Below are 110,857 nucleotides of genomic sequence, written 5' to 3' on the forward strand. Positions count from 1 at the left end.
ATCAGAAACAGTGCATCATCCTGTACTTTTCTTTCTCTTCCCTCATCCCTAAAACCCAATCAAGTCCTGAAAACTTGTATCTCCTTACTCAAATCTATTTCCCTCCATCATTCTCACTTACTCCAACAAGTCTCTTAATGGTCACCATGTAAATCATGCCTCTCTTTGGTCCATTGTTTACCCTGTAACCAGAGAAAATATTCTAAACATTTTAATCATGCCACTGCCCTGTTTAACACCCTTCAGTGGTTCATCATTGCCCTTAGGATCAAAGCCTATGTCTCCAGAGCTTCATCCCACATCTTTTCCTGCTACCCCGACTCTATTGCAGGCACATCAAACTATGACACTTGCCTTTTATCCTGAAAGATTCACATCCTCTTATCTCCAGGGCCTTGTTTATGCTGTCTCCACCTTCCTAGAACAATGTCATCCCCTTCATGTGGATAGCCTCTACTTCAGCTCTACGCCTAAAATGTTACTTTCTTTGGAGAGGCACCTCCTGATCTCCTTTCTCCTCATCTGAAGACTAGATTAGGGGTCTCTTCTCTGAATCCCATCAGAACCCATGCTCCCCACTGCATAGCAGTCTATTTTGTGAAGCATCTTATCTATACCCCCTAAACTCTAGGAGTATAGCCAGTATCCCTAGTTCTTAGCACAGTGCAGACACATAGTAAGTGTATGCTCAATAAATATTGCTGCCTGGATGAATTAACATTTCCAATAAAATTAGTATAACCTGCTCCATAAACTCAAAAACACATATATTTGCAATGCTTTTATTTTTTCCAAACAATTGCTTAATTACCCAAAAGCCCTTTTAGCAGGAAGCCCATTATGTCCCACTTGTAGAACACTCCCCCATAAATTGCCCAGATACCCCAAGAGATAACTTATTCAGTCTATAGCAGGTTCTGTTCTCAATTGGAGTCTGATCAATTGGCTAATGCCATAGTTTCTCATTATCTCACATTGTCACTTTTGGAAACTGGTCCCCCTCGATCCAAAAGGCAGTGCTTGTCCACTGCTTGTGGATGACGCCCTTGCCTGTCTATATTCCTGCTATGAGGTCGAACTCTCTGAAGGAAGACAGGTTAAGTTTGCCAAGGATGTTCTACATTTGGCCTCCCAAGGGCCCACTCTTAACAATCAGCCAGAGAAGCTCACACACAGCCACAGGAGGGTTGGGTCAGGATGACTCAATGTATCAAGGTTCCAGAACCACATTTCTCCCTTTCCCTCCAGCAAGCACCACTTCCCAAAAAATGAGGCAGTTTTTTGTTTATTTTGTTTATATCAAGACACAGAAAGTCTTGCTATGCCCTTCTCCCAGGACATTCAGAGCTCCCTACTGTTTGCCTATCCTTCTAAGTAAGGCTTCGCTCTGTCATTCTCTACCCTAGCCTGTGACCTGAAAGGAAAAGCACAAATTTGATCTTTTGCAGAGTACTTTTCTGGTCAGGCACCCTGGCACGTCAAGAAAGGAGAGACAGGTATGGAAAGATACTGAACTAGTTGAAGTTTGGAAACTTAAGTCTATCCTAATTTTGCAACCAACTGGTTGGCCTAATGACTTTAGCCTCTTTAGAGCTCAGTTTTTATCATCTGAAAAAGCAGAAGACACTTTGATCCTTTCTAGCTCTTTAGAATTCTATAATTTCAATATTTTTCTTAAAAATCAATTTTGTTGAAATATGATTTACATATAATGAAATGCATTTCAAGTATGCAGTTTCAAGTGTTTTGACAAATTTATACTATTGTCAAGTTATAAACCATTTCCATCACCCCAAAATGGAATTTCCATTTCCATCATAGTTCCCCCTCATGCCTCTCTGCAGTGAATCCCCCTGCCCTAGGCAACCACTGATCTGCTATTTGTTACTATAGATACTGGTTTTCCTATTCTAGAATTTCATGTAAACGGAATGATACAGTATATACTCTTTCTAGTTTACTATTTTTTATCATGGTAACATATGTATAACAAAAAAGTATGGAATGCTTCATAAATTTGTGTCATCTTTGTGCAAAGGTCTTGCTAATCTTTCCTGTATAGTTCCAGTTTTAGTATACATGGTGCCAAAGTGAACACAGTATGTAAAACACAGTATGTAAAGACCTCTTTCGTACCTGGGTTTGTTTTTTGTTTTTGCATGGCATAATATTTTTGTGATTCACTCCTGTTATTGCATGTTCAAGATATTTTAAATATATTTTTTAAGCAAATAGTGCTTTTAGACTGGATACTTTTTTGAATACCACCATTCAAATAATAAAAAGTTAAATAGGGACTTCCCTGGTGGCACAGTGATTAAGAATCCATCTGCCAATGCAGGGAACACGGGTTCAACCCCTGGTCCAGGAAGATCCCACATGCCGCAGAGCAACTAAGCCCGTGGGCCACAACTACTGAGCCTGCACTCTAGAGCGCATGCACCACAACTACTGAGCCCGCGAGCCTAGAGCCCGTGCTCCACAACAAGAGATGCCACTGCAATGAGAATCCCGCATACTGCAACAAAGAGTAGCCCCCCCAGCCACAACTAGAGAAAGCCCGCATACAGCAATGAAGACTCAACGCAGCCAAAAATAAATAAAATAAATAAAAGTTAAATAAACTTGAGTAATTTCTTGATTTCACATGGTATTTGTTTATTAGCAAAGAAAAGGATCCTCTGCTATTAATTTTCAGAATTGTTTGATTTCACAAGTGAGAACGTAATGGTGGCCCATATAAGGATGATATCAGAGCAGGGCAACAGGGATAACTCTATGGTAGCAGGTAATGGCAACCCATTGTGAGGAGAGCATTGGAGAGAGCGGCAGCAGCAGGGGCAGGAGATTGGCTCATACAGAGGATTCAACACATAATAAAAAATATTTCAGGGACTTCTCTGGTGGTCCAGTAGGTAAGACTCTACACTCCCAATGCAGGGGACCCAGGTTCAATCCCTGGTGGGGGAACTAGATCCCGCAGGCATGTCGCAACTAAGAGTCTGCATGCCTCAACTAAGAAGTCCACATGCCGCAACTAAGAAGCCCACGTGCCACAACTAAGACCCAGCACAGCCAAAATAAATAAATAAAATATTTTAAAATATATAGATATTTCAGATAATGGTAGCCAGATTTCTAACAAGGAAGAAACAAAAACAAAAAGGGAGAAAATTAGATGAATCCCGTGTTATTGAACTGGGTTTGGAATTATCTATGTGAAATAATAGTTTACAATACAGGTGGATAGTTATAGAAATAAATATAGAAGGAAGGTATATACTTACACTTCCTAGGTCTGACCACAGAGTGGGACTGGAAGTAGAAATATCCTAGTAGAGTATATCTAGGACCTAGATGTTGGTTTCTAAATAACATCGTCACTAAAAGGAACCAGTGTTCCTTGAATAAATAGCTGATTCCAGAGAGGAACAGGGAAAATACAAGTTGAGCTTGGAACATCTCATTGTGCTGAGAAGTATGGAAGTGATAAAAAATAAATGATGGAGAGATGCCAAGAGGACTCAGGATCTGGCTTGAAGGGGCTCCCACTGGCCAAGTCTGGGATAATTTGAGCATCGAATCAATGATATATATATATATATATATATATATTTTTTTTTAACCCCATTTCTGGTACATTCTAGCAGAGTCACCACAGGCATTTAATCACCTTGAGCCTCATTATATTTCTTTTTGTTTTTGGTACGCGGGACTCTCACTGTTGTGGCCTCTCCCGTTGCGGAGCACAGGCTCTGGACGCGCAGGCTCAGTGGCCATGGCTCACGGGCCCAGCCACTCTGCGGCATGTGGGATCTTCCCGTACTGGGGCACGAACCCGTGTCCCCTGCATCGGCAGGCGGACTCCGAACCACTGCGCCAACAGGGAAGCCCTCTAAACTGTTTTTTTAAAGAAAGATTAATTCAACTGGTTTCAGAAATCACTTTAAAAAAATTCATTCATTCATTTTTGGCTGCGTTGGGTCTTCGTTGCTGTGTGCAGGCTTTCTCTACTTGTGGCAAGAAGGGGCTACTATTCCTTGCAGTGCGAGGGCTTCTCAATGCGGTGGCTTCTCTTGTTGCGGAGCACAGGCTCTAGGCAAATGGGCTTCAGTAGTTGTGGCATATGGGCTCAGTAGTGGTGGTTCGTGGGCTCTAGAGTGCTGGCTCAGTAGCTGTGGTGCACAGGCTTAGTTGCTCTGTGGCATGTGGGATCTTCCGGACCAGGGCATGAACCTGTGTCCTCTGCACTGGCAGGCGTATTCTTAACCACTGAGCCACCAGGGAAGTTAGAAATCACTTTTAAAAAATATATTTACTATCTTGGCCAGAATTCCCTAGAACTTTTTCTCCCCCCCCCCCCCCCCAGAATTCTTTAGGCTCTGTTAGGATGCATTTGCTTGCAAGTAACAGGAAATCTAACTCAACTGTCGGAAACAATAAAAAAAAAACAGCATGTTCTCACAAAATGTTCTAAGGTAGTTTAGCCAAAGTGTTAATCACCAGCCCCAGACTTTCATTAAATTGTTCCCCTCTTCAGTCTTTCAGCATAGCAGCTTTGTCCTCCTCTCTTGGCTCTCCTCATGACTGCAATACGGTTTCAGCAACTCCAAGCTTAATGTTCTGACAATACAACATCCAAAGGCCTGAAAGGGAAGAAGAGTACATCCCTTACTCATGCCTATTTTTAAACATCAGGGAAAATTTCCCAGAAGCGCTACAACAGACTTTCCCTCACCTCCCATTGTCCATAATCACATACATGCTCCTCCTTAAATGAACCACTGGCAAGGGAATTTGAATAACCATTACTAGGCTGGACTAATCAAAATTCATCTTCTGGGGCTAGTAAAGGGTCAGCTTCCTTTACAAGCATTTTACCACTTAATACCTGAACAAAATTGGAATTCTATTAGCAAAGAAAGAAGGGAATGGCTGCTGGGTAAGCAACCAACATTATCTTCCACATAACACTCCTTAATTTGATTGAATAATCTTTAAAGATTTCTTTAGATAGCTCTGTTTTCCAATGTATAGGAAAGTTAAAAGAATATATATTTAGTGGATTAATGAATTTATTTCACCACATTCAGGGATTTGCTTTTTATAAATCCAATTATAACCAGTTCAAACCTCCACTCACAGTCCCCTCACTCCTTTGAATCACATCCATCCCACTGCTGGCTTCCCTGGACACATAATTCATCTATCTAATCACTGGTTTCCTCTCAACCTCAGCAGTCACTGAGATGGATTCACATCGTCATCTGATCACCATCTGTGTGGCCCAGTAGAGACCAAGGTATAGCTTGAATGGAGTAGGAGAGAAGGGTGAGCGATGAACAAAGGGATTGTAGGGACGACCCTGCCCCCTTCCCACATATGTTGATTCTAAAAGTGGAAAACCAAAAAACAATGTTTACATTACTATGATTGTGTAAATACTGTTCACTGAAGAGCCAAAGACTTTTCTCTGATTGTACTTTCTTCTCTGGTTCCAGTGCATGACTGAAAGAAGGTCCTCTTCATGTCTCTCCTCTGTTGGGTCCCTTGTTTTTTGGGTAACCACACCTTCTTTTCCTTTTGTTGGTGTATTACATACACAACCTCCTGAGAAAGTATGTATGGAAGGTAAACTTCCTGAGTCATTGATTAACTAAAGGTCTCTCCACTCTGCTCTCATACTTGATAGTTTAGGCACAGAATTCAAGATTCAAAGCATTTTCTATTGTCTTCTTTGCCTTGCTCCATTGTCCTCTACTTTCCCATGTTGCTCTTGAGAATACAATGTCATCTCAACTCCCTGTAATTTGACTACGGCTTGGTTTTTTCCCTCTGTGGGAGGTTTTAGTCTTCTCTTTACCTGCGGCATTGTGAATTTCACTACAATATAGATACACCTTGTTTTTTTTTTTTTTTTTTTGGCATCACTTACTTTTACATTTTATTGTAAAAAGCACATACAAGAGTTTTAAGAAATGATTAAGACAAATCAGAACCACGGTTGAGTTATTAAACCCATTTTTGTATACATACACTAAAATGCCAAAAGTAGAATATCATTAAATATGAGAAATATGGTAGCACTAACATATATACACAGCTCACACAGAGATCTGTCTGGGTCATCTCTGAATCTTTTATGTACATGTCATTGATACAAAAAGCCTGCAGTTGAACTTCTACTCTCCAATTGTCCTTTTCCTGATATATATGGTTAAATATTTAAGGAACTTTAGAGATATAAAGAAAATGCATTGAATGCTAAGGGCTCTATGTGCTTTACTCTGAACAATTGTGCACTGTACCTTGAGAAAAAAACTTTTGTAGTCCATTCCTAGCTAAGGTAGTGGAAGACTCTTCTAGTTCCTTTTTAGTCAGCTTAATTTTTTCCTAGTCAGTTATTTGAGGGCAAAGTACAAAAATAGCTTGGGAATCAAATCCCATTTTTACATTGTTAAGTTCATTATAAAATGCCACTCAATTTTTAAAAGTCACTAAAAGGACACTTTCTGCAGCAAAAAAGGGCTAAGTTCAAGTTCTTGTTGTTTGACAAAAACACAATAATATAATACATATGTCATATAATCATTACAGCCTAAAGTGAAGTGTATGCAGTTTAGGGGAAAACAACTTTGCAATTATTTGTTTCTTGTCTCCTTCCCAAACAATGAGGAGAATCTCTTGTCATTTTATCTATGTACTTCTTTTTTAAATCTTAGTTTATATGCTGAAAGTTTACGAATTTATATTCAAAATGTGTAATGGCACTTTTCTATACACAGTGGCTTCTCGGTGGTTTAGCTGAGTTCTTCTGCATACAATGAATTGACTTCTAGGTAGCTGACAACTCCTGGGTAGGGCTCTCTCCTAGAATGTTTGTTTCAGTGTGAATGACAAGAAGCTGGGCACAATTCTACCAGATGCCCCAATCCAAGTCTGCTCTTCTATTTTAATTTCTCATTTCAGCCAGTGGCTCTTCCAAGAAAAAAATCTTGAGATTATCCTCAATTTTCCACCCCTGTCCTACCATTTCATAACTCAATTTCCAAGTTTTGTTGATTTTATTTCCTAAACAGCTCTTGACTCTCATGCTTCCTATTTCATCCCCACTTAATCATTTTATGTGTCAATTTGGCTACATTATAGTACCCAGTGAATCTATAATTGAGACAGGAAGGAAGAGGGCAGGGCACAACCACTAAGAACAGGATACCACGAAAACTGGTTAGAACCTACTAGACCCAAGATGGCAGAAGATTCGACTGCCAATAGACCTGGAGCCTCATTATACACTCACTGTAACATATTAGCATACGCTAAAGGACACACCCACAGGTGCCATGACAGTTCTGAGGCCAACCATAAAAGGCCAAAAAGTGGGTGGTGCCCCAATTCCTGGAAATCCCCACTCCTTCTCCAAGATAGTTAGAAATTCCTGCCACTTGTTAACCTGTGAAATTACCCAGTCCATAAAAACTAATCATCCACACACCTTGAGGCCGCTCTCACCTTCTGAGATGGTCCAAACTCTGTGAAGTGTGTTCTCTCTCTAAATAAACCTGCTTTCACTTTACTATGGCCTGCTCTTGAATTCTTTTCTGCATGAAGTGAAGGACCCTCACTTGGTGGCTGGTCCCAGGGACTCACTCAAGACCTGGGAGACCTGGGACAAGAACATCCTCTTGTGCTCCATTTTTTCCTACAATATAATGATTTTAAAATAAAGTTAAAAAAAAATAAAAACTAGGTCAAGAGTTAGGTAAAGCCTAGCTTTAAAAACTAGGTAAAGCCTAGCTTCTCCAACCCTAACCCCTCTACCTCATTCCTGCTGCCCATAGATAACCAGTTTTTGTTATTTTTTGGTTGATTTCTGTTTCTTTTTGCAAAAATAAATAAAGGTGTTTGTTGTTGAACTAATATGGATATATTGCTAAGTAAAATAGTGAATATATATGTTTTTAACAAAATAAATTATTTATTTATTTTGGGCTGCATTGGGTCTTTGTTGCTGTGCGTGGGCTTTCTCTAGTTGCGGCGAGCAGGGGTAGTACTCTTTGTTGCAGTACACGGGCTTCTCACTGCGGTGGCTTCTCTTGTTGCGGAGCACGGGCTCTAGGCTTGCAGGCTTCAGTAATTGTGGCTCACCAGCTTAGCTGCTCTGCAGCATGTGGGATCTTCCCAGACCAGGGCTCGAACCCATGTCCCCTGCATTGGCAGGGAAGCCCCACCTATTTGGATTTTATTCAAATGAAAGGTAAACTTCTATTGTGTTTGAGCCATTTTGGGATTTGCAGTTAGAATTACCTTAAACCATAATTTAGTGTGTAATAAATTCAGCATCTCAAACTAGTGGAGGAAAGAATTCTATCCAATATGTGTGCTTATTGACACCTTGGAAACTGGGTAGCCATCTGAAAGAAAAATAAAGTTGCATCCATAGTTCACATATTATACCATTAAAACTTTCAAATGAATCAAATACTTAAATGGGAAAAATAAAATCACACAAGTTCTAGAAGAAAAGAATGGAGAATTTCTTTATAGCCTTTGAATGTGAAAGACCTTTCTACATGTGACTCAAAATCTAAAGTCATGAAAGACTAGATTGGTAAATTTGAGTAGCTAAACATAAAAACTCTGAATGACCAAAAGACACCATTTACCAAGTAAAAGTACAAATGATAAATAGGAAATTTCTTCACTTTGTTTCCTCAGCCTTAAGGGTGGTGGCTATACCTACAATTACTCTACTACCTCAATGTCCTCTTTTCATTTTTTAAATCCTCCATTGCCTATATAATCAATTTCTTTCTTTTTTGGCTGAGCGGCTTGCGGGATCTTACTTCCCAGACCAGGGATCAAACCCGTGCCCCCTGCAGTGGAAGTGTGGAGTCCTAACCACTGGACAACCAGTGAAGTCCCTAACCAATTTCTAATATTAACACCCATCTATTGCAACACCTAGCATGGTTTCCGTTTCCTGACATGCAATCTTTTTATAGTCTTTAATTTTTAAACCAGGTAAACTATTTTTAAAAAATAAGGGACTTCCCTGGTGGCGCAGTGGTTAAGAATTCCCCTGCCAATGCAGGGGACACGGGTTCGAGCCCTTGTCCGGGAAGATCCCACATGCCGCGGAACAACTAAGTCCGTGCACCATAACTACTGAGCCTGCGCTCTAGAGCTTGCGAGCCACAACTACTGAGTCCACATGCCACAACTACTGAAGCCCGCATGCCTAGAGCCCGTGCTCCACAACAAGAGAAGCCACTGCAATGAAAAGCCTGTGCACCGCAATGAAGAGTAGCCCCCGCTCACCGCAACTAGAGAAAGCCCGCGCCCAGCAACGAAGACCCAATGGAGCCAAAACCAAACAAATAAATAAATAAATAAATTTATTTTAAAAACAAAGAAAAGAAAAAATAGAACAAGGTAGTTGGACTTAATCAGGTATAAAAGCCTTTAGAAAGCCATAGTAGGGACTTCCCCGATGGCACAGTGGTTAACAATCCACCTGCCAATGCAGGGGACACGGGTTCGATCCCTAGTCCAGGAAGATCCCACATGCCGTGGAGCAACTAAGCCCGTGCGCCACAACTACTGAGCCTGTGCACCACAACAAAAGAAGCCACCGCAATGAGAAGCATGTGCACCACAATGAAGAGTAGCCCCGGCTCGCTGCAACTAGAGAAAGCCTGTGTGCAGCAACAAATGCAGCCAAAAAGAAATTAAAAAAAAAAAGTTAAAAAAAGAAAGCTGTAGTAATTAAGACGGTGTAGTTCTAGCACAGGATTAGACAAAGACCAATGGAACAAACTAAGGATCCCAGAAAAGCTTACACATAAATGGAAACATGATACTACATGACAGGCAGCATTATAAGTCAGGGAAGAAAGTATGAATGAAGCTGAAATCATTTTATATTTAAATGGAAAAAAATAAGAATCAGATCCTGGGACTTCACTGGTGGTGCAGTGGTTAAGAAGACTCTGTGCTCCCAATGGATCAACTAGGTTTCAATCCCTGGTTGGGGAACTGGATCCCACATGCATGCCACAACTAAGAAGCCCATGAGCCACAACTAAAGGAAACTGCCTGCTGCAACTAAGGAGCCCACGTGCCACAACAAAGGAGCCTGTGAGCCACAACTAAGGAGCCTGTGAGCCACAACTAAGACCCGGCGCAACCAAATAAATAAAATAAATAAATATTAAAAAAAGAAAAAAGAGGGCTTCCCTGGTGGCGCAGTGGTTGAGAGTCCGCCTGCCGATGCAGGGGACATGGGTTCGTGCCCCGGTCTGGGAGGATCCCACATGCCGCGGAGCGGCTGGGCCCGTGAGCCATGGCCACTGAGCCTGCGAGCCATGGCCACTGAGCCTGCGCGTCCGGAGACTGTGCTCCGCACGGGAGAGGCCACAACAGTGAGAGGCCTGTGTAATGCAAAAAAAAAAAAACCCAAAAAAACCAAACAAACAAAAAAAGAAAAAAAGAAAAAAGAATCAGATCCCCACTTTGTATCACACACAAAGTCAATACCAGATAGATTAAAGTTATAAGTATGAAAAGGCAAAACTTAAAAAAAAATTTTAATTTATTTTTGGCTGTGTTGGGTCTTCGTTGCTGCGCACGGGCTTTCTCTAGTTGCGGCCAGTGGTGGCTACTCTTCATTGCGGTGCACGGGCTTCTCATTGCAGTGGCTTCTCTTGTTGCAGAGCATGGGCTCTAGGTGCGTGGGCTTCAGCAGTTGCAGCACATGGGCTCAAGAGTTGTGGCTTGCAGGCTCTAGAGCGCAGGCTCAGTAGTTGTGGCGCATGGGCATACTTGCTCCGCGGCATGTGGGATCTTCCCGGACCAGGGCTTGAACCTGTGTCCCCTGCATTGGCAGGCGGATTCTTAACCACTGCACCAACTGGGAAATCCCAAAACTTTAAAACTTTTGAAAGTAAATATTGGTGTAAATATTTGAATAAGAAAGGATTTCTTAAATGAGACTCAGAAAGTACTAACCATAGGGGAAAAAACTGTCAAATATGACATTAAAATTAAATTCTACAAACAAAGGCACCTTAAACAAAGTGGAAAGCAATGCCATAGTCTGGAAGAAGATATTTATAGTGCATAGAATCAATAAAGGATTAGTAGCCAGATTATAAACATAGCCTACAAAATCAGATTTTTAAAACTCAATAGAAAAATGGGCAAAGGGTATCAACAGGCAATTTTCAAAGGACTAAACACACTTGGGCAATAAACATCTGAATATATGCTCAACCTCAGTAATAATCAGCAGCATATAAATAAAAATAACAAGTCACCATTTCATACTCATTAGACTAATAAAAATTAAAGTCTATCAGTACCTTGGTAACCATTCACAAACATTCAGAACCCTAAAGGTAGGAATGGGGACGCTCTGAGGTGATCACGTCTTGTTTTGGCCAATTAAATGTGAGCAGAAGTGACGTCCGTCACTTCTGTGCAGAAACTTTCACAGCCAGAGTGCGAGCCCTTTAGTTCTTTCTCCCTGCCTCTCAGAAGCATGTGTCAGGATGGATCCTCTCAGCCCAGGTCCCTGAGTGACTGCGACGAACGGCCCTTCACTGTTTACCTGCACTGCACTTGCAGCAAGAAACAAACCTTTGAATTAAGTCACTGGTGGTTCTTGGTTATTGTGGCTTAATTTAGTCATCCTGATGATACAACCTTCATTGTTGGTGAGGAAGCTGAACAACAGGGACTCTCACATACTGCTAGCAGGAGGCCAAGCTGGTACAGCAACTCTGGAGAAAAGTTTGGAAACTTTTAGTCAATTTGTGCAACTCATATATGCACAAGGACAATGTTGGAAAGTTTTTATTGCAGCATTATTTTAAGAAAAAAACTGAAAATAAACTCAATGCCCACTGACAGGAAATAGATGTATACATTTCTGTAGATTCATAGAATAGATGACTATAGCTAAAATAGATAAACAGAAGCTATCTGTCTTAAAATGTATAAATCTCAAAACCATAATTTAGAGTATAAAAAATCATATAAGGAGATGAGTTCACTATATAAAGTTTAAATAGTATATTATGTTATGGATACATAGTATATGTAGTAAAAGTATAACAACATGCATGGGCATAATAAACATCAAATTCCAGGGAAGTGTTTACTTCTGGGAAAGGAAGAGCTAGAAGCAGTGTTATCTATATGGGGTGAGGGTATTTGAAATGCTTCATTTCTTAAAAAAAAACATATATATATCATATTATTATGTTAAAATGCCGGGTGGTAGGTACCTGAATGTTTGTTGTATTATCCTCTGTACTTTTCCATCTAGTTGAAATATTTAATAATAATTAAAAAGAAAACATAGGCAAACAACAATGAAAAGAAAGAGCATCTATAATTCTGCCTCACCTGCTCCATCCCTGAAATGACCTCTATTAACATATTGGTGTAAACCTGTCTAATGCTTCTCTGTGTCTTTGTGTCTCTGCCCAGCTGGCTAGGAGGAACAGGGTGGCAAGTCTTCAGATAACTGCAGCGAGGACAGTGCGGAGTTTCGCAGGCTAGATATTTTGGACCTCAACTTACTCATTTAGAAGACATAGTTTTGCTAAGTTAAAATATTTATTAAAAGGAGAAACATTTCATTATTCTATATTTAAGAATTTGCATTAATTCATTTCCCATCACTTATTTTGATTTTTTAAACATTTTTCCTCTCAATTTTTCAGAACTATTAGAGACTTCTAAATGCATATAAAACCTTTAGAATAAACATACAAAAGCATGGCTATGAGAACAGACAATTCCAGCATTGAAGAAGGGCGTCATATTTAAGCTTGATCTTTTAAGTGGTGTTTCTCGTTTTGTTTTTCTGCTTTTCTACCTTTTTCTCATTTGCCTTCTAGGATTCCTTATTAGCTAAAATTCCCCTTATCAGCTCTCTCCCCAATATTCTGTTTCCTTCTACAAACAATATGCGTATGCACAGTTGGTAAGGAAGACTAAGCAAGCATGAAGCTTAATGTGATTTAATTTAAACTATGGTTTCCTTGAGCTTTTAGCGCTGCCTTGTGGCAGTACTCTGATGTCAGAATCTATACTTTCCTGATTTCTTTTTATGCTCCTGAACACAACTCTGACTGAGGTTTACAGTATTAGTCATTTAAAGATATCATGTCACACAGCAGTATGGTTCTCAACGTGTCTGAAATAGAGTCACCTGGTGACCTTTAAAAAAATGCTAACCTAGGCCCACTCCAGAACCACTGTCAGAGAGACTTACACTGATTTGTTGGACAAAGCTAGATGTCATTTAACAAATATTCAGCTATTGCACATTACGTACTGGGAAAAAGTCATGTTTCTTCCCTGAGTATATGACTACTTAACATTAGAAATGAATAATGCACTTTAGAAATCCTCCCTCAAGTATTTGTTCCTGATGTAAAATAATTCTGACAGTTGCCTACGTTCCTTGCTGAAGTTTCACTTTTTCTTAATTTTTTTTGAAATTCTCACCGGCATGTGGGATCTTAGTTCCCCGACCAGGGATCAAACCCATGCCCGCTGCAGTGGAAACGTGGAGTCTTAAACCACTAGACCGCTAGGGAAGTCTCTGAGAGTCTCATAATTTCAATGGTCAATAGCTTCTGGTTGGCTCAAATTTTTTTTTTTTTAAGATTTTTTGATGTGGACCATTTTTAAAGTCTTTCATGAATTTGTTACAATATTGCTTCTGTTTTATGTTTTGGTTTTTGCCCGTGAGGCATGTGGGATCTTAGCTCCCTGACCAGAGATCGAACCCCACCCCCTGCATTGGAAGGCGAAGTCTTAACCACTGGACCATCAGCAAAGTCCTCAATTTTTTTCTTTAATTTGGGAAAATATATTAACTACAGACAAGCATAGTCTAAAACAACCTATCACTCAAAATTAACAAATGTGAACACTGTTGTTTGTTTCGTATATAATTTTACTAATACAGCATAAGAGTTGGTTGGGGAGTCAAGGTCAATAACAACAACAAAAGCAGTGAGAACATCTGACTGCTAAACTGTGGAAACGTTGTGAATGCAACACGATTCAGAGAAGAGAGAGGTCAGCAGATTCATGGAGAAGGTGAGATTTGAGCAGGGACCTGGAGCAAGGGAAAAACTTCAATAGGTAGCAAAGCAAAAGAGCAATCTAGATGGGAGAACAGCATGAGGCAAGGCCAAAAGTGGGAATGAGCACAACATAGTTATTTCTAAATAATAATGGTCTAATAATATTTTACATTTTTTGAGCACTTACATATGTCAGGCACTGTTCTAACTGCTTTACATGCATGTGTTAACTTGTTTAACATAGCAATACCGTCATCAAGGGCACACTGCTCAGGTCATTCTTTTCTGTTTCTCTTAGACAAGTTGCTATGTCTGGGACTCAGTTTCTCCATCTGGAAAAAAAAAAAGCAGATAATACTGTTCTGTGCATGGATATGTGCATATAGGTAAACATAAGAAGAGACTAAGTAGAAAATGATATACCTGTTAGGGTAAATTGGTAGATAAATGGTAACTCTATGTTTAATTTCTTTTGAGGAACTTCCAGACTGCTTTGCAAAGTGCAAAATAGCTGCTCCATTTTACATTCTCACCAGGAGTTCATGAGGATTCCAATTTTGCCACATTCCTGGCAACATTATTAGGTGGCTTTTTGGTGATAGCTATTCTACTGGGTATGAAGTGGTAACTTGTGGTTTTCATTTGCATTTCCCTCATGGCTAATGATGTTGAGCATCTTTTCAAGTGGTTTTGGCCAAATGGCCATCTTCTTTGGAGAAATGTCTATTCAAAACCTTTAGCATTTAAAAAACTGGGTTGTCTTTTTAAAATTTTGAGTTGTAAGAGTTCTTCATAAATTCTGGATATAAGTTCCTTATCAGATATGTGATTTGTAAATATTTTCTCCCATTCTATAGGCTGTCTTTTCACTTTCTTGATTGTGTATTGAAACACAAATGTTTTTAATCTTGGTAAAGTCCAATTTATCTAGTTTTCCTTTTGTTGCTTGTGCTTTTAGTGTCTTATCTAAGTATCCATTGTTAAATCCAAGGTTGTAAAGATTTACCCCTGTGTTTTCCTCTAAGAGTTTTAGTCTGCTTTTACAATTAGGTCTTAGATCCATTTTGAATCAATTTTTTGTATATAGTGTGAGATGGGGTCTAACTTCACTCCTTTGCATGAAGCTATCATTTTCCCAGCACCATTTGTAGAAAAGACTATTCTTTCCCCATTGAATGGTCTTGGCACTATTGTTGAAAATCAGTTGGCCATAAATAGATGGGCTTATTTCTGGACTCTCAATTCTGTTTCATTGATCTGTATGTCTATCCATATGCTAGTACTACACTGCCTTGATTACTGCACCTTTGTAGTAAGAGTTGAAATCAGAAAGTGTGAACCCTTTGTTCTTATATCAGACTTGCCGATGTCCTGCTTTTATTATGGAGACTTTTACAAGTCCTGCTTTTATTATGTTAAGTTGGAGACACCTACTGATATTCCAAATACAAATCTCAAGTAGGCACTTGGAGTGGTAAAATTGTTTCAAGGTGTTGGAATGTGTTGATAGGCCTAGACTTCAATCCCAGTGTGCGGATTACTTTAGCTCCCTGAACTTTCTTCTCCACCTATAAAATGGGGATAATACCCGATTTGGGGGTTTACTGTGAGACTGAAGGAGATAAGGCACTTAAGAGAGCTAGCAGCATTCTCAGCAGCTACTAATTTAGCAACCACTCTTCTACAGTTTGATAAGAACTACTCTTGTCATAGACAAGTAGTAAAAGCGAAACTAGCTACGTTTTCTCAAGGAAAGATAATCCTGGAAGGAGAGCTGCTATAAAACCATGCTGCAGCCTCACTCTCTCCTTCAGTAAACCTCTTTGAAGACAGCACAGGTCACTCACCACCACATAGCAGGAAACAGTTTTCCTACCTCTTCCTACAAATCCTGTTTACACTGCTTGAATGAGGCAAGAGGTTTAGTATAACAAAGTAACAAATGATGCCACAGCAACCACTGAACTATTATGTGCCTCTTCTCTTTCCTGCATTAAACAAACACACATCAGTCTTAGCAACTCAAGTTATAGGAAGAGGGATATCAATCTCCCATCTTAAAGACTTTTTTTTTTTTTTTTTTTTTTTTTTTTGCGTTACATGGGCCTCTCACTGTTGTGGCCTCTCCCGTTGCGGAGCACAGGCTCCGGACGCGCAGGCTCAATGGCCATGGCTCACGGGCCCAGCCGCTCCGCGGCACGTGGGATCCCCCCAGACCGGGGCACGAACCCGTGTCCCCCGCATCGGCAGGCGGACTCTCAACCACTGCGCCACCAGGGAAGCCCCATCTTAAAGACTTTTAAGGGCACTTCCCAAATATTAAAATAACAGGGAATTCCCTGGTGATCCAGTGGTTAGGACTCCACACTCTCACTGCGAAGGGCCCAGGTTTAATCCCTGGTCAGGGAAATAAGATCCCACAGTGCAACAATAATAATAGTTAACATTTCCGGAGGCCTTAGGATTAGCCAGAAAATACTGTGCTAATTGTTTTAGATCTCTAAATCATTTACCTCCCCCCAACAGTCCTATAAAAGTGGAAATAATATTATCCCCGTATCATCCTCCCCAATAGATCACCTTTAAATGAGAGAGTTAGCCAATTAGAATTGGACTGGCTAGGGACTTCCCTGGTGGCGCAGTGGTTAAGAATTCACCTGCCAATGCAGGGGACACAGGTTCAAGCCCTGGTCAGGGAAGATCCCACATGCTGCGGAGCAACTAAGCCTGTGTGCCACAAACACCGAGCCTGCGCACTAGAGCCCACACGTCACAACTACTGAGCCCGTGAGCCACAACTACTGAGCCTGCGTGCCTAGAGCTCGTGCTCCGCAACAAAGAGAAGCCACTGCACCGCAACGAAGAGTAACCCCCGCTTGCCACAAATAGAGAAAGCCCGCGCGCAGCAACGAAGACCCAACACAGACAAAAATAAATAAATAAATAAATAAATTTAAAAAAAGAATTGGACTGGCTAGGTATCCCCAGTGCCTTGTAACTGAGCCGTGTGAAAAGGTGAGGTTCATAATAGTTCTTTAAGGAATAGTTGAGGGTTGAAGAATTAATTCGAGGTACTGGAGATAAAAGCGCTTTTGTTTGTTTGTTTGTTTTTATACTAAGATTTGCCTTTGGCAGATTAGCATGACAGGGCTTCAGCCTCTGCTTCCAAAGCACTTAGCATATCTCACAATACCTGGCTGAGTGTTCTGAAGAAGGACAATAACAAAATGATCCAACAGTATGGAATCAGCACTGTTACCAAATTATCTTTTCTGTAGTATTTTACCCTTAAATGTTTTGCTGAATCTTTACCAGGATAATCTCATTTAAAACAACTTTAAAATTTACAAAGTTCACCTCTTCCATGAAAACCTGTGATCTAGAGCCCATCCGACCATTTTTGAGAAGATGGAATGATTCAGATCAGGGGACTTTGCAAACAACTTTTGTCATTAATGTTTATTTCAATTAAATAAATGTGAATTCAGAATTAATGGGAAGATAAAACCTCAAAGTATTTGGCAAAACAAATGCTATTACGAGCTTGATTAAAATGTTTGTGGTACCTGTTCTATGAATTACAGACGTCCACAAAATTAAAAGCACATTCTGAAGAAAATCAAATTCTGATAAATTCTGTTTGTAAAAATTCAGCGGTACAGTCCCCCCCAGGGGAGAAGTAATTTGCCTTGTTACCATCAGTTAAAAATCAAATGAGCATATTTTCCTCTCTTAATTGTGACCGTCACAGCACTGTAGAACATGTACAAACTTAAACCCTTTTGATCAGAGTAAACTAAACAAGATGCTGGTATTTAACAGGGTGTACAGAACATGTAGTATAAAACATTTTCTTTTGAAAATAAAAATTTTATAATCTGTTTCAAAAATATCAAACAATTGAAAAATATATCGACTGCAACAAAATTTCCAAACAGAAGTTCAAAAATCTTGGCGAAGCCATACATATAACATCAAATAAAATCTAGCTTCATTTACCAACTAAAACACTCATTAAAAATAATGATTTCTGTACGTCTAAACTGAGTGTAACACTTGGACATTTCAATAGAAATTGCTGTTCTGTCATACACTATTAAAGTCTGTTCTCTAATCTGAAGAAATTTCAATTATAAGGCAAAGGAAGACTAAAAATAGAAACAGTGCATCTTAAAGTTTTTCAGAGACCTACATATAAGTAATTTCCAAACGCATAATTTTTATATGCTTATGGTTTGGAACAAATTTTCCCTGAGCACTCTTTCTGCTTGGTTAGAAAATTAAAACATGATCTATAGAATAGAATTTGATTTTGATTTTTCTTAAATATATGCAATTTTTCATCCATCAAATGTATTTGGGAATCTTTCCTTCTAGACATCTCTAAAGTAATAACTAATTATAACTGTTTTAAGGGGCTATTCGAATGGCTATAGAAATATGGTTGAGTTTTAGTGCCCTGAGAACTGTACAGTGGGTGTCTCATACAACTGAAATGATTTACTAGCCTTAAAATTATCAATGGTTATTTTAACAAATTCAGAATGGCACTAGCTTCACAGAAGAAAGAGGTAATAATCAGTAATTCCAGCTCAGATGACCAATAATAAGCACTAAAAACTAAAAAAAACACAACTAAAAAAAAAAAAAAGTTGGATTAACATTGTGCTTTCTATGGAATAATGCTGAAAAAAAATTAAGGCTTCTGCCCAATCCAGGAACTACTTCATCTTGAAAATTTATTTAATGCAGTCTTGAGATCTGTAACTCCTTAATAGTCATGCAAACTTAAAATTAGCATCACTGGAAATTTCATCACACAAATTGCAGTTCTCAGTGCTATCCCAAGATTTACAGCCCAAAAGACATACTATAATTAGTGCACATGTACCATACCACTACCAGCTGTGTTCCCCTAATTTTTAAGGTCTTAAAAAACTCTTAGCTACTTGAGAGTTTAGACCTCTTCTCTTTCAAATAAATAAAGGATAACAAATACTAGGAGCCTTAACTATGCAAATTTGTAAATACTAATTTTCTACATAGCCTAGCATCACACCAAAGGAAAATTAGGTTTAAGAAGTTTCATATTTACAATTAGATTTCATAAGACCTAACTATATGTATCTCTTAGCACTACGATTTATGTGGCTTGCAAGAATAATTAATAAATAACTTAAAACATTTAGAAGTCATCGTTCTGAAGACCTTCAAGAAGTGATGAGCAATTTCAGATGTCCAGCGGTGAGTCTTCTGTCTTCTTATATTTTAAGGTGCTTTATGCAGGCCGACCTTGACCAAAACGACTTTTAGACCTAGATTTTTTAAACAGAAAATAAGGTCAGAGGTGCTTCTAAAACAGTAAGTTGCCACTGCTTTAGGTCATGTTTGCTTGACAGTGTCAAAGTTTAATGAAACTTCATGTAGCTCCATAATCCATTTTCAAAAATTCTTGGAGATGTATTTTGGAATTCAAATATTTTTTAATTTGGGGGAAATAATATGTACATATATCGTATATTATGAATCTGGAGCAGTGCCCCACAACCAAACACATTAATACTTCTTCAGTGAAACAAATGAGCATTTACGTTAAGTGGGATAAATAAAAACTATAAATAGTACCACAGTAGCTCAGGTCAGGCTTGAGTTGCCACAAATGTATGAAAAAAGCTTTTGGCTTTCTGAGCTTTCTGGATTTCAGAATTGCAGATAGGCATTTGGATCTGTAGTATTAATAATCAAATCTCAGTAACTGTTAATCTTTCAAAGAAAATCTGTGCTGTAAAATGACACAGAACATACAAATAAGATTTTATTAAGAGAGATAGAACAAGAAACAAGAAAGGTTTCGATGATTTATATAAAGTAGTAATATATTATCTATAAATAGTATAAAAATTCTGCTAATTCACACTATAGCTTACATTTTTATCAGCAGTTGGCTCAGAACGGAGCTGGCTCAATAAACAGAAAACTTTTTAAAAAGTATACTTTCATTAAATTTTGTGATCATGACCTCTTAAAGTCTTAACTTTTAAGTTAAAATCTGGTTCTAATTAATGTCTTGATGATCAAATCCCCGAAACAAAATAAAACCAAACGCAAATTATGTGCTTCTAGTGTTCATATGATTTTTCAAAAAAAAAAAAAATCACTTCAAAGCTAGTGGCATTCTGAATTCATTTATGCTGATTCACCTTGTGTTTTTCTCTGAGCTGCTTTGCCGTGCATTGACTGGCACTGAGGCCTTGATTTGTGCTTCGATCCTAGAATAAATACCTCCTGCAAACTGCACAGTAAAGGAGAAAAATCAAGTTATTATCTTTAAGGAACCAATAGAAGCTCTGCTTTATTGAAATGGCATTACTTTTTAACTTAGAAGTAATTTTATTTTTATTTATTTTTTATTTATTTTGATTTTTTAAATTCAGGCTCTGAGCTACAATTTGTTTTTCTTATTTTATATAAGTAAAATTCATCCATTTTAGTGCACTGTTCTGAGTTTTGAAAATGCATACAGTTGTGTAACCACTCATAATGGAGACATAAAGCAGTTCAAACACCCCAAGAAAATCCCCTTGTGCCCCTTTTAAGTCCAACGATTTGACACTACCAATTCCTGGCAACCACTGACTTGTTTATGTCCCTATACTTTTGCATTTACCAAAACATTATATAAATAGAATCATACAGTCTGTAGCCTTCTGAATCTGGCTCCTTTTGCTTAGCATAATGTGTAGGATATTCATCTATGTTGCAGCATGTATCAACAGCTCATTCTTTTTTTTTTTTTTGCGGTACGCGGGCCTCTCACTGTTGTGGCCTCTCCCGTTGTGGAGCACAGGCTCCGGACGCGCAGGTCCAGGGACCATAGCTCACGGGCCTAGCCGCTCCGCGGCATGTGGGATCTTCCCGGACCGGGACACGAACCTGTGTCCCCTGCATCGGCAGGCGGACTCTCAACCACTGCGCCATCAGGGAAGCCCCAATAGCTCATTCTTTTTATCTATTCTAGTCTTACTCATTTATCATGTAAAGGACATTTGGGTTGTTTTTAGCTCTTGGCAATTCTAAATAAAGCCACAGTAAAGACATGTGTGAAATGATCTGTATGGTGAGTAAACATTTAATGCTATAAGAAACAGCTAAACTGTTTTCCCAAGTAGGCATTCCCTTTTGCAGCCTTACTAGCTATATACAAGAGTTCCAGTTGCTCTATATTCTTGCCAGCATATTTAAAAAACTTTCTTAGCTGCAGAACAACTAAGCCCGTGTGCCACAACTACTGAGCTTGCCTGCGCTCTAGAGCCCTCAAGCCACAACTACTGAAGCCCGCATGCCTACAGCCCGTGCTCCACACAAGAGAACCACCACAATGAGAAGACCGCACACCACAACGAAGAAGAGCCCCTGCTCGACACAAATAGAGAAAGCCCGTGTGCAGCAACGAAGACCCAATGCAGCCAAAAGAACCAAACCAAAGCAAAACAAAACTTTTTTAGACATTCTAGTGGGTGTATAGTGGTATCTTGCTGAGGTGTTCATTTACATTTCCCTAATGACTAAATGATGTTGCATCTTTTCCTGTGCTTATTTGCCACCTGTATCCCTTCTTTCTGAAGTGTACGATTAATCTTTTGCCCACTTATTGTCATTGGATTGTTTATTTTATTATTGAGCTTTGAGAATTCTTTATATATTTTGGATACAAATCCTTTACCAGATAAATATTTTACACATATATTCTCATAGTTTATGGCTTGTCTTTTCATTCTCTTAATAATGCCTTTCAAAAAGAAGTTTTAAATTTTGATGAAGTCCAATTTGCCAATTTTTTTCTTTTATGGATAATGCTTTTGGTGTGGTAGCTAAGAAATATTTGCCTAACCCATGGTGATAAAGATTTTTTTCCTGTGTTTTGTTCTTGTAGGGAAGTAAATTTTTAAATAAAAGAATTAGCGGTGGGCTTCCCTGGTGGCGCAGTGGTTGAGAGTCCGCCTGCCGATGCAGGGGACACGGGTTCGTGCCCTGGTCCCGGAAGATCCCACATGCCGCGGAGTGGCTAGGCCCGTGAGCCATGGCCGCTGAGCCTGCGCATCTGGAGCCTGTACTCCGCAACGGGACAGGCCACAACAGTGAGAGGCCCGTGTACCGCAAAAAAGGAAAAAAAAAAAAAAAAGAATTAGGGGCAAGTGTTACTGTGAATACATAATACTGGTACTAATGATGATACATAATGTTATGACTAACATGTAATTCAGTAAGAGTAAGGTATTTCTTGTGATCATTTTCATCAAGATAACATCTTATTTTAAAGATAACATCTTATTTTAAAGATAATGTCTAAGCACTGCATGCAGAGTTGATGAAAATTAGCAACTTCCAGGGGTCACCCTCTGGACAGTCTGCAGTACAGAGTTAATCTGCTCTTGGTTGGACATTACACTTTCAGTAACAACATACTTTACTATGTGTGTTATAGAGAGGACCTATGGACTGTAAGAGGTGGTGAAAAGCTTATGTGAACAAACTGGCTAACTGGTACAGAATATAAAAATACATTAAAAATTTACTCTTTTAAAATTACAAAGCATCTTTATACTTATGATGAAAATAAAGTAGGAAGGCATATCCAAGCAAGCACAGTACACGAGTACATAATTCTTACTTCTTTTGCTTCCTTTGACTTGACTCGGTCCAGATCACCCAATCTCATCTTTATTAGGTGCCCTGTAATTTCAGACATCCGCCGTTGATCTGAAGGTAAAAATTAATAAGCCTTACTTTTTATGAGGATGTTTTATTACTTTTATTTCTTAAAGAAGATTGCAATCATCAAGAGTTTATGAAAATATCATTGGATATTATTTATAAACACATAAACCTTTTTATCTTTGAAGGATTTTAGGCTGCAAGTGGCAAAATGGCTCATATACAGATAACTGTGCTGCTTTTAATATTACTGTAAATCAGCCTAAGACATATTCAGCCTTCTTGAGAGTGGAAGTACTGGGTGAAAGTCAGTCTGAGAGGCCGCAAAATGACAGATACATAAAACAACATATTATCTACTGGGATTGTCTAGTAATGAAACTCTGGTTGATGCCTAAGGGAATGTGCTAATTCTGGGCCTTATTCCAGTTGAAATCTTTAAAGCTATTCAGCATACTTCATAAAATAAAAGATTCCTATCATTGCTATTTAGAGCTAATTTGTACATTACACAAATAATAAAACTTACCATCTTCTCTTTGTGCATCTTGGTTGAATCTCAAGGATCTTGTGGCATCCCACTTATTCTTCTGCATACTCACACTACTGAAAAAATTAAACAAAAATCAGTACTGATGCTTTTACAGTGAACATCTGACTGGATTAAGGAGCAATACTCACATGAAAGGAGACACATCTCTAGAAGTTGACTAAAAAAAAGTAGACAACATTAAGGCCCAATTAGAACATATTTATTGATTAGCGTTATAGGTAATACAAAAAGAGTTTACATTTATTGGGTGCAAGATACTGTACCAAGAGCATTACAAGCATTCTTTCACTGAAGCCTTGCAACTACTGTGTGAGATAGGTGCTACTATTATCTCTATAATAAACAGCTTCAGAGAAGTTAAGAAACTTTCCACAGAGAAACAGACCTAGAATTTGAACCCAGTTTTATTTGTCTGAACTGGAAGCCCCCCACCTCTATGCAATCTTTTAGAATTCACTCATTCTGTGCCTGTGGTCCTTAACATGGAGATGAACGTACAACCCGTCCAACATATATTGTGTGGAACTTGTTTGAACCCCAGCTTTTCACACATTTTTAGAATCTATAGTTTCTCTTTTAGCCAACTGTAGTTATACTGTTCTCTTATTCCTACCTGGCTTTTTACTCCTTCCTTTGAAGGCATGGGGAAATAAGAATAATTTTAAAAGATCATAAAATATTTATTTAAAAAATTTAGGGCTTCCCTGGTGGCGCAGTGGTTGAGAGTTCGCCTGCCGATGCAGGGGACACGGGTTCGTGCTCCGGTCCGGGAAGATCCCACATGCCGCGGACTGGCTGGGCCCGTGAGCCGTGGCCGCTGAGCCTGTGTGTCTGGAGCCTGTGCTCTGCAACAGGAGAGGCCACAACAGTGAGAGGCCCGCATAACGCAAAAAAAAAAAAAAAAATTTAAAGCCTACTTATTTATTTATTTTTTTAAAAAATTTTTGGCTGTGTTGGGTCTTCATTTCTGTACGAGGGCTTTCTCTAGTTGTGGCAAGCGGGGGCCACCCTTCATCATGGTGCGCGGGCACCATGTTGCGGAGCACAGGCTCCAGACGCACAGGCTCAGTAGTGGTGGTTCACGGGCCTAGTTGCTCCGCGGCATGTGGGATCCTTCCAGACCAGGGCTTGAACCCGTGTCCCCTGCATTAGCAGGCAGACTCTCAACCACTGCACCACCAGGGAAGTCCCTACTTATTTTTTGAATAAGTAATACTGGTTCATAATCCAAGAACTACAAACAGCACATATATTAAAAAGCCTCTGCCCCCCAGACATTCAGTTCCCTTCCTTAGGGGCAACTAATTTTATCAATTTCTTGTATAGCTTTCCACAGATATTTTATGGATATACAAGAAAATTCATACATATTCCTTCGTCTATTCTACAAAAATGGTAGCATAATATGCCACCATACATACTGCTCTGCACTTTTCCTTTTTTCTTTTTTTCTTTTTATTGAAGTATAGTTACTTTACAATGTAGTATTAGTTTCTGGTATAAAGTGATTCGGTTTATATATATATATATGCTCTTTTTCACATTCTTTTCCATTATAGTTTATTACAAGACATTGAATATAGTTCCCTGTGCTATACAGTAGGACCTTGTTGTTTATCTATTTTATATATAGTAGTAGTTTGTATATGTTAATCCCAAACCCCTAATTTCTCTTCCCCAAACTCACTTTCCTTTTTTCATGTGTCAATATACCTTAGGGATCTTTAATCTCAGTCTTTATAGTGATTCTTCACTCATTTTTACACTGCTAGCATTCCACTGTGGCACTCATTACTCTTCTTTTTTGAATTTTTCCTGGCTGTACCTGCTTATTTCTCAATATGAACTTTAGAATAGTAATAGATAATTTAGTGTTACCTTCTCCAATGCCTTTTCTTTCTTCTGACCACAGGGTGAAGACATCTGCTTTTTTGGTTGTTTAGTGAATTTCTTTGGCTTCTCCTTTTTCCCTGATAACAGAAGGTCAATGTTATAAGCATAAGTCCCATATACTTTCCTCATGCACTTGTCACATTCAAACAATAAAACCACTGAAAAATAAAACATTGTTTTTAAAAACTAACAAATTACCTTGGGATAAAAAGTAACTATATGGAGAAATCAAACTAAAAGTGCTTTACAGAGGTTCATTTTAATTACTTTTCTTCTTTCTACTTAGTGAAAATCTTTGCGGAAAAAATGAGGGCAATGAATTCCAAGTGCCAGTGAAATTAAATACAGAAAAATGTTGGGGAAATTATTCATATTTCTTTCTCTGAATCTAATTTGACAGTGGAGTCACACCTCCTAATTCCAAATTTTTTATATAAAAAATAACTATAACCCAGAAAAACACAATTTGAGAATGGGAGGAGAGAAGAGCTCACAAAAAATCTTTAAAATGTCTTTTGTTCATGCAGGAGGTGGGCTATGAAGGTAAAAATGGAGGTCGAACATAAATGATCTTGTGAAAAACCAGATCTGGGACAAAGTATATTTGAAACTAAGGCATTCCTGCAGTCAGTATTCTGCTTTACTCTGGCTGACAGTTTAGTGGAGAAAGGAGAGAGGCAAAAAAGAGGGAGGGGAAAGAAGTATTTCTCTAAAAACAATGTTTGAAGGTTAAGAATATCACATTAGATCACTGTTTCCCAAATATCAATTATTTGTACACCACCTTCACACTTTTTGCTCTATCTTAAAAGGGAAACTTTATCACTACCATAAATGAAAAACCTGTAAAATGTGCTACATAGAAGATAATTTTGAAGATAACAGAATAAAGACAAAACAACATCAATAATCTGAATAGATTTATTTGCCTGCTGGCAAGCCCTGAGCCCCTGACGTGTCTCTTTGTTAAAGTGGGAGATTTAAGTGTTATAAAATTTCTAAAAGCCATGATAAGGTGGGACATATGATAATGGCAGTGTGAAAAGGTTGGATAATTCCTTCCCTAAAAACAGAAGAACAATATTATAAACAACCATCTGCAGGTACTGGGGAATAGTCAAAGGAAGATAGAAAGTTCAATGTTTATGTTTGAAAGATGCAAGAGCTAAGAGCTGTGAGTTTGTGGCTTTCTTGTCTGAGGGCACTTCCCCACCTCCCAGTTCAGGGAGGAAAATTACAGCCTTGAGTTCTAGGGAGAAGATGATAAAGTTCGAAGCAACAGAGAAGCTGGAATTTTTTTTTTTGGCCGTGCCACGTGGCTTGTGGGATCTTAGTTCCCTGACCAGGGATTGAACCCATGCTCCCTGCAGTGGAAGCGTGGAGTCCTAACCACTGGACTGCCAGGGAATCCCCAAGAAGCTGAAAATTTAAAGGGGAAAATATGGAAGCAAGAAAGAGACTTGAGGTCTAAAATGTGAGTATAAACTATGCCCAAATTCCTAGCTGAGTGCTAATCTCTGCAGGTATATGGGAGACCCTAGGAAGCCCCGCTAAAAAGGCAAGCAGAAACTAGGGTGGGGTGTTGATCCTTGCAAGACGGAACTGTTCTTTGCGAGATGTGGGGGTTTCTTGTGCCTTCTGACTGAATGATTTCCCCAAGCTGCCTTTAGCTTGAGCTTCTGAGAGTCTTATAGGCTTGAGGTATCAGAGGTCAGACTTGGGAACTGGAAAAACAAGTAGGAATCTAGGAGGGAACCCAAAAAGCAACGAAACCACTAAGCAGGTGAGCCCCCAAATATGAATATAAATTCTGTCCAAATCCTTGGCTGACCACTAAACTACACAGGCTGGTGTGGCCCCTGGGGGGGCATGCTAACGCAGTAGCAGTCAGCAGCCAAAAAACCTATGAAAAACACCATCCACTGCATAGCAGCCAGGAGACGGATTTTGCAGTTTGGCTCTGGCAGGTTAATTGCTTACTAGAACAAAAATCCCCAAAATCCTCAGAAGAACAAAAGAGATTTCAGAGTTGCACAGAGATAATCTACGATGTCCAGTTTTCACCGAAAAGTTATGAGATAAAGAAAGTAAAAAGAAAAGAAACAGTCAGAAAACACTCAGAAAAGAAACAGTCAATAGCAACTGATTCTGAAAGGGCCAGCATGTTGGACTTAGGAGACAATAACTTCAAAGCAACTATTATAAATATGTTCAAAGGAAAAATGGTAGTACTGAGTAAGCACATAGAGAATCTCAAAAGAGAAACGTAAAGTATAAAAGAACCAGTGGGAAATTCTAGAGCTGAAAGGCACAATAATTGAAATGAAAAAATGTACCAGATGGGCTCAAGAGAAAATGTGAAATGGCAGAAAAATGAATCAGTGAATGTGAAGTTTTCAAAAGGTCATAGGTGTACTGGAGCTCCAGAAAACGAGTGAGAGAAAGGGGAAAAAAATACTTAAAGAAATAACGATTGTAAGATAACATTAATTTACAGATCCAAGAAGGTCAACAAATCCCAAGTAAGATAAACACAAAGAAAGTCACATCTAGGCATATCATAGTTAAGCTTCTAAAAGTTAAAGATAAAAAGAAAATCTGAAAAGCAGCATGATTAAAAGTGCACATCACATACAGAGGGGAACAATTTTATCACAATGACTGACTTCTCATCAGAAACAATGGAGGCCAGAAGAAATTGAAATGACATATTTATTTATTTTTAAACTCTGGCCAATATTATGTTTAATGGTTAAACACCAAAGGCATTATCATTGAATAAAGAACAAGACAAGAATGAAAACCACCACCATCGGAAATTTTAGCCTCTGTAAAAAACAAGGAAAAATATTGAAATATATGAGACCAATTTTATCACAATGACTGACTTCTCATCAGAAACAATCAAGGCCAGAAGACATTGAAACAACGTATTTAAAGTGCAAAAAGAAAAAATTGTTATTAACAAAGAATTATATATCAAAAAAACTGTACTTCAAAAACAAAAGCAGGGACTTCCCTGGTGGCGCAGTGGTTAAGAATCTGCCTGCCAGTGCAGGGGACATGGATTCGAACCCTGCTCTGAGAAGATCCCACATGCCACGGAGCAACTAAGCCCGTGTGCCACAACTACTGAGCCTGCGCTATAGAGCCCGCGTGCCACAACTACTGAGCCTGTGCTATAGAGCCCATGAGCCACAACTACTGAGCCCGCGTGCCACAACTACTGAAGCCCGCGTGCCTAGAGCCCGTGCTCTGCAACAAGAGAAGCCACCACAATGAGAAGCCCACACACCACAATGAAGAGCAGTCCCCACTCGCCGCAACTAGAGAAAGCCCGCGTGCAGCAACGAAGACCCAAAGCAACCAAAAATAAATAAATAACTAATTAATTTTTTTTAAAAAGCAAGGGGCTTCCCTGGTGGTGCAGTGGTTGAGAATCCACCTGCCAATGCAGGGGACACGTGTTCGAGTCCTGGTCCGAGAAGATCCCACATGCCACGGAGCAACTAAGCCCGTGCGCCACAACTACTGAGCCTGTGCTCTAGAGCCCGGGAGCCACAACTACTGAGCCCACGTGCTGCAACTACTGAAGCCTGCGCACCTAGAGCCCGTGCTCTGCAGCAAGAGAAGCCACCACAATGAGAAGCCCGTGAACCACAAAGAAGAGTAGCCCCTGCTCACTGCAATTACAGAAAGCCCGTGAGCAGCGACGAAGACCCAACACAGCCAAAAATAAATTAATAAAATTAATAAATTCTTTTTTAGACGATGATATGGATTTTCTCCTTTATTCTGTTAATATGGTGGAATGTATTTCCAAATGTAAAACCAAATTTGCATTCCTGATATAAACATTACTTGGTCAATTACTTGATATATTAACCTTTTTTTTTTTACTGGATTTTATTTGTTAATATTTAAAAGTTTTTTATTTTGATAAGATCATATGTTTTTTATTCTTCAATTTGTTAATATGGTGTATCACATTGATTGATTTGCGTATATTGAAGAATCCTTGCATCCCTGGGATAAATCCCACTTGATCACGGTGTATGATCCTTTTAATGTGTTGTTCATTTCTGCTTGCTAGTACTTTGTTGAGGATTTTTGCATCTATATTCATCAGTAATATTGGTCTGTAATTTTCTTTTTTTGTAGTATCTTTGTCTGGTTTTGGTATCAGGGTGATGGTGGCCTCGTAGAACAAGTTTGGGAGTGTTCCTTCCTCTGCAATTGTTTGGAAGAGTTTGAGAAGGATGGGGGTTAGCTCTTCTCTAAATGTTTGATAGAATTCACCTGTGAAGCCATCTGGTCCTGGACTTTTGTTTGTTGGAAGATTTTAAATCACAGTTTCAATTTCATTACTTGTGATTGGTCTGTTTGTATTTTCTATTTCTTCCTGATTCTGTCTTGAAAGGTTACACCTTTCTAAGAATTTGTCCATTTCTTCCAGGTTGTCCATTTTATTGGCGTAGAGTTGCTTGTAGTAGTCTCTTAGGATGCTTTGTATTTCTGCGGTGTCTGTTGTAACTTCTCCTTTTTCATTTCTAATTTTATTGATTTGAGCCCTCTCCCTCTTTTTCTTGATGAGTCTGGCTAAGGGTTTATCAATTTTGTTTATCTTCTCAAAGAACCAGCTTTGAGAAGCCTTATTGATCTTTGCTATTGTTTTCTTTGTTTCTATTTCATTTATTTCTGCTCTGATCTTTTTTTTTTTTTTTTCATTACGCGGGCCTCTCACTGCTGTGGCCTCTCCCATTGCGGAGCACAGGCTCCGGATGCGCAGGCTCAGCAGCCATGGCTCACGGGCCCAGCTGCTCCGTGGCATGTGGGATCTTCCCAGACTGGGGCACGAACCCGTGTCCCCTGCATCGGCAGGCGGACTCTCAACCACTGCGCCACCAGGGAAGCCCTCTGCTCTGATCTTAATGATTTCTTTCCTCCTACTAACTTTGGGTTTTGTTTGTTCTTCTTTCTCTAGTTCCTTTAGGTGTAAGGTTAGATTGTTTATTTGAGATTGTTCTTGTTTCTTGAGGTAGGCTTGTATTGCTATAAACTTCTCTCTTAGAAGTGAATCCCATAGGTTTTGGATCGTCGTGATTTCATTGTCATTTGTCTCTAGGTATTTTTGATTTCCTCTTTGATTTCTTCAGTGATCTCTTGGTTATTTAGTAATGTACTGTTTAGCTTCCATGTGTTTGTGTTTTTTATGTTTCTGTGTAATTGATTTCTAATCTCAGAGCGTTGTGGTCAGAAAAGATGCTTGATATAATTACAATTTTCTGAAATTTACTGAGGCTTGATTTGTGACCCAAGATGTGATCTATCCTGGAGAATGTTCCATGTGCACTTGAGAAGAAAGTGTAATCTGCTGTTTTTGGATGGAATGTCCTATAAATATCAATTACATCTATCTGACCTATTGTGTCATTTAAAGCTTGTGTTTCCTTAGTAATTTTCTGTTTGGATGATCTGTCCATTGGTGTAAGTGAGGTCTTAAAGTCCCTCACTATTGTTGTGTTACTGTTGATTTCCTCTTTCATACCTGTTAGCCGTTGCCTTATGTATTGAGGTGCTCCTATGTTGGGAGCATATATATTTATAATTGTTATGTCTTCTTCTTGGATTGATCCCTTGATCATCATGTAGTGTCCTTCCTTGTCTCTTGTAATGTTCTTTATTTTAAAGTCTATTTTATCTGATATGAGTATTGCTACTCCAGTTTTCTTTTGATTTCCATTTGCACGATATAACTTTTTCCATCCCCTCACTTTCAGTCTGTATGTGTCCCTAGGTCTGAAGTGGGTCTCTTGTAGACAGCATATATATGGGTCTTGTTTTTATATCCATTCAATGAGCCTGTATCTTTTGGTTGGAGCATTTAATCCATTTAGGTTTAAGGTAATTATCGATATGTATGTTCCTATCACCATTTTCTTAATTGTTTTGGGTTTGTTTTTGTAGGTCTTTTTTTTTCTCTTGGGTTTCCCACTTAGAGAAGTTCCTTTAGCATTTGTTGTAGAGCTGGTTTGGTGGTGCTGAATTCTCTTAGCTTTTGCTTGTCTGTAAAGCTTTTGATTTCTCCATCGAATCTGAATGAGATCCTTGCTGGGTAGAGTAATCTTGGTTGTAGGTTCTTCCCTTTCATCACTTTAAATATGTCATGCCACTCCCTTCTGGCTTGTAGAGTTTCTGCTGAGAAATCAGCTGTTAACCTTATGGGAGTTCTCTTGTATGCTATTTGTCGTATTTCCCTTATTGCTTTCAATAATTTTTGTCTTTAATTTTTGCCAATTTGATTACTATGTGTCTTGGCGTGTTTCTCCTTGGGTTTATCCTGTATGGTACTCTCTGCACTTCTTGGACTTGGGTGGCTATTTCCTTTCCCATGTTAGGGAAGTTTTCGACTATAATCTCTTCAAATATTTTCTCGGGTCCTTTCTCTCTCTCTTCTCCTTCTGGGACCCCTATAATGCGAATGTTGTTGCGTTTAATGTTGTCCCAGAGGTCTCTGAGGCTGTCTTCATTTCTTTTCATTCTTTTTTCTTTGTTCTGTTCTGCAGCAGTGAATTCCACCATTCTGTCTTCCAGGTCATTTATCCGTTCTTCTGCCTCAGTTATTCTGCTACTGATTCCTTCTAGTGTATTTTTCATTTCAGTTATTGTATTGTTCATCTCTGTTTGTTTGTTCTTTAATTCTTCTAGGTCTTTGTTAAACATTTCTTGCATCTTCTCGATCTTTGCCTCTACTCTTTTCCAAGGTCCTGGATCATCTTCACTATCATTATTCTGAATTCTTTTTCTGGAAGGTTGCCTCTCTCGACTTCATTTAGTTGTTTTTCTGGGGTTTTATCTTGTTCCTGCATCTGGTACATAGCCTTCTGCCTTTTCATCTTGTCTATCTTTCTGTGAATGTGGTTTTTGTTCCACAGGCTGCAGGATTGTAGTTCTTCTTGCTTCTGCTGTCTGCCCTCTCTAAATAAATTTATATTAAAAAAAAAGGAACAGGGCTTCCCTGGTGGCGCAGTGGTTAAGAGTCCGCCTGCCGATGCAGGGGACACGGGTTCGTGCCCCGGTCCGGGAAGATGCCACATGCTGCGGAGCGGCTGCGCCCGTGAGCCATGGCCGCTGAGCCTGCGCATCCGGAGCCTGTGCTCCGCAACGGGAGAGGCCACAGCAGTGAGAGGCCCGCGTACCGCAAAAAAAAAAAAAAATAAAAAAAAATAAAAAAAAGGAACAAAAGCAAGGGACCTCCCTCGTAGCGCAGTGGTTAACACTCCACGCTCCCAATGCAGAGGGCCCCGGTTCGATCCCTGATCAGGAAACTAGATCCCACATACATGCCTCAACTTAAGAGTTCACATGCCACAACTAAGGAGCCCATGTGCTGCAATTAAGGAGCCAGTGAGCTGCAACTAAGGAGCCCTCGAGACGCAACTAAGTAGCCTGCCTGCTGCAACTAACAGCCAGTGCAACCAAATAAATGTTAAAAAAAACCACCACAAAAGTAAAATAAAGACATTTTCAGATGAATAAAAATAAGAGAATTCACTAGCATACCTGCACTACAGGAAATAATGAAAGAAGTCCTTCAGAATGAAAGATAATAACATCAGATGGTAACAAAGATACAGAGACAAATGATAAATATAAAAGACTAATTGTATATATTTTCTTTTATTCTTCTCTAAATGACATATAACTGTGTAAAGCAAAAATATACATTTATATATATATAAATGTATGATATGTATATCATATGATATATGATATTTATATACACATATATTTATAACAACAATAGCACAAAGAAGGGGAAGAAAATGGAACTATATATTATTTTAAGGTTCTTCTATTTTACCTGGAATAATTCATATTACCTTTAAGTAGATTGTGATAGGTTAAAGAGGAATGTTGTAATCTTTTTTTTTTTTTTTTGCTTTATAACAAATTTAATCAGTTATACATACACATATGTTCCCATATCCCCTCCCTTTTGCGTCTCCCTCCCACCCTCCCTATCCCACCCCTCCAGGCGGTCACAAAGCACCGAGCTGATCTCCCTGTGCTATGCGGCTGCTTCCCACTAGCTATCTACCTTACGTTTGGTAGTGTATATATGTCCATGCCGCTGTTTCACTTTATCACAGCTTACCCTTCCCCCTCCCCATATCCTCAAGTCCATTCTCTAGTAGGTCTGTGTCTTTATTCCTGTCTTACCCCTATGTTCTTCATGACATTTTTTTTTCTTAAATTTCATATATATGTGTCAGCATACAGTATTTGTCTTTCTCTTTCTGACTTACTTCACTCTGTACGACAGACTCTAGGTCCATCCACCTCATTACAAATACCTCAATTTCATTTCTTTTTATGGCTGAGTAATATTCCATTGTATATATGTGCCACATCTTCTTTACCCATTCATCCGATGATGGACACTTAGGTTGTTTCCATCTCTGGGCTATTGTAAATAGGGCTGCTATGAACATTTTGGTACATGTCTCTTTTTGAATTATGGTTTTCTCAGGGTATATGCCCAGTAGTGGGATTGCTGGGTCATATGGTAGTTCTATTTGTAGTTTTTTAAGGAACCTCCATACTGTTCTCCATAGTGGCTGTACCAATTCACATTCCCACCAGCAGTGCAAGAGTGTTCCCTTTTCTCCACACCCTCTCCAGCATTTATTGTTTCTAGATTTTTTGATGATGGCCATTCTGACTGGTGTGAGGTGATATCTCATTGTAGTTTTGATTTGCATTTCTCTAATGAGTAAAGATGTTGAGCATCCTTTCATGTGTTTGTTGGCAGTCTGTATATCTTCTTTGGAGAAATGTCTATTTAGGTCTTCTGCCCATTTTTGGATTGGGCTGTTTGTTTTTTTGTTATTGAGCTGCATGAGCTGCTTATAAATTTTGGAGATTAATCCTTTGTCAGTTGCTTCATTTGCAAATATTTTCTCCCATTCTGAGGGTTGTCTTTTGGTCTTGTTTATGGTTTCCTTTGCTGTGCAAAAGCTTTTAAGTTTCATTAGGTCCCATGTGTTTATTTTTGTCTTTATTTCCATTTCTCTAGGAGGTGGGTCCAAAAGGATCTTGCTGTGATTTATGTCATAGAGTGTTCTGCCTATGTTTTCCTCTAAGAGTTTGATAGTGTCTGGCCTTACATTTAGGTCTTTAATCCATTTTGAGCTTATTTTTGTGTATGGTGTTAGGGAGTGATCTAATCTCATACTTTTACATGTCCCTATCCAGCTTTCCCAGCACCACTTATTGAAGAGACTGTCCTTTCTCCACTGTACATTCCTGCCTCCTTTATCAAAGATAAGGTGACCATACGTCCGTGGGTTTATCTCTGGGCTTTCTATCCTGTTCCATTGATCTATCTTTCTGTTTTTGTGCCAGTACCATACTGTCTTGATTACTGTAGCTTTGTAGTATAGTCTGAAGTCAGGGAGCCTGATTCCTCCAGCTCCGTTTTTTGTTCTCAAGAGTGCTTTGGCTATTCGGGGTCTTTTGTGTTTCCATACAAATTGTGAAATTTTTTGCTCTAGTTCTGTGAAAAATGTCAGTGGTAGTTTGATAGGGATTGCATTGAATCTGTAGATTGCTTTGGGTAGTAGAGTTATTTTCACAATGTTGATTCTTCCAATCCAAGAACATGGTACATCTCTCTATCTATTTGTATCATCTTTAATTTCTTTCATCAATGTCTTATAATTTTCTGCATACAGGTCTTTTGTCTCCTTAGGTAGGTTTATTCCTAGATATTTTATTCTTTTTGTTGCAATGGTAAATGGGAGTGTTTCCTTGATTTCACTTTCAGATTTTTCATCATTAGTATATAGGAATGCCAGAGATTTCTGTGCATTAATTTTGTATCCTGCTACTTTACCAAATTCATTGATTAGCTCTAGTAGTTTTCTGGTAGCATCTTTAGGATTCTCTATGTATAGTATCATGTCATCTGCAAACAGTGACAGCTTTACTTCTTCTTTTCCGATTTGGATTCCTTTTATTTCCTTTTCTTCTCTGATTGCTGTGGCTAAAACTTCCAAAACTATGTTGAATAAGAGTGGTGAGAGTGGGCAACCTTGTCTTGTTCCTGATCTTAGTGGAAATGGTTTCAATTTTTCACCATTGAGGACGATGCTGGCTGTGGGTTTGTCATATATGGCCTTTATTATGTTGAGGAAAGTTCCCTCTATGCCTACTTTCTGCAGGGTTTTTATCATAAATGGGTGTTGAATTTTGTCGAAAGCTTTCTCTGCATCTATTGAGATGATCATATGATTTTCCTCCTTCAATTTGTTAATATGGTGTATCACATTGATTGATTTGCGTATATTGAAGAATCCTTGCATTCCTGGAATAAACCCCACTTGATCATGGTGTATGATCCTTTTAATGTGCTGTTGGATTCTGTTTGCTAGTATTTTGTTGAGGATTTTTGCATCTATGTTCATCAGTGATATTGGCCTGTAGTTTTCTTTCTTTGTGACATCCTTGCCTGGTTTTGGTATCAAGGTGATGGTGGCCTCGTAGAATGAGTTTGGGAGTGTTCCTCCCTCTGCTATATTTTGGAAGAGTTTGAGAAGGATAGGTGTTAGCTCTTCTCTAAATGCTTGATAGAATTCGCCTGTGAAGCCATCTGGTCCTGGGCTTTTGTTTGTTGGAAGATTTTTAATCACAGTTTCAATTTCAGTGCTTGTGATTGGTCTGTTCATATTTTCTATTTCTTCCTGAGTCAGTCTTGGCAGGTTGTGCATTTCTAAGAATTTGTCCATTTCTTCCAGGTTGTCCATTTTATTGGCATAGAGTTGCTTATAGTAATCTCTCATGATCTTTTGTATTTCTGCAGTGTCAGTTGTTACTTCTCCTTTTTCATTTCTAATTCTATTGATTTGAGTCTTCTCCCTTTTTTTCTTGATGAGTCTGGCTAATGGTTTATCAATTTTGTTTATCTTCTCAAAGAACCAGCTTTTAGTTTTATTGATCTTGCATGTTGTAATCTTTAGAAGAAATGCAAAGAATATAACTGAAAAGCAAATAAAATAATTTAAATAATACCCTAAAATTATTTTCTTAGCACAAAAAAAGCAGGAAAGGCGAAACAGAGAAGCAAAACATCTGAGAAAATTAGAAAATGAATAGCAAAATGGCAGACCTGATACAACCATATCAATAAACACATTAAATATAAATAGAATAAGTGTTCCAGTCAAAATGCAGAGATTGGGCTTCCCTGGTGGTGCAGTGGTTAAGAATCTGCCTGCCAATGCAGGGGACACAGGTTTGAGCCCTGGTTCAGGAAGATCCCACATGCTGCAGAGCAAATAAGCCCATGTTCCACAACTACTGAGCCTGTGCTCTAGAGTCTGCAAGCCACAACTACTAAAGTCCACATGCCTAGAGCCCGTGCTCCGCAACAAGAGAAGCCACCGCAATGAGAAGCCCACGCGCCACAATGAAGAGTAGCCCCCACTCACCACAACTAGAGAAAGCCCGTACGCAGCAATGAAGACCCAACACAGCCAAAAATTAAAAAAAAAAAAGCAGAGATTGTCAAACTAGATAAACAAGCAATTACCAACAATATGCTATCTACAAGATACACAATTTAAATTTTATTTATTCATTTATTTTTGGCTGTGTTGGGTCTTCGTTGCTGCATGCGGGCTTTCTCTATTTGCGGCGGGCAGGGGCTACTCTTCATTGTGGTGCATGGTCTTCTCATGGATGTGGCTTCTTTTGTTGCGGAGCGTGGGCTCCAGGTGCACGGGTTTCAGTAGTTGTGGCACACGGGCTTCAGTAGTTGTGGCAAGTGGGCTTCAGTAGCTGTGGCTCGTGGGCTCAGCAGTTGTGGCTCATGGGCTCTAGAGCACAGGCTCAGTAGTTGTGGTGCATGGGCTTAGTTGCTCTACGGCATGTGGGATCTTCCCGGACCAGAGCTTGAACCCGTGTCCCCTGCATTGGTAGGTGGATTCTTAACCACTGCGCCACCAGGGAAGTCCCCACACTTTAAATTTAAAAACATGAAGAAGTTGAAAATAAAAGGATAGAAAAAAGATATGTCATCCAATTGGTAAACAAAAAAAATCTAGAGTGATTATGTTAATATTAAACAAAACAGACTTTCAGACAAGCAGTTTTACTATAGACAAGGAGGGGTAGATCATGAGAAAAGAGTCAATACACTATAAATGTATATGTGCCTAATTACAAAGCTCTAACACATACACAAAGCAAAAACTGACAGACTTGAAAGGAAAAATACATAAATTAACAAGCATAGCTTGAGATTTCAATACTACTCTCTTAGTAATTGATAGAACAAGTAGTTAGAATATGATTAGAGAAGACTTGTACCAGAAAATCAAACCAACTTGACCCTACCTTTAAAGACTACTCCACCTATAACAGCAGAATTCACATTCTTTTCATGCACATCTGGAACATGTGTTAATAAAATTTAGAAGATGAAACCACAGAGTACATTTTCTGACCATGATGGAATTAAATTAGAAACCTACAACTGAGAAGTATCCAGAAAAATCTGAAAATATTTGGAAATTAAACATATTACTAAACAACACATGGGTCAAAGACAAAATCATAAGGGAAATTAGAAAATATTTTGTGTTGAATATAAATGAAGAAAAGATATATCAAGTCTGTGAATACTTAAAAGCAGTGCTTAGAGTGAATCTTATAGCTTTAAATACTTATACTAGAAAAGAAGTAAAAAACCAGTGATTTAAGTTTCCACTTTAAGAACCTAAAAAAAAGAGGAAATTAAGTCCAAAGTAATTACAAGGAAGGAAATAGTAAATATAAGAGGGAAATCAATGAAATATAAAATAGGCAAACTATAGAGAAAGTCAATGAAATCAAAAGCTGGTTCCTTGAAAAGATCAATAAAACTAATAAACCTCTAGCTAAACTGACCAAGAAAAAATGAGATAAGACACAAATTATCAATATCAGGAATGAAAGAGGGACATCACTAGAGATCCTTCAGACAGAAAAGGATAATAAGAAAATACCATGAGCAACTTTATGCCAATAAATTTGACAACTTGGATAAAATGGACACATTCCTTGAAAGAAATTATCAAAACATTCAAGAAGAAATAGAAAACCTGAATAGCACTATATTAATTAAAGACCTTAACTGATAATTAAAAAGCTTCCTATAAAGAAAACTCCAGGCCCAAAAGACTTTACTGCTGAATTTCAGCATACTTTTAAGGGACAAAGAATACAAATACTACACAAATTCTTTCAGAAAAGAGAAGTGAACATTTTCCAACTCATTTTATGAGGTATTAACCTGGTAACAAACTTGAAGAAGACATCACAAAAAAACTACAGACAAATATCCCTCATGAACATAAACAAAAAATCTTTAACAAAATACAAGCAAGTCCAATACAGTAACATATAAAGAGAAAAACACCTCACGACCAAGTGGAGTTTACCTCGGAAGACTGATGTAACACTTGAAAAATCAATGTAATTCATCATATAGGTATAATGATGGAGAAAGACTATATTATCATCTCAGTAGATGGAGAAAAAGCATTTGACAAAATTCAACACCCATTCATGTGGCAAACTAGAAATAGAAAGGAACCTCCTCAACCTGAGAAAGGGCGTTTATGAGAAGCCAACAACTAACGTTAGATACTTAATGGTTAAAGATTGAGGGGACCTCCCTGGAGTCCCAGTGGTTAAGACTTCGCCTTCCAATGCAGGGGGTGTGGGTTTGATCCCTGGTCGAGGAGCTAAGATCCCACAAGCCTTGCAGCCAAAAAAACCAAAACATAAAACAGAAGCAATACTGTAACAAATTCAACAAAGACTTTAAAAATGGTCCACATCAAAAAAAATCTTTAAAACTATAAAGATTGAATGCTTTCCCCCTACCATAAGGAACAAGGCAAGGATGTCTGATCACACCACTTCTATTCAACATCGGGTCCTAACCAACACAAAATGGCAAGACAAAGAGATAAAAGGCATACATACTGAAAGCAATCTAATAAGCAAAGAAAAATTAAGCCAATTTAGCAAGGTCATAGGATACAAAGTCAATATACAAAGACCAGCTGTATTTCAATATTACCATTAATGAACAATTGGAAAATTAAAAAACCTACTTCCATTTATAAAAGCAGAAGAAAATACTTAGGAACAAATTTAACAAAAGATGTTACAACGTTTGCATAGTGAAACTACAAAACATGATTGAGAGACATTAAAGAAGACTTAAATAAATGGAGAAACAGTCTGCATTCATGGATTGGAAGACTTGCCATTGGGAAAAAAAAGAGCAACATACAGCTTCAACACAATTCCAATAAAAATTCCGGCAATATTTGTGTAGAAATATCCACATTTATTCTAAAATGTATAGGAAAAGCAAAGCACCTAGAAATACCAAAATAATCTAAGACAAGAGAACAGTTTTGGAGGACTCACACCACTGATTTCAAGAGTCACTAAAAACTACAAAAATTAAGACAGTGTGACATTGATATACTGATGTAAAGACAGAAGAATCAATGGAAGAGAACAAAGTTCAGAAGTAGAGCCATATGTAATGGTCAACTGATTCTTTAACAAAGGTGCTAAAGTAATCCAATGGGGAAAGAACAGTCTTTTCAACAAATGGTACTAGGACAACTGGCTATGCCTATGGGAAAAAAAAAGGAATCTTGACTCTTACCTCATACCACACACAAAAATTAACCTGGAAGGGACTGTATACTTAAATATAAGAGCTAAAGTCATAGAACCTCTAAAAGAAAACATAGAAAATCTTTGTGACTTTGGGGTAGCCAAAGATTTCTTAGCTAGTAAAGCCTGAAACATAAAAGGAAAGCTAAAAAATTATAGTTCACAAAATTAAAAACTTTTGTTTTCAAAAGACAATGCTAATAAAAGTAAAAGGCAACTCATAGACTAGGGAAAAATATCTGCAAAACATATGGACTTGTATCCACAAATATATAAAGAACTCTTACAATTCAATAAGGCAAACAATTCAATTAAAAAAGATTTAAGGCGGGGCTTCCCTGGTGGCGCAGTGGTTGAGAGTCCGCCTGCCAATGCAGGGGACACGGGTTCGTGCCCCGGTCTGGGAGGATCCCACATGCCGTGGAGCGGCTGGGCCCGTGAGCCATGGCCACTGAGCCTGCGCGTCCGGAGCCTGTGCTCCGCAACGGGAGAGGCCACAACAGTGAGGGGCCCGCGTACCGCAAAAAAAAAAAAAAAAAAAAAAAAGATTTAAGGCAAAAGATTTAAACAGACATTTCACAAAAAAGACATATAAATGACCAAGCAGCACATGAAAAGATGCGAAGAATTACACACGCACTAGAATGTCTAATATTAAAAAAAAAACACACAATAATGCCAAGTATTGGTACAAATGTGTAGTGACTGGAACTCTCATACATTGCTGGTGGGATGCAAAATGGTACAGTCACTTTGCAAAACAGTTTGCAGTTTCTTATAAAGTTAAACATACACTTAGCATGTGACCCAGCAATTCCACTCGTAGGTATCTACCCAAGAGAAATGAAAACATATGTCCACACAGACTTTTACACAAATGTTCACAGCAGCATTATTCATAACAGCCAAGAACTTAAAAGAACCCAAATGTCCATGAAATGGTGGATGGATGAACAGATTATGGTATATTTCTACAATGGAACACTACTCTGCAATAAAAAGGAACAAACTACACACAACAATCAACACACAACACACAACAAATGGATGAATCTCAAAAACATACTAAGTGAAAGAAGCCAGACACAAAAGGCTATTCATGATTCCATTTATATGAGATCTTAGAAAAGGTAAACCACAGTGACAAAAAGCAGATTAGTGGTTGCCTGGGATTGGGAGTGGGGAAAGGGAACTGAGTGTAAAGGGTTAGAAGGAAACTTTCTGGAGTGATATTCTAGGTCTTGATTGTGGTGGTGGTTATACAACTGTGCTTAAACTCATCAATGTGTACACTTAAAAATGAATGAATTTTATTACATGTAAACTATACCTCAATCAACTGTGAAACAAACACACACACACACACACACACACACACACACAATAAAATTTTCTCCTTCACTAATTAGTATTGAAAAATAATTGATAAATGACTAGTTTTTTCATTAGGGGAATTCAACATGTAAAGAAAAATTATACAAAACTTAGAAATAAGACAAAGGGAAGACTGCATGTCCTTTAAGTGATATACTGGAGGACTGCTTACTTAATCCTCTAAGAGAACGTCCTTATGTTTGACTTTCTTGTCTACTATTGATTGAAGGCCCAGATACTGTGAAGTTTCATGTTACCTTACAAATTTTTCTAATAGAAATGCAAATGATTTCTGTCCAATAGAAAAGATAACCCCGGGACTTCCCTGGTGGTCCAGTGGTTAAGACTCCACGCTTCCACTGCAGGGGGCACAGGTTTGATCCCTGGTTGGGGAACCAAGATCCCGCATGCCACGTGTCGGGGCCAAAAAAAGGAAAAAAGGAAAACAAAGATAACCCCAGCGGTTATGGGTTTATTGCCTTGTATGACATTAGTCAGTGTTGTATCTAATTTGCAATCTTTTTTTAACATTCTTTTTTCAAATGCCTACAAATACCTGAGCCTTCAAATGCTTAACCCTAACCCTAACTTTCCCTGCTATTTCTCTCACTAATGGGTTGAAAAATTTTGACACAAGTTCATTCTATAGGTGTATAAAGTTATGGTTTTAACTTAAAAAATCATACTTTGATGACTATTATTTAATGCTTCATCTGAGTGTCATTTCAAATCATCTCAGGTACAATGAGATAGTCACACATTTTGAGAAACCCATTAGGTTACACCTGAAATGAAAACTTGGAGGGTTATTTCTTAGTATACTGCACTTTAAAAAAAAAATAACTTTATGAGTATTCTGTGTTAGTGTCAGGGTTAGGGAATCTTGATGAAGTCTCTATTATTTATTTTTTCCACGTTGTAACCTACCATGTAGACTTATAAAGCCAATTCTTCATCCCTTGCATTAAATCCTTTGGAATATACCCTCCTCATAAAAGTGAGACTTGATTTTTAACTTAGAAATCCATACTTTGTTTCTTGGATACTTCTTCTTCATCTCCAACTTCATCTTCAGTGACCTCGGACCCAGTGGTATATTCTTCTTCTTCTGAAAATAATGACTGTTGTTTCTGAATTGAAAAAACAAATACATCGTATTAAAACTGTATATTATCACATCACCAATGAATTCTTTCAAACACACTCATCTAAATTTATTTTGGATGAATGAGCCAAACAAGAACTGATAAAATGACCACTGTCTAGCACAACTTTCAGGAAATGGGTGTAAGAATTTCTACATTTAGGACAGGATAGCATTACATTAAATATTTTAAAATTTTATTTCCTTCACAGATTCTAGCAGAGTGATGGGCACATTATAAGTACTCAGTATTTGTTGAACTGCACTTCTACCACTCAATTGAAAGTATTTTCCTTGATATTAAGATTAAATTAGGGGGCCTCCCTGGTGGCGCAGTGGTTGAGAGTCCGCCTGCCGATGCAGGGGATACGGGTTCGTGCCCCGGTCTGGGAGGATCCCATATGCCGCGGAGCGGCTGGGCCCGTGAGCCATGGCTGCTGAGCCTGCGCATCCGGAGCCTGTGCTCCGCAACGGGAGAGGCCACAACAGTGAGAGGCCCGCATACCACAAAAAAAAAAAAAAAAAAAAAAAAAAAAAAAAAAAAGATTAAATTAGGGACTTCCAAGGTGGTCCAGTGGTAAAGAATACGCCTTCCAATGCAGGGGATGCGGGTTTGATCCCTGGTCAGGGAACTAAGATCCCACATGCCGTGGGGCAACTAAGCCCGTGTGACACAACTATTGAACTCGTGTGCCTCAACTAGAGAGCCTGTGTGCTGCAAACCAGAGGCCACACTCTCTGGAGCCCACGCACCCTGGAGCCTCCGTGCCACAACTAGAAAAGAGAAAAAAAAAAAACCCGCATGCCACAACTAGAGAAGCGTGCGCAGCACAATGAAAAATCCCCTCATGACTCAATGAAGATCCCGCGTGCTGCAACTGAGACCTGATGCAGCCAAAAATAAATAAATAAACCTAAAAAAAAGATTAAACTAAAATACAATAATTGCCAATATGAATGTAGTCTCATAAACAAGTAAATGTGCACATTCTCTGGGTGAATGTGGCGCTGGATTATCTGAACGTATCGCCATCAGTTTCCTCCATCTATCTACCTGACTGTCTGTTATCACTGATACAAATTTCTATTCCATTCTTGTGAATACTGGTGGCAGATGGCATAGTAATGGCAAATAGGCAAAAAAACAACAAAAAAATCAATCAATCAATCGAACAACCAAATAATTGATATGTTGTTTTGTTCAATGTTCTAAATGTGATTTAAAAGTGACTTTAAAAAAGTCATTTAAGAAAACTTATGGATTATGCAGCAAGATAATGGAGTATGTGTCTGTTTTAAACAATGACTTTTTTTTTTTAACAATGACTTTTTAATAAGTGTGAAATTACAGAAGCTGAAAAGGATGATATACATTTAACTAAAATCTATAAAATTAGATACTCATGAGATTCTATTAAACTGAAATTTGATTTAGGAAGAAAGAGATTCATGAAAGTGAAATATAGTTGCTCACTTACCAGCTGCAGTGTCCAGTTTTTCAGTGATAAGAACTATAAAAAAGACAAAGGAATAAGAGATTAATATATCTGCATCTACCCAGATTGCAGCTCCTTATTTTCATATGGATATTGTAGAAGAGTTGGAAAAAGTTTAAAAAGTTCATTCCCTTCTAGGTTGAAACATAATTTTAAACTCATCTAAAAATGATATAGTACAATCTTTTGTATTCCCTGCCCAGAAAAAATGTGTATGTCTACAAAAAAGAAAAAAAAAATCAACATTTCCTAGGGTCATTTCCAAAGGATAAGTAAATCACATATAGAGATAATATAATTTTATATTGTGAATTATTTCAATCACTTTTTAACGTTTATATTCTATTATAAATTAAGGAACCAGATTATACATGGATATTCAAGAAATCTAATTTGTTATTTTGTATATAATTTATAAATAAATGTTAGTAATTAAACACAGCCACCTAAAGTTTATAATGCATTTTACATGGAATATTTCATTTTCTCAAGTAAATGCTACTTCAACTAACACAGACAGGAAGTTCACAGGCAGAGACTCCCTGGCTGTTAGTAACAGGAATCAAAGGAATCAAAGCTTTCCAGTCACCTTGAAAATATCTCAGTTTTGAAACCCTGGAAAAACTAAATGCATTACTGAATACAATTAACAAAAAGAATTTCATACCAAAAAATGTTTACAGGACTAGGAGGGGATAAAATATCTCATTCATACTATCTTCATTTCTCAAATCATTATTTGTCCATAATAAACCCTGAAGACTATATTTTTCCCCCAAATTTAAGTTGATTAATTATTAATTCTTTGAGTACAAGGAATGTATCATCCTTATAGTCCTGTTAACTCAGCATAATACCTTGTTATGACAGTTAATGCATATTAATGGAAAATTTCAATATTAATTTAAACCGATCAAATTTCTGTCAAAGATTACATATTATTAATTGTTTTTATAAATAAAGAATAAATGAAGCAAGCTACTTACAGCATTGAGCTCCCCACTCTTGGGGCCCCATGGTGTATTTGGCTCCAGTAAAACATCACAGTCTAGACCCTTTTCATCACAGGGACCACCAGAATCACTTGAAAGGAAAAGACATTTTATGGAGAAGTGTTCAATTTAAGATTTTTTTTTTGGCCTTGCTGCGCAGCTTGCAGGATCTTAGTTGCCCAACCAGGGATCAAACCTGGGCCCTGCCAGTGAAAGTTGCCGAGTCCTAACCACTGGACCGCCAGGGAATTCCCCAATTTCTTAAGAATTTAAATGCAAACAATATCCTTTCTTATTGCAAATGTCTTACAAATTGCTCTTTAGAAATACAGTTCTTGAGTATAAAGGTATGCCACTTCAACATTTACATTTCTTAATGCATCTAGTGACTCCCCCAGCATAAGTCACTCCATATGGGGGGAGCACCACTATACTCCAAGCATTGTACCTGCCAGGTGGTGAAACAGGCTGCTATGGTGGATACTGCTTTGAGGACAGCTTTTATTAGAGAGTCCTCCTACCCCCAACCTGACAGCCTGTTGCAACTGTAAAATGATGGAAGTGACTTCATTAATTACTGAATCCAAGGAGTTCAAATTTATGCAAAGATAACCTTAACCATCAATTTCTTTTTCTAGTTCCATCAATTAGCTAAGATGGGCTTAAGTAACTTGGAAAACATTTTTTAAATCCTCTAAAATTGGAGTGTGGGCCCCACCCTTTGAATCACCAGGAAGTCCTATTATTAGTTTTTCTTCCCCTTGGACTTCCAATATTTAGAGATTTTTTTCCTACCAAATAAACACCTGCTTGCTCTTATTTTAAGCTAACATATAATTTCAGCTAGGCTTTCTGAAATAATGAAAACGACTGCCATTACTGATTTGGGGAGGTACTGGCGGGTAGAGGATTCCAGGATGCGAACCATTGAATAAAGCCGCAGTACACCATTTCCCCCACCTCACCTGACTGTATCTTTAGCAAAAGGCACAAGAATGACATCTTTGTGTCTCTGCAGATCATCCAGTATTCTGGCAGTTGGGCAGGACAGCAAATCTTCACCTTCACCTTGATCACAAAGAGCAACCATGTGGTCCTTCACTTTACAACCCTGTCACGTAAAAGACTAAATTTGAGAGGTTGGTTCATTATAGAAACATTCCTTTAAAGACAACTGTATGTTTCTGTTCTTCTTTGCCCCGTCATACCATCCTACTAACACTTTTACACCTTTCTCAGTATCTCAAAAAATAATACTCATACAGAAAAGAGCTTGAAACATAAATGTATACCTTAACAAATATCCATGTAACACTATCCATACTAAAAAACAGAATATTGCCAATACTCTTGGGCCCATTCCTAACCATAATTGCCTCCATCCTCCCCAAAGGATAACCTCTACCTCGACTTTTATGGTTCTCACTTTCTTGCTTTTACCTTTTACCACTTAAGGATGTATTCTTAAACACTACAGTTTAGTTTGTTTCATTTGTATTGTTTTTTTTTGGAAATAAATTTATTTACTTATTTATTTATTGGCTGCATCGGGTCTTTGCTGCTGCACACGGGCTTTCTCTAGTTGTGGCGAGCGGGGGCTACTCTTCATTGTGGTGCACAGGCTTCTCATTGCAGTGGCTTCTCTTGTTGCGGAGCACAGGCTCTATGTGCACGGGCTTCAATAGTTGTGGCACATGGGCTCAGTAGTTGTGGCTCGTGGGCTCTAGTGCTCAGGCTCACTAGTTGTGGCCCACGGGCTTAGTTGCTCTGCGGCATGTGGGATCTTCCCAGACCAGGGCTCGAACCCATGTCCCCTGAATTGGCAGGTGGATTCTTAACCACTGTGCCACCAGGGAAGTCCCATCTCATTTGTTTTAATACTATGCTTTTGTGATTCAACCATGTTACTACATGTAACTAACATTTGCTTTAACGGACAGTATGCTATTGTATGAATAATCACAATTTGCTTATCTATTCTACAGCTGGTGGATGGGTTATTTCCAGTTTGGAACTAGTCCAAGTAGTAGTATTATGAACATTCTTTAACATGTTTCCTGATGCACAAGTGCTCATGTATACCAAATTAAATTACTATCAGCAGTGTATGAGAGTTCTCATTACTCTATGTTCTTGATAACACTTGGTGAGACATTTTAATTGTAGTCATTCTGGCGAGCATGTAGTGGTATCTGTGGTTTTAATTTGCATTTCCCCAATTAAAAATGAGGTTGAGCTCCTTTTCATGTTTACTGAACAACAAGGAACTTTCTGGTGTGAAGTTCCTATTGTCATTTTCTTATTAATTTGTACAAGTCAAAAAAATCTTAATATGAACCTTTTATGGATATGTGTTGCTAATATCTGGTCCCACCTGTGAGTTTGTCTCCTCAGTTTCAGTTTATTTAATGTAGTTAATGTACTTCAATTTAAAATCTCTCCCTTTACAGTATTATCTTTTAATAGCTTTATTAGTTTTTTGTTCTTTTCTGGCCACCCTGCACAGCTTGCGGGATCTTAGCTCCCTGACTAGGGATCGAACACGCTCCCTCGGCAGTAAGAGCACGAAGTCCTAACCACTGGACTGCCAGGGAATTCCCAGCTTTATTAGCTTTTGTTTCACATATAGGCTTTTTTGGGGGAATAGTTTTTGATATCCCAATGTCCCAGGACCTCTTATTGGAAAGTCTATCCTTTGTCCACTGCTCTGTAACGTCACCTCTGTCACAGTGGCTAAGTAGCTTTGAGTACAAAGTACTCAAAGTATGTAAGTAGCTTTGAGTACAGACATTCCTTGGTATCTGTGGGGGATCGGTTCTAGGAGTCCCCATATATACCAAAATCCACAGATTCAACTAACCGCAAATTATGTAGTACTGTACGTCTTTATTTTTTTTAATTCATGTATAAGTGGACACACACAGTTCAAACCAGTGTTGTTCAAGGGTTAAATGTACTTCATTCTCTGCTACTGGTCCATCTGTTTAATCTTTATCAGTATCATTCTGTCTTAATTACCTAAGACATAATAAATTTTGACACTGAGCAGAGAAAGTACTTCTACCTTTGTGTTCTCTGAGAGTATCTTAGCTATTCTTGGCCCTTTGTATTTCCATAAATATTTCAGGATCAGCTTAGAAAAGTTCCTGATAAAAACCTGTTAGGATTTTTATTGAGATCGCATGGATCTATATAGGTCAGTTTGGTGAACATTTATATCTTTACAATATTGAGTCTCTGAATCCATGAACATGGTATAAAAATCCATTTTTTAGTTTTATTTTCTCTGAATAATGTTTTATGTTTTCTACATAGAGTTCTTGAGCTTTATTTTATTAGATTTAGTCCTAGGTATTTATTTTTGAGGCTACTGTAAGTGGTTTCTTTTTATAAATTTCATTTTCTAATCTCATTGGTTTATAGAAATACAATTGATTTTTGTAAATGATTTTTAATAGATCAATCTTAAATTCTTACCAATTCTAATGATTTGTCTGTAGATTCTTCAGAGTTTTCTACATTCACAATTATCATCTGCAAGTTATGAGCGCTCCATTCAATCTCTATAACCTTTTAATTTCTTTTTCTTGTGTTAATATACTGTTCAGGACCTCCAGATCAATTTGAATAGAAGTATGTTGACAATGAGCATCCTTATCATGCTCCCAATTTCAAAGGAAATTTTTTCTACATTTCACTATCAAGTGTGATATTTGCTGTAAGTCTTATATTATGTATCCTTTATTGGATTACATCATTTCCCTTTTATTTCTATTAGTAAGAATTTTAAATTTTTGTTTCTGCTTTTTTATCATTCCACTCATTCCCTTCACACACATTAAGTCAGAAGTTATACACTCTTCTATGCTTTTAGTGGTTACCCTAGAACTTATAACATGTATCCTCGACTTATCAAAGTCTAATTTGTTAATACACTCCCTAATGCAAGACCTTTTAAACTCCATTTCATCACTCTTCCAACTTATAGGCTATTATTATGGGTTTTAATATTATACACTAAAATGTATAGTATATATCAATTATTTTAAAATTGTCTATATGATTAATGTAATTATACATTTATTATAAATACACACATAAAGCATTACCACTATTGTTTTACTATTATTGTTTCATACAGCCAATGTTCATTTAGATTTACCAATATATTAATTTCTTTCTTTGGTCTTCATTCCTTCCTGTATCTTGAGAATATCCATTAGTATTTCCTTTAAAAAAATTATTTATTTATTTTTATTTATTTGGCTGCACCAGGTCTTAGCTGCATCATGTGGGATCTTTGTTGCAGCATGTGGGATATCTTTAGTTGTGGCACGTGGGCTCTTAGTTGAGGTATGTGGAATCTAGTTCTCTGACCAAGGATCGAACCCGGGCCCCCTGCATTGGGAGCGTGTAGTCTTAACCACTGGACCTCCAGGGAAGTCCCAGTATTTCCTTTTTAAAGCAGTTTGCTAGTTGCAAATTCTTTCAATTTTTCTTTGCCTAAAAAATCTTTATTTTGCTTTCATTCTCAAAGGATATTTAAGGAAGGCACAGATTTTCTAGATTATTAACTATTTCTTTTGTCACACTGCAGACCTAGTGGAGGGACTTCCCTGGTGGCGCAGTGGTTAAGAATCCGCCCGCCAATGCAGGGGACACGGGTTCGAGTCCTGGTACGGGAAGATCCCACATGGCATGAAGCAACTAAGCTCATGTGCCACAACTACTGAACCTGTGCTCTAGAGTCCGTGAGCCACAACTACTGAGCCCAGGCGCCTAGAGCCCATGCTCTGCAACAAGAGAAGCCACCGCAATGAGAAGACCGCACACCACAACAGAGTAGCCCCCGCCCGCCACAACTAGAGGAAGCCCGTGTGCAGCAACGAAGACCCAACACAGCCAAAAATAAATAAATAAATTTATAAAAACAAAACAAAACAAACAAAAAAGACCTAGTGGACTATACCTTGGCTTCCATTGCTATTGCTGAGATGTGAACTCTAATTATTGATGTTTTGAAGAGATTCTATACTTTTTCCTTCTGGTTGCTTTAAAAATGCTCTTTCTGTTTTCTGCAGTTTCACTATGATAGGTATGGGTATGATTTTTTGTTTTCCTGAAAGACATTCTTTTCTTAGACTAAAAAAATTTTTTTTCTTCCAGTTTATTGAGATATAATTGACCTACAGCACTGCATAAGTTTAAGGAATACAGCATAATGATTTGATTTACATACATTATTAAGTTATTATCACAACAAGCTCAGTGAACATCCATCATCTCATATAGGTACAGAATTAAAGAAATAGAAGATTTTTTTCTCTTGGGACAAGAACTCTTAGGATTCACTCTCTTAACATTTATATATAACAGTTATATTTATCATGTTGTATATTACAGGATTTCTTATCTTATTGGGAGTCAATGAAATTCTTGAATCTATAAATTAGTATCTCTCAATAATTCTGAAATATCTTAGCCATTATCTCTTCAAATTTTGCCTCTGATCCATTCTTTTTCTCTTCTAAGGGGAAACCCCATTAAAAACTTAGACCTTCTCACACAAAAACACAAATGCTGTATGATTCCACAATAGAGGTAGTCAAATTCATAAGAGACAAAGTAGAGTGGTGGTTGCCAGGAGGCAATGGGAATTGTTCATTAGGTAGAGAGTTTCAGCTTTGCAAGAGGAAAGAGTTCTGCAGATGGGCTGCACAACAACAGGAATATATTTAACATTACTGAATTGTATGCTTAAAAAATGATGATGGGGACTTCCCTGGTGGCGCAGTGGTTAAGAATCCACCTGCCAGTGCAGGAGACATGGGTTCGATCCCTGCTCAGGGAAGGTCCCACATGCCGCGGAGCAACTAAGCATGTGTGCCACAACTACTGAGCCTGTGCTCTAGAGCCCGCGAGCCACAACTACTGAGCCCACGTGCCACAACTACTGAAGCCTGCGCGCCTAGAGCCCGTGCTCTGCAACAAGAGAAGCCACCGCATTGAGAAATCCATGTACCACAACAAAGAGTAGCCCCCGCTCGCCGCAACTAGAGAAAGCCTGTGCATAGCAACGGAGGCCCAATGCAACCAAAAAAAAAAAAAAAGATGACAAATTTATGTTTACTTTACAGTTAAAAAATATTAGACATGTACTCTTTAGGTCTCTTACTTTCTTTTATATTTCTCATAATTTTGTCTGTCTGTGCTTCATTCTGGATAGTTTCTTCTGACTTTTATCTTTCATTTTACTAATTTTTCAGCTATAACTAAGTTGCTGTTAAATTTGCCACTGATCTTAAATTTGTTATTACGTTTTTCAGTAGTAGCATTTCTATTTGTTTTTATTTAAACTGTCACTTTTTTAAAAAAATATTTATTTATTTATTTGGCTGTGCTGGGTCTTAGTTGTGGCATGTGGAATCTTTTCAGTTGCTGCATGCGGGATCTTTAGTTGCGTCCATGTGAACTCTTAGTTGAGGCATGTGGGATCTAGTTCCCTGACCAGGGATCGAACCCAGGCCCCCTGCATTGGGAGCGTGGAATCTTAGCTATTGGACCACCAGAGAAGTCCCTCTTTGTCACTTTTTATAGTTTATAATTCCCTGTCAAAAATTTCTGAACTTGGCTTCTATCAACTTAAACTCGTAATCTTATTATGTGTCGGTAATTCCAATATGTGAGTTCTCTGTCATTTATTTTTGTTGTCTAAGTTTTGCTGTTCCCATTCTTGGTAACTTATTTTCATCTATGTCAGGTTATCTTTGTATGCTGAATATTTTGTTTAAAAAATTTTTTGTAGAAATAATTTGAGGTATAGAATAATGTTCTCTTTCTTCAAAGAGGATGTTTACTGCTTTTGCCAGATGCCTGGGGACCATGGCAATCCAGGATTACCTTAACCCAAGATCAGGGTCTGAATTTCTTAGGCTACCCAAATAAATCAAAACCAGGTTGCTATTCAATCAAGGGAAGGTTTGCTTCTCATTTCCTCTTATTTTCTTTGGCATACCAACACAAAGTGTAGGGTCGGGGATGTTATTCATTAATGTCCCCATTCTTGGCATCCTAACTACTGGATCCTAACTATTCCCCCAAATCCTGATAGGCACCAAAAGCTCAGCCCAGACTCTCAGCTGTCTCTTTCAGTTTGGTCATCACCTCCAGGACAAAAATGGCCCTAAGTGCTGGCTCACTTCTTTGGGTTCCCATCATCTCTTATATCTTAACACTAATTCCCCATTAGCTCTTTGATGCTTTTAATATAATCTTTACATTTATATTTCATACTTCTTTTTTTAGTTACCTTTTGATGGGAGGATTAGTCTGAATTACTTAGTCTGCCATTACTGGAAATATAACTCACCAAATGAGCTATTTATATTTCACTTAGTATAAGAAATCACTTAAATCAATATCCATGATGTTGCACACCAGACTTAAAATACAATTTAGCTGCTATTTATTCCTGAATCCTCTCACAATGAATGGAATATCAGTAGTCAATACAACCAGTAAATACACAACAAAAAGCCAAAGAGATACAACTCTTAGAAATATTGTTCAAAGTGATATAAATGTGACAGTTAAGATAGAAGTTTGACCATAAAGAAATGCAATGATTAAATCATGTTACTGCAAAAACATAACAATAATCATGAATTAATGCAATTATCTTGGGCCTATCAAAGCGAACCCCATTTTGCTTAAAGTCTCATGCCCCATTTAAATAGCTTTGTATGAAAAGCATTATCTAAAACTTTAAACACAAACATGAACATTATAAGGGTAACCTATTTATTGCTTCACCAATAAAATTTCTGACTAATCAAAACTAATTGATCGTAAATATAACAAATTCCCTAATCCAGCTTAAATTTCATGATCCATCATTTTAATAACATTTATGGCTAACACTCCAAATTCCTTGCCCCTAAATTTCATTATACTCATTGGGATGAGCTCAAATACCTACTTTCTCCATGCCTGCACTCAAGCAGCTAAGGACTGCTGGAGAGAGTGATATAAAAAGGCATGTTGGATTTCACTGTAAATTCATGATCACTAATCTCCAAAGGCCTTTCAAACTGCCTAATAACCTACAAGATTTCTTTGGAAAATTCACTCTCCTGGTCTCCAAAAAGACTATTTCAAACCTTTGGTACTTCTTTCAAACCTTGGACCCTTCCCTCTTCCCCCTCATTCTTTTTTTTTTTTAATAAAGAATTCTTTTTTTTTTTAAGATTTATTATTCATTTATTTATTTATTTTTATTTATTTTTATTTTTTGGCTGCCTCGGGTCTTAGTTGCTGCACTTGGGATCTTTGTTGTGGTGCGCAGGCTTCTCTCTAGTTATGGCGTGTGGGTTTTCTCTCTCTAGTTGTGGTGCGTGGGCTCCAGAGCACGTGGGCTCTGTAGTTTGCGGCACGCAGGCTCTAGGTGAGGTGCGTGAGCTCAGCAGTTGTGGCACGTGGGCTTGGCTGCCCTGCAGCATTTGGGTTCTTAGTTCCCTGACCAGGGATCGAACCCGCCTCCCCTGCATTGTAAGGCGGATTCTTTACCACTGGACCACCAGGGAAGTCCCTTCCCCCTCATTCTTAGCAGATGACTTTACCTTTTACTTTACAGAGAACAGAAAAGACAATAGGTCAGAACAACTTATCATCCAAATGACAAAAACACAATTTTACTATTATCTGCAACCATCCTACTCTTCTCTCCTGTTATAATAGAGGGGCTGCCCTTCCTCCTCTCTAAACGAATACTGCCATATGTGCTTAAAATTGCACCTTATCCTGCCTCCTCATAAACCCTGTACTATCAATCTCTCCTCCTCAACTGGATCCTTCTTACTGACTTTTAAAAATGTCTCTCCTACAGTCTCTTCAATAAGTGGTGCTGGGAAAACTGGACAGCTACATGTGAAAGAATGGAATTAGGACATTCTCTAACACCATACACAAAAATACACTCAAAATGGATTAAAAACCTACATGTAAGGCCAGATACTATGAAACTCTTAGAGGAAAACATAAGCAGAACACTCCCTAACATAAATCGCAGCAATAACATTTTTGATCCACCTCCTAGAGTAATGAAAATGAAAATAAAAACAAAAATAAACAAATGGGACCTAATTAAATTTAAAAGCTTTTGCACAGCAAAGGAAGCTATAAACAAAACAAAAAGACAACCCACAGAATGGGAGAAAATATTTGCAAATGATGAGACAGACAAGGGACTAATCTCCCAAATACACAAACAGCTCATGCAGCTCAATATCAAAAAAAGCAAAAAACCTAATCAAAAAATGGGCAGAAGTGTACACACTGCTGTATTTAAAATAGATAACCAACAACAAGGTCCTAATGTATAGCACAGGGAACTATATTCAATATCTTGTGACAAACCATAATGGAAAAGAATATTTAAAAAAGAATGTATATATGTGTATAACTGAGTCACTTTGCTGTACAGCAGAGATTGGTACAACATTGTAAATCAACTATACTTCAATTAAAAAAAAAAGAAAGAAAGTAAAAATAAAATAGACAGGGCTTCCCTGGTGGCGCAGTGGTTGAGAGTCCACCTGCCAATGCAGGGGATGCGGGTTCGTGCCCCGGTCCGGGAAGATCCCACATGCCGCGGAGCAGCTAGGCCCATGAGCCATGGCCTCTGAGCCTGTGCGTCCGGAGCCTGTGCTCCACAACGGGAGAGGCCACAACAGTGAGAGGCCCGCGTACCGCAAAATAAATAAATAAAAAAATAAAATAAAATAAAATAGACAACCAACAAGAACCTACTGTATAGCACAGGGAACTCTGCTCAGTATTCTGTAATAACCTAAATGGGAAAAGAATTTGAAAAAGAATGGAAAAAATAAAAATATTTTTTAAAAAAAGAAAAAAATGGAAGATCTAAATAGACATTTCTCCAAAAAAGACATACAGATGGCCAAAAAGCACATGAAAAGATGCTCAACATCACTAATTATTAGAGAAACACAAATCAAAACTACAATGAGGCATTACCTCACATGGGTCAGAACGCCCATCCTCAAAAAATCTACACACAATAAATGCTGGAGAGGGTGTGGAGAAAAGGAAACCCTCCTACACTGTTGGTGGCAACATAAATTGGTACAACCATTATGGAGAGCAGTATGGAGGTTCCTTAAAAAACTAAATATAGAGCTACCATATGACCCAGCAATCCCACTTGTGGGCATATACCCAGAGAAAACCATAATTCGAAAAGATTACACGCACCCCAATGTTCATTGCAGCACTATTTACAATAGCCAAGACATGGAAGCAACCTAAATGTCCATCAAAAGACGAATGGATAAAGAAGATGTGGTACATATATACAATGGAATATTACTCAGCCATAAAAAAGAAGAAGATAATGCCATTTGCAGCAACATGGATGGACCTAGAGATTGTCACACCGAGTGAAGTAAGTCAGACAAAGAAAAACAAATATCATATGATATTGTTTATAAGTTGAATCTAAAAAAATGGTATAAATGAACTTATTTACAAAACAGAAATAGAGTCACAGATGGAGAAAATGGATATCGGGACTGACATATACACACTACTATATATAAAATAGATAACTAATAAGGACCTACTGTATAGCACAGGGAACTTTACTCCATACTCTGTAATGGGACTTTCCTGGTGGTCCAATGGTTAAGATCCCATGCTCCCAATGCAGGGGGCCCGTGTTCTATCCCTGGTCAGGGAACTAGACCTCGTATGCTGCAACAAAGATTCTGCATGCCACAACTAAAAGATCCCATATGTGGCAACAAAGATCCTGCATGCTAAGACCCAGCACAGCCAAATAAATAAATATTAAAAAACAAAACTCTGTAATGACCTATATGGGGAAAGAATCTAAAAAAGAGCAGATACATGTATATGCATAACTGATTCACTTTGCTATACATCTGAAACTAACACAACACTGTAAATCAACTGTACTCCAATAAAATTTCTTTTAAAAAGACAGAAACAATAAATATCCATAACCTAATTATTGATCCATCTTCTCCCTTTCTCAAATTTCCCAAAAGAGTTGTTAATCACACTGTTTCCAACCCATACTAATCTGGTTTCTGAATCTAGCACTCCACCAAAACGGTTCTTCGCACTTAAGAATTCCAGGTCACCAAAGCCAAAGACACATTTCTTTCATTATTTTATTGACCTCTTAGCAATAATTGGCTTCATGGATACTCTCTCCATCTTCAAATACTGCTCCCTTGACTTTCATGACAACATTCTTGGTTTACTCTGTCCCCTCCTGATCATTCTCCTTTGCAGGATCATGCTTCTCTATCCAGCCAATAAATGTTGGAGTTTCTCTAGGCTCTGTTGTAGACCCTCTGCTCTTATGCTCACCTATACCTGCTGGCTTCAATTATCACTTATTTGCAAGACTTAGAAATTATTATCTATAGCCTAGCCACTCTCTAAGCACCAAAACCCACGTATCTAACACTCTTTGCCTGGTTATCTCATAAAGTACCTCAAACTCAAAATGTCCAAAACAGAACTCATGAGCTCCTCTCCAAACCTGATCCCTCTGTTGTTTTCCCCCTCAGTGAACAGCACCACCATCTATCCAGTAGCAGAAGCAAGAAACTGAGTCATCCTTGACTCCTCCAATCCCCTCTGTGAAATAATCCAACAGGTCAATTCAGTTTTACTTCCTAAATACTGAATTCATCCATTTCTCTTTGTCTCCACTGCCCTAGTCCAAGTCACCATCATCTCCCTAAGACTACTCTGATAGTTCCCCTTGTACCTGACTCCAGTGACTATTCCCTAAGCCATTCTCCACACACAACTGATATTTTCAAAATCTGAAATAAAGAAGAAACTAAAGCACAGCCTAGGAGGTCCTGCCCCTGCATGGCTGACACCTACTGACCTCTCCAGCCCTGTCTTCAGCCATGCATGTTTTTTACAACAGGCACGGTTTCTTTCAGTCTCATTTACCCACTGTGTTCCTTTTGGCCTTGCTGTTCTGAACAAAGTACTCTTTCCCTTCCTCTTCGCTTCACATACTCCTACCCACCTTTCAGATCTCTATGCCAACTCCTTACGGAGGGAGGCTTTCCTTGACTTCAAGGTCCAGATCAAACCAGCCTATTACAGAAATTCTTCAAACATTCCTTTGCCTGCTTTTTCCCCCTTTTTGACATTATTGCCTGAACTGTAAGCTCCATGGAGGCAGAAACTACCCAGTTTTACACACTACTCTCTGCCTTGCACAGTCTGCAACACAACTTTGGCACTTCATAAATATTTACTGTATGGATGATGATGATGAAGACCTAAAGGTTCCTTTCGTCCACTCGCGAAACTTAATTACATAACATTTTCAAGAATGTTAGTGATCAAGGACTCTAACCTAGAGCAATACTCATATATTGCACCAAGATATATGTGCAAGGATGTTCACTGAAACACTGTAATATTATTAATCTGGAAACAACCTAAATGTTCATCAATAGGAGACTGGTTAAATAAATTGTGAAATATGCACAGCTTGGAGTATTAAACAGCAGTTAATATTACACAGAATGATGACCTAATTATATTATTGAGTGAAAAAGGCAAACTAAAGAATAACATGAATAGTCTGATCCTATTTCCAGAATGAAAAACAACATATAGTTTGTGCCTGAAACGTATAAAACAAGGTCTGAAAGGAACTGTGAACAGTGGTTACCTCTAAGAAGAGATGTAGAATGAGGGAGTGGTGTGAAGAGATTTCTATTTTTTACTATACTTACCTAAGCATTGCTTTAAGTCTTTTCTACATGAATGTATATTTACATTTTAAAAACAATAAAGGAGGAAAAGCCTTAAATACGAAGTGTTAGTGAGTGCTGTAATTACAAAAGGCAACATTCAAAATTTACCTTTGTAAGCTGAGTGGGGTCAAACCGAAGAACCTTTTGGTTACAGCAGGGATAGATTCCAGTGCCAACAGAACTTAGTGAACTTCCTGCAGTAGGATAAATCACTGTTTCTGAGTGATATTGACAATGTGAAAACTCTATACACAGAAAAGCCTGAATAAAAGAAATATGTAAAATCAAGTATTATTCCCACAATGAAATTATATATCTCAAAAATACTTCACTCAAGACCACATACTGTATGTTCCATCACATAAAATGTACAGAAAAGGCAAATCTCTAGAGACACAAGGCAGATTTGTGGTTGCCTGGTGTTAAAAGTGAGACGGGGTTGGGGAATGGCAGCAAATGGATATGAGGGATCTTTTTTGGGGTGATGGAAATGTACTAAAGTTGGATGGTGGTGATGGTTGCACAACTCTGTAAATTTATTAAAAATTAGTAAATTGTACACTTAAAGTGAGTGATTTTTATGGCACGTAATTATACCTCAATAAAGTTATTAAAAAACAAAATCAAAAACTATTTAAGTTCAGATGAGTTAAATTGATCTTGGTGTACATCTAATTTTATAATTGGCCAATCACATAAGAGGTTTTCCAATGGAAAAAATTAAATAAAAATTTGCCTCACTTATTCTTTGACGTATTTTTTAAGGTAAATACTTAGCATCAGTATTAGTGACAACTATGGAGTAACCTTGAATCACTGGTGAAAATCTTATCAAAGTTTAATTGTAAAATGAATAGTCATGTTTCAGATACATTTATAAGTTGGTAAGATAATTTAAAGAAAATAAAAAGATCCTGAACACAAAAGCAAGAAAGGATAGTCTATAATTCAGAATTCTTAGTTGTTAGTTCCAATTATGATTTTCAAATAATAGTTTTTAATTAAAATTTTCTGCATCTGATAAAAGCTATAAGGTGCACACTCATACAAAGTGTTTTGCATACAAACTATTTTATGAGTTTATGAACTCTCCATAGTAAAATATTAAATATTATAAATCAAGACTCAATTTCCTATGAAGAAGAGAAAAAAATCCTTCAAATTTTCTGCGTTCTGACATGCTAAACAAGTCAGGTTTTAGAAGCCTGATATCCTTGATTATTAGCGACACTCCATTGTGGGGAGGACCACTACATAGCTATTAAGTTAAAAAAAAAAAAAACCACACCAAAAAACCAACCTGACAATATCAAGTGCTAGTGAAGATGTGGGGCAACTGGAACTCCCATACATAGCTGGAAGGAATGCAAAGTGGTTCAGGGACTTTGGGAAACTGTTAGGCATGGTAAATGTTAAGCTTACATTTACCATCAATCCAGCGATCCTACTTCTAGGTAACTACCCAAGAGAAACATATTCACATGAAAGCCTGTATGGGAATGTTTATAGATGCTTTCTTCATAATGGCCCCAAACTAAGAAACACCTACCGTCCTTCGCTGGTAAGTGGATAAACATACTGGGATATATTCATATGATGGACTACTATCTAAGGCTAAAAAGGAACAAATTGATAGATACAACAATGTGAATAAATTTCAAATCCATTTTCCTAAGTAAAAGAAGCTAGACTCAAAAAGCTAAAACTGTATGATTCTATTTATATGACATTCTGGAAAAGTCAAAACTATAGAGACAGTAAACAGAACAGTGGTTGTCAGAGCCTGGGGTGGAAGAAGGAATTGACTAAAAAAGGGCACGAGGGAATTTTTTAGGCTTACAGAAGTGGTCTATGTTTTGATTGTGGTGGTAGTTACATGACTGTATGAGTTTGTCAAACCTCACAAAAGGATAAATTTTACTGTATGGAAATTATACTTCAATAAATCAAGGTTTTAAAAATTGTGGGGACATAGGGAGTCTACTGCTCTTCCTTCCTTCTACTGAAAATAATTACCCAAGTGAGAGAGGAAAAGAACTGGGGGCTGGGAGACCTGAGGGATTCAAAAAAAATTTTATGTAGAACACTCTGGATTTATACATAAAACTAATTTGGAATGACTGTGACCAATAAAGATCTATTTATTCTAGAAAAGGATTTATTATAGGTACCTTCAAATAGCAAGCTTTCTTGTGCTTTTATGATAGACTTCATTTAGAAGAAAATGAACAAAACCTTTCTGGTAACACAATTATTTTAACAAGAAGGGCGTATCTCAATAGTATCCTATCTGCAAGGGTGTTTCTGAATTTCTAAAGAAATTTATGGGCTAACAGAGAAACAGTTTGGCTGGAAATAATGAAAGGCAGTGAGAATTCTGTTATTTTTTTCCATTAAAAAAAGGGATCTGATCACTTAAAACCTGTTGATTTTATAAAAATTCATCAAGTAATTGATTGTTTCAGCAATGGAAATAAAAAAGAGGAAGAACCATAGTATGAGAAATGAAGTCAGATGCAAGCAATGTTTAACAGCACCATCGTTTTGACACTAGTTTCTTAAAAAGATGTCAGATATTGTACAAACACACCCTAATTAAACAACATATATCAAAAGAGCCTGCTCTCAATGTTTGCAGAGCAGGATATTAAAAAAAGACAAAACTCACCTGATAACATCTTGAACAAGTTAGCCAGTTGACTGTTCCCCACAAGCGCCAATATACATCTCTCCAAGATTTTAATTCTTCAGAAAGACTATTCAAATACTCATGAACATCCCAAGTCTTATCTCTGGGGAAAAGAGCCTCAGTTGTTATATTATTTTACACACAAGCAATATAAACAATTTAGTTCAAACAAATATTTTAAAATTTGTGACATATTTCCAAGAACATTTCCCAAAAGATGGCTGTGGAATGGACAACACTGAATGGTAGATAAACTTTCATTTGGGAGTTTGTTTATTCTTTTTTTTTCCTGTGGACAACAGAAAAAGTTGTGACAGGCTGAATGCCAAATTATTTTCCTATGCTAGACAAAGGGTTATAAATTAAATATAGTTTGAGCAGGCTAACAGTTGGGACTTAGGCTTATGTTGCTAAATGGAACCTTTTATTCTAATTGTACATATTATAAAATAAGTTATTAATTATTGGTGATTCTAAACATTCAATTAATGTATTAGTTCTTTATATTATTTTCACAAGGCATTTTCTAGTAGTTGAGTAATAAAGTAATGAAAAATCAGGTCTTGGTAATAAAACATTTTTAAGTTATGTGATATAAACTTATAAAAAACAGGCAAGGCTTATAACTCCATTTGCTATGGTCATATGTAAGAGGTTCCTATTTTTGTCTAAGTCCCCAATCATTTTGAACTTTTGTTATTTTTGTCCTTAGTTCAATAAATAACAAAATGCCATCATGTTATTAGAAATTACATCTGTTTTAAGTTAAAGACATTTTTGAAAAATGTCATCAACAGCTGACTTGCAGGAAAATACTTTGAATAAAACAACAAAACTGGATGTTGAAGTTAATATCCATTTATTCACACAGTAATGTTAATAGTTATTGCCGTCAAAATGGAAGTAATTTTCAAAAGGTAAATCAAGTCTCAAGATAAACAAGTATAAAATTTGATAAAGGAGGCAAGGATATACAATGGAGAAAAGACAGTCTCTTCAATAAGTGGTGCTGGGAAAACTGGACGGCTACATGTAAAAGAATGAAATTAGAGCACTCCCTAACGCCATACACAAAAATAAACTCAAAATGGATTAGAGACCTAAATGTAAGATCATGACACTATAAAACTCTTAGAGGAAAGCATAGGAAGAACACTCTTTGACATAAATCACAGCAAGATCTTTTTTGATCCACCTCCTAGAGTAACGGAAATAAAAACAAATGGGACCTAATGAAACTTAAAAGTTTTTGCACAGCAAAGGAAACCATAAACAAGACGAAAAGACAACCCTCAGAATGGGAGAAAATATTTGCAAACGAATCAACGGACAAAGGATTAATCTACAAAATATATAAAAAGCTCATGCAGCTCAATATTAAAAAAGCAAACAACCCAATCCAAAAATGGGCAGAAGACCTAAATAGACATTTCTCCCAAGGAGACATACAGATGGCCAAAAATCACATGAAAAGCTGCTCAACATCACTAATTATTAGAGAAATGCAAATCAAAACTACAATGAGGTATCACCTCACACCTGTTAGAATGGGCATCATCAGAAAATCTACAAACAACAAATGCTGGAGAGGGTGTGGAGAAAAGGGAACCCTCTTGCACTGTTGGTGGGAATGTAAATTGATACAGCCACTATGGAGAACAGTATGGAGGTTCCTTAAAAAACTAAAAATAGAATTACAATATGATCTAGCAATCCCACTACTGGGCATATACCCAGAGAAAACCATAATTCAAAAAGACACATGCACCCCAATGTTCATTGCAGCACTATTTACAATAGCCAGGTCATGGAAGCAACCTAAATGCCCATCGACAGACAAATGGATAAAGAAGATGTGGTACATATATACAATGGAATATTACTCAGTCATAAAAAGGAACGAAATTGGGTCATTTGTTGAGACGTGGATGGATCTAGAAACTGTCATACAGAGTGAAGTAAGTCAGAAAGAGAAAAAAAAATATCGTATATTAACGCATGTATGTGGAACCTAGGAAAATGGTACAGATGAACTGGTTCGCAGGGCAGAAGTTGAGACACAGATGTAGAGAACAAACGTATGGACACCAAGGGGAGAAAGCCGCGGGGAGGGTGGGGATGGTGGTGTGATGAATTGGGCGACTGGGATTAACATGTACACTGATGTGTATAAAATTGATGACTAATAAGAACCTGCAGTATAAAAAAAATCCCCACTGCTTATAATAACTAATGTATATTCCCTTTATTATATGGAGAGAAGAATGAAATATTTTAATGTTGACTGTGCTATTATTAACACTAGGGTCAAATGTCATGTGTTTCTCTGGGTTTCTGTTTTCATGTTTAAAATATGAAATCTAACATTTGTAGGGTTTTTTCTTTAGTAAAAGTACTGTACATTTTTAATATAGGAAAAAAAGCAAAAAGCAAATGAAAATCATCCATAATACTATCACTCAAAGGTAACACCACAGTTAACATTTTAGTGAACATGTTTCTAGTTCTGTTTTATAACCTGTTTTTTTTCTTATTTAATTTACCACTAACAATTTTCTGTGTGAGTATGTATTCTTTTACATTCTCAAAGGCTGCATATTAAGAATTGATTAGATGTGTTTTATACAGATATACTATTTTATGGATATATTTTAGTTCACTTAATCATTTGAGTGTTTTTTTTACTTTTTCTTATTTATATAGAGCAATAAATGTCCTTATTAAGTGCTTTCACAAATCAACATTACCTCTCTGAATAAATTCCTAGCAGTAGGATTCTGTCAGAGAATATACATATATATTTTAAAGTTTTTGTTATCCTGAGACATTATACCGATTTATAACACTCTCTCCCTACTCCCCAACTCAGGATGAGAACTAGTTTTGAACTTAAAGGGGAATTAAAAAGGACTATGCATTAATGGAATACTGACAAAGTATGAAGAATAAATTATGAAAAATCCAATTTTAAAGACAATTTGCCTCACTCACCAAAATTTATCTGAAAGTAAATTTGGTTGTCTTCTCAAAAACACTTATATAGGTAACTAAAATCTGTTAGTGAAAAGAAATCATTTTAATGGCACTGATCAGAATATCTTTCAAGATAAAATAAAGCTTTTACAACAACTTTGTTTTGAAAGTAGCACCTTTCTAAATCAAAGTTGGATCATTGCAGAAAAGATATTATCCTATTCCTTATAAGAGTAGTTTTGCTTTTAATAAATACACTATTAATTCACATTTAAAAAGCTGTATTTTATTTTCACTATACCTTATATGAATGTAGATAATATTTCCATGTTGATCCACATTGATTTTTCCAGGAATGCAAGGAATTCTTCTTTCTGTTTCTTTTGTTAAAAGTTTCTTACACAAACAGCATCTATAACACAAAGATACAATCAAAAAACCAAACAACCCGATTAAAAAATGGGCAGAGGAACTGAATTGACATTTTTCCAAAGAGGAAATACAGATGGCCAAAAGGCACATGAAAAGATATTCAACATCTAACCACCAGGGAAATGAAAATCATGACCACGATGAGATATCACCTCACATCCATCAGAATGGATATCATCAAAAAGAACATAAATAACAAATGTTGGCAAGGATGTGGAGAAAAGGGAACCCCTGTACATTGTTAGTGGGAATGTAAATTGGTGCTGCCACTGTGGAAACAGTATGGAGGTTTCTCAAAAAAACTAAAAATAGAACTACCATATGACCCAGCCATTCCACTCCTGGGTATATATCCAAAAAAAGAAAAAAAAACCCAAAAAACTAATTTAAAAAGTTACATGCACCCCCCCAATGTTCATAGCAGCATTATTTGTAATAGCCAAGATATGTAAGCAACCTAAGTTCCATCAACAGATGAATGGATAAAGAAGATGTGGTATACACACACACACACACACACACACACACACACTGGAATATTACTCAGCCATAAAAAATGAAATTTTGTCATTTGCAGCAACATACATAGACTTGGAGGGCATTATGCTAAGTGAAATAAGTCAGACAGAGAAAGACAAATGCTATATGTTATCACTTATATGTGGAATCTAAAAAATACAACAAACTAGTGAATATAACAAAAAGGAAGCAGACTCACAGATATAGAGAACAGACTAGTGGTTACCAGTGGGGAGAGGGTAGGGAGGGGCAAAATAGAGGTGGGGGAGTGGGAGATACAAACTACTGGGTATAAGATAGGCTCAAGGATGTATTGTACAACACAAGGAATATAGCCAGTATTGTGTAATAACTGTAAATGGAAAGTAAACTTTAAAAGTTGTATAAAAAATTTGGGACTTCCCTGGTGGTCCAGTGGGTAAGACTTCACACTCCCAATGCAGGGGGCCCAGGTTCGATCCCTGGTCGGGGAACTAGATCCCACATGCATGCCACAACTAAGAGTTCACATGCCGCAACTGAAGAAGTCTGCATGCCACAACTAAAGGATCCCTCATGCTGCAACTAAAGATCCCATGTGCCACAACTAAGACCGGGTGCAGCCAAAATAAATAAATAAATAGTTTAAAAATAAAATAAAAATTGTATTAAAATTTAAAAAATTAAAAAACAACAACAAAAAAGAAGATACAAAAACATCCAAGAAGAAAATTTCAAATGTAGTAAAATTAAAGAATTTAGCTGCATTATATAGCATACCAAAGAAAAACATATCACTGTACCTGTATAATGTTGCTGCATTATTCTGAGAATCTGGATTCAAGTACTCAGGATCAAATAGTCTCTCAATCTTCTTACAAAAAAGTTTACTATTAAGAACAAATGACCAACAAATTAATTTTTTATATCTACTTTATTAAAGTTACTTGACAGTGATGAAAATAAACACTGACCTATCTGCACACGTAGAAAATAAGACTAATAAATCCTTAAAGAGCCCTTCCTTGGGAATTTATAATAAATATTTAGTGTTCTAAGTAGATAAACCTACTAATGAGAACTGCCTGATCAAGAATCCATTTTCACAAGAAAAATGAGACAGATGGATATCTACCCCTTTTTGTCCTTTGTTAAGGAATATTCAAGACCGAGGATTTTGCAAATTTAACAATCCTGGGTCTATCAATAATTTGGTATGTGATCTTTGGCAACTTAACATCTTTGAACCTTATTTTCTCCATCTATGAAATGGGGCTAGTAATTTCAAATGCATAAGATTTTATGAGGGTTAATGAGACAGTCTTTTTTAAAGAGTGCCAGACAGTATTAAACATTCAATAAATGTTAATACTTTATTACTATGCATAATATAATAATGTTCTGCATGAACTTTAAGTCTTCTAAGTATGTCATTAATTCCAAGTGTACACCCTGACTGTCTCCATTTTCTCTCAAGTAATGTCTGCTATTAAAGGCCAATCTGGATTTAGGATCCTGATTCCATTTTCAAGTATTTAGCTCTTGGATAATTCCCCTGTGTCTCATTCCCCTTAAGGACTAAACTCTTAGATAATTCCCTGCACTATCAATTTCTCCCACTATAAGGAATCATCCTGATCAGCATATATAAATATAATCTAGTATCTCCCTTCTTAAAAAAAAAAATCCTTTCTTGAGCCTACCTATCTGAAATAGCTACTGCTGAATTTTTCTGCAATCATTCAGAGCAAAACATCTGAAAAAAGTTGTTTAAATCCAATTGGCCACATTTCTGTTCTCATCATACCCTACAGGGTAGCAGCATTCCACACATTTGACCACTTAATCACTTCCTCCTTTTTCAAACCCTCTTTCCTTTTGCCTTCCCTTTGACCCCCTGGCTCCTCCTTCTCAGGCTCCTCACTGGCTCCTCCCTTGTTGAACCTCCAAACGTCAGACAGTCCTTATCAATACTCTCTTGCTAACAATTAGAAAATAAAATAAATAAAAATAGCTTTTACAATAGCACAAAAAATTCAAAATGCCTAGGAATAAATTTAGTTAAAAAAGGAAAAGTATCTCTCACTAAAAACTATACAACATTGCTAAAAAAGTGGAGTGTTATACCATGTTCATGAACTGAAAGACTCAATATTATTAAGATGTCTCTTTCCAAATCTACAGGTTGAATATTAACACTCAAATCTGCAGGGTTGTGTGTGTGTATGAGAGAGAAAGAAGAGAAAATGGGCAGGCTGATTATAAAATTCATGTGGAAATGCAAAGTATATAAAATGACCAAGACAGGGCTTCCCTGGTGGTGCAGTGGATGAGTGTCCGCCTGCCAATGCAGGGGACACGGGTTCGTGCCCCGGTCTGGGAAGATCCCACATGCCACGGAGCGGCTAGGCCTGTGAGCCATGGCCGCTGAGCCTGTGCGTCCGGAGCCTGTGCTCCGCAACGGGAGAGGCCACAACAGTGAGAGGCCCGCGTACCGCAAAAAAAAAAAAAAAAAAGATCAAGACATCAATCTTGAAGGAAGGCAAAGCTGGAGAATTCAGATTACTAGATACCAAGAAACATTAGAAAGCTACTGTACTTAAGACAGTGTGCTACTGATAAAAGTACAGACAAAGAAATGAACAGAACAAAATGGAGAATTCAGAAAGAGACCTCACATGTACAGTCTCCTGATTTACAGTAAAGGTGCCACTGCAAGTCAGGGGAGAACATATGATATTGCTACGAAATCTCATTCACTTCCATGGTTTCAAACCTCACCTACTCTTATATTTCTATTTTAAGCCCTGACCTCTGACCTAAACTTCAGACTTACATATCCAACTATCTCCTTGACATCCTACCTGTGTGTCCAAGAAGTATATTAAATATATTAAATAATCTTAACAAGACCCAAACCCGTCTCCTGATTCCCCTCACCCCAGTCATTGCCCTATTAATGACACTAGCACACTTAGTTGCTCAACCTTAAAACCTAGTAATTATCCTAAAATATTTTCTCTCTTCCCACATCATTCCATTTGAAAATCTGTCAAATCTTTCTATTAACATATTCTGAATCCATCTACTTCCTTCCAGCTCCCCTGCCTCCATTCTAGTCCAAAGCCTTTCATTTCACTAGACTGCTGCACTAGACTTCTAATAGGTCTTGCTTCTTATATTCTTATAGTCTATTCTCCACGCAGAATAGACTGAGCTCTTAAAAACAAATCAGATCATGCCACTCCTCTGCTTCCATTCCACCTAGAATAAAGTATACACTCCTTGCTATGACTTAAACAGCCCCTAAGTGCTGCTGACCTCATCTCATACCACTCTTCCCCTTTATACTAAGGCCTGTCTTAATAATTTTTAACATAATTCACTACCACAATCTGCTTATATGTGCCTTATTCAGAGTAACCAATTTAATTACTAATTCTTACCTGAGCCACTGGCTCAGGATATATTTTACTTCATTTAAAAAAAATGGAGGGCTTCCCTGGTGGCGCAGTAGTTGAGAGTCTGCCTGCTGATGCAGGGGACACGGGTTCATGCCCCGGTCTGGGAAGATCCCACATGCCGTGGAGCGGCTAGGCCCGTGAGCCATGGCCGCTGAGACTGCTCATCCAGAGCCTGTGCTCCACAACGGGAGAGGCCACAACAGTGAGAGGCCCACGTACCGCAAAAATAAATAAATAAATAAATGGAAATAGATTTCTAAATATATTCTAAATATAGAATTTTTACTAAAATGAAATAGAAATAATACATTTCTTCTAAGAGGAACATTACTATTAAAATTAAATTTAGGGACTTCCCTGGTGATCCAATGGTTAAGACTCTGTGCTTCCACTGCAGGGGGTGCAGGTTCGATCCGTGGTCAGGGAACTAAGACCCACATGCTGTGCGGTGTCACCAAAAGTTTTAAAAAAATAAATTAATTAAATTAAAATTTAAAAATTACCTCCTAAACTTATCTTTCTTGTCCTTTAAATCATCAACTTCACTGTGTGTGAATAGATCAGCTATACGTGTAAGAAGATTTGCATTAATACAATTCATGTTGCATGGGGTAGCTACTATGGCATTCATATTTTTGTGGCAATACTGAATACACTGTTCAACCTAAACAAAAAACACAATAGAAAATGAATATTGAAGATAGTAGCATAAAGGATAATGTCCTATCAATACTTTTCAAAGATAAGATTCATTAAAAGCCTAATCCATGTATTGCTACATAATAACTTAGTTCTGCCTATTTGGGTTAATCTACACTGTTCCAAAGTGGTCTAGCAGGTCAAATTTGTACAAACATAGCTAGAAAAATAATTTTCACGCTTCTTAGAATATTTCAAACGATAATGTAATGAACATCTTTCATGACTGTGGCAGATATAAATTTTAGTCCACAAACTCAAGGGTACAAGATATGTGACTTCCTATAACTAAACTTAGTGATAATTTTAAGCTTCCGTTTCTCTGAGTGGCAGAAACACAATTTCAGTCACTTCAGGGTTTTCTCAGTTGTGTTGTGCTTGCTCTCTGACTTTCTTCCCCTTTCTTCACTGTGAGGTGTATTTATTTACTTTTTGAGGTAGATTTGTGTTTTGGGGAAAACCAGCAATGGTTAACTATGCATTCTTCTAAATATTTTGCTATGGCATAAAAGTCATCCTTTAGGGCTTAGATTTCAAAAATCAAAACTCAGAGACTCTTTTAGTCTCTGCTTTTTTTTCTATAACCCTCCCCTGAAGCAATAAATACCAACAACTGAAAGGAGAGGGACTAAGGAGTACAAAGAATACAGGGAACTAATAAAACTTCAAACAAATAAACTTCACATCTGTTAACACAGCAAAGGGGTATTTTGCTCTGCTTAGTTTTACCAGAGGTTAAAAGCAAATATTCATTTAAATGTTAATTTAAACCACAAAAACATATAAAAACATTTGAGCAATAAAGAAATTTATTAAATAAAAGGAAAAAGAAGAAAAACAAATATATTTAATGTTACAGCTTGATATGTATATGTATATATTATGCTTTTATGTTTTATCAACTATTCTTAAACAACAGACATGAGCATGTGGTTTACACATACAAAATTACATTTTTTAGTAGTTGGGTATTTGTTCTTAATTCACTGAACTATAAATGAAAGACACAAATAAGTAAAACATGCTTAAACCAATTTCTTTAATAGTAAAACAAATGTATTCCAATTAATTTTCATTTAATTTGGTTTCAGAGCAAAATCCCTTTTGGGGTAAAATTAATTCTGTTTAGTTTCACCTAATACAACAGCTAACTCCTCCCTTGAGGATAAATTATTTGGTTTATAGGCATCATATACTAATGATACACAGTAGCCTTAACAATAGCCTTCCCAATAGAACAAAGTACCTCCAAACACCAGCAGTTTATTCTAATGAATCACACTCTTGAATTAACAACTACTTCAGGAAGTTGTCTTAGAATTTTCTAGATACTTGAAGGAAACATCAAGTTATATGTTAAATCAAGTATGGATGAATAGAAGAGCTCGAATCTCTTATTAATACTTACTAATGAATCCATTTTCAAAAATTCTGAAGAAATAAGAATTGAAATGACATTTCCTGGCTCTAAAAAAAAAGAGAGAAAAATTAAATTCTCCTTTTGATTTGCACCTCAATCTCCTTAGAACAGGCTCCTTCTCACCTTAAAAGAGGATGTTACTTTAATAAGAACAATTTAATAAAACCTTACTATGGCTTATATACATGAAAGAAAGAAAATGAAATGTTAAAACTTACAGTATAGAGAAAATGCATAGTAAATTTGCCTTGGAATTAGATTCATATCAAGTAAAAAGACTCCAGCTAAAGATATGATATATGCAAACTCCTCCTTAACCAAACCAGGGAAAAAGATAATTAAAGTTGTGAACATAACTCATCACACAAAAATGACAGTGAAGCTACTTCAAATGTGGTTCAAATGATTGTTAAGAACAAATACTTAATTTAAAAGATTCTGAAAGATAATATAAAATTTACTATTGCAGAAATGCAAAATTACTTCCTAAAGGCAGACTTCGGAGGCACAACCAGGGAAAGGGGGATGCCAGCTGATGCTATCTATCATTTTAGTAAAACAACCTCAGTCATCTCCCATGAGGTATATTTTTAAGAAAAAGAAAAAAACTGTGATTTTTACCATTATAGTACTAAGACAATCCTCCTAAATAAAGGACTATGCAGGCAATGATTAAAATACGTAATCCCAATCTTTCCTTAAGTAACAATTTTAGATTAAAGGTTCTTAGAGAGCAATGGTAAAGGGAAGAAGGAGCTGGTGAAAAAGTTCCTCAGGAAATTATAATATAACCCGTTCCAGTTAAGACACAAGGTCTGGATTATTAGCAATTTAATTAAGCATTTTGGTAGTTTTCCTAGTTAGAATAAAGATTGCTTTTATAAAAGCTTACATTTGTAGCCACTGATTTAATGTCCAAGATTACAGAGAGACCAGTTTTGCACCACTTTTTTAACCTGTACTATGTTCTTAAACATACTAGATCAAACAGTAATTTTTTTCTCTCTACATATTTTGATTTTTATTTCACACATACATATCTGCATGTTCTGGAATCTCTGGGCTCTGACTGGTTGAAAATTTTGAGTTAGCAATTTTGTAATTTTAAGGACCATTAGAAACTTTTTTTATTAATTTGGTCACAAAAATGTATTAAATTATGAAGTTCCTCAGAAGACTTCTTATATCCTGTCAGTAGAGGTTTATTTACTAACAAGAGTCTAGAAATATTTTGCTACTACTGTAAATTGCAATTCTAGTGCACAGAAAGACTGTATTAAACCACCAGTGTGATTTCCTATACAAATCAATGCCCCCAAAAGATTAATTAGTAATTAGTCTTCTGATCCTCTAGAACACTGGTTCTCAAACTTTTGCTCTCAAGACCCCTTTAAAAAAATCTTAAAAACTGAAATTCCTGGAGAGCTTTTGTTTATGTGGGTTATATCTATCAGTATTTACCATATTGGAAATTAAAACAGAAATTTAAAAAAATATTCATTTAAAAATAATGAACTAATTACATATTAACATATTTTATGAAAAATAACTATATTTTCCAATAGAAACAAAAAAATAAGTGAAAATAGCACTGTTTGACATTTTTTAAATAAATCTCTTCAATGTCTGACTTAAGGGAAGACAGCTAGATTCTTGTATGTTTCCACATTGAATTTCTGAGTAGTCTTTCTTAAAGGTTAGTTGCAATGGGAATTGAAATCATATCAATGAACTTTTCCTATTCTGCTATCTCAAATCCACTGATTTATCTTGTACTTTGAGTGGACCTTCAACCCATGCATGATTTTTTTTAACATCATGCATTGGTCATTAGGAAGATATTGGTTCACTGAATTATGCAAATCTTCCAAATGTTGAAACATTTCATTGCACAATACACACACACACACAAAATCTCACCAGTCTTATCAGAAACATCTTTAAATATTGAGGAAGTGTCAAGCACATGCAAGCAGATACAAGTATTCCAATACTTTGTCTCACTTGAAAGCCTGAATTTTATCATTGGCAACAAATATTGTTAGTTGTTTCCCTTTGATTGACTGGCTCATTTAATTCATTTTCAAGAAAATATTTGTCTGGGGAGTTCCCTGGTGGCCTACTGGTTAGGATTCTGTGCTTTCACTGTCATGGCCTGGGTTCAATCCCTGATCAGGGAACTGAGATCCCGCAAGCTGCACGCTGTGGCCAAAAAAAAAAAAAAAAAAAAGAGAGCGAGAGAGAGAAAGAAAGAAAGAAAGAAAATATCTGCCAAATGCCTAAGTCTGAATAACCATAACTTGTCAGCCGTTCTTCCAAGTAAAAATGGTTTCGTAAAACAGCAGCTAGTTTGTAACTCAAGCAACTGTACAAATGCTTTTCCTTCAGACAACCAACATACTTTGGTGTGCAGCAGGAATGCACTTCCTGTGTCATTACACAGAATATCAAAACGATGTATACTCAAGAGTCAAGAGTTAATAAAATTAGTAATTTTTACTGCCTCATCAAGGATATTCTTAAGTGAAACTGTTTTTTTGTTTTCTTTTTTCCTATGAGCACATGGTGTTGAAGAACACAGTGACCACTAATACAGTGTGATGCTCCTTCCTTGATGTGTGCTAAAGCTCCAACAGTTTTACCCTCCATTACTTATGTACCATCTGAACAAATGTCAACACAGAGAGAAAGACAAGCAACATCCTGGCATTATTAAGCAGATTCTCTTGACCTTGTGGATCCTCTAAAAGGATCTTTAGGACTCCAGTGTCGGTCACTGTACCATACAGTGAAAATAGCTGATCTAGAGACCTGTCCAGTTGCCATAAATTCACTATAATTGGCGTACAAAGGGTGAGGTATCAGTTTCCTAAAAGGTGATTACTAATCTGAGCATAAATACTAATGTTTGAACAATTTTCCACATTTCATGTTTGGCCTGAAGCAACTTCCAGCTGACACAAAAATTGCACTACAAAATAAGCAATAGATTGTCTTTTACCTAAAGTGGGCATCTCACAATCTTTATTCTCCTCAGTGTTCCTTTTAACATATTTTATCAACCAGTTGAAAATGTGAACGTCACAATGAACTGAAATGTCCACCTCTTCCCAGCGCTGGGCGTCCACAGATAAATATTCAGCAAAGTACTTCATTTCTGATATCAAAAGATCTCGTGGGCAAATAAAATCTTCTTTCAAGTTTTTTGCTTCATCACATACATGGATCACCATGTTTGGCCTTCATAAAAAATGTTACACAGAAATGAAATTATTAGAATTTTAGAAGAGGAGCCAATAATATTGACATTTACTGGAAGTATGAGAACAAGATATTTTTCAAGGTTTTAACTACACATCAGTTTTACAGGGTTTGACATTCAGGAGTTTTCATAAGTGTCTTGCTAACCTGATCTGTATCTGAAAATTGACTAATTTTAGTTAAGCTACTGATTTAATAAAACAAAAATATTTTTACTACAGAACTTATAATTTACAGGGTTTTAAATTTATTTTCAAATTATAAGTTAATTATAATGTTTTTAAAAATACCAATTCACACATAAAAATTAAATTATACATTCTAATTCTTGAGAGGAACATAAAACAGCACTTTTACATGGTAATGGGTATGGGAAGGAGATATAAATTAAATACTAAAATTTTCTTACTATTAATAAATAGGAAAAACAGTTAAAATTATTCATTGAAGTATCAAAAAATTAGCATACCTACTTTGTTATTTTTAACAGCAAGAAAGCTTGTTTCTAGGCATTCAATAAATATAAATTAGTAAATGTGGTTAAAAAATTCTTAAGACTACAATGTGCTTATTTACACATTTAAAAAACAATTTAAGAATAAGTTTAGATGATGCATCAGAAAGATTGCTTCAAAAATTATATACTCCTTGAATTTATATGCCCTTGAAAATTACATCACCACAAAAAGAAACACTAGTGTGATCCATAACTGCCTTCATGTCATTACAAAAGGAAGCGATTAGATAGGAAGTGACAGAATACCCTATAATATGAATTTAATGTGTGTTTAATTGAACTTCAAAAATTTTAATACAGAGAAATTACATTTGAAACAAAATTGGCTACAGAAAAAGGATTAATAATCAATGCTCTGTCGAAGTCAAAGGAATTTAAGTAACTCTGCAAGTTGTTCTTTCAAAGAAATTGTGGTCAAAATATAAAGAGGTAATGGCTGGTATAATGAAGTATGAAATTTCTGTGGTTTTTTGGGCCACAACATGAAATTAGATAATCCTGATTAATTTATCAGATAAATTTTTGTGCCATACCCAAAACCTATCAGTTAAAAATCTATGTGAGGGGGGCTTCCCTGCAGTCGAGTGGTTAAGACTGCGCTTCCAATGCAGGGAGCGTGGGTTCAATCCCTGGTCAGGGAACTAAGCCACGCGGTACGGCCGAAAAAAAAAAATCTATGTGAATAAACTAAAATTCACTAAACTATAAAAGGGTGAATTTTTTTATTGTGGTAAATACACATAACATAAAATTTGCCATTTTTAAATGTACAGTTCACTGGCAGTAAGTGCACTCATACTGATATGCAATTATCACCACCATCCATCTCCAGAACTTTTCAAAAGGATAAATGTTATGGTATGTGAATTATATATCAATAAAGCTGCTATAAAAAACTATCAGAACTGAAAATATACAAAGGAGCTTTTAGAGATGAAGAAAATGTTCTTTATCTTCATTGGTTATATGGCTAAAACTCATCAAAGTGAATACTTAAATATGTGCAGTTTATTGTATGTAAAATACACAAAACAATACAAAATTATCAAAACTTGCATTATATTGAAAGATGTATTTTAATTTTTAAATATTTCTACAATGAGTAATTATATTCAAATAGTTCTAAAATACACATCCAGTTTCTTTAATAAAGTTGGAGAACTAATGGCAGCGACTTTTCTTTGGGTTTTAAAATTTACTTTTCAAAATTTTATGTTAATAGATGTTATTTCTAATACTTACAAGATGAAAATGAATTTTTAAAGTGGAAAACTGTTGTGCAATTTATAAGCAATATGAATAAGCCACACGTTTACCTATCTAGCAATTGTTTATAGTTCAACACATCAACTACCCTCATTTCAATTATTTCAGCAATTGCGTAATGTGAAATTCCTAAATTATGGTAATTGATATATAAAATTAGCAATCATATTTTTATAATTTAAAGTTGATATTCATATTAAAGCTTATCTAGCAAAGAACCAGCCTCCTACCCTTCAGATTCTTCAGTCTTTTCTCCACCATTATGAGTAGTACAATTTTCACTTTCTGAAGAACAATTCCTTGTGGAAGCTATACTATGTCTTCCTTAAATACAGAAACAAACACATACAAAAACAAAGGGGGGAGGTTAGCATTTCTAACTGAGAATGGGTTTTTACTTATTGAATGGTTATACTATAAATTCATGGTTTCCAAGAGTACTTAAAGATGGTACTTTGTCAGGTGCCTTAATATTTCTAAGGTATATGGAAAAAACAGTACAAAAAAAGGATCACAAATTGCTAACATTACACTGAAGATTTAAAAAATACTAACATGGTGTGTAGGGATGGGGTCAAATTTTCAAAAGCCTACAATATAGTTTTCTCTTCCTGAAGCAAATTTTTATATTAATACTCTGCTGCTGCTGAAATTAAAATAATTCACTACACTGAAGATTTCTAAAACCAGTTATTATTTCCAATGAAGTTGTGGAAAACATCACTTCTACACTGCTGCTATGTCATCTGAAGCTATTGCTGACTCCAATAGAGGGGAGCTGTAGAAAAGATAACATGAGAGGCAAGCAAGGTTCTCCCAGTGTAAAAAAAAAAATAATTAAGTAAAAGGTACAGGTCGAATCCCTTTAAAATTTACAACATAACATAAATAGGCTAATGGAATGGAGCAGTAAATTTTGATAAAGTAAAAAGCTTTTTTTGGTAATAGTGTTTGACCTGTATGTTAACATCTACACTTTTTTTTTTTAAATACAGCAAAGACAAATTTCTAAAGCTCAGGAAAATACAAATACTAACAGATTTTTCTATTAATGTTTCTATTAGCCTTTAAATAAAGAAAAGTTGATGGGAATGCATAATATTTTGTAGAATTGTCATAAGGACAAGCACTGAATTTTGTTTTTAAAACCTTACCTGTTTTAGAAACTGCATCCTGACCAACTGGAGTCTCCTGAAATTCTCTTTGTGTGCCAAGAAGTGAGGATTTGATATACGTGGCTAAAGTTTCAACAGGACTCTCTCCAGCAGCCATGAGGGGACTATAGTGGTTGTCCACAGGTGAGCTTCCACTGTTCTTCAGTTCATCAAACCTCTTTGCACACTGTAATGACATAAAGTAAGGAAATGCATGTCTGGGGGTTTTAAATCAATTTTTATAAGTGAATATTAATCTCTTGGGTAACATCTAGAAAATTAGCGCACATTTCAATACATGAAAGCCTCTGACTTACTTTTTTCTTTTTTAAAATTCAGGGTAGTTTTTAAAAAAAATATGCTTTAACTCAAAGGCATAATGTATTTATGCTTTTGTAGAAAAATGAAGAATGCCTTTATCAACCATATTTCCCCACGGTCTATGTCTATCATCAGTTGATAATTTTAATAATTTAGTTAAAAACTTTGCTTTTATTTTCACACTGAATTTCCACCAGGAACAAGACCAAATTCTAACCTTCAAAGAAAAAAAAAAGTATCTGATTTGTGACACTAGATTTTCTTTATTAAAATAATGAGTCTTTGTGCTCACTAACAGTGAGGTTCACCATGCACAAAATACTGTAGTAACACTTCACGGCCACATATTTGGGCAGTTTGTTCTAGAACAGTGTTTTTCCTTAACCCATTGTTAGTCACGGAATCAATTTAGAAAAGTCCAGATTAGCAACTAAAAAAAAAGAAATAAAATACAATAGATTAGAAAATATCAAGAGTGCATTAAGCATAATAAGGCTAAGTAGTCCTTCATGAAAATGTCATTTCTAAGTGTGTACTACGTCACAACATAAAATGCCTTCCTTAATGTGGGTCTTGGTCAAACAACACTTCTATAGCATTCATGTTTAAATCTCCATCAGTAGCAACGTGGGTGGCAAATTGCATAGCAGACCAACTAATCTGGGAGGTGCAAAAGGAGAAAAATATATATCACGTATACACGCATATGTTAAGTGAATAATGTATTGGGTATGGCATCATTCATTTATTACACAAAAATTTATCAAGTACCCACTAGATATTAAGCACCATTTTCAGAAAAGATTGTTTACTAATAGTACTATAGTACTATTACTACAAAGAAATCCCTATTCAAGGCTTAGTCCTTTGAAAATGCATTTAAAAGACACGTAAGTGTAGGACTTCCCTGGCGGTCCAGTGGTTAAGACTCCATGCTTCCACTGCAGGGGGCATGGGTTCGATTCCTGGTCAGGGAACTAAGATCCCACATGCTCCATGGCACAGCCAAAAGAATAAACAAAAACAAAAACAAAAAAAGATACATAAGTTTAGACTAAAATATTATACTCAGTATGTATGTCCACCTCTTTAAGCAAAGTCTTAAAATTAAATAAAAATAATTAATATGATAAATGAGAAACAGAAAATATTTTTGTATGAGGACTGAAAAAAGCAGTGATGAAGGCCTGGCAAAGAAAAAAAATGTTGTAATGATTAGAAGAATGTACAGGTTCACAGGTACATCTATAGGATAAAGAATATAAGTGATTTAACTGAATCCATTTTTTCTGCAAAATGAGTTTATTTTTTGTAACAGAGAAAGTGGTTAGGTAGGCTTTTTTAAAAATATAAATTTATTTTATTTATTTTTTATTTTTGGCTGCATTGGGTCTTTGTTGCTGCTAGTGGGCTTTTCTCTAGTTGCAGCGAGCAGGGGCTACTCTTCATTGCAGTGTGCAGGCTTCTCATTGCGGTGGCTTCGCTCATTGCAGAGTGCAGGCTCTAGGTGCGCAGGCTCAGAAGTTGTGGCGCGCGGGCTTAGTTGCTCCGCGGCATGTGGGATCTTCCCAGACCAGGGCTCGAACCCATGTCCCTTACATTGACAGGCGGATTCTTAACCACTGTGCCACCAGGGAAGCCCTAGGTAGGCTTTTAAACTGTAGATTCTTCTGATATCTTTTAGGTAATGCTTATAGCTATATTGGAAACTGAATGTAGGTTTATCTTATTTAACAAAGCTTACAACAATTTCTAATACTTATGAAATAAGAAAATTATGAAATCTGAATATTTGAAATGAACACGATTGCTTAAACAAAAAGCAAGTGAACTGTAAATAATTTAAAGTACATTGTTAAATCTTTTGTGTTTAAGCAAAAATTACATGATATCTATATGCAAAAGAAAGGTTGGACCCCCTACCTCATACCATATAAGAAAATTAGCTCAAAAGAGATCAAAGGCTAAGTATAAGAGCTAAAACTATAAAATTATTAGAAGACAATGTAGGTAAAAATCTTCATGACCTTGGTTAGGTGATAGTTTCTTAGATATAACACTAAAAACACAAGCAACAAAGAAAAATTAGATATACTAGGCTTCATTAAAATTTAAAACTTTGTACTTCAAAGGACACCATCAGGGAAATGAAAAGACAGTCCACAAAATAGGAGAAAATATTTGCAAATCACATATCTGACAAGGGACTTGTATCTAGAATACATAAAGAACTCTTACCACTCAATGATAAAAAGACAAATAATGCAATTGAAAAATGGAAAAAGGATATGAATAGACATTTCTCCAAAGAAGCTCTATAAATGGCCTATAAGCACATTAAAAGATGGTCAACATCATTAGCCATTAGGAAAATGCAAATCAAAATCATAATGAGTTAACACTTCACACACACTAGGATGGCCATAATAAAAAAGACATAATAAAAGTGTTGGCAAGGATGTGGAGAAATTGGAACCCTCATACATTGCTGGTGAAAATGTAAAATGGTATAGTCACTTTGGAAAAATTAGATACATTATTTCAACTAAGGTAAATGCTTATCTAGAAAATGTTAATTCATCCTTTCTCCACTTTCAAAATACCAACAGGTCAACTTCAAAATGGAAAAAAAAAATCCGGGAGATTAAGAGAACATTCAAGAAACTTTAAAAATATATAATTTGGGGGACTTCCCTGGTGGTCCAGTGGTAAAGAATCCACCTTCCAATGCAGGGGACGCGGGTTTGATCCCTGGTCAGGGAACTAACATCTCACATGCCATGGGGCAACTAAGCTTGCACGTCACAACTACTGAGCTCGCACACCTCAACTAGAGAACCTGCATGCCACAAACCACAGAGCCCACGCGCTCTGGAACCAGCACACCACAACCACAGAACTCACGCACCCTGGAGTCTGTGTGTCACAACTAGAGAAGAGAAGACCCACACACTGCAACGAAAGATCCCATATGCCTCAACAAAGTCCCCGCGTGCTGCAACTAAGACCTGACACAGCCAAAAATAAATTAAATAAATAAATAATAAATAAACCTTAAAAAATATATATATATAGGTTTTTTTTGTCCACCAGATGTAAAACAATATTGAAAATAAGTCAGTACGGAACAGTCAATAGGATTAGTTTAAATAGAGAGATCAATGGATTAGAATGGTAAGTCGAAATAGATCTGAAGGTAAAATTTCAAACCAGTAATAAAGAATGGACTATTCAATAAATGTTGAGACAGCTAACTAGTCATTAGGAAAAAAGTTAAAACTAAAAAAATTCCAGGGACTTCCCTGGTTGCACAGTGGTTAAGAATCTGCCTGCCAGGGGCTTCCCTGGTGGCGCAGTGGTTGAGAGTCCGCCTGCCGATGCAGGGGACACGGGTTCGTGCCCCGGTCTGGGAAGATCCCACATGCCGCGGAGCAGCTGGGCCCGTGAGCCATGGCCGCTGGGCCTGCGCGTCTGGAGCCTGTGCTCCGCAACGGGAAAGGCCACAACAGTGAGAGGCCCGCGTATAGCAAAAAAAAAAAAAAAAAAAAAGAATCTGCCTGCCAAATGCAGGGGACACAGGTTCAAGCCCTGGTGTGGGAAGATCCCACATGTCGCAGAGCAACTAAGCCTGTGCACCACAACTACTGAGCCTGCATTCTAGAGTCCGTGTGCCACAACTACTGAAGCCCACGTGCCTAGAGCCCGTGCTCCACAACAGGAGAAGCCACGGCAATGAGAAGCCCATGCACCACAACGAAGAGTAGCACCCACTAGCCACAACTAGAGAAAGCTGGCACGCAGCAATGAAGACCCAACGCAGCCAAAAAATAATTTAAAAAAACAAATTCCAAGTGGAGTCAAGATTTAAATGTAAAATAAAAAGTAGTCAGCAAAATGTAGGTGATTTTATATTATACACAGTCTTCAGGTTGAGAAGGTTTCTAAACATGACAAAAAAGGAGAACATCAAAGTAAAAGATTCACAGATTTTTAACATAAACTTTTAAACATTTGTATACAAGAGACTATCATTAATAACTTATAGGCTGAAAAAAAACTGAGAAAAATAGGCTAGATTAAGGGTTAATACATTCAATACATAGAAAACTGTTATTAAACTAGTAAAACAACAAATTTACAAATAGAAAAAGGATATGGAACAATAAAATATAAAACATTCATCCTTTAGGATTTAAAGAAAGAGAAATGAAAACTGTGATGAGATAACATTAAAATCAAATATATATTTATTCACATATAAATAAGAATTTTGAAAAGACACACAGAGAAATAACACTTGATATATAAAGTACAAGGATCAGGCACTCAGCTATTTTGACTGGAGTACAACATGAGTGACCCTTCCAGTGGACAATATGTAACAAAAGCCTTAAAAATGCACATGCCCTCTAATGAAGCAATTCTGCTTCTGAGATTATCCCCTAAGAAAAGAATAAGATATTTGTTACAGTGGTATTTGCAGTAGTCAAAAGTTGGAAACAATAGCTTAAATATCCAATAAAAGGTTCAATAAATTATGATTTAGCTCAAATAAAAGAACAGTACACTGTCATCAAATGTAGAACTCTAGCAACTGACACATAAAGATGTTTACAATATGATAAGTGAAAAACAAAGCAGCAAAGTAGTGCATTTGTTACATGTCCACTTTAAGAATTCATATATGAATAGAAAAGAATCTGGAAGGATATATACAAGGTTTCAACAGCTTACTTTAGGTAGGGTCAGATTTATAATTCTGATTTTTCACTTGTTTCCTTGTGTGTGTGTGTGTTATGTTTGTGCGTGTATTCTTTGAGGATATGTCTTGTTTAGTAATAAGAAATTAATTAAAAATTAACATTACTGGGCTTCCCTGGTGGTGCAGTGATTGAGTCCGCCTGCCAATGCAGGGGACACAGGTTCGTGCCCTGGTCCGGGAAGATCCCACTTGCCGCGGAGCGGCTAGGCCCATAAGCCATGGCCACTGAGCCTGCGAGTCTGGAGCCTGTGCTCCGCAATGGAGAGGCCACAACAGTGAGAGGCCTGCGTACCACAAATAAATAAATAAATAAATAAATAACATTACTTAAAAATAGTCTGATTCACATTTAGTTGCATTTTAGTTAAAAAAATAATTTCTTGGGAATTCCCTGGTGGTCCAGTGGTTAGGGCTCCGTGCTTCCACTACAGGGGGCACGGGTTTGATCCCTGGTCAGGGAACTAAGATCCTGCAAGCTGCACAGTGCAGCCAAAAAAAAAAAAGTTCCCAACTGAGTGACTTTGAATATGCAGTGGATATTAGATGATAAGATGGAGTTATTGTTATTTTTCTTAGGTTTGATCATGGTACTGTAGTTATGCAATAATATCCTTATTTTAAGATGTATGCTACAGTCTATGAAGTATCGTGATGTCTGAAACCTACTCCTAAATGTCAAAAAAAAAAAAAGTTACATAAAGAGATCAAGCAAACACCTAGAATTGCTGACTCCAAATAAAGGATATAGGGATGCTACACTATTCTGTTAACTTTTCTGTATGTTTGAAAATATTCACAATAAAAAGTTGGAAAAATAGTCAAATTCACAGGTTTGCCTTGTTTTAAAACCTCACACGTAAAAATCCAAAAGATGAAAAAGTATAGATTAGGGAATGATAATATACACTTAATAATAAATTCCCTCATCATTTCACAAAGACCTATAACATAACCGAGGGCAAGTAATCCCTGTGGGTACTGGTTTTCTCAGCTGTAAAAGAAGAGGGTAGAATTTGGTTCATTCACTGATCCTATAGGTATTTATTGAGTGTATATTATGGGCCAGGCAGTGGTGCATATGCTTAAAACCTACTGGGTAAAATCACTAATGTCCTTTCTACTTCTAGAAATCTGAGATGACTCATCTACTTTAGGGTTCCTTTAAACAGCAAAAAATTCTGAGGTCAGTGTTTCTCCAACTAGGGTTCATAGATGAATTACCAGAAACCTAAGAGTTCCCTAGAAGAGTTTTTAGATTGTGAGTTTTGATTCTGAGGATAACATTAATAAAATCATCCAGGTCATTAGGATGACAGAATATTTCCGTGCCTATTAGCTTTTCTGTTGTAAATTAATGGTAAATTAAGTTGGTACCAAGAAATATTTTAATTGTCCACAGCTAATTTTATTTTATTTTTTTAAGTTTAATTTAATTTAATTTATTTATTTGTTTGTTTGTTTGTTTATGGCTGCTTTTGGATCTTCATTGCTGCGTGCGGGCTTTCTCTAGTTGTAGTGAGCAGGGGCTACTCTTTGTTGCAGTGTACGGGCTTCTCACTGCAGTGGCTTCTCTTGTTGCGGAGCACGGGCTCTAGGCACGAGGGCTCAGTAGCTGTGGCACACGGGCTTAGTTGCTCCGCGGCATGTGGGATCTTCCCAGACCAGGGCTCGAACCCGTGTCCCCTGAATCGGCAGGCAGATTCTCAACCACTGTGCTACCAGGGAAGCCCCCACGGCTAATTTTAATAAAGGACAATGTGGAGGAGAAACCTGGTATAGAGACGAGATGTGTTAGTGCCAAGGGAAGGCAAGTAATGTCCTGGCACAACACACGGCTTCATGGTAGAGGGTTAAAGAGAGAAAAGTGGAGAAAGAGTAAAGGCTTTGAAGGGCACATGGCTGTACAGGCTAAATGCAAAAAAATTTTGTGCCACAAGAGGCTACACAAATATTTGCATTATAATCAGCAATTTAATTTCAGCAAAACACTATTACTTATCACATTAAGTAAGCTTATTAGTTTGAGTTGTGTTGGTTTGAGTTTTCACTTGTCTATAAAATGTAAATTTGGTTTATGATCATATAGGTGTGTTTATACCCAGTATTGTTGGTGCACATTGAATTTCCACTATAATAATTTGTCATCATTGGCAGTTTTCAAGTTTTTTTCCTTTAAAAAGGTCTGTACGTTACTCAAGTTTGAGAAGCATAGCATTAGCAATTTAATAAAACTGGATTTACAAAAATGTTATCTACCCATTCAGTTGTAAACATGTAAGGTTGAATTTAAACATACGAGGTGGGTTAATATATCATATAATTTACATAGATTATATTCAGCCAAACTGCATCGTATGTATGCATATTCAGTATTTATATGTGCACTTGAATATGTAAAACTCAAATATTTCTTCTTAGTGTAACAGTTATTCCTTTAAATTGATCACTTTTTCTGATCTCTTTTCAGATATCTGGAAGACTGTTACTTACCTCTTTGGGTGTTAATCCAGGCACAAGCCTTGCCACTGATTCCCAGTTGATGGTCTGGTGGATTCCAATTAATGGGTAAAGGATCATGTCCAACACCATTTGGTTGTTATTGTTTAGGAAATTGTTGTTTTCTGAATATCCACGACTCATCTTTTGGAACTAGAGACAGAGAAGACAAATAGATTTATTTGCATCTGAAATCCAAATGTTTTCAGAACATTATAAATCAGTTATAATTCATTCTTAAGAATTATCTACTACTACATAAAGGAAAGATAAAACTGACCTAAAGTCAAAACAGAATATATAGCTCAAATCTCTTCAAATATAACAGCATTTGAATATTATGGATTGGTGGATAGATAGATAGAAGGATGGACAGATGGGTAAATATGTGATTAAAAAGTATGATAAAATGTTAAGGGTAGAATATAAGCGACGGGTATACAAGTGTTCACTATAAAATTCTTTTGATTTTGCTGTATGTTTAAAATTTTTCATAATAATATGTTGAGAGGAAAAGTTGAATACAATATATCTTCCTTAAAAAAAATCCTTATGTATGCCTGATCTGTATTTTGATTAGCAGTTCATGGATGGTAGAACTAAACTGTGAAAAAAAAAAAAGCTAGTTAAAAAGAATGATAATTTCATTGCAGTCCTAAGCCATATTTCCTTTATTTCTCTGTGAGTGAATGTCCATGCTATAAACAATGGAGGCTGAGTATACTTAATTTTGACTGATGTAATCAAACGAAACTTAGAACTAAGTTAATCTGACATTTTAGGGTAAGCATAATCATTGTTACTGCGCATGTGATTATGAGTTATATATGGTGGGGAGAGTATATCAACAAATGTAATTAGCATTGTTTTTATATGTTTGAAACATTTTTTGGAAAGTCCTCATTCCTTATCTTCAGAAGCAATGTGACAACTGGCCTGATAAGGTTTAACCCTTACACACACCCAAACAAACACCCTGACTCTCATATATAAAAAGCCAAGGCACCTCCACACACATACACACATGCACTCACACCTGCAGAGTGGAGGCTTTGCCTGCTTCTTCATCTGGCTCCTCACCCTCTCTCCTACCGTCACACATCCTCTGGTTCAATCCAGGAGACCTTGAATCAAGTGACTAAGGCTGTGTCCAAAATCTTCAGGCAACAGGATGACCAAGAAAAAAGTCTCTAGAAGGCTTTCCAAATGGATGTTGCTCAATAAACATTTAGTGAGTCCCAACTATAAGCCAAGCATTGGGGATACCATAATAAATATGGCATGGTCCCTGTCCTCAAGGAGTTTACTAGTAGAGAGTTGAGGATACAAACAGACAAACATCATTTTATTATCACTTGCTGACAGCCAAAGCAGAGGGGAGCCATCAAGGGGCAGAGGAGGGACACATAATAGCTGTTGGTATTGTGGAGGAGGGTAAGGCCGTGGTACCAAAGAGAAAAAGAAGCTACCTCCTTCAACCTTAGAGAATTTTAAGAACTTATTTACTGAGTATTTACCAGGAGCCTGGAGCTGGGCTAAGCCTTTTATATAAGTTATTTCAATTCTCACCACAACCCTGTAAGAGAGATGTTTTCCCCAATTTTACAAGATGAAGAAACACATTCAGAAAAGTTAAATAATTTGTACAAGGCCACAGAACTAGTAAGAGGCAGATCAAAGACTCAAATCCAGGTAAAATTGACTCTCAAATCCATGCTCTTTCCATTATATTCTAGAAGGAGAGTATAGGGGAGACAGCAGTTGGGAATGATGGCTTAGGGTAGAGAGAGAGTCTAAACATTTTGAAGTTAGTTATGATTCAATGAAACAATTTTGAAAGCTGTTTGTGAGGCAAGGGAGGGAGAAGCCTGTGGTATCGAAGAGAAAAAGAAGCTACTCCCTTCAAGTTTAGAAAATTTTGAGAATTTATGTCGATTATATCTCAATAAAGCTGAAATTTAAAAAAAAAAAGAAATTTAACATTTACTGAGACCTCACCATGTGCCAGGCATTATATATGAAGTCAGAACATAAATTTACAGATGAAAATAATGACAAAGATTTACAGCTAGTCATATCTATGACTTAACTGATGTTGAATCTGGGTTGGGAATATAATCTCCAAATATAAGCTGTTCCTATGGAAAAATATTATCTATTTTAGGACAAGAAGTATAAAGCAAAGATCCACTGAGAGACCAGTATAGTGGAAAAAGCAATGAACATAGGCGTCTGAAGCTCTGGTTTGAGTTTTAACTCCACACAAGTTAGTCAAGGCAAGTCATTTGAAATTCTGCAATAAAAATTAAGTGCTGGTAATACCTCTATTTGACATCATACAAATAATCAAAGGGATTATTTTTGTGAAGGCACTTTGAAGACAATAAAAGCACCTTACAAATGTGATGCAACATAAAATAACAGTATCAACCTCCTAGGATCCTGCTAAGGATTATGTGAGATGTTTAAATGTTGGAATGGGGAGTTGGAATGCAGAAGCTCTCAGTTAAGTGTTAACTATGATTAGTACTATGTAATTGTTTACATAAAATACTGATGTAGGACATCAGGTGGTAGACATCATAAAGCTATCCTACATGTTTCTGCATGAACATTAAAAAGAAACAAAGAAAAACACTAAGCACTCTAAAAATCACAGGTTCCTAGCAACCAGAGAGGTACCTTGTTGATGGGCCAGAATCGTGTTGGGTATGGACCCTGGAGCCATACCCAAATTTTTGTCCTGGTTCTACCACTTAAGGTATTATCTGGTTCTGATTACGTATCTCTATGCCTCAGTTTCCTCATCTGTACAACAAAGAGAAATAGTAGCTAGCCCACATACTTTTGAGGACATATGGACAGTACTACCTGGCACATAGTACTACATAATGTTTGTAGTGGTAACGTTACCATTCCAAAAATCCTCAGATTAAATGGATTCAAAAAGATAAATGTGACAGATGAAAGGAGAGACAGCAACTTTCCAATGAAGTATGCTCTCAACAAAATGAGTAGAAAGTCAGATCTAGATTCTTATCTAGTTTACCATTTCCAGCAGTACAACCTATGATTTCAATGGTCTCGGCTACAATGTAAGGAAAATAATACCTACCTTTGAGGTTATTGTAAGGATTCGATAATATATATAACACACTACCTGGCATACAAAAGGTGCTCAATAAATAATTTATTATTGCTATTATTATTTTCCTATTTTGGCCATTATTGGCATAAAAATTTCCAAAAATTAGTTTAAGAACTGTAAAACAATGCCTTGAGAGCAGTTGAAAATAGATTTTACAGAACTTCACTGTTCTCTACTTGTGTGCCTAGCACATCATCACTTTTCATACCACGCAATTTGAGAAGTATGTTAGAGCATGGGGTATTGTATTACAATTTGTTTGGGCCTCAATAAAAATTAGTCTGAAACAGAATTCAGGGAAAGGACGTGGGTGCTGTTTTTTACTTCACTTCGAAAAAGATTCATTTAAAATTTCTAAAATATTTATTGTGGCCTACAATGTGCAGGCACCTGTTAGCTAATCAAATACACTGTTCATATAAAATAATTAAAACTTGTATGTGTATTTCCAATATAATACTACTCATTTATAATATATACATTTAAGAATAATTTAAATCATCTAAATATGAAAAATTTTTTTCTGTTAATATTTTCTTTATACAACTGAATCATATCAAGCAAGGGAAAACTACCCAGTATTAATTCCAGTTAAACGAATGTTCAAGAAAGCATCCCTTAGAGTCAGAATGTAAGTATGAAAGGTATAGCATTGACGGATAACCCTTAATAAATTCTCTCAGAGTAGCTGTCACAGTGCCTCCCATTCTGGAAAAGAAGTATAGACTTACCGAAAACTGCCAAAAAGAAAAAGTCTGAAGCTCAAACTACACAATTACTAGGTCTACGCCCATTCATGATAAAACATGAAAAAGATGTTAAAGTTTAATGTGAAACGTGTTATTTACCAAAAATAAAAATTCTATTTGTTTAATACTCTACACTTTTAAAGAACACACCTCATGTCCTCTCCCCCATTCCCACAATCGTAGTTTATTTAAATGTATTAATAAAACCAATGTAATTAAGACCAAACAGAGGTCCACGACTGGCATCTGTATTTTCATTTTATTTTTTCAAACAGAAAAAGGGTCTTGTAGACAGAGACTTCTTCCCCTGGGCAGAGGAAGATGGGAAGCGACGGCGGCCAGTAGGACAGGTCAAAGGCCTCTGGCATAACAGAGGGTGGGGGATAACAGAGTTATTCCGCACTAGGGTAGAAGCCTTGTGCCCAGGCTTTCTGACCACGAATGAGAATGGAAGCAGCTGGCTTTCATCGTGAAGGGGAAAATAAAATCACAGCTGAAACCTAGGAAGAATAGATCAAAGCCCTGCAAACGGTCGGCCCAGAGGCTCGCTGCGCAGCACGTCCTTGGGGCAGCCCAGACCTTCGCGGTCTCCCCGCCTCCCCCGTAGGGGCAGAAGCTCCGGGAGCTGAGCGACTGAGGGGCGGACAAAGGCGCGGGGCGGGCAGCTTAGGCGAGGGAGGGGAAGATGCGGGGCAGGGACCTGGGGCGAGGCCGGGAGGCAGACGCTGGGGCTCCCTCAGCTGGTTCGCGGGCTGGACAGGCTTCGGGGACCTGGAGTAGGCACGGCTGGCGGGCTGCGGGTTGCGCGTGGGGGCGTTTGGAGGCACTTTGGGCGAGCTGGACCCCCGGCCGCCAGGGGAGGAGGCCGCAGAGGGAACCCGCTAGCTGCCAGCGGTACCGCCTCTCGCCACACTTCCCGCCCCCAACCGGCACCCGAGCCCCCTCGGCGTCTCGCTCACCTCTACGCCGGGGCGGCCCTCGCTGCGCCTCCGTCACCTGCAGAGGCTGGTACCGCCCGCGCCATGAACCGGCCGCGGCGCCCTCACAAGCCACCCCCGCCCGCTAGCAGGCGACGGCAGGGTACCAGCTCCGCGGGGCGGGGGAGCGCGGGATCGAAGCCGCCAGCCAATCGTAGGCCAGCGCCTCTGCGGCGCAGCCAATGAACGACAAGCTCCTGCAGGGAGGGAGGGAGCCGAGGAGCTGCGGCGGCGACTGGCCGCTGCGCCTAGCCTTTGCCTTCCTCCTCCCCGGCCCCACCTCGCATTCACTCTAGTCGCAGTGCAGCATGCCACCCTACCAGCGTCTTGTCTCTTAGCAACCAGCTGCCCCGAGCCAGAACTTACATGATCAACTCTGAGTCCAGAAGAAAGGGGAACGTAGGGGAGATAGAAGAACTCAGATAAAAAATGGGTGAAATTGTTGGAGTCTTTGGTATACCTGCTTAGGTAGAATGGGAAAATTGCATGATCTGAGCGACATCAAAAGAATCTAGAGTGAAGCATTGTCTTCATCAGGAGGCATCTCTTGAAAAATGTAAATAGCTCTGGGTTACAGGTTGAGTTTTCATACATTAATATGTTCAGCAAGTGTGTTATTGTGGTGACTACTGCTGGGAACCTAGTCAGATGTATAAAGTTCAGTCTTGTAGGGTAAATGCTACATGTCAGTGTTTTTGTTTGTTTGTTTGTTTGTTTTTTTGCGGTACGCGGGCCTCTCACTGTTGTGGCCTCTCCCGCTGCGGAGCACAGGGTTCGGACGCGCAGGCTCAGCGGCCATGGCTCACGGGCCTAGCCGCTCCGCGGCATGTGGGATCTTCCCGGACCAGGGCACGAACCCGTGTCCCCTGCATCGGCAGGCGGACTCTCAACCACTGCGCCACCAGGGAAGCCCAAACAGAGAAAGTTTTAAGTGACTTGTCCAAAGTCAAAGAGCAAAATCATTAGGTTCAACGGGTTCCTTCCTGAGGCCTTTTATGTGGAATGGGCAATCTCACTTAAGACTTCAATACACTTCCTGTCCTCACCCAGTTAAACCTTTTGTGATCATAAGATCATCTATCCCTCCCTTAGTTTTAGTACAGACTAAGTTGCTTTAATAAAGAGACGCAAAATACAGTCGCTTAAACAGGCCTCTGAAATGGCTGCTGGTGGCTCACTCTTACTTCCACACCCCACGGAAGGAGTGCGAGACAGGGTAAGGAATGCATGCCCAATACTTTTAAAGATATGATCCATAAGTCACATTCATCACTTCCACTTCTATCCCAGTGGCTACAACATAATCACAAGGGAGGAGGCTAGAAAAGGTAGAATCCACCTGAGCAGCTGTGTAGCCAATTAAAAGGTGGGAGTTCTACTTTTAAATTACAGGAGAGTGAATATTGGTGGCCAATTAGCAGTCTCTACACAATAGCCTGGTTTCGAGGATTATATGCTACCCAGACCTCTATTACTGACTTCACTAGAATCAATTTTTTTTTTTAATCTGTTTTTTTGCCATGCCACCCAGCTTGTGGGGATCTCAGTTCCCTGACTAGGGATTGAACCCATGCCCCCTGCAGTGGAGGCATGCAGTCCTAACCACTGGACCACCAGGGAAGTCCCTGAAATATTTTTAACTACAGTGAAATGGGAAACTAAAAAGGAACTGCATTATTACTGCAAAAAACATAATCAAGGAAAAATGTTTATGGATAAAAGGCAGTAAAAATAAATGCAAATATCTTTTGTACTCCAGCTGCCATCAAATATTACTGGAGAACATGATTTAAAATTAAACATGACTTTCTTCATGATAAGGCAAAGGGTTGTATAAAACAACAACAAAAACAAAATTAATGTGGAAAAGTAAAAGATAGGTATCTATAAGCACATTTCCTTCATCTGCCTTAAGACCTGAAAGAAATTATAAAGGTATGTGTTGGAGGCCATGTTCATTTCCCAAAAATGTCTCCAATGGTTACTATATCCCAGCATAGAGCTTTTTTTTTTCAACTACCAAAAAGTAGAGGCCCCTGTTCACAATACCCACTTAAATTGATATGCCACATGCTCAGCCTGCAAGTCCTCCATCTGTGTATGTGTGTACAGATATATACATAGTCCACACATATGTTCTATGTGTGTGGCAGTTCTACGCTCAACATTGTAGAATCTTGACTGCTTACTCCTGAACAATAACTTTTCCCCTTGTCCATCAGTACCTGTGCTAGTAACAGGTAGAGATAATTTCCCACTCCTCTAATAGAATGCTACTAGAGAACATCTCTGTTCCAAGTGCACCGTTCCACCTGATCCCCTGAGCAGGTCCTTAGTCCTTAAAGACAGCTCCTGATTCAAAACTGCATCTTGATAACATGGTTATTAAGAAGTACTTATCACCTTTAACAAGAGCCCTTATTATATGCTACGTACTTTGCTTAACACAGAGTATCCTTTAGACCTCTCAACGACTCAATAAAGTAGATATTATTTTGAACTTTATAAATATTACCAAGTTTCAGTTAGAAAATGTGTTAACCATTCATATCAAGAAATTAATTTTTGCTGGCTTTAAAAATTTTATTATTTCACATACAAATGGAAAGAGAGTAAAGCATTAAATGTTTAATCATTAATACAATGGTTAAGAAGCGGGGTTTTCCAATCAATTTATGAGTTTAGTTGCCTTATCATATATGGTTGAACAAACATGGATGAATAGTTTTCAAAGAATTTCAAAGAATATTGCCATCGACTATAAAAAATACATAAAACTACACTATTATAAATGTATCTGACTTTCCTTTGATGAGCCAGAAGGCACTTAGGAATCTTCCTAAATCTTAAAGCAAAAGTTTCCAAATATCTGTCTTAATTTAAGGGCCTGTGAAGATCTGTGGCAAATGAGAAAAATAAGGTGAAATATACATGCTTGCTGGTTTATTAAGTTTACTAATAGAAATTATGCTTTATTTACTTTCTGGTATTAATATTGTTTCTTCATTCCTGGTTTCTCCTCATGTTCCATTGGGGATATTGAGATTCCCAGTTAATTTCAATGTAAGGATTAGTTTTTATAAAATAAATGTTAGTTTTACAAAAAAGTCTCAAAGAAACAAAAACACAGATATATTGGATGTTCCACAATGTAAAATTTGAAATAGCTGTTTATGAGAGTCTGGAAATTGGAAGGAACTTCTACTTTTGGCATTGTGGTGGGCTACACATGAGACTTTCCTGCTGAACAAGTAAGACTCTGGCTGGGAAACACACATTAACACACTATTGATCTCATATGAAGTAGGGGGAGAGGCAAAATCCATCAAAACTGGTGGAAACTGCAGGCAGAAGACAGGGGTATGAGTGTCCCGAGAGGTGGATGCCCATAGCAACTTAGCTGTGAGGATTCTGAGCTTTGGCTCAGAAGTAGAGTGAGTGTGAGGGGAAACTAACTATCCCCTACAGTTACTCAAGGCCTTCAAGGAAGGACTGAAATGGTCCCAAAATAATGATGCCTCTATTATACCAGCAGAGGCAAAAGTGAATCCTCTGCAGTCAAGCCTTACCCAGTTTTGGCCTGTGGAATTTACAGATTAACAAGCAGTGAACTCATAAAGGGCACCATAAATGTGAAGAGGCCAGATACTATGTGTGAGAGTCAGCACAAGCAATAAGCATTTTAACTTCCAAGGACTGCAGATATTTGAGTTCTTGTAGACATTAACATAGCATATTTAAATAAAGGGCATAATAAATGATCAATAATAAATAGGCAGCTTGAAAAAAACAACTTCTAGATACAATTATTGAAATATAATTAATTATAATTATTTAAATTTAAAATATAATTATGGAAATTTAAAGAAACCTCAGTGAATCAGTTAAATGGTAAATTAGAAATAGCTGAAGAGTGAACACGCAGATGCTGTATACATGAAAAATTAACCAGATTGCAGCACAAAGAGATGAAAAATATGAAAGACAAAGATGGAGGGTAGAATGAGGGCTAAACATATGTCTAAGACGAATTCTACAGAGAACAGAAAGGAGATAATTGTAAAATTTCCAGAATTGATTAAAAGATGAATCCAAAGATCCACAGATCCTGAAATCAAATGTATGTTGAATAGAATAAATAAAATGAAGTTGCTGGGGGCAATTACAGTATCAATTCTAATTATGTCATCTAAAAAGTATGCTATCTAAATGACTTGTAGTCTTTTCTCTGGGGCTTAATTTCTAACTGAAGCTTACTAAAGCTGGCTTTAAACTAAAACTTTAAGTATGCTAGGTTATGAACATATTATTGGAGTTGAAAATCAACCAAATTTAAACTACACAAAATGTAAATGATAAAGGGCAGTTTGATATTTCTATGGATTTTAATCTTAATTTACTATTGTCTACTAATAGTATAAGCCAGCAGTCCCCAACCTTTTTGGCACCAGAGACCGGTTTCATGGAAGACAATTCTTCCACGGACCGGGAGTTTGGGGGGTAGGGGAGAGAGATGCTTTTGGGATGATTCAAGTGCATTACATTTATTGTGCACTTTATTTCTATTATTATTACACTGTAATATATAATGAAATAATTATACAACTCACCATAATGCAGAATCAGTGGGAGCCCTGAGCTTGTTTTCCTGCAACTAGATGGTCCCATCTGGGGGTGACGGGAGACAGTGACACCCGAAGTGTGTTGCTTATGTCCAGTCTACTCTGTAATCTCATTTTGGTTGCTGTCACTGCAGAAAACCCTGCTTCACAAAGATAGGATGTTGGAAATGGAAGCAGGCTTTTCAGTGCTCTTGTGGCAATCTCAGGCTATTCCGCCTTGACTTTAATCCAGAACGTATGGAAATCTGAAGTTGTCTCAAACATAATTTTAAGGCCATCGTCAATTGCGATCTCAAGCAGTTGATCCTCTTCTAGCACGGACAAGGTCGATTCACCTGGCTTATTCACAAATGGGTCGCGGATCCATTCCTTCCCAGTTTGGGGGTCTTTTGTGGTTGGGAAGTAATGCTCAAACTCTTTTGAAAGCTGAGATAGGTGATCATGCACCAGCTGGGAGAAAGAAGACCCTGGCACAGTCTTTCAAAATCTCTGCTAATGTTTGAAACATGTCAAAAATCCCGATGTTCACTAGTCACCCCTGTAATTCCAGTTTGGCTTTGAATGCAGCCACATTAACTGCAGACTTGAATACAGTTGTCGTTCTCCCCTGAAGTGACAGATTGAGTTCATTGAGCAGGTTGAATGTCGCACAAGCAAGTTTTGTGACCCATTCTGTGTCACTGAAATGTGCTGCCAGTGGTGACTTTTTCTAAAAGAAATCTCTGGAGTGACTCTTGTAACTCAAAAGCCCTGGCCAGTGATCTACCTTTAGAAAGCCATCTCACTTCTGTGTATGAGAGAAGATGTGTGTGCTCTGGGTCCATCTCCTCACAGAGCTGCATGAACAGACGTGAGTTAAGGGCATGTACTTTAATGTGGTTGATACTTTTAATCACATCCTGCAAAATGTTGTTAAGTTCAGGTGACATTTTTCGGCTAGCCATCATTTCTCTATGGATGATACAGTGTGTAGACTCACATTCAGAAGCGACCTCTTTGACCTGAGTAGTGAAACCAGAAAGCTGTCTAGTTATGGCAGCCGCTCCATCCGTGCATATACCAACACAAAATGACCAGTTCAGTTTTCCTGTTATGTAATCATTCAAAGACTTGAATAGTTCTGCAGCTGTGGTGTTGGTTGACAACAAAAGTGCACATAACATATCCTCATGCACATCTTCCTGAAAAATATATCGCACAAAAACAAGCACTGTTGGCTTGTCAACAATGGTAGACTTGTCAACCTGGATTGTGTACCACGGTGACTCACTAGCCCTAACAATTGTGTCTCAATATCCTCTGCTATTTCATCAATTCGTCTAGTTATGGTGCTAGCCAAAAGAGGAACACGTGCCACCTTTTGAACTGCAGCCTCTCCTCTCTCCTAAAAGTGCACAACAAATGTCCTTAGCAGCAGGCAGAATCAACTCTTCACCAATGGTAAAGGGCTTCTTAGCTTTAGCAAGGCAGTTAGCCACTAAGAATGATGCTCTTGGGACTTCCCTAGTGGCACAGTGGTTAAGAATCCACCTGCCAATGCAGGGGACACGGGTTCAATCCCTGGTCCAGGAAGATCCCTCATGCCGCAGAGCAACTAAGCCCGTGCGCCACAACTCCTGAGCCCATGTGCCACAACTACTGAGCCCATGTGCCACAACTACTGAAGCCCACACGCCTAGAGCCCATGCTCCACAACGAGAAGCCACTGCAATGAGAAGCCCGCACACCACAACAAAGACCCAATGCAGCCAAAATTTTAAAAATTAATTAATTAAAAAAAATGATGCTCTCAGTGCAGACACATTTGATGAAGTGGTGGCCTTCAATAATTGCTTCTGTCCTTTGTGTTCACGTTTTTTCTTTTGAAAAACTCCAAAGGCTTGTCTTTTAATGCAGGGTGCTTGGTCTCTATGTGGCGAAGCAGTTCTGAAGGTTTCATGGCTTCGTTGATAGCCAGTCGCCACACATTATACAAAGTGGGCTTGGAGAATGTGAATCACCTGTTGCAATGAACCCATAATTTAAGTACGACTCTTGGTATTTTCTTTTAAATGCAGCTTTTTGTTGGCAGTCTTAAAGTCTTCTGCTGTCTCATCACTGGGTCTTTTCCCCTTTTCAAAGAAGCTCTCCAGCGACGTTTGTTTTTTACTCATTTTGGCTAAGGTTAGCTTGTGGGCTTACCAAAACTGTGACTGAGACAAGTGCGCAGTGTGGGAAAGAGGTGTGGATGGAAGTGGTAAATAAAATAACGGGCAGGGTTCTTCCCTGGTGGCGCAGTGGTTAAGAACGCGCCTGCCAATGCAGGGGACACAGGTTCGATCTCTGGTCTGGGAAGATTCCACATGCCGTGGAGCAACTAAGCCCATGTGCCACAACTACTGAGCCTGTGTGCTGCAACTACTGAGGCCCACCTGCCTAGAGCCTGTACTCCACAACAAGAGAAGCCACCGCAATGAGAAGCCCGTGCACATTGTAAAGCAATTATACTCTAATAAAGATGTAAAAAAAAAAAAAAAAAAAGAAGCCTGTGCACTGCAACGAAGAGTAGCCCCTGCTCGCCTCAAGTAGAGAAAGCCCGTGTGTGCAGCAACAAAGACCCAACGCAGCCAAAAAAAAAGAGGCAGGCCATGTGCGGACTAAAATTAATGTCAGATTCTGATTTAAAGCCTGACACCAGATGCAGCTGTACAACTGAAGTACATCAATTCACTTGCCACTATAAAGCCTGCCACCAGATGCAGCTTGTCACTTGCCACTCACTGATAGGGTTTTGATATGAGTCTGCAAGCAATTGATTGATTATGGTCTCTATGCAGTCAAAACTCTCTGCTAATGATAATCTGCATTTGCAGCTGCTCCCCAGCTCCCCATCACTGCCTCAGCTCCACCTCAGATCATCAGGCATTATTCTCGTAAGGAGCGTGCAACCTAGATCCCTCATATGCGCAGTTCACAGTAGGGTTTACGCTCCTATGAGAATCTAATGCCACTGCTGATCTGACAGGAGGCGGAGCTCAGGTGGTAACGTGAGTGATGGGGAGCGGCTGTAAATACAGATGAAGCTTCCCTTGCTTGCTTGCTGCTGCTGACCTCCTGCTGTGCAGCCCAGTTCCTAACCCCTGGTAGAAGCAACAAAACATTGATGAATTATACATATCTAGGGAAATATTGCATACTGTAGCTAGTAGTTATGAATTTAAGCCATTAACTTACCTTGCACTGATTTTGTCATTTACTATTAACATTAGTGTTAATTTCATAAGTCGTATATGTTTGGTTTTTTTTTGTTTTTTTTTTTTGCGATACGCGGGCCTCTCACTGTTGTGGCCTCTCCCATTGCGAGCACAGGCTCCGGACGCGCAGGCTCAGCGGCCATGGCTCACGGGTCCAGCCGCTCCGCGGCATGTGGGATCTTCCCGGACCGGGGCACGAATCCGTATCCCCTGCATCGACAGGCGGACTCTCAACCACTGCGCCACCAGGGAAGCCCCGTATATGCTCTTTTTAAAGTGAAACGTTTTGACATTAATGAGAGTATTAGGAACAGGTAACTACTATGATTTATCCACTCATTCTTTCAATATAAATGAATGCCTAAATTTGCCAGGTACTTTCAAGTATGGGATGCAGGGGGACACAAAGCAATATATGCTGCAAAGAAAAAAGGCAGAAGGATAAGGGAATGCAGAGGGAGAAGGAAAGGGTTGCAGTTTAAAATAGAGTGACATGGATGGGCTCACTGAGAAGATGACTCTTGGGCAATGACCAGAAAGATGCAGAAGAGGGTCGTGAGGGTATCTGGGAGAAAAGGGCTCCAGACACAAGAAAAACTATGTGCAAAGCTCCTATGGAAGCATGCCTAGAATATTCAAATAACTACAAGGGGGGCAATGTGGCTCCTGGGAGGAAAGTAGAAGGCAAAGAGTAGAAAGGGTCAGATAGCTTAACACCGTGTAGACCACTATAAGGACTTTGAGTTTTTACTGAGTCAAATGTGAAGCCACTGGAGAGTTTTTAGCAGAGGAGTGTTGTATTATGACTTAGATTTTTAAAAAAAGGATCACTCTATTCCTGTCTTGACAACAGACTATAGGTCTGGTGAGGTAAAGGCAGAAGCAGAGCCACAAGTCATAAGGCTATTACAATAATCTAGGCAAGCAATGATGTGGCTTAGACCAGAGAGGGGGCAGTGGAGATGCTAAGTGGCTAAATGCTGAATATATTCTAAAGTTATTAAGAACAGGATTCCCTGATACATGTGGGGTATGAATGAAAAAGAGAAAGGATTCCAAAATTTTTGGCCTAAACAAAAGATGGAGTTGCCATTCAGTGACACATGGAAGAGAATGAAGGAGAAACAGGTTTTGAAGGAAACATCAGGATTTTTAAGCATACTAAACCTAAGATGTCTAGTAGATACCAAGTGGAGATAGTGAAGTGGCAGGTGGATATGATTTTGGAATTCAAATAAAAGATGAGGCCTGAAAACAAAAATTTTGTAATCAAAACATATGGTATTGTAAGTCACCAGACTGGGCGAGATCATCAGGGAAGTGAGTATACAGTAGTGGTCCAAGGTCTAAACTCTGAGATCCTCCAACATTTAGAGGTAGGGAATATGAGGAGAAACCAGCAATGAAGACTGAAAAGAAGGGTTCAGTGATATTGCAGGGAAACCAGGAGAGTATGGTGTCCTGGAAGCCAAGAAAAAAAGATTTTCAAGCAGGAGGAACTAATCAACCGTGCCACCTTAAGTAGAACGAAGACTGAGAATTGGTCACTGGAATGCAGTGTAATGGTCACTAGTGACCTCAACAAGAGTTGTTTTGATGGGGGTGGTGGTGGTGGGCAAAACCTGTTGAATTGAGTTCAACACAGAACAGGGAGAGGTATGGAGGAATAAATGGGCAGTACTATGGATAACTCTCTCGAAGGTATATAACACATAGTTGCAGAAAACCACTTTTTCTAGTTAAATACAAGAGATTAGTCACCTTGTTCTCCTTTCCCCTCAAAATCTCCCACAAAATGACAAAAAAAAAAAAAAAAGAATGAGAAGGTATTAAACAACCAGGACAAAGCATAAAAGAGAAGACAACAATGTTTTTTTGTTTGTTTTTGTTTTTTGGCCACACCACGCAGCATGTGGGATCTTAGCTCCCCAACCAGGGATCAAACCTGCACCCCCTATATTGGAAGCATGGAGTCTTAACCACTGGACCACCAGGGAAGTCCCAAGAGAAGACAACAATGAATGAGACTTTCAGAAGCAGTAAGAAAGCAAATGGATGTGAGGTAACTGACTTAGCAGAGGGGATGAAATTATACCAAAGACTGGGATTCTGACAACTAAGACTGTTTACACTGCAGAACTCTTGAAAGTCTCAGCACTTTGAAAGCATTAGGCACCACTCCTTTTAGCCAGGTACAGTACATAGAAACTAGGCAAATAAAAAAGCAAGGCAATGTCAACACCAGGAAACCCAGAGAGTTACATAAGAAATGAACAACAGAGAAGAAAGAAACAATACTTACATGGTCACAATAATGCAAACATTTTCACTGACTTGACTAAAAGTTAAAATAATATTAGGAAGATGGGTAAGAGGAAGTGTGGGATAGTAGTGTAAGGTAGCCAAATCCTCCATGGCAGGGGGTGGGAAGGAGAGGGTAATAGATAACCTCTAAAGTTGGTAAGTCAAAATAGTGAGATGACCACATTATTTTGAAATAAGAAGATAAAAACAGATTAGCAAGGAGTTAAATGTGGTTGATTCTGCGATCAGGACTCTGGAGTGAGGCAGGTGACTACTTTATTTCCTTATGTGGTTTTAATCACAATTTGATTTTTTAAAACCATGTGATTATTAGTTTGATGGTTAAACATGTAACTGAATGGATAAAACATATATAGGAAGTAAGGATAAATAGTAACCTCAGACAAGTTATTTGTTCTACTAGGCAAATATTCAAAATAAAAAATTAACTGGAATAAAAAACTCCAAGTGATACCAACAAGTGAAAGAATAGGGGCAGGGAGACAATAGGAAAAGTGTTCGCAGAAAGCAGGGAGGATGATAGTGTGCCAACATTCTTGTGTTACTGTAAGACTCCAACATTGATAACTTTAAACGCTGGTAGAGAAAAATAATCATAATTATGGGTTAGAAGTAACCACAACGAGAATAAAAATAGAATGTACAGCTTCCAAACCTGCAGAGAAATCTGATCTATAAAAAAAAGAAACAGAAAGCATGCTAAGTACAAAACTTATAGTAAGGTAGCAAAAATATACAAAGTAACAACTGATAAAACCATGAGAATATATCAACAACTGGAGATTTTTAAACATATTTCTCTTAGAAACAGCAAAGAGACCCCCCAAAAGCAAATATGAAGACAAATCTAAAATATACATTCACTTTAACATACTGTTCAATCTAACATAATTCCCTACTCCATTTTTTCACATGGAAGTATTTCTCTAGAATAACACTGGTGCCCCTTTCTCCCTCCTTCTCTCCCTATTTTACTAACAGCTTCTTAGGGAAGGAGCGATTTAGCTGATTGGTGAGTTTGGAAGGAGAAACTATACACATGCAGTTTTCCATTCTCTCTCTACTCTCATTGGAGCTGCCTGCCTACCTACAGTTAAAGTGCTTTCTGTTCTGTTTTCCTGACCATTCTGTAAGTTTGGTGGGTCACTCTACCTGAGAGTGGATAGAAAGTTTAATTTAGGGAAATATTAGCAAATCATATGTCATGCATTCCAAACTACCTTTAACACAAAGTTCACCAACAACAAGCCCTCCCTATCTGCTCGAAGTCTTCAATCAGCGGTTCAGACTCTTATTCTTAAATACAAGCAGGCAGCCAAAGTTCAGCAGAAACCTGAGGAAAATCTCTATTGTGATAGAGATAAAACATAAACAAACACACACACACACACACACACGCACACACGCACACACACACACACACACAGTAACACAGGGGAAAGAAAAGACTATGTAGGAAAATGGAAACTTCAAAACAAAGTAATTTAGAGACTTCCCTGGTGGTCCAGTGGGTAAGACTCCAAGCTACCAATGCAGGGGGCCCAGGTTCGATCCCTGGTCCGGGAACTAGATCCCACATGCATGCCGCAAGTGAGAAGTCCACATGCCACAACTAAAAGATCCTGCATGCTGCAACTAAGACCTGGCGCAGCCGAAATAAATAAATAAATAAAAAACAAAGTAATTTACAATCATTAATGTCCTCGGATGGATCCTACAAGCTTCTAGAGAGGAAAACAAAAACAAAAACAAAATAGGGCACATATAAAGGATCAAGAATCAGAACAGGGCTTCCCTGGTGGCACAGTGGTTGAGAGTCTGCCTGCCGATGCAGGGGACATGGGTTCATGCCCCGGTCCGGGAAGATCCCACATGCCGCGGAGCGGCTGGGCCCGTAAGCCATGGCCGCTGAGCCTGTGCGTCCGGAGCCTGTGCTCTGCAACGGGAGAGGCCACAACAGTGAGAGGCCCGTGTACCGCAAAAAAAAAAAAAAAAAGAATCAGAACAGCTTCAGCCTTCTCAGTGGCCACAATGGAAGCTAGAAACAACAGAGAAATCCCTTCAAATTTTTAAAGAAAAACAACTGCAAACTTGGAATTCTATATCCATACTATTATTCAAATTGAGATTAGAATTAAAGACATTTTCAGACATTCAAGGACCCACACTTTACCTCCCATGCAGCCTTCCTCAGGAAGCTACTAGATGTGCTTTACCTCTCCAAGAGAGTAAACCAAGAAAGAGGCAAATGTAGGGTACAGAAATAAGATCATAGGACTCCTCAGGAAAATACAGAACCCAGGGTAATTGTGCACCAGGCAAAGAGAGCAGCCAGTTCAGATTTGTGCAGAATGACTCAAGAGACTTCAACTGATGTTTTCTTATGGTATACCTTATTTTTAAGAAATCTGACAGTGCTTGGGTGAGCCTGGCCTAGGTTATTTGCTGTACTTGGCTTGAGAGACCATGTGTTGATGGTCTAGCTCTTTCCTTCTGCTCCCTGGATCTTTTGAGAACACACAAGTGTTCTGCTTTGACCTACTCCTGAGTGCTGAAGGATAGCCATAGGGAACTTAAAAGCGGAAAAGCCTAAGCAGCCCACTCCTCCTGTGTCACAGGCAGTATCCAGCTCTAGGAGCTGGCACATATTTCAAAATACATACACTGTGGATAACCCTAGGTTTCCCAATATTTGCTCAGGGACTTGCTCAATTACTTTCTCCAGAAAAGGCTCTTGTAAAATTTCAGAGACAATGAAGCCAGACTATGACCCAGTGCCTCTTTTCAGCTTATCTTCTGGGACACCTCATCAAACAGTGGCAATTCTGCCTTCTGAATATAGTTACATTTCTGCATGATACCCCACTTTTATATTAATCATCTTCCACACTCATTTATATGTATTTTTGATAAATTATTTCATTGAAAAAAATAACATCAAGTAAGAATGCAAGAATGGTTCAATACCAGAAAATCAATGTTATACTCTATATTACTATTACTAAAGGTGAAAAATCAAAAGACCACCTAAACAAAGGCACATTTAAATTATCAATAAAAGGGAACTTCTTTTGATAAAGACTAACTAGCATAAAACTCCAGCAAACATCACATTTAATAAAGCAACTTTAGATTCTGAAGTAGAAATAAGATAAAAATGCCAGCTACCACAACTACTGTCAAATACAGACTGGCAACCTGGCTGAAACAATAAAGAGGAAAGAAAGGTATAAGGACTGAAAAAGAAGAAATAAAACTCATTATTTGCCTTTGCATTTAGATAGACAACCGAAGAGAATCAATAACTTTAGAACTAAAAAGCATTCATCAAAGCTGGAAATACAAGATCAACATCAAGTTCAACATATTTCTCTGATCAGAGATAATAGGATACCATTTTCAATGGCAACGAAAAGTATGAAGTACCTAGAAATTAGCCAAAAAAAACCAAACAGATAAAAAACCCATCAACACATGATGTCCAGAATAAATGACGAAAAAAATTATGTTCACAAATGTGATGATTTGACCTTATAAAAATGTTAATTCTAAATTAATCTGCAAATTCAATTCAATTCCAATAAAAATCTCAGCAGCTTGTTTTGGGGAACTTGATAAACTGATACTAAAATGTATACATAGAATAAAAATCCACAAACAGCTAAGGTAATTTTAACAAAGTAGGACAAATAGATTTACCTATTAAGACATATTACAAACTTATATTAAAAGTGTTGGACTGGGAAAGAAATTGACATTTATCAATAAACAGAACAGAGAGCCCCAGTTTCATGCTTACGGAAACTTGGTATGTAATGAAATGGGAAAATATGGATTTAATAGATGGTGTTAGAAAAACTTACAATTCTACTCTGCATGCCCGGCAGACATTCACACTCACAAGACCCAAAAGGCACCAAGGTCACTTAGCTTGCCAGAAAGGTATATATAGCACAGTAAACACAGCATATAGAGGAGAGCATCCACCTTAGGTAAGCCTCACATGCCACAGGAACCACTATGGTGTAAAAATCCCTAAAGGTGGGTTCCACATCTCCCCAAGGAGGAACAAGCTTGGTTATCAGTTGTACCTTACTCAGAGAAATCTCAAAGCCTGTGCTTTTTACAATAAAAAAATGTTGCTGGGTAAACAGCTGGCATTCCTTATTTATCTTAACCCACTGTTTCAAGGAAATAGTGCTAAGGAGAAAGTAAATCCAAGATAATTTTCCTCTAGAGAGAGAGAGAAGTGGTGGTGTTAATAACACTTTTCCCTTAATGATTAGCTGGAGAAAAAGTTGGATTCATACCTTATACTATATCCAAATACAGACTCCAATTATATTAAATATAAATGGTAAAATTATAACACTGATAGAACAAGACCTAAAAATTACAAACAACTGGGGGCAAAATTTAAAATTTCTATTCCATGAAGGACACCAAAGACAAGAATTAATAAATGAAAAGCCTAAGTTATTTCCAACATCTGAACCTGACGAGGAAATATTAGACTATATAAAGAATTTCTTGTACTATAATCAGTAAGAAAGAGAAAAGTCTAACAGAAAAATGGGCAAATTATAAGTATAGGCAATCCATAGCCTGGAAAACCAGAATGAATAAAAAGCATATGCTTAGATTTATTAGTAATCAGATAATGCAAATTAAACAAAATACAATTTCATACATTATCAGATTAACAACAATCAGAAAATATCAAGTACTGCTGATGTAGAGAAAATGAAATCCTCATGTCTTGCTGGTGTAAGTGCAAACTGGTACAACCATTTCCGAGAACAATCCAGAATTACTAACTGAAATTAAATATGCATATACTCAAAACCTCAGCCATCCTACTCTAGGACATATATACCAAAGAAACTACAGAGAAGGGTCATAGGAAGAAATGTACAAGTTTGTAGAAGTGGGAACAGCTGGAAATAACCTAAATATCTATGACTAGAGGAAAAGATAAGCTATGGTATGTGAATACAATAGAATAATATGCAGCAGTCAGAAGCATGCTATATACGGTAACATGAATAGTTCTTAAAAACTTACTATTTGGGGGCCAAATCCAAAGCTGAGACCCGGGAGCTGTGAGAACAAAGAAGAGAAATGAAATCTCTCCCAGCAGCCTCAGAAGCAGTGGCTTAAAGCTCCACAATCAACTTGATGTACCCTGCATCTGTGGAATACATGAATAGACAACGAATCATCCCAAATTGAGGAGCCAGGAGTCAGTGCTGTGCCTCTGAGGTGGGAGAGCCAACTTCAGGACACTGGTCCACAAGAGACCTCCCAGCTCCACATAATATCAAACGGCAAAAATCTTCCAGAGATCTCCAGCTCAACACCAGCAGCCAGCTTCACTCAACGACCAGCAAGCTACAGTGCTGGACACCCTATGCCAAACAACTAGCAAGACAGGAACACAATGCCACCCATTAGCAGAGAGGCTGCCTAAAATCATAAAAAGTCCACAGACACCCCAAAATACACCACCAGACGTGGACCTGTCCACCAGAAAGACAAGATCCAGCCTCATCCACCAGAACACAGGCACTAGTCCCCTCCACCAGGAAGCCTACACAACCCACTGAACCAACCTTAGCCACCGGGGACAGACACCAAAAACAACGGGAACTACGAACCTGCAGCCTGCAAAAAGGAGACCCCAAACACAGTAACATAAGCAAAATGAGAAGACAGAAAAACACACAGAAGGAGAAGGAGCAAGATAAAAACCTACCAGACCTAACAAATGAAGAGGAAATAGGCAGTCTACCTGAAAAAGAATTCAGAATAATGATAGTAAAGATGATCCAAGATTCTATTTCCAAGATCCAAAATCTTGGAAATAGAATAGACAAAATGCAAGAAACAGTTAACAAGGACCTAGAAGAACTAGAGAGGAAGCAAGCATCGATTAAAAACACAATAAATGAAATGAAAAATACTCTACATGGGATCAATAGCAGAATAACTGAGGCAGAAGAACGGATAAGTGAGGTGGAAGATAAAATAGTGGAAATAACTGATGCAGAGCAAAATAAAGAAAAAAGAATGAAAAGAACAGAGGACAGTCTCAGAGACCTCTGGGACAACATTAAACGCACCAACATTCGAATTATAGGGGTTCCAGAAGAAGAAGAGAAAAAGAAAGGGACTGAGAAAATATTTGAAGAGATTATAGTTGAAAACTTCCCTAATATAGGAAAGGAAATAGTTCATCAAGTCCTGGAGGCACAGAGAGTCCCATACAGAATAAATCCAAGGAGAAATACACCAAGACACATATTAATCAAACTGTCAAAAATTAAACACAAAGAAATCATATTAAAAGCAGCAAGGGAAAAACAACAAATAAACCACAAGGGAATCCCCATCAGGTTAACAGCTGATCTCTCAGCAGAAACTCTACAAGCCAGAAGGGAGTGGCAGGACATAATTAAAGTGATGAAGGAGAGAAACCTGCAACCAAGGTTACTCTACCCAGCAAGGATCTCATTCAGATTTGATGGAGAAATTAAAACCTTTACAGACAAGCAAAAGCTGAGAGAGTTCAGCACCACCAAACCAGCTTTACAACAAATGCTAAAGGAACTTCTCTAGGCAAGAAACACAACAGAAGGAAAATACCCACAATAACGAACCCAAAACAATTAAAGAAATGGGAATAGGAACATACATATCAATAATTACCTTAAATGTAAATGGACTAAATGCTCCCACCAAAAGACACAGATTGGCTGAATGGATACAAAAACAAGACCCATATATATGCTGTCTACAAGAGACCCACTTCAGACCTACAGACACATACAGATTGAAAGTAAGGGGATGGAAAAAGATATTCCATGCAAATGGAAATCAAAAGAAAGCTGGAGTAGCAATTCTTATATCAGACAAAAGAGACTTTAAAATAAAGACTATTAGAAGAGACAAAGAAGGACACTACATAATGATCAAGGGATCAATCCAAGAAGAAGATATAACAATTGTAAATATTTATGCACCCAATATAGGAGCACCTCAATACATAAGGCAAATACTAACAGCCATAAAAGGGGAAATCGACAGTAACACACTCATAGTAGGGGACTTTAACACCCCACTTTCACCAATGGACAGATCATCCAAAATGAAAATAAATAAGGAAACACAAGCTTTAAATGATACATTAAACAAGATGGACTTAATTGATATTTATAGGACATTCCATCCAAAAACAACAGAATACACATTTTTCTCAAGTGCTCATGGAACATTCTCCAGGATAGATCATATCTTCGGTCACAAATCAAGCCTTGGTAAATTTAAGAAAATTGAAATTGTATCAAGTATCTTTTTCGACCACAATGCTATGAGACTAGACATGAATTACAGGAAAAGATCTGTAAAAAATACAAACACATGGAGGCTAAACAATACACTACTCGATAACGAAGTGATCACTGAAGAAATCAAAGAGGAAATAAAAAAATACCTAGAAAAAAATGACAATGGAGACACGACGACCCAAAACCTATGGGATGCAGCAAAAGCAGTTCTAAGGGGGAAGTTTATAGCAATACAATCCCACCTTAAGAAACAGGAAACATCTTGAGTAAACAACCTGACCCTGCACCTAAAGCAATTAGAGAAAGAAGAACAAAAAACCCCCAAAGTTAGCAGAAGGAAAGAAATCATAAAGATCACATCAGAAATAAATGAAAAAGAAATGAAGTAAACGATAGCAAAGATCAATAAAACTAAAAGCTGGTTCTTTGAGAAGATAAACAAAATTGATAAACCATTAGCCAGACTCATCAAGAAAAAAAGGGAGAAGACTCAAATCAATAGAATTAGAAATGAAAAAAGAGAAGTAATAACTGACACTGCAGAAATACAAAGGATCATGAGAGATTACTACAAGCAACTCTATGCCAATAAAATGGACAACCTGGAAGAAATGGACAAATTCTTAGAAATGCACAACCTGCCAAGACTGAATCAGGAAGAAATAGAAAATATGAATAGACCAATCACAAGCACTGAAATTAAAACTGTGATTAAAAATCTTCCAACAAACAAAAGCCCAGGACCAGATGACTTCACAGGCGAATTCTATCAAACATTTAGAGAAGAGTTAACACCTATCCTTCTCAAACTCTTCCAAAATATAGCAGAGGGAGGAGCACTCCCAAACTCATTCTACGAGGCCACCATCACCTTGATACCAAAACCAGGCAAGGATGTCACAAAGAAAGAAAACTACAGGCCAATATCACTGATGAACATAGATGCAAAAATCCTCAACAAAATACTAGCAAACAGAATCCAACAGCACATTAAGAGGATCATACACCATGATCAAGTGGGGTTTATTCCAGGAATGCAAGGATTCTTCAATATACGCAAATCAATCAACGTGATACACCATATTAACAAATTGAAGGAGAAAAACCATATGATCATCTCAATAGATGCAGAGAAAGCTTTCGACAAAATTCAACACCCATTGATGATAAAAACCCTGCAGAAAGTAGGCATAGAGGAAACGTTCCTCAACATAATAAAGGCTATATATGACAAACCCACAGCTAACATCGTCCTCAATGGTGAAAAACTGAAACCATTTCCACTAAGATCAGGAACAAGACAAGGTTGCCCACTCTCACCACTCTTATTCAACTTAGTTTTGGAAGTTTTAGCCACAGCAATCAGAGAAGAAAAGGAAATAAAAGGAATCCAAATCGGAAAAGAAGAAGTAAAGCTGTCACTGTTTGCAGATGACATGATACTATACATAGAGAATCCTAAAGATGCTACCAGAAAACTACTAGAGCTAATCAGTAAATTTGGTAAAGTAGCAGGATACAAAATTAATGCACAGAAATCTCTGGCATTCCTGTACACTAATGATGAAAAATCTGAAAGTGAAATCAAGAAAACACTCCCATTTACCATTGCAACAAAAAGAATAAAATATCTAGGAATAAACCTACCTAAGGAGACAAAAGACCTGTATGCAGAAAATTATAAGACACTGATGAAAGAAATTAAAGATGGTACAAATAGATGGAGAGATATACCATGCTCCTGGATTGGAAGAATCAATATTGTGAAAATGACTCTACTACCCAAAGCAATCTACAGATTCAATGCAATCCCTATCAAACTACCACTGGCATTTTTCACAGAACTAGAACAAAAAATTTCAAAATTTGTTTGGAAAAACAAAAGACCCCGAATAGCCAAAGCACTCTTGAGAACGAAAAACGGAGCTGGAGGAATCAGGCTCCCTGACTTCAGACTACACTACAAAGCTACAGTAATCAAGACAGTGTGGTACTGGCACAAAAACAGAAAGATAGATCAATGGAACAGGATAGAAAGCCCAGAGATAAATCCACGCACATATGGTCAACTTATCTTTGATAAAGGAGGCAGGAATGTACAGTGGAGAAAGGACAGCCTCTTCAATAAGTGGTGCTGGGAAAACTGGACAGGGACATGTAGAAGTATGAGATTAGATCACTCCCTAACACTATACACAAAAATAAGCTCAAAATGGATTAAAGACCTAAATGTAAGGCCAGACACTATCAAACTCTTAGAGGAAAACATAGGCAGAACACTCTATGACATAAATCACAGCAAGATCCTTTTGGACCCACCTCCTAGAGAAATGGAAATAAAAACAAAGATAAACAAATGGGACCTAATGAAACTTCAAAGCTTTTGCACAGCAAAGGAAACCATAAACAAGACCAAAAGACAACCCTCAGAATGGGAGAAAATATTTGCAAATGAAGCAACTGACAAAGGATTAATCTCCAAAATTTATAAGCAGCTCATGCAGCTCAATAGCAAAAAAACAAACAACCCAATTCAAAAATGGGCAGAAGACTTAAATAGGCATTTCTCCAAAGAAGATATACAGACTGCCAACAAACACATGAAAGAATGCTCAACATCATTAATCATTAGAGAAATGCAAATCAAAACTACAATGAGATATCATCTCACACCAGTCAGAATGGCCATCACCAAGAAATCTAGAAACAATAAATGCTGGAGAGGGTGTGGAGAAAAGGGAACACTCTTGCACTGCTGGTGGGAATGTGAATTGGTACAGCCACTATGGAGAACAGTATGGAGGTTCCTTAAAAAACTACAAATAGAACTACCATATGACCCAGCAATCCCACTACTAGGCATATACCCTGAGAAAACCATAATTCAAAAAGAGACATGTACCAAAATGTTCACTGCAGCTCTATTCACAACAGCCCGGAGATGGAAACAACTAAGTGTCCATCATCGGATGAATGCATAAAGAAGATGTGGCACATATATACAATGGAATATTACTCAGCCATAAAAAGAAACGCAACTGAGCTATTTGTAATGAGGTGGATAGACCTAGAGTCTGTCATACAGAGTGAAGTCAGAAAGAGAAAGACAAATACCATATGCTAACACATATATATGGAATTTAAGAAAAAAAAATGTCATGAAGAACCTAGGGGTAAAACAGGAATAAAGACACAGACCTACTTGAGAATGGACTTGAGGATATGGGGAGGGGGAAGGGTAAGCTGTGACAAAGCGAAAGAGAGGCATGGACATATATACACTACCAAACGTAAGGTAGATAGATAGTGGGAAGCAGCCGCAGAGCACAGGGAGGTCAGCTCGGTGCTTTGTGACCGCCTGGAGGGGTGGGATACGGAGGGTGGGAGGGAGGGAGATGCAAGAGGGAAGGGATGGGGGAACAGATGTATATGTATGACTGATTCACTTTGTTATAAAGCAGAAACTAAAAAAAAAAAAAAAAGAGTCATGTATCACAATGTTCATTGTAGCTCTATTTACAATAGCCAGGACATGGAAGCAGCTTAAATTTCTGTCGACAGATGAATGGATAAAGAAGATGTGGCACATATACACAATGGAATATTACTCAGCCATAAAAAGGAATGAAACTGAGTTATTTGTAGTGAGGTGGATGGACCTAGAGACTGTCACACAGAGTGAAGTAAGTCAGAAAGCGAAAAACAAATACCATATGTTAACACATATATATAGAATCTAAAAAAAAAAAAAAGGTCATGAAGAACCTAGGGGCAAGATGGGAATAAAGATGCAGACCTACTAGAGAATGGACTTGAGAATATGGGGAGGGGGAAGGGTAAGCTGGGACAAAGTGAGAGAGTGGCATGGACATATATAGACTACCAAATGTAAAATAGACAGCTAGTGGGAAGCAGCCGCATAGCACAGGGAGATCAGCTCGGTGCTTTGTGACCACCTAGAGGGGTGGGATAGGGAGGGTTGGAGGGAGGGAGACGCAAAAAAAAAAAAAAAAAAAAACTTACTATTTTATAAAAGTTAGAAGCAAAATGAAATTTATACCATATCATTTATATAAAATTTAAAAGTTATACAAAATAAATGTTATTATATAATTTTTCAAAGAAATATATAAAAAATTTGGTAGATGGCTTGGAAGGATAAACATTAAATATAGTAGAGAGTGGGGAGTATGGTATTGCAGGCAGGAGATGAAGAAAAACTATTAAGGTAAAATGAAGTAGAACAAAAGTGTAGGTTTTCTAGACCAATGATACTGCTGTCATTAATAAAGAGTATAATCAAAGATTGAGTCAATGCTGAGCACATGAAATCCTTAAAAAAAGAAATGATTTATAAGAGGAGAGAAACACAGTTAAGTTAGACTAAAACATTTCTTCATTAAATGTGAAAAACTATCCATAGGGCATAATAGAGTAAGTACCCCATAGGATTCGTGAGTTAGCTGTCTTTAAAAGAAACAGTTCATTCTCCCAAATAAGATAAGCTAAATAAGAACAACATACAATATGAAAGGACACTTAAAGGCAATGCTTAAAAAACAAAATTTCTTTGTGTTGAATAATCCACTGCATTTTTCTAGGCTGTTCTGGTATTTAGCAAAATAATGTAAAATTACATTTTGGGCAAA

The 110,857-nt window shown here is 37.6% G+C and overlaps 1 protein-coding gene across 4 annotated transcripts; it reads right to left on the minus strand.

Moving 5' to 3' along the window:
• Positions 1 to 14,383: 14,383 nt before the first annotated feature.
• Positions 14,384 to 83,952, minus strand: SANBR (SANT and BTB domain regulator of CSR; the record flags this gene model as incomplete). 4 transcript variants are annotated; one of them, XM_079721469.1, is made up of 20 exons in its annotated part: positions 19,387 to 19,423; positions 20,309 to 20,400; positions 22,780 to 22,868; positions 23,353 to 23,426; positions 23,505 to 23,533; positions 25,255 to 25,346; positions 42,419 to 42,518; positions 44,011 to 44,043; positions 45,015 to 45,111; positions 45,986 to 46,131; positions 57,965 to 58,117; positions 60,525 to 60,648; positions 63,820 to 63,930; positions 65,252 to 65,338; positions 68,416 to 68,576; positions 70,020 to 70,078; positions 73,033 to 73,271; positions 75,306 to 75,384; positions 76,230 to 76,416; positions 83,803 to 83,952. In XM_079721469.1, 20 exons carry the CDS (start codon positions 83,950 to 83,952, stop codon positions 19,387 to 19,389), a joined length of 2,139 nt encoding a protein of 712 aa, XP_079577595.1. The 4 variants fall into 4 exon arrangements, with proteins under 4 accessions (XP_079577596.1, XP_079577595.1, XP_079577594.1 ...); XM_079721468.1 differs by having other exon boundaries at positions 75,306 to 75,399; XM_079721470.1 differs by lacking the exons at positions 19,387 to 19,423; positions 20,309 to 20,400 and adding an exon at positions 14,384 to 14,440 and having other exon boundaries at positions 75,306 to 75,399.
• Positions 83,953 to 110,857: the final 26,905 nt, after the last annotated feature.

The sequence above is a fragment of the Hyperoodon ampullatus genome (assembly GCF_949752795.1).
Source record: "Hyperoodon ampullatus genome assembly, chromosome: 15".
In the NCBI taxonomy this organism is placed as follows: Eukaryota; Metazoa; Chordata; class Mammalia; order Artiodactyla; family Ziphiidae; genus Hyperoodon; species Hyperoodon ampullatus.